This window comes from Rhinopithecus roxellana, chromosome 11 (genome assembly GCF_007565055.1).
Source record: "Rhinopithecus roxellana isolate Shanxi Qingling chromosome 11, ASM756505v1, whole genome shotgun sequence".
NCBI lineage: Eukaryota > Metazoa > Chordata > Mammalia > Primates > Cercopithecidae > Rhinopithecus > Rhinopithecus roxellana.
In genome coordinates this window covers 110,107,127-110,251,305 of record NC_044559.1, presented here as the reverse complement: position 1 = coordinate 110,251,305, position 144,179 = coordinate 110,107,127, and the positions used below count along the sequence as shown (strand labels likewise).

At 40.9% G+C, this 144,179-nt stretch overlaps 1 protein-coding gene across 1 annotated transcript; it reads left to right on the top strand.

The window, feature by feature from the left end:
• The first annotated feature begins 21,119 nt into the window (after nt 1-21,119).
• Nucleotides 21,120-24,408, top strand: OTUD1 (OTU deubiquitinase 1). Its single transcript, XM_030941335.1, has one exon. The coding sequence runs from the start codon at nt 21,508-21,510 to the stop codon at nt 22,948-22,950; it is 1,443 nt and encodes a 480-aa protein (XP_030797195.1). The 5' UTR covers nt 21,120-21,507; the 3' UTR covers nt 22,951-24,408.
• Nucleotides 24,409-144,179: the final 119,771 nt, after the last annotated feature.

Sequence of the window (144,179 nt, the reverse complement as noted above, 5' to 3'; positions counted from 1 at the left end):
CCCATGACACAGCCTCAGGAGGGCCTGACGATATGTGCCCAAGGTGGTCAGGGCATAGCTTGGTTTTACAGATTCTAGGGAGATTTGAGACATCAATTAATATACGTAAGGTGAACCTTGGTTAGGTCCAGAAAGGTGGGACAACTCAAAGCAAAGGCAGGACAGCATAGGGTAAATAAGAGAAAAGTGTTTGCATTATCTTGAATTTCTAATTAGACTTTCCAAAGGAAGCAATTAGATATGCATTTATCTCAGTGAGCAGAGGGATGACTTTGAATAGAAAGGGAGGCAGGTTTGCCCTAAGCAGTTGCCAGCTTGACCTTTCCCTTTAGTTCAGTGATTTTGGTGTCCCAAGGTTTATTTGCCTTTTGTACATGTATAATCATGTCTTTGTTCCAGCCCTCAAAATTCAATACAATTGAATAAATATCCTTTTCGCCATTTTGTAGGCTCTGAAATGAAAACAAAGATGTAAGAGGCATTCATATATTTACACATAGTAATTGCATATTTGTTTTGATTTGAGTCTTATGTAAACTTCCTCAAACTGAGACAATGTATTGTTCTTATGAGAAAGCGCAAGTTCGTTGATTTATATGATTTAAATGTTGATTTATTTAACAATCACTGTACTAACGGAAAGCCTAAATGAAGATTCAACAGGGAAAAGATAACCATCATTTCCTTACCTGAACAGTCTGTAATCTAGGAAATGGGCAAGTAACTGCATGATGCATTTATAACACTTGGTGCATTCATGGACTGTTAAGCACAGGCTGTTATAAATACAGATGGGAGGCAGACTTGCAAGGAAGCGGCATCATTGAAATTGAGACCTTATGGGTGAACAGGCATTACCCAGATGAAGAACGTCCAAGCAAAGGAAACAGTATGTACAAAAGCCTAGAGATTAAAGAGACAGGGCCTATTTAGGGGGAATAATGTTGTTTCCTATGAGTGGAAGATAAAGGGGAAACACACAGTTGAGTGCTGAGAGAAGAGGGCTAAACAGGAAGCTGGGACCTAGTCGCCAAGGGCACTGCAAACTGCATTAAGAAAAGCAATGGCGCCTGGCACGGTGGCTCCTCATGCTGCCCATGGTCCCAGCTACCCGGGAGGCTGAGGTGGATCAACTCCAGAGCCCAGAAGTTCCAGGCTGCAGTGAGCTATAATCGCATCTCTGCACTCCAGCCTGGGTGACAGAGTCACATAGGATCTTAAGCAGAAGGATAACAGTACGAGATTTGCACTTAAGAGATATAATAATAATGATGATAATAACAATAATGATTGCTAACATTCCCTTGTAAAGAAAATGCCAAATAATTTGCTAAATGTTTTACATCATACACTTTGTAACATATTTTTCAAGTAAGATCACTGTGGCTGACAACAAAAGCTTTATAAATTAAAATAGAAAGCAGAAGAGAGGAACATTTTTGTTTGCTTAAATAGAGCTTTGCTCCATAATTACCAGCACAAGTATGGCTTATATGAAGTGTGAACGTTGGCTAAAGAGATGATGATTTGACAATGTAAACAAACAGGGCATTTTTCATTCTGGGAACATAGAATTATTTGGAAAAAAATGGTTAAACTATAGTAAGTAGGTTTGATTTATGTTTATGATTTTGATTTATGCAGGGAAATAACTATGTCAGCTTAATAATTGTGTGTGTGTGTGTGTGTGTGTGTACTGAGGTTAGTGGGGATTCAGTGGAAAGTCCTTGGAAGAATATTACAAATGGGCCAGGCGTAGTGGCTCATGGCTGTAATCCCAGCACTTTGGGAGGCCAAGGTGGGCAGATCACCTGAGGTCAGGATTTCGAGACCAGCCTGGCCAACATGGTGAAACCCCATCTCTACTAAAAATACAAAAATTGGCTGGGCTTGTTTGTGCACACCTGTAGTTCTAGCTACTTGGGAGGCTGAGGCACGAGAATCGCTCGAGCCTGGAAGGCAGAAGTTGCAGTGAGCCGAGATCATGCCACTGCATTCCAGCCTGGGAAATAGAGTGAGACTCCGTTTCAAAAAAAAAAAAAAGAAAGAAAAAAAAAAATACTACAAATGTTTACCTTAAGTCACGAAGGTATACATAAAGGTTTTGGAAAGACATAAAACTATCAGAAGGATAGCTTTTACTGATAGCTTCTTCAAAGGTATTATTGAAATGATTAGCTATGGAAATTCTCATAAAGTTACTTTGCAAGCCACAGGCTAGATATGCTCCCAGAAATGATATTAAATATTTTTAATATTTATGAATATCTGAATGAATTCAGGTCATGGAGCTGGAGGCTCCCTGCTGGTTTCTGGGTGCTGTGTAGATTCAGAGATCTAAGAGAGGGACCATACAGGCATAAGGACATCTGGGAACCTTGGAAGCCATAGGATGTTGGCTGTTCACCAAGGAATATGGAAGTATTTCAATATTTTATTTCCAATCTGTATGACTATACCAGTAGCTATTAGCTGAATATCAGCTGTATATGTTTTGTTGTTGTTGTTGTTGTTTGTTTGTTTTTGAGATGGAGTCTTGCTCTGTTGCCCAGGCAGGAGTGTAATGGTGCAATCTCGGTTCACTGCAACCTCCGCCTCCCGGGTTCAAACCATTCTCCTGCCTCCCGAGTGGCTGGGATTACCAGCGCCCGCCACCACGCCTGGCTAATTTTTTTAATTTTTAGTAGAGACGGGGTTTCACTATGTTGGCCAGGCTGATCTCGAACTCCTGACATCGTGACCCACCCGCCTAGGCCTCCCAAAGTGCTGGGATTGTGGACATGAACCACCATGTCCAGCCTTATCAGCTGTATATGTTTTTGGTTTCAGTATGAATAGGAAGAGTTATATAAAGATGGCATGATGGTAATCATATGTATAAGGTTACAAGAAAAATATACGCAGAGAACACTGCATTTGAAAACAATCAACAAATTTTACATCCCACAAATAGATTGTGTTGCACAGAAGATGAATCATGACTGGGCACAGTGGCTCACAACTGTAATCTCACTGCTTTGGAAAACCGAGGCAGGAGAATCACATGAGCCCAGGAGTTCAAGACCAGCCTAGGCAACATAGTGAGACCTCATCTCAACAAAAAACTTCAAAATTAGGCCCGGCGCAGTGGCTCAAGCCTGTAATCCCAGCACTTTGGGAGGCTGAGACGGGCAGATCACGAGGTCAGGAGATCGAGACCATCCTGGCTAACACGGTGAAACCCTGTCTCTACTAAAAAATACAAAAAAACTAGCCAGGAGAGGTGGCGGGCGCCTGTAGTCCCAGCTACTTGGGAGGCTGAGGCAGGAGAATGGTGTAAACCCGCGAGGCGGAGCTTGCAGCGAGCGGAGATCCGGCCACTGCACTCCAGCCTGGGCGACAGAGCGAGACTCCGTCTCAAAAAAAAAAAAAACAATTTCAAAATTAACTGGCTATGGCGGTGTGCACCTATAATCTCAGCTACTCAGGAGGCTGAGATGGGAGAGTCACTTGAGAACCCACGAGATTGAGGCTGCAGTGAGTCACGATCGTGCCACTGCACCCCAGCTTACGCAACAGAGTGAGACCCTGTTTCAAAAAGAGAGAGAGGGAGAGAGAGATTGGGAGAAAGAAAAAATATGAGTCAGAACCTCAAAAGAGTGCATAAGCAGAACTCAAATCTAAACTGTTTAACATTTAGCGTAATGGGGATTTATTGTATTAAAACATTGGAAGAAGCATAGTTTTGGTTCTCCACTCTATAGGATATGAAATTGACAGAACGAACTATCATTTTCAGATATTTATTAAACTGAATATATAAGAATATTGGGAGCCAAAATAATACTCTTTTTTTTTTTTTGGCAAGTACATCTCCTTGTCAAGGTGTATGGCGGGAGGTGATAGAGTAGAACTTGGAAAGCAAGGATACGTCAGGACTGCCCCTTGTTACTGCGTGATCTTTGACAAGTTCATGTATTAGAGTACTAGTTTAGCTTCTGTAATGCAGATCAAAGAAGAATGGCTTAAATCAAACACCTTAATTTATGTCTCTCTCACTTAAAAGTTCATGTGAGAACTTATAAGTAGGCCACTTCATGTGGTCATCTGCAGACTTGGGTTTTTCCATGTCATAAATTATGTTTCTTATCTACATTATCGAAGCTGATTCAACACCACAAACAATGTTCCTGTCTGCTGGGTATGGGGAAAATATAAGAAAGTGGAAGAAACTCCTTTAAAAGGTATGACCTACAAATTATAATCACTTCTGGGGACTTTTTTTTTCCTTTTTGAGACATGGTCTCACTGTGTCACCCAGACTGGAATGCACGGGTGCAATCCTAGCTCACTGCAGCCTTGACCTCTGGGGCTCAGGTGATCCTCCTGCCTCAGTTTCCTGAGTAGCGAGGGCTGCAGGTACGGCCACCACACCTGGCTAATGTTTTAAATATTTTTTTGTAGAGATGAGGTCTCACCATGTTGCCCAGGCTGCACATTTTGAAATAGTGGAAACTGGTCAGAGTAGTTAAAGGTGGCAGGGTTTGATAATTGTTCACCACTGCATTCCAGGCTGAGTGGCAGAGAGAGACCCTGTCTCAGGAAAGGAAAGGAAAGGAAAAGGAAAAGGGAAATGGAAAAGGGAAAAGGAAAGGGAAAGGGGAAAGGAAAAAGGAAAGGAAAAAGGAAAGGATAAAGGAAAGGAAAGGAAAAAGGAAAGGAAAGGAAAGAAAGGAAAGGGAGAAGAGAAGAAGTGTGGAGAGTGGAGAATTGTATCAAATGATCAGTTTGTAGAAACCATCTAGCCCAGCGCCTGGAGCATATTAAGCGCTCAATAGTAGTTAGTTCTTCCCTACCTATCTTTATGCAATGGTAGCGCTGATGTTGTTCATAGTATTCTTGTTTCCAGAGGTTGTAAAAATGCAACCTGGCGTAAGGAACAGCCTTGTGGTGCCAGTTAAGCTGTGGTTCTTCATTCTGTGCCACATTCCTTAAGATGTATTCACAAGTTTTACTAGTTCATATTTTACTATTCAGTAGTATCTGAGTAGTACTGAAGGGCCGGCCCCTGAATCTCCTTCTATTTTGGCGAAATGAACTTGAAGACATAAAGGAAGAGTATCTAGGAAATTTGAAGCATCCCATTGGGATCTAAGCTTTGAAGAAGAACCTGGTCCATTGGCTAGGCGCAGTGGCTTATGCCTGTAATCCCAGCACTTTGGGAGGTGGAGGCAGGCGGATCACAAGGTCAGCAGCTCGAGGCCATCCTGACAAACACAGTGAAACCCTGTCTCTACTAAAAATACAAAAAAAAAAAAAAAAAAAAAAAAAAGCCAGGTGCAGTGGCGGGCGCCTTTAGTACCAGCTACTACTCGGAAAGCTGAGGCAGGAGAATTGCTTGAACCCAGGAGGCAGAGGTTACAGTGAGCTGAGATCGCGCCACTGCACTCCAACCTGAGCGACAGAGCAAGGCTCTGTCTCAAACCAACAAACAAACAGAGCCTGGTCCAAATCCTACCTTGCCTTCCCTTCAGCTATTTCTCCTCCACCCTCCACTTTCCCAAAATATATCCCAAGGAACTAGCCTTTCCTGGGGGCCATCACCCTTTGTTTTCTTTTCATTTGTTTTGAGACAGGGTCTCAATCTATCACCCAGGCTGGAGTCCAGTGGTGTGACATTAGCTCACTGCAACCTCTGCCTCCTGGGCTCATGCAATCCTCTCATCTCAGGCTCCTGAGTAGCTGAGACTACAGATGCGCACCACCATGCTCAGCTAACTTTAAATGTGTGTGTGTGTTTGTTTGTTTGTTTGAGACAGAGTCTTGCTCTGTCGCCTGGCTGGAGTGCAGTGGTGCGATCTCGGCTCACTGCAACCTCCACCTCCTGGGTTCAAGCGATTCTCCTGTCTCGGCCTCCTGAGTAGCTGGTACTACAGGGGCATGCCACCATGCCCAGCTAATTTTTATATTTTTAGTAGAGACAGAGTTTTGCCATGTTGGCCAGGATGGTCTCGATCTCTTGACCTCGGCCTTGGCCTCCCAAAGTGCTGGGATTACAGATGTGAGCCACTGCACCCGGCCTAATTAAAATTATTTTTTGTAGAGACAGCGTCTCACTATATTGCCCAGGCTGGTCTTGAACTCTTACCCTCAAGCAATCCTCCCACCTCAGCCTCCCAAAGTGCTGAGATTCCAGGCATGAGCCACCACTCTTGGCAACCTTTCTTTTCTATCCAGACCTAGGTCCTAGGTTCCTGAGACCTTTTGTGTAGTATCTCCCAACTTTTCTGAGCAACCCTAATATATCAGACTTAAGATATCATTCATCCATTATTATGTAAAGGAAAAGTCCTGTTCCCCTTCTAATTGTATTCCCCTTATTTTTTATTTTAATTTTTAATTTTTGTGGGTATGTAGTAGGCATATATATATTTACAGAGTACAGGAGATATTTTGGTACAGGCATGCAATGTGATGTGTAATAATCACATCATGGAAAAGAGGACACTATCCCCTCAAGCATTTATCCTTTGTGTTACCAACAATCCAATTATACTCTTTTAGTTATTTTTAAATGTACAGTTAAGTCATTATGACTGGATTCACCCTGTTTATTCTCCTTATTTTTATAATAGCTAGCCTCCAAGATGGCGCCCAATAATCTTTACCTCATGGCATTCACTTACATTTTCCCCTTACCCCTCACTTTCTTGTATAGCCTCCTCTCCCACTGAGTCAAAACTGACCCACGTGGTGGAACTGATGTAGTGTGACATCCAAGACTAGGTCACGAAGGGCATGAAATATTTTGCATTGCTCCTTTTTGAATCCCTGGCTCTCAGGGAAGCAAGCCACCATGCCATGAAAACACTCAGGCAGTCCTGGTAAAACCCATGTGTCAACAGCCAGCAACAACCAACACTTGTTGGGGTGAGCCACCTTGGAAGCAGAACCTCCTGCCCCAGTCAAGCCTTCCAATGGCTGCAGCCTCTGCTGACATCGGACTCTGTTCTCATGAACCACTAAGCCAAGCTTTTCTGAATTTCTGATCTGTAAAAATTGAAGAGACAACAAATATGTATTGTCATTTTAAGTCATTATGTTTTGGGGTGATTTGTTACATAACAATAAAGAATTAATATGCTATTGATTTTTACTCTATTTTGCTAGACTTGTTTTATTAGTCCATTCTCACACTGCCATAAAGAACCACCTGAGACTGGGTAATTTATGAAGAACAGAGGTTTAATTGACTCACAGTTCTGCAGGGTGTTCAGGAAGCATGGGTGAGAGGCCTCAGGAAACTTACAATCATGAAAGAAGGTGAAGGGGATGCAAGCATGTAGAGAGAGCAAAGGTGGGAGATGCCACACACTTTTAAACAACCGGATCCCCTGAGAACTCACTATCACAAGAACAGCAAGTGGGACATCTGCCCCCGTGATCCAATCACCTCCTACCAGGTCCCACCTCCAACACTCGGATCACAATTTAACATAAGACTTGGGTGGGGACACAGAGTTAACCATATCATTTGTCATGTATTTCTTTTCTCAAATGTTCTCTCATTGTATTTGTTGGGCATTTTCCTGAGTGAATCACTGCTATTTTTCAATTAAAATGCAGTAAAGAAATTGAAGGGAAATGGAATGCAAAGCAGTTTTCAACGGAAAGATGATACACATTGGTGTATTGCGATTAGCCAGTAATACATTAAAGTTCTTTAGGAATTATTTCTTTTTAAAATATAATTCACAGTTATCCATATAATCCTCCCCATTAATTCACTGCAATTTGCTTTCATGAATGGAAGGGAAAGGACTTCTTTTGCATGCTGCAAAACAGAAACACCAATGACCCACAACCTGCCTTATCTGTGAACAACTCCTGCAGGTGCACCATTAATAGTCGTAGAGATAACAAGTTTACTTTTTACCTTTTCACAATTCCCCCCAAATCTCAGTATATATGTGAAAGTATAACATTTGTGAAAATTATACATACCATGATCAATAAGTAAATATTAATTGAGAAACCAGTCTTAGAACAAATGAATGAAATTTCACATATGAAATATATTTTCTTCTATAATATATCCCATTTTTCCTATCCACAGTGACTGTCGTTGTGTATAAGCAGAATCTACATACGATCACCAAGATTGTGGGATGCCTAACTTAGGCATCCTGGTAATAATCGGTAATGGTTATGACTGATATAAGTATCAGTCATGTGATGAACCATTAATTATTAAAACAGGCAAGTAATTAGCTTGACCTTAATGATTTCAAGCACAGATTCCAATTGCACAACAGAGTTCACTATATTTAGCCTTATTATTTTATTCCCATATCCTTAGAAAGAAGACTTCAATTAAAGTTTCTGTTTGTTTGTTTTTGCAGAGACATGGTCTTGGTATGTTGTCCAGACCTGTCTTGAACTCCTGGCCTCAAGCAATCCTCCCGCTTTATTCCCTCAATGTTCTGGGATTACAGGCATGAACTACTGCACCAGGCCTTATTTAGGCTTATTCCATTTTTTTTTTCTAATTTACTATCCTTTTTCTTCCCAATCTTCCCTTTATTCCTAAGAGACTATGATTTCTTCTTTTGAGGTTCTTTCTAGATTTATCTTTCTGGGAATCTAATGAGATGATAATATTGAGACCACCTATTAAGGTAGGTTTTAACCTTAATCCTGAAAATGTTCATGTCTTTGATGCTACAAGCAGCTCTAAGCACCTCACACTTAAGGAAACCTCTACTAGGGCTAATTCTTGCTCTTCCAATGAAAACACACATCTAAGCTTGGGTTTCAAAGTCTTCTAGTGGCTGGCTCATTCTCACTACTCTGCTTCCACAGTTTCCACTTTCTCATGGCCAGACTCCTGACTCTCCTGCTTCTGCCAAATTTCAAGTCCAGAATAGGGTCTTCATTGCTTCAAACGAGACTTCTATCCTTTAGGACAAAATTAACCTCATATCTCCTTTATGCGACTTTACTAGACCAAACATACTATAGATATTGAATCTGTCAAAGTTTTTAGTTGCAAGCAACAGCATTCTCTCTCAGTAGCTTTAAATATATAAAATGATCTTTGAAAGTTCAGAGAACTCTTCAGAGAGTCAAGTTGGAACAACCCTACACTGTAGAAGGGATGGCTCCAGGGGAGACATCAATCCCCCTGCCAATGCATATGGACAGAGCAGTTTGTATAGATATTGCTGGGGACTCTGGCACAAGATAGACCACACTTCAGCTTCTTCCTGTTACTCATTGCAGGATTTAAATCCTGGGTGAGTGGGTGTGTTTGACGGATGGAGCCTCAGTTGAATCCTGGACATTGCTTCATAGGTACCTGGGAGAATGAATCCAGGCTCCTATCTGGCAGAAGAAGGGCTCTTAATGTGAGGAAAGGTTGTTTAAAAACACCCTGGGCAGTGACAAACATGAAAAATGCCCTCCATAGTCAGTAACTCTTAAAACTCTATGTATTAGGCCTGGCACAGTGGCTCATGCCTATAATCCCAGCACTTTGGGAGGTCAAAGCGGTAGGATCACTTGAGCCAAGGAGTTCAAGGTCAGTCCGGGCAACACAGAGAAACCTCGTCTCTACAAAAACAAATTAGCTGGGCATGGTGGCACACACTTGTAGTCTCAGTTGCTTGGGAGGCTAACGCAGGAGGATCACTTGAGCCCAGGAGGTTGAGGTTGGAGCCTGGGTGACAGAGTGAGACCCTGTCTCAAAACGAACAAACAAACAAAACAAAAAAATCTGTGTGTGCTATGAGCTATGATCATGCCAGTGCTCTCCAGCCTGGGTGACAGAGACCCTGTCTCAAAAAAAAAAAAAAAAAAAAAAAAAAAAAAAAAAAAAAAAAAAACCCTGAAACTCCAAAACAACAACTCTATGTGCTATGTGTCATTCAACATGAGTATGACTATTAATCTATTCAGCAGCCATGATTTTATTTAGGGTCCACTTCTAACAAAATTGTGAAGTCAACCTCTCACTTAACTTTTTTGCATAGTTTTCTCCAATCCTAGACTCTCCATTTCTCTCTCTCATTTTCTCTCTCTCCTTCTCGGTGTTTTTCTGTGTTTCAACTGGCAAACTTACTCTTACTTATCATCAGGGTACTCTTATCTTTTCATGGAATTGTGGCTGGGTAGACAGAGGAAGGGAATACTTCCCAGGTCTCCAACGTTATTAGCAATCTGGCTGCTTGCTCTTTGAGCCCAGCCCGGGTATTATGCAGGCATTTGTATTGAAATGTTCTAAAAGTTCTAAGAAATTGTATTTTGGTGAAGGCCAGTATGTTTTATAATTTAGTTATCCCATTTACACTCTAAGCTTTTAAAAGTTGTTTCCATATCATTTCCTATAGCATAAAAGTCATATAATTTTAAGGTTGAAAGAAATCATGGAGATCATTAAACCTTCTTTTATAGGTGGGATAATTGAGAGCCAGGGAGATGTAATGATCTGTTCTAAGTCAAACAATTAGTTTTGAGGCTGGGAGTAGAATCTGGAGGTCCCTATTCTAGCTTACATTAGCAAATTATAAGACATTCACCAAATAGCAGAGATCCTAGGTATTCATGGGTATGATAGAGGAATGAATTATATAAGAGGAAATAGAGAAAAATACGAAAATAACCATTTTCCATCTCAGTTATTAATAGGTTGACCATTTATCCTATTTTTTCTAGGCACTCCCAATTTATACCTGATATCTGAAATAATTATTAATAGGAATCCTTTTTACTCTAAAAATGTACTGGTTCAGAACATAAATTATAGGTTACTTAATGAAACACACTAAAAAATTGCATTGTTTTTCAATGATTCCCTTTGCTCAGAAAATGTATCGAAGCGAGAGTTGGCCGGTACTGTAAATACAATAATCCATCAGAGTACAACTGAAGTTGTAATGCATTGGTTTTCAAATTCCAAGTCACAGTCATTAGTTGGCCATGAAATGAACTTAAGTAATAACTGACATTTAAAATAAGGAATAAGATGGAAGATAAAATAGAATGCATTATAGGTAGTAACAATACATGTTATTTTATGAAACATCTCAGTTTTGCATACATACACATGCCTTTACGTAAGGATGCTACAAAATTTCTAAAATACTCAAGAATAACTCATTTATTTAAATGCTATTAAAGATGTTGAAGTGTATTTTTAACATAAAAGATATTTTGACATATCAAGTAGAAAACAGATGACAGAAGAGTATCCCTTTTTTTTTTTTTAAAGTCAGCATATGTATGTGTGTGTGTGTGTGTGTGTGTGTGTGTGTGTGTGTGTGTGTGTGTGTGTGTGTATCAGGGTGTCTTAACCTTGGTACTATTGACATTTTGGGATACATAATTCTTTTTTGTAAAGGGCTGTCTCATACAGGATAGGATCTTTAGTAGATCATTGATCTTTACCCACAAGATGCCTGGAGCAGCTCTCCTTCCAGTTGTTACAACCGAAAGATGACTCCAGACCTTGCCAGACTGCTGTGGTTGGGAACCGCTAGTACAGATATAATTGAAGAAGTTGTCACATTTATAGGCGGTGTTTTTTGTTTTTGTTTTTGTTATTAAGAGATAGTGTCTGGCTCTATCTGCCAGGCTGGAGTGCAGTGGTGTGATCCTAACTCACTGCAACCTTCAGCTTCTGGGCTCCAGCTAATCTCCAGCTTCAGCCTCCTGAGTAGATGGGACTATGGGTGTGCCACTCCATGCCCGGCTAAGTTTTTAATTTTTTGTAGAGACATGGTCTTGCTCTGTTAACCAGGCTGGTCTCAAACTCCTGGTCTCAAGTGATCCTCTGCCTTTGCCTCCTGAAGTGCTGGAATTACAGATGTAAGCCACTGCGCCGAGCCCTGGGTGGGTTTTTTTGCTTGTTTTTGAGACAGAGTCTTGTTCTGTTGCCCAGGCTGGAGTGCAGTGGCAGGAACATGGCTCACTGAAGTCTTGACTTCCTGGGCTCAGGGGATCCTCCCACTTCAGCCTCCTGAGTAGCTGGAACAACAGGCTCATGCCACTACATCTGGCTAATTTTTAAGGTTTTTTTGTAGAGACAGGGATTTGCCACATTGTTCAGGCTGGACTTGAACTCCTGGACTGAAGCAATCCTGCCATCTCCGCCCCCCAAAATGCTGTGATTATGGGCACAAACCACTACATCCAGCTCCAGGAGGACTACTTTTAAAATTTTGTTTCTCTCTCTCTTTTGCTTATTTATAGGTTTTGACTTTTTTGTAATGACCATGTATTATTTTCATAATAAGAAATCCCATAAAAACTATTTACATTTAAAACAATGTATTGGCTTCATACTAGTTACATTTATAATTTCAACCATCAAGAAGATTCTTAAGGAAAAAAAATACATTCCTGTGAAAGGGAAAAAATTATTTTTTCTCTGCAATCTCTACTCAACATAGAACACTTCTGTGACCAGGTATAGGGGTTTTTCTCTACACACCAAGCAGTTCTGCGGTGGACACCAACTAGGTGTCCTATAATTCAATTTAATTCTGACACTATCTACCTGGAGTTAGAGTCAGATCCCAGAGGTTGAGGGCTCTGTTCCACAAGACTGACCTCACTTCACACGTCAATTGCAAGTAGTAGGTTGTCACCTATACCTCTGACCAACTGGTTACAATCTGGGAGTTCCATGATCCCCTACTTGGGTTTGAGTAATTTGCTAGGATGGTTCACAGGACTCAGAGAAATAATTACGCTTATTAGTGTATTATTACTAATGAAGAGTATTACAAATAGAGATGAAAAGATACAGAGGCTGAAGTATGAAGGAGAGAGAATAGAGCTTTCATTGTCCAAGAGTTTTTATGAAGTTTAATCTCCAGTGCCCCCCACAACCCCTTTGCTGGAAGCTGGTGGGTGAGGGGGCTGAAACTTCTGACCCTCTAATCCTCTAATCACTTGGTCTTTCTGGTGATCAGCCCCATCCTGGGGCTAATCGGGGTCCCACCCTAAGTCACCTCATTAGCAGAAACTCTGCCTGTAATCCCAGCATTTTCAGAGGCTGAGGTATGAGGATCGGTCAAGCTCAGGAGTTTGAAACCAGCCTGGGCAACATAGAGAGCCCTCCTCTCTACTAAAACTAAACAAAATTAGCCAGGCATGGTGGCACACACCTGCAGCCCCAGCTACTATGGAGGCTGAAGTGGGAGGACCAGTTGAGCCTAGGAGGTTGAGGCTGCAGTGATACATCATTGCACCACTGCACTCCAGCCTGAGTGACAGAGCAACACCCTGTCTGGAAATAATTAATTAATTAATTAATTAATTCAAAACAAAAATAAAAAAAGAATAAGGTGGAGCTACAGATTGTGACACGAAACATGTCCAGTATATACTAATTAAGTAAAGAAAAAATATGTACCATATAATTCTGTAATGCCAAATTTTTGCTCATACGTATATGATATATATAATCTATATGTGCATATTAAAACGTCTGAAAATATATATATAATAAATGTTAACAGTAGTTACCACTGGAGTGGGAGATGAGGGAGATGGGATGGGATGTAAAGGAATTTTACTTCTATTTTTACATGCGTGCATTGCTTTAATTTTTTTTTTTTTTTTTTTTTTTTTTTTTTTTGAGACGGAGTCTCGCTGGTCGCCCAGGTTGGAGTGCAGTGGCGCGATCTCGGCTAAGCTCCGCCTCCCGGGTTTACGCCATTCTCCTGGCTCAGCCTCCGGAGTAGCTGGGACTACAGGCGCCTGCCACCACGCCCGGCTAATTTTTTGTATTTTTAGTAGAGACGGGGTTTCACCGTGTTCGCCAGGATGGTCTCGATCTCCTGACCTCGTGATCCACCCGCCTCGGCCTCCCAAAGTGCTGGGATTACAGGCGTGAGCCACCGCGCCCGGTCTGCTTTAATTTTTTAACACACTTTTTTTATTAAATAAAAAGCAATATTAAAGTAACTTAATATCTCTTCTATTTTTTTTCTTCTTTTTCTTCTTTTCTTTTATTTTTGGTCACCCAGGCTGGTGTGCGGTGGCATGATCATAGTTCACTGCAGCCTCGACCTCTTGGGCTCAAGCAATCCTCCAGCTTCAGCCTACTGAGTAGCTGGGACTACAGGCACTTATCACCATGCCTGGCTAATTTTTATATTTTTTGTATAGACGGGATTTTGCCATGTTGCCCAGGCTGGTCTTGAATTCCTGGTCTCAAGCAATCCTCCCCTCTCTTCTTCCCAAAATGCTGGAATTACAGGCATGAGCCACTGTGCCTGGTCCTCTTTTTTCATTTCCTTAAGTCTTGGCAAAAGAGTTTTATAGTATCTGGGCATTTTTACAATTGAGCTCTTAGTCAAGAAGGGTGTGTTTCTCAGTCTGGCCTTCTACCCATATAGAAGGAGGGTGGGGTGTGGCTGTTCCCTGCTCCCCACAGAAACACCCTTATGGTCTCTAGGAGGGGTAAGTCATACTGTTATCACATTCACTTACTTACAGACATTTAGCTACTAGGTAAACATTACAAAGATTGTGAATTTTTAAAATGTTGCCACACAAACAGTCAACTGAGTTATGTTAGAAACATCCTTGGTAACAGATTTCTGCATTTACTGCTGTTATTCAACGTTTGTGTGCGTGCGGGTGTCTTGTTTTTCCTACTTTATGTTAAGCTCTTTACAAACAAGGGACATATGATTATACTTCTATTTATCCCTGTGCAGGCCTAGTTACTGTTAGCAGACCTGACCATCGTATCGGTTAAGGCAACTAGAAGCAGGCAACAGAGCACAGAACAAAATGGTTCTAGTCTACTGTTCTTTTCTAATAGAAATTAACTGAATTCAGGGAACACGTGAGGTTTTGGGGCTCCTCCCTTCCACCATATGCTGGAATGATTCAAGGCTGTGTATGGGAAATGATCATTCTATTTAAATTATGTCATTTAAACCTCCCTGTTGAGTAACAGACTTGACTTCTCTCAGCAGTCAATTGGATCCACAAGATGAAGAATGCCATTGTGTGAGTAGAGATTTGAACCCTATTACTAATTACTAGATGACCCCTTGGACTATTATCAAAAGGATCTGCACCTTTTCTAAGCCTAAACTCAAGAGTCAATGATTATCCATTCGTCACAGTCTTTTCCCCATACTTTCTCCTACTTTTTTTCTCCTACAAAAACCAAACACCTTAGCCCGGCATAGTCGTGCATGCCTGTAGTCCCAGCTACTTGGGAGGCTGAGTTGGGAGGATCACTGGAGCCCAGAAGGTGGAGGTTATAGTGAGCTGAGATCATGCCACTGTACTCCAGCCTGGGTGTCAGAGCAAGACCCCATCTCTATTTAAAAATAAGAAGAAGAAAGAAAGAAAGAAAATAAGAAATTATAGGCTGGGTTCGGTGGCTCACACCTGTAATCCCAACACTTTGGGATGCTGAGGCAAGGAGGCCTCAGGTCAGGAGTTTGAGAGCCAACATGGTCAACATGGTGAAACCCTGTCTCTACTAAAAATACAAAAATTAGCTGGGCATGGTGGTGGGTGCCTGTAATCCCAGCTACTCGGGAGGCTCAGGCAGGAGAATCGCTTGAACTCAGGAGGCAGAGGTTGAAGTGAACTGAGATTGTGCCACTGCACTCCAGCCTGGGCTACAAGAGTGAAACACTGTCTCAGGAAAAAAAAAAAAAGCTCTCTCTCTCTCTATATATATATATACACATATATATGTAAAAAACAAACAAACAAACAAAAAAACGAACAAACCAAACACCTACTGATTATTTGATCTAGTTATCATATACTGATTTAAAGTTTCTGGAGTTAGGAGGTCTTTACATAATAGAATTTTCAGTGATTCTTTTCTTCAGTATAATGTTCAAGTTATGCAAGTAATATATAAATACAATTTCAGAAGAGCCATAGGTTTAAATAATTAAGGGTAGCTTTCACTTCTGCCTGGTAATTTCACTTCCAGCTGGTGACGTGTCAGCCTTGGTAGATGAGCTGGAGAAAGAATATTGAGTTACGTGTGCACGACATGATGCTCTTTATTTATTTATTTTTTCACTTTAAATTGTCAGTTCAATAGAACACAAAGAATGAATATATATCAACTCCACACATCACTTTCCAAGACGCCTGCCTTGATTGCTGAGGTACCATTTTTATTTGACAACATTCAGAAAATATTGAGAGGCTGCTATGTTCTGGGCACTTTTCAGAATCTCATAGAGCCATATATAGAACTAACGAAACTAAAAATATGACATATCTGTGTACAATTCCCATATGCTTTGTGAAATGCTCAACACATGTTTACAAAATGTAAAAGTATTTTTTATATCATGAAGATTACACAAAAAGTTTATTAAAAATTATAAATTCAAATAGCATTTCTACTAGTCTAGAGCGCTAAATATTCGTTTCATCTGGGCATGAATGATTGGGCTTTAGTAAGCTTCAGCTCATTTATACCATTTAAACAATTACATTTAAGCTATCATATAGAGTACTGTGAATTCGTCAGAAAAGATAATTAAGATATATAAAATGTTGTCCATGATATATGCAATAATGTCACAAAGTAAGTATTTTTGCTACTGAGACATTTATGGTTAAAACATAATTATCTTTTTATTTCAAGCAATGAGCACAGTACCTGGCTTATGGTACGGTTTTTAAAAACAGCTTTTATTTAGATACGATTTACATACTATAGAATTCATGCATCCTTTAAATGTATAATTCAGTAGTTTTTAGTATATCCACAGAGTTGTGCAACTACCACCATGATTTTCTTTCTTTCTTTTTATTTTTTAGAGACAAGGTCTTGCTCTGTCACCTGGGCTGGAAGGCAGTGGCAGGATCACTGCAATCTCAAAGTCTCAAAATCCTGGGCTCAAGTGGTCCTCCAGCCTCAGCCTCTTGAATAGTCTACAAGTGTACACTACCATGCTCAACTGATTTATTATTATTATTATTATTATTATTATTATTATTGGTAGAGATGGAGTCTTGAATGTTGCCCAGGCTCGTCTCAAACTCCTGGACTCAAGTGATTCTCCTGCCTCAGCCTCCCAAAGTGCTGGCATTACAAGCATGAACCACCTTGCCCTGCCATAACCCATTTTCTTTTCTCTTTCTGTTTTTTTTTGTTGTTGTTGTTGAGATAGGGTCTCCTCTGTCACCCGGGCTGGAGTGCAGTGGCACAACCACAGCTCACTGCAGCCTCGAACTTCCAGGATCAATGGATCCTCCCACCTCAGCCTCCCAAGCATCTGGGATTACAGGTGTGTGCCACCATGACTGGCTAATTTTTGTATTTTGTGTAGGGACAGGGTTTTGCCATGTTCCCCAGGCTCGTCTCAAACTCCTGCGCTCAAGTGATCTATCCACCTTGGCCTTCCAAAGTGCTGGGATTATAAGCATGAGCTCCTCGACTAGCCATAAGCTATTTTCAAACCATTTTCATCACTCCAAAAGAAACCCATGCCCATTAGTAGTCACTCCACATTCCCTCCTCATCTCAGCCTACTGTCTATTCTAGACATTTCACATAACTGGAATTATACAGTGTGTGGCCTTTTGCATCTGGCTTTCTTCACTTAGCATGTTTTGAAGATTCATCCATGTTGTAGCATGTGTCTTCATTTTTTTCATGGCTGAATAATATTCCATTGTCTGAATATATCACACTTGGTTTATCCATTCATCATTTGATGGACATGTGGATAGTTTTTACTCTTTGGATATTATGAATACTACTACTATGAACATTGATATACAAGTTTTTGTATGGAGATATGTTCTTATTTTTCTTGGTTATATACCCAAGAGTGGAATTACTGGATCATATGGTAACTCTATGTGTAACATTTTGAGGAACAGCTAAGCTGTTTAAAAAGTATCTGCATCATTTTACAATCCCACAGGGAACATATGAGGATTTTAACTTCTTCACATTTTGTCCAACACGTGCTACTTTCTGTCTGTCTTTTTATCCCCCTCGCCTTGATACAGGGCCTCGTTCTGTCACCCAGGCTGAAGTGCAATGGTGTGGTCATGGCTCTCTGCAACCTCAAACTTTTGAGCTCAAGCAATTCTTCCCCCTCTGCCTCCCAAGTAGCTGGGACTACAGGCATGTGCCACCATGCCAGGCTAATTTTTTTCTTAATTTTGTGTAGAGACAGGGTCTTGCTATGTTGCCTCAGCTGCTCTTAAACTCTTGGGATCAAGTGATCCTCCTGCCTCAGCCTCCCAAAGTGCTGGGATTATATGCATGAGCCATGGCTCCTAGTCTAGGAAATTTTTTTCTAGCTTAATTGGATGCGTTTAATGTTTATCTAAAGACACAGGATTCAGCTTCTTTGCACAGTTTTAAAAAAATCACATCTATAGTCTTCCCACGTTTTAATGTACAGTATATAGCAAAAACTTTACCAGTTATTCTGTGTTAAGTTTTGGGACCCTTTTGAGGAGCTTATAGTTGAGGAAGGGAAAAGAGTCATGTAAACCATCAGAATAAAAACAACTCACCTCCTGAAAGCTTATACTCTTCAATCGTTCTGATAATGTAGCAATTTTCATGCATATTAATTTTAATTAATTACATTATAGATTTATAGATAATTATGTGAACTCACGAGAAATCAGATTTGCCTCCCTAATCTCTTTGCTGTCACCTGCAAGGTCTTGTCTTCTCTTAGCTTCCAAGGGCCAAAAACAACATCCAGTTCCAAAGCTGCCATCATTTCTGCTGTGAAGGTTTCCCGAAGTATCACCCCCTCTAAGAAGTCTTTCCACATTGAGATACATAGTGGACAAGGATTCCTACTGTCAATACGCAGTCTTGCACAGTCCACTGCCCCCAAACTAAAAAGATTTTTAAAAATGCATTCATATGTTAATGTTTCAAATCTTCACCTCTTTGTTTTAGTCTGTTGCTATCTTGGTACATCAGAGGTAGTGTGTCTTCTGTGGACCTAGTGTTTTGTTGTTGTTGTTGTTGGTGTTGTTTTCTGCATTTACCCCAACCTGTTAAAATCTATTCTTGCTTTAGGATTTAAATTATAATATTTTCTTTATCTCCCTTCAGGCTCCAGTTATGCTAGCCCTGCTAGGCACACAGTGGGTATGGTAAATACTATTTGATGATCGCCTTGCTAACAGTCTTGTCTTCTGTTTCAGAACACCAGCTAATGAAAGAGTTAAGCGTGAAGTGCTTCATGCACAGAGCAATAGATGCTCAACAAATCAGTGATGAAATCCAAGCATGGTAATTTCCTTTTTCTAATTAGCCATGAGCGCTTCAAGCTCCCAAAGGGGTAGTTACCAGAATTTGAAAAGTTAGACAGTCATTTACCCTCTTCTGAGTTAATTTACCTAACCGGCTGGAGTGACCTGAGCTGGGACCCTGCCAGTCATACCGCCCAAAAATAATTAAAAGCCCTGGCTAGGGTTAGGGGACCTGGATAGTAATCTTGGCTTCACCACTATCTGACACACCTTGGGAACTCGCTTTCCATCTACTCATTCACTTAGTAAATATTAATTAGGTCCAATTATGCGCCAGGCACTGTGTTAGGGAATGGAAATTTAAGAGCAAGACCCAAGTCTCTCAATTCATGGAATTCACATTCTACGGGAAAGGCTGGGGACCGGATTACAGCCTACATCACCTACAGGTTCAGTCTCCCTATCTCTAAAATGTTAGGACAACCTCTAGGTTCAATTTGAATGTTTGGAGCCTGTTAATTTAGCATTTGATCAAAGCTCAGAATACAGCAAAAGTCTCCCACTACCTCTGGCTTTCCCTTACAAAGGCGTGTATTACAAAAAGGCTCGGTAGAAGTATTTTCTATAGCCTATCTTGCCCCAGAAAGCAGGTCACGACTTTCTCCACCGCTTTTGACCTCTGGCTAGCAATCGCATCTATTTTCAAAAGGCCCTAGGTGATACTGCCTTTGGTATTCTGAGAAAGGCTGTTTATAAAAGGCTAAAAGCCTTCCTTGCTTTCGCCCAAGCCAGGTATTTGCCAAGTGACATAGGTAAGAGGTGCAGAAAAGTTGGTTTTGTCTTCGCAAGGCAGGAGAATCCACTAGAGGACTCACCCTTAACAGGTGACTCCAAGGAAGTGCATAGAAAAGACGCAGTGGTAAAACTAGCTGGGCACCTGTAATCCCTGCCCAAGGCAAGGCTGAGGAAGAGGGATCGCTTGGACCCTGGAGGTGGAGGTCGCAGTGGGGCATGATGGCGCCACTGTAGTCAGCCTGGAAGGCAGAGCAAGACCTTGCCTCAAAAAGGAAAAAAAAAAAAAAAAAAAAAAAAAAAAAGGAAAAGACTCCTGGTGCCAGGATTGGTGGCTGGGGCCTGTAATCCCAACACTTTGGGAGGTCAAGGCGGGAAGGAACTTGAGACCAGTAGTTCGATACCAGATTGGGCAAGTGTAATAGTGAGACCCTCGCCTTAAAAAAAAAAAAAAAAATTAGCCGGGTGCGGTGGTGCACACCTGAGTTGAGGTGGGCACATCGCTTGAGTCCGGGAGGTCAAGGCTGCAGTGAGCTATGGACTGCGCCACTACACTCCAGCTTTGGAGATAGGTGAGACCCTCATCTCTAAAAAGATAAAAGAAAAGAGGCAGTAGTGGATGCAAGGAGGGGTGGTAGCCCATGACCATGCAGAGGCCAAACAGACTTTAAGGCAGCATTCTGTTCTCCACACCCATGCCGGAAGCTTTCCTGCCACGCAAGCTTTCCGAGCATGCTAACTCGCTCCAAGAAGCGCCCGTCCCGCAGCATCCACTGCAGCCGCTGCGGAGAGTGGCGCAGCGCAGAAACCAGTGCCCAGGTCGGGGAAGAGGTCTCCGGGAGTCACGTGGGCGGGAGCCCCAGCCAGGAATCCCAGGACTGCTCAGGCCTCCGCGCCCCAGGCCTCGCCCCGCCCGCGCGCGCGCGCGCGCGAAGAGGGCCACGCCCGTGACGTCGGCGGAGCAGAGCAGGGGGCGGGGCGCGGGCCGGAGTGGGCGGGGCGAGCCGACGCCGCTGAATCGGGCGCCGAGACAAGCCGCGCATTCCAGCGGGTGCACGTGACGCGGCCGCGAGGCCTGAGGTAAACAACCGCGGCCCCGCCTCCCGGGCCTCCGCGCGCACCGCGCTCCTCCTCGCCGGCAGGACGCGCTCTAACGGGGCGGGCGGCTTCCTCCGTGAGTCCCCAGCGGCTGCCGCGGGCCGGAGCAGCTGCAGCGGGCGCGACGCCCCGGGTCTGCGGGCCAAGCGCACCGGCAGGGGTCGAGCTCGCGTCCCGTCCCCGCCCCCCCCCCCCACGCTGTGGCGCAGCAGGAATTTGGCCGGGACCCGGGCACTATTCGCGGCTGCTGACGCGCGGCGGCCAGCGGCCTTGCGCTCATCTCTATTCTGGGGCCGTTGGGTCACCGCGCTCCGCCGGCCCCCTCCCCCGGGCCCGGAGGGTGTGTCCCCCGCTCCGGGGCTCGCCGCGCCTATAAGGGGCCGAGCGGCGAGCAGGGACATGCAGCTCTACAGCAGCGTCTGCACTCACTACCCCTCCGGGGCACCGGGTCCCACGGCCGCCGCCCCCGCGCCACCCGCCGCCGCCGCCGCCCCCTTCAAGGTCTCGCTGCAGCCCCCGGGAGCCGCCGGCGCCGCGCCCGAGCCCGAGACCGGTGAGTGCCAGCCTGCCGCGGCCGCCGAGCACCGGGAAGCCGCCGCTGTCCCTGCCGCCAAGATGCCTGCTTTCTCCTCCTGCTTCGAGGTGGTGTCCGGGGCCGCCGCGCCCGCCTCTGCCGCCGCCGGCCCGCCTGGCGCGTCCTGCAAGCCGCCGCTGCCGCCGCACTACACGTCCACCGCGCAGATCACCGTGCGGGCCCTGGGCGCCGACAGGCTCCTGCTGCACGGGCCCGAGCCCGCTCCCGGCACCGCGGGCTCCGCCGCCGCCCCGCGCGGCCGCTGCCTCCTGCTGGCCCCAGCGCCCGCAGCCCCGGTCCCGCCGCGGCGGGGCTCCTCGGCCTGGCTCCTGGAGGAGCTGCTGCGGCCCGACTGCCCCGAGTCCGCGGGCTTGGACGCGACACGGGAGGGGCCCGATCGGAACTTCCGACTGAGCGAGCACCGCCAGGCCTTGGCCGCCGCCAAACACCGAGGCCCCGCGCCGACCCCGGGGAGCCCCGACCCCGGTCCGTGGGGCGAAGAGCATTTGGCGGAAAGGGGCCCCAGGAGCTGGGAGAGGGGCGGCGACCGCTGCGACGCTCCGGGTGGGGACGCGGCGCGGAGGCCCGACCCAGAGGCCGAGGCACCCCCAGCCCGGAGCATCGAGACCGCCCAGAGCAGCGCGGCGGAGCCGGTGATCGTGTCCAGGTCGGATCCCAGAGACGAGAAGCTGGCCCTGTACCTGGCCGAGGTGGAGAAGCAGGACAAGTACTTGCGGCAGAGGAATAAGTACCGATTCCACATCATTCCCGACGGCAACTGCCTCTACCGAGCTGTCAGCAAGACGGTGTATGGGGACCAGAGCCTGCACCGGGAGCTGAGGGAGCAGACGGTGCACTACATCGCCGACCATCTCGACCACTTCAGCCCCCTGATTGAGGGCGACGTGGGGGAGTTTATCATCGCTGCTGCCCAAGACGGGGCATGGGCTGGGTACCCGGAGTTGCTGGCCATGGGGCAGATGCTGAATGTGAATATCCACTTAACTACTGGAGGGAGGCTGGAGAGCCCCACGGTGTCTACTATGATTCATTATTTGGGCCCAGAGGATTCCCTGAGGCCTAGTATTTGGCTCAGTTGGCTCAGTAACGGACACTATGATGCTGTATTTGATCACTCCTATCCTAACCCAGAGTACGACAACTGGTGCAAACAAACTCAAGTGCAAAGGAAACGCGACGAAGAACTTGCCAAATCTATGGCCATATCCCTATCTAAAATGTATATTGAACAAAATGCATGCTCTTGAAATGTCTCAAAACCTTACACCCTGGGAATAATTGCATACATAACTTGTGTTTGGAGAATCACATGAACTCTAATCAGGGTAATAGCACTTTCAAACTTGCTAGTAGATTTTATTGTAGGTGTAATGCCTTAATCATCTTTTTGAATGTTTTCTCAGAGCTGAAGGTTGCTGGGCACCTAAATGATGTTTCATGATAGCTTTGGGTGATTTTACTGCTATTTATAATTTGCTGTATAAAGTGAGCACTACTTAATTTGCAAGCTGATTTCTCACAGTGTAAATTTGTTCATTCCTGGTAGTCTATTTTCTATAAAAATGTATTTTTGCACAACATTTTTAAAAACTGGTGTACCTTCATCTATGACGTGTTCAGGCATAAATCCAGAGAAGTGCTTTATATGAAATGTATTATTTTGAACAGAGTTTGTGATTTGGTAGTTATTTTATGTTGTTGAAATTTGAATTTCACAATTCTTAGATAATTATTTCAAATGGATATTGAAGCATTCTTGTTACCAGATGTTTGGCCCATTCCATTTTGATGAAACAGAGCTGTTGTTTTGGAAATCATTATTTTTCTAGAAATGGTGAATCTTTTAAAGAAAATTACTTAATGGAAGGTTGTGGGAAGGTGTTTTTTTTTTTTTTTTTTTTTTTTTTTTTTTTTTTTTTTTTTTTTTTTTTCCTGTTTTAAGGGATAGTACCAGGTCTTACTTGAATGAAAGTCTGATATTTGCTGATGGCAGAATGATTATTTTGTACCCTGGTTGATATGTAGAGTAGATCGTCTGGTGCTCTCAGTTGTTTTTATTGACATTTGTTATTTTGTTAGAATGTTAACATGGTATAAAACTCTGTGACAAGATAAGCCTCCTGCTTTAACTTCTTGGATCCAACTAAGAGATTTATAAACTAATTGCATAAATATCTGGAGCCACCCTTGGCAGTTACAGCAGGAGAACACTGTCTTAATATTTCTTTTACATTCTTTCAGAAGGTGAAATAGGATTGCCCTGTATTAATGTAGAAATGTCTGTAAACAGAGCTTGTATGGTTTGCTGGGTCAAACAATATTTCCAACTTAAAATCTATCTCATTGCCACTTTAACTACTTTTAGTCATATTTATTAAGTAATGCAGTTTGTACTTTTTTTATTTTGTAACATTTTGTGATTTTTTTGTACAAAACTGTATTTGTACAATAGAGCAGTTCCCAGCTGATGGAATGAATGAATAAAATGCAAAATTATACTTTTACAATGCCTTTTGGATAGAGTGGTTTTTAAATTGTAGTGTTTGTAGGAAACTTTCTTACATGTATGCATGTAAAGATGCATTTTTTTTTTTCTGTAAAGATGCCACAGCAATAGGTTTCCTAAATTCTCACATGAAGAAGATAAGCTAATCATGAGTAATTTCAAAGGATAAGTCTGAATAAAATATAATTTAAAGGTGGAGAATCCAAGAAATTGCTCTCATTATTTCTAATTATAATTTCTGTCTACAATTATAGCTGTACCTATTGGCTAATGAAAAAGGAGGTGCAAGTTTTGTGTCAGCCAGCAGAATGTCTAATTTAATATCATACTTGTGTATTCCACTCAGTCTCAATATAGAGTTTAATGTTTTAAAGATTAACCAAAAATATGCCCTAATTTTTGTCTAGTCTGGCCTCTTAAGACCACGGGAATCTGTTTTAAGATGTTGAAAAGTGCATGCTATAGTTTGAATATGTGTGACCTACCACCCCAGATTCATGTGTTAATCCCCATTATGGTGGTATTAAGAGGTTGGGCTTTTGGGGAAGTGATTCAAGACATGAGCACTCTGTCTTCGTGAATGAATTAGTGCCTTTTATATAAAGGGCTGGAAGGAACTAGCTTAGGCCCATTTTGCTCTTCTCTTGTTCTGCCACAGGAGGACACCTAGATGGTGTCATCTGTGAGGAAGGGGCCTTCACCTGATGTGGAACCTGTAAGCGCCTTGATCTTGGACTTGCCAGCCTCCAGACTGTGAGAAATACAAATTTCTGTTCTTTATAAATTACAGATATTTTGTTGCAGCAGCACAAATAGACTAAGTTGGCGCACCTGTGTGCATAATGTTGGGGTATGTTAACTGCATAAGAAAAGCAGCTATTTTGGGTATTTTACTTTTCAGTTAGTCATTTAGACAGCACAGTCATAGACACAACTGAACTTGATTGAGGTCACTGGTTAACCACATTCTTGGAAGGATGCCGTTGAATATCAAGGAAAGAATTTGTCAACGGTTTAAATGTTTACTAATCACAGATCTCTGAATTTTTGTGTAGGTAAGTTTTGCTTCGTGGCTTCAGTAAGTAATTTGGGAAGAAAAAATTGCTGTTATTTGAATTACCTGGCTACCCCTTTTCTCCACTTTATTTAGAGCTGTATAACATTTGGAGATGCTTAAAATTTTATACAAGTATGAGTAGAATACACAAGAATTCCTAAAAAGGCTTCTGTCAGCCTATTACTGTTTTAGATAGGTTCTTCTGTGTTCTGTTTCATTTTCAAATTAGGATTCCAAGTCCTGATTTCTTTTTTCTTTTCTTTTTTATTATGTTTTTATTGAGACAGGGTCACCCTCTGTCACCCAGGCTAGAGTGCAATGGCACAGTCATGGCTCACTGCAGCCTCAACCTCAGGGCTCAAGTGATTCTCCCACCTCAGCCTTCTAAGTAACTGGTACTACAATAGTCGTCCACCATCACACCCAGCTGATTTTTTTTTTCTTTAAATTTTTAGTAGAGATGTAGTCTCACTATGTTGCCTAGGCTGGTCTTTAATTCCTAAGTTTAAGTGATCCTCCCGCCTCAGCCTCCCAAAGTGCTGCGATTACAGACTTAAGTCACCATGCCCAGTCCTGTTTTCAAATTTAATTTTAAAATTTTGTTTATTATTTTTGAGACTGGGTGTTGTCATGTCCCCCAGGCTGGAGTGCAGTGGCACAATCATGGCTCACTGCAGCCTCTACCTCCTGGGCTCAAGTTATCCTCTCACCTTGGCTACTGAGCAGCTGGGACTACAGGCATATACCACCATGCTCAGCTAATTATTTTGCATAGAGATTGGGGGCGGGGGAGGATCTCCTTATGTTGCCTAGGCTGGTCTTGAACTTCTGGCCTCAGGCAATCCTCCCACCTCAGCCTCCCAAAGTGCTGGGATTACAGGTGTGAGTCACCACACTCAGCCTTGAAAAAAAAAAAAAATCTGGAGATAATTTCATTACTTTGTTCAAGTTTATCTTACGCCCTTTTTCTTTTCCTAAAAGAAAGTTAATCTTTTACAGTTTTTTTCCCCAAGTTTTGCATTTTGAGAATCATTAGCACTTTACCATGACATTTAGTGCTCATGTGGAAGAAAGGCATTTGGGGAGAAAAATAGATTGTAATCCTTTGGACATTTGATAATTTGATATGTAGGTAGATGTACTGGATAAATTCAAGTATGTAGCATGTTCACATTAAATAGACAGTTATTTGTTACATCCTAAGTTCAGACCTCATTTTTTTTTGTACATCCCTAGAGTGTTTGTAGCTGTCTCAAAGAGGCACTGAGAAACTAGATGACATTTAATTCAGTTTTGATTCCCCAAATGTACTAAGCTCAATAGGCACATTCCCTGTTGAATCTTTGGGTTCCAAGTGCCTAGCAGAGTGTGTGCTCAGTAAATTGCTTTTTTTTTTTTTTTTTTTGAGACAGAGTCTTGCTTTGTCGCTCAACCTGGAGTGCAATTGTGTGGTCTTGGTTCAGTGCGGCCTCAGCCTCCCAGGTTCAAGCAGTTCTCCTGCCTCAGCCTCCCAAGTAGCTGGGATTGCAGGTGCCCACCACCACACCCAAGTACTTTTTTGTATATTTATTATTTGTTTTTTTGAGATGGAGTCTTGCTCTGTCACCCAGGCTGGAGTGCAGTGGCATGATCTTGGCTCACTGCAAACTCCACCCCCCAGGTTCAAGCAATTCTCCTGCCTCAGCCTCATGAATAGCTGGGACTACCCGTGCATGCCACCACACCTAGCTAATTTTTTTTTTTGTATTTTTAGTAGCGACGGGGTATTACCGTGTTAGTCAGGATGGTCTCGATCCCCTGACCTCATGATCCGCCTGCTTCGGCCTCCCAAAGTGCTGGGATTACAGACATGAGCCACTGTGCCTGGCCTTGTATTTTTTATAGAGACGAGGTTTGCCATGTTGGCCAGGCTGGTCTCGAACTACTGACCTTGAGTGATCCATCCACCTCGGCCTCCCAAAGTGCTGGGATTACAGGCATGAGTCACCACGCCCTGCCAAATTTTTGAATGAAGGAATTAATTGGAGGGAAATGGAGCTTTGGAAAATATTTAGTTGGAGGATGTGAAATTAAATGAAAATAACTTGACTCTAAAGGTACCGGGAATTATTAATAACAAAGTAATTACGCGCATTTTAAACTAAAATAATAGGGAAAGATATTGCAGTATTGAATTCTATAACTGACAAAATGGTTTTTGAAACCAAAAATGAGAATTCATTGATTTTATGTGTCATCTTCAAAACATCTTGAGAAACCAGGTCAACTGTAATTAGCTAAAAATAGAACTTCACTAATCTGCTATGATCTTGAAGATACTGCCTTCTCCAAAATGACTTGCTGTGTTTTGCTTTGGGGTTACTGCCATCCCACATCCAGTCTCTAGCAATTCCTAGTTTGATGATTGTTTTCTCTGTAGCCTGGTTGAGAAGGAAATGTTGAACAGATTTCAAACATGAGTTAGGACTGTTGTGTTCAATAATACTGGCTGCATGCTTATGTCACTGGTCAGTGGGACCAGGGCAAGTAGTGTAAATCAGATCAGAACAGCTGTTGGAAAAAAATGTATTTCTTCCTGTTGTAAATTAGGTGAATGACAATGATTCTATGAGTAAAGGTCAGAGAGAGTTCACTGTCATCAGTTAACTTACAGTAAAACCTTATCTAGCCTTGTTTCTCACAATTGAATTTTCTAAATAATTGAACAGTTCCTTTTTGTGTAAAATATGAAACAAAAAGCAAAATAACTGTATTTGATGAAATCCTTTAAGAAGTAATTCATAGGCCAGGCGTGGTGGCTCACACCTGTAATCCCAGCACTTTGGGAGGCTGAGGCGGTGAATCACCTGAGGTCAGGAGTTCGAGACCAGCCTGGCCAACATGGTGAACTTTCGTCTCTAATAAAAGTACAAAAAATCAGCTGGGCGTGGTGGCGGGCACCTGTAATCCCAGTTACTGGGGGGCTGAGGCAGGAGAATCGCTTGAACCCAGGAGGCAGAGGTTGCAGTGAGCTGAGATCACACCATTGCACTCCAGCCTGGGTAACAAGAGTGAAACTACATCTCAAAAAAAAAAAAAAAAAAAAAAAAAGTAATTTATGGTGTACTGATTTTTCTTTATAAAATAACTGTGCCTGGCCTCGTATTTTGAATATGAGGCCAGGCACAGTGGCTCACGCCTGTAATCCTAGCACTTTGGGAGGCCAAGGTGGGCAGATCACGAGGTCAGGAGTTTGAGATCAGCCTGGCCAATATGGTGAAACCCTGCCTCTACTTAAAAATACAAAAATTAGCTGGGTGTGGTGGCGCGCACCTGTAGTCCCAGCTACTCGGGAGGCTGAGGCAGGAGAATCCCTGGAACTCAGGAGGCGGAGGCTGCAGTGAGCCGAGATAGCGCCACTGCACTCCAGTCTGGGCAACAGGGTGAGACTCTTTCTGAAAAAAAAAAAAAAAAAAAACTGAATATGGTTTAATCCTTCAGTGCTTGCAGATGGCTGAAATGTGACAGTTCATTTGTACTTAAAGGGATCTCAGAGTGCTTGGACTTTTTTTTTTTTTTTAATTTGTTTCAAGATGGGATCTCACTCTGTTGCCCAGGCTGGAGTGCAGTGGCATGATCATGGCTCACTGCAGCCTTGATTTCCCTGGCTTAAGCTATCCTTCCATCTCTACATCCTGAGTAGCTGGAACCACAGGTGCATGCCACCGTCCCATGCCTCTCCCTGGCTAATTTTTTAATTAGTATTTTTGGTAGAGATGGGGTCTCAAACTCCTGAGCTCAAGGGATCCTCCCCCTTCAGCCTCCCAAAGTGCTTGGTTTACTGACCTGAGCCACCATGCTCAGCTAGTGCTGGGAATTTTATCTTTGTGATTATAGTTTTCCTGTTTACTTCCTTACATTATAAAAGCTCTTACCATTGTCACTTTCCAACCTCAATTCCCACTATGATTTTCTGTGTTCAGTTAGAGACACTAATCAATGTGCTTGTCTGAATTGACTCTAAAATCATAAGAAATGGGTTTCTTTTTTTAAAATAACACAACCTGTCATACTAGAAATGAGTTTCTAATTCAGAACCGTGATGCTCTGCTCTGAGTAATGTGTTTAAGCTTTAGTTTTTGGTCAACCAGAGTGCTTATTTGCTGCTTACATTGTCTTCTTTTTTCATTGTTTGGTGGTATCCTGGATTTGTCTGATTACGGGATCTCAGAGTGTGTGTGCAGTGACATACTCAGAAAACAAATGGATTGGCTATATTAAATCTCAAAATTGGAGCTGATTTGTCACGGCCTAGTTAATATTTTGTTTCCTCTCTATCATATATAATCCTTCATAGTGTGTCCCTGCCATTGTCTTTCTTCTATTTATACTTTTTTTTCTTTTTTTTGTAGGGCTAGGGTCTTAACCTGTCACCTGGGCTGGAGTGCGGTGGCATGATCATGGCTCACTGCAGCCTTGAACTCCTGGGCTTAAGCAGTTGTCCTGATTCAGCCTCTTGAGTAGCTGGCATTATGTTGCCCATACTGTCTTGAACTCCTGGGCTCAAGCAATCTTCCTATCTGGGCCTCCTGAGTTACTGGGATTAGGCATGAGCCACTGTTCCTAGCCTGTTTATAAATTTTTAATTACGTCATTTTTGAGATAGGGTCTTTCTCTGTGTCACCTAGGATGGAGTGCAGTGGTGCAGTCACAGTTCATTGCAGCCTCGACCTCCTGGGACCAAGCAATCCTCCTACCTCAGCCACTGGAATAACTGGGACCACAGGTGTGGGCCACCACATCTGGCTGATTTTTTTTTATTTTGTAGAGATGGAGTCTCACTATGTTGTCCTGGCTGGTTTTGAACTCCTGGCCTCAAGCAGTCCACCCACCTTGACTTCCCAAAGTGCTGGGATTACAGGCATGAGCCACCATGTCTGACATATGTATATTTAAATATAGAGACAGGGTCTCACTGTGTTGCCCAGGCTGGTCTTAAACTCCTGGCCTCAAGCAATCCTCCCACTTCAGTCTACCAAGTCACCGGAATTACAGGTGTGAGCCACCACACCTAGCTTGTTTATACATTTTGGTGTTAGTTTTCTGGTCCACAAAGCTGCAGTAATTACGAGGGAATTCAAATATTAGGTCTTCATGCAGACTCCAAATCAAAGTGTGCACAGATGGGTCCAGTACAAATATGACAGTTCTCTTTGAATTTCCTCTCCCTAATACTTCTTTAATGTATGTATATTACATCTACATAGGTAAGAAAGTTAGTCTTCCTCCTGAACTTCCTTTTTCATTAGAGTAAAATAATTTTTCTCATATTGATTAGTGTTTAATAGATTCAGTAAATACCCTGCATTAATATGCTGACAACTAGATTTTGACAATTTGAGAAAAGCAAAGAATGAATTAATTCCTGTGGGGTCTATGAATTTTATATTTTAAAGCAGTTAAAGTAGGGGAAAAAACCTGCACACACAGGACATTTTATACTTGAAACTGGAATTATTTTAGCAAGTGAGGATGCAAATAGAATGTCAGTGTATACAGATTTAGCCTTAATGATATATGCTTGAAGTAATAATTGAGTCTAAACAAATGTTCCATGTAGATTAGTGGTTGTCTGTTTGAATAATTTTAGGGAGGACAATGTGGTTGTATTTCTTAGCTTATAGGTACAAAAAGCTGGTGTGCAAAATAGGTACTCGTGAAGGGAATTTATACCAATGTGTCGTGGGACACTTCTGCAGTCAATTTGTAAAATAAACTCAAATAAGGCTTTCAGTTCTGATGGCAAACAGGAAACATTGGCGCTTTTTGTTTCTCACAGTGAAATACGAGCTACACCAGTGATGTAATAGGAATGAAAGAAGAAGGAAATGCCACAGTTAAGTGGACAACTGCAGTCAGGAAATTCTGTCTTAGCTGTCACTTGGCTACCTTTGCCACCTTGCTGAAAAGCACTGACTAGACCTAAAGGGAGCAAACAGTTAATGCTTTTGCTGTTTACTAAATCTAAACAATGCTCATGTCTCCATAAACAGTAGATGCAGAAACCTCAGTAACTGCTTACACAGAATTCTAGGCCAAAGAAGAGTGAGATTTAAGATGTATGTTAAACTTGTCAATATAAAGTCGTTCTCTGACTGATTTTTCATTACCGGTTCATTTTCTTTTTTCTTTTTCTTTCTGTCTTTTTAAAATTTTTTTAATTTTTGAGATGTAGACTCTCTCTGTCGCCCAGGCTGGAGTGCAGTGGTGCAATTTTGGGTCACTGAAACCTTTGCCTCCCGGGTTCAAGCGATTCTTTTGCTTCAACCTCCCAAGTAGCTGGGATTACAAGCGTCTGCCAACACACCCATCTAATTTCTTTCTGTGTGTGTGTGTGCGTGTGTACTTTTAGTAGAGAGAAAGTTTCATCATGTTGGCCAATGGTCTCGGACACCTGACCTCGAGTAATCGGCCTAACTCGGCCTTCCAAAGTTGGGATTCCAGGTGTGAGCCACCCCACCTGGTCCCTGTTCATTTTCTTGATTGTGACTGTTGGCAGAAGCTAGTACTGCTCAGAATGTGATTTGTAGCGATGGTTCTACTGATTTGGAAGGCAATGTGACCTTGCAAGAGTAGACAGTATAGTTGTGTTAGGCCAAGCTGCTATAACAAAAAGTTTCTTTCTTTCTCACTTAACTCTTCCAACGGGAGCAGTCCAGTCAGAAGGGCAGCTCTGCTCCCCAGGGACTGTCACCATCTGCATAATGACAGTCTGCAGTCGTGTCTGGTCTGCAACTGATGAGAGGGAGCAGAGTGCCCATGCTGAGGTGGCATCTGTCACTTCTCCTGTCTCCAGAACATGTCATGTGCAGCACATCCAACTGGAAAATACCATCCAGACAGTTCCCAAGAAGAGGGATAAATGGAGTTTGGCATAAAAATCACAGTCTTCTTCAACTTCATTTATTAGAAATGGTTTAGCTCTTGCTCCTGCAAAGTAAAAATGAAAAAAAAATACATTACTAAAATAAAAAACAAAAAATAAATGGTTTAGAGCATACATGCACACACACACACACACACGTTTAAAATAAAATATCTGTATATATTTTTAGAAACAGGATCTCAATATGTCACCCAGGCTGGAGTGCAGTGGCGCAATCATGGCTCAACCACCTCAACTTCCTAGCTCAAGTGATCCTCCCACCTTAGCCTCCTGAGTAGCTGGCACTATAGGCACGTACCACCACATCTGGCTAATTTTCTTTTTTCTTTTCTTTCTTTCTTTTCTTTTTTTTTTTTTTTGAGACAGAGTCTTGCTCTGTCACCCAGGCTGGAGTGCAGTGGCGAGATCTTGGCTCACTGCAACCTCTGCCTCCCAGGTTTAAGCAATTCTCCTGACTCAATCTCCCAAGTAGCTGGGATTACAGGCACCTGCCACTATGCCTGGCTACATCTGGCTAATTAAAATTTTTATTTTTATAGAGATGGGGTTTTACTATATTTCCCAGAGTGGTCTCGAACTCCTGGCCTCAAGCAGTCCTCCTGCCTCGGCCTCCCAAAGTGCTAGGATTGCAGGTATGAGCCACTGCACCTGGCCATAAAATATCTTTAAGAAGAAAAATATATCATGATATTGAAGTATCTGGGAATAAAGTAAATAAAATACACATTAACTTGTTTCCCATGACAAAGATATAAAAAGATACAAAAGTAGAATTAACTGTCGCAATAATTTAGGGTTCCAGTTCCCATCAGCTCCTCAACAGGTATACACAGCTGCTGAACCATATATATATATATATATATATATATATATATATATATATTTTTTTTTTTTTTTTTTTTGAGACAGAGTTTCGCTCTGTTGCCCAAGCTGGAGTGCAGTGGCGTGATCTCGGCTCACTGCAAACTCCGCCTCCCGGGTTCACACCATTCTCCTGCCTCAGCCTCTCGAGTAGGTGGGACTACAGGCGCCCGCCACCACGCCTGGCTAATTTTTTGTATTTTTAGTAGAGACGGGTTTCACCATGTTAGCCAGGATGGTTTCGATCTGCTGAACTTGTGATCTGCCGGCCTTGGCCTCCCAAAGTGCTGGGATTACAGGCGTGAGCCACCGCGCCTGGCCAAGCCTTCTGTATTTTGGTAAGGCTGCTGTTTTTCTATTTCTTTTCCTTTTTCAGTTTTGTTTTGTTTTCATACAAAACAACCTCTGCAACCTCTGCCTCTTGGGTTCAAGTGATTCTCCTGCCTCAGCCTCCCATGTAAGTGGGACTACAGTTGCGTGCCACCACACCTGGCTAATTTTTTGTGTTTTTAGTAGAGAGGGGGTTTCACTGTGTTAGCTACAATGGTCTCGATCTCCTGACCTCAGGTAATCCACCTGCGTTGGCCCCCTAAAATGCTGGGATTACAGGCGTGAGCCACCACACCTGGCCATTCCTTTCCATTCTTCTTTTTTTTTTGAAATGGAGTTTCACTCTCGTCACCCAGGCTGGTGTGCAATGGCATGATCTTGGCTCACTGCAACCTCTGCCTCCTGGGTTTAAGTGATTCTCCTGCCTCAGCCTCCTGAGTAGCTGGGATTACAGGCGCGCGCCACCATGCTGGACTAATTTTTGTATTTTTAGTAGAGGAGATGGGGTTTCACCATGTTGGCCAAGATGTTCTTGATTTCCTGACTTTGTGATCCACCTGCCTCAGCCCCCAAAACTGCTAGGATTACAGGCATGAGCCACCATGCCCGGCCTCCTTTCCATTCTTACTTGTTCTTTAGTATATCAGAAACATCTTGAAAGTCTGGCTTTAAACACAATCCCTGGTTTTCTTCAGAAAGAAAAATACGTAAAAACTTTTCCCTTTTAGGTTTCACAGATTTCACTTCTTTAGGCTCTTGCTGGTCTTCCTCTTTCTCTATTTTTAAATTTCCTTCTTTTCCACAGCTCTGCTTGTTTTTCTTTTAGAATAGTTGTATGTCATCTGCTCTGCTTAAAATTAGGTGTTCCTCTCTAATATTTACTAATTCACCCATTTTAATTTACTAACTTACTAAGTCTTTGAAAGTAAATGACTAAGCCTCACCCCAATTCTTGAAAAAGGAAAGGAAAAGAGTAAAAAAAAAAAAAAAAAAAAAACCCAGACCATTACAGTGGGCTAGAGGCTCTGTATAAGGGTTATCGTTTGGATTTAAGGATGAGGCCAATCATCTGAAATTAAAGAATCATCATAAATGGGTCAGAGCAGGGAAGGGTAAAGATAGCCCACCCCAAGAAAGGGCCACTAACATTCTTGTTGAGGAGAAGAGGACTTCCTAGTGTAGTCAGAGGAGCTATACTACAAGTACAACTTTTGTAGGAGTTAATCAGAGTAATTAACGTGAAGAAAGCTGTAACTCACCCAAACAGAATACTACTGCAGCAATGCACTGGCAGAAGAAATGGGCAGTGAGTGGTCTGCATAAAGCCTAGAACCAGGAGAGCCAAGGAAGAATACCTTGGTCACTGCGTCTCTCATTTTATCTAGGTGGGAAGGTACCCTGGGCTAGCCACACCACTGTGCTGAATAGTTAAGAAAAATATAAGGAAATGCTTTTTGGAAGTAGGAAGTAAATATTCATTCAACAAATATTGACTGCCTGGAGGATAGTAAGGGCTGTGCTAAGCACTATGTAACTCAAGCTATATGGTATTAGATGCTTAGTAATTAGAGGCTGTAATGATCATATCTTGTCCCCAAATTATTTCACTCATGAGAGAGGTCTTTGTAGTCAAGCTGGTTGGGATTCAAGTTGTGGCTGAAGCACTTAGTACAAGGATACTTGTTTTGTTTTGTTTTTGTGACAGTCTTGCTCTGTTGCCCAGGCTGGAGTGCAGTGGTACGATCTTGGCTCACTGCAACCTCCCGCTCCCAGGCTCAAGTGATTGTCCTGCCTCAGCTTCCAGAATAGCTGGGACTACAGGCGCCCACCACCACACCTAGCTAATTTTTTTTTTTTTTTTTTTGGATTTTTAGTAGAACTGGGTTTTCACCATGTTGCCCAGGCTTGTCTCAAACTCCTGACCTCATGTGATCCGCCTGCCTTGGCCTCCCCAAATGCTAGGATTACAAGCATGAGCCACCATGCCCAGCCCATACTTGTATTAAGTATACATTGTACAAGTATACGTAAGTTAGGTAAGTACAAACTTATCTATCTTAGGTAAGTTAGTATCTTTAACCCAGCTTCATCATTTGAATAATGGAAATAGTTATTGAAACTTCATTTCAGAGGGTGATTGTAAAGACTGTATTAGAGATAACATTATAATGAATATGTGTCAAGCATATAGTTAGCATTCAGTAAATGTCAGCTACTTCTATAATTATTATCTTTAGAATTACAAGACTAATTTGTATGCATTTAATCTGGTTTATAGCTTTGCCTTCAGGTTAATCCTGAACTTCTGTTTTATGATTGTTCTAATTTAAGATTACTTTTAGTATTGATCGTTAGACTGGTGTTAAATCAAACTAAATTTCGGCTTTAGAGGCTTCCATACCAGTTCTGTGTAACAAACTGCAGTCTAACTCAGTATGTAAACAAATTGAAAGCCTAATTTTTACGTATGGTTTTGTAACAAATAGCTGAGTCTCAGCCAATCAGAGCAGCTGAGCTTCAGCCAGTCATAGGCAGTTAACTATTTCAACCAGGTTCAAATAAGGCTGCACTGAGTTGTAACCAATGGAGCTGTTGAGCTGTTTCTGTACCTCATTACCTTTTCTCTGTCCATTAATGTTGTTTGACTACTTGTTGGTTGTGATGACAGAGTCTTTCTGAACATGTTCTGATTCTGGGGCCTGCCCCCTTCATGAATCATTCTTTGCTCATTTAAGCTCTGTTAATTTAATTTGTCTCAAGTTTTAATTTTAACACTGGCATAGTACTTTGTCATTATGTATTAATAGGTTTTGCTTTTCTTTATTCATGCAAATATTTTATCTTAATATTTTTGCAATGGTATATTTAATATCAAGATTTTATTTCAAAATAGGAAAATTATAGGTACTTTTGAAAACAGTGAGTATTGACAAGTTTCCATTTTGAACATTTATTTATATTTTCCTTTGTTGATAGCTTCAACTGGCCCAAAAATATCAAAACCATGTTTAGCGCAAGAACAGAAAACCAAACACTGCATGTTCACACTTACACATGGAGGCTAAATGTTGGGTTCTCATGGACATAAAGATAGTGACAGCAGACACTGCGGACCACTGGTGGGGAGGGAGAGGGAGGGGCAAGGGTTGGGTAACTAATTACTGGGTGCTATGCTCACTACTTGGGTGAGGGATTGTTCGTACCCAAACTGCAGCATCATGCAATGTACCCATGTAACAAACCTGCACATGTACCACCTGAGTCTAAAATAAAAGTTGAAATGATTTAAAAAAAAAAAAACAACCAAAACCATGTTTAGAATGGACACTTTTTTTTTTTTTTTTTTTTTTTTTTGAAGGGCAGGGTCTTACTCTGTCACTCAGGCTGAAGTGTAGTGGCATGATCATAGCTCACTGAAGCCTTGAACTTCTGGGCTTGAACGATCCTTCTGTCCCAGCCACCCAAGTATCTGTAACTACAGACATGCACCACGATGCCTGGGTAATTTTATTATTACGATTATGCTTATTATTTTTGTAGAAATGGGTTCTCGTTATGTTGCCTAAGCTGGTATCAAACTTCTGGCCTCAAGTGATCCTCCCACCTCAGCCTCCCCAAAGTTCTGGGGTTACAGGCATGAGCCACAGCACCTGGCCTGTTCCCCTTTTTTGCTTTTAAAATCTTGCTTCTAACAAAGGCCCAATGAACTGATATCCAAGGTTACTTGGTTTTGAGTTTTCCAGGCAACTCTCCTCATTTTGACTCAAGAAAACTCATGAAATTATGTCTTGTGCCACAGCCTCTTCCTTTTAGGTTGACAAAACTCAGCTTTAATTTTGTTACTAGAAGAGAAGAAAAACCTTTCTTCCTTTCATCCTTCTGGATTCCTGGCTGAGTCTTTGTAACAAAACACAGATGAATAAGAGGAAAACCAAGTGAAATTTGTTAACATAGTTAGAGTAGGTAGTTAGGCAGACATGAGCAGGACAGGAGAGCCACCCACCCCCACGCCCTAGGAGTGTCAGGTGACCATAGGTGATGGTCAGGTCATTGTTAAACTGTCTCTCTAAAATAATACTTGGTCACAACCAGTGCCAGGGAAATAGTCTCCCAGTAGACAGAACACACCTGAAGCTGATGATCAGGAGCTTCCTGATACGATCTCAGAAGCTGGGCTAGTGGGCTCACACATACACACTAAGAGGCAAAATGGGTTCAGCTGGTATATGACCTTCCTCTAGGAATGCTCAACTGGTAACTGGTAAGAGAAAAATACCTCTGGCCGGGGTCGGTGGCTCACGTCTGTAATCCCAGCACTTCGGGAGGCCGAGGCGGGTCGATCAGCTGAGGTCAGGAGTTCAAGATCAGCCTGACCAACTTGGAGAAACTCTGTCTCTACTTAAAAAAAAAAAAAAAAAAAAAAAATTAGCTGGGCTTGGTGGTGCATTCCTGTAATCCCAGCTACTCGGGAGGCTGAGGCAGGAGAACTGCTTGAACGCGGGAGGCGGAGGTTGTGGTGAGCCAAGATCACGCCATTGCACTCCAACCTGGGCAATAAGAGCGGAACTCCGTCTCAAAAAAAAAGAGAAAAATACCTGGAATGAACATGTGCCCAACTTTAGTAAACACACCGTGCGTGTGGCCCTTCCCAAGTGCTGGCAGGCCACTGCATATGCAGGCAGCCTACCCCAAGGGAAAAAGCAGGGGAGGAGAAAGGAAAACCCTGGAACCGTGCCAATGTATAAAATCTCAAGGGCTGGCTGGGCCACTTGGATCATTCAAGTCACTGGCTTGGCCCTCTTCCAAGTTGAACTTTACTTCGTTTCATTCCTGCTCTAAAACTTTATAATCAACTCACTCCTGTTCTAAAACTTGCCTTAGTTTCTCCCTCTGCCTTGAATCTACTTCTGCCTAGTGGCTAAGTTCTTTCCTCCAAAGAGGCAAGGATTGAGTTTGCTGTAGATCTATTGGATTTGCCACTGGTAACAACATGTGTATTTGCACGTGTAACACAAGGAAATACCCAGAAATGAGTAACTCAAAGGAGTGTTTAGAATTTAGGCTTATAAGGCCAGGTGCGATGATTCATGCCTGTAATCCCAGCACTTTGGGAGGCTGAGGTAGGAGGATCATGAGGTCAGGAGATCGAAACCTTCCTGGCTAACACAGTGAAACCCCATCTCTACTAAAAATACAAAAATTAGCCGGGCATGGTGGCACGCACCTACAGTCCCAGCTACTCAGGAGTCTGAGGCTAGAGAATCGCTTGAACCCAGGAGGTGAAGGTTGCAGTGAGCCGAGATCCCGCCACTCCGCTCCAGCCGGGGTGACACAGTGAGACTCCATCGCAAAAAAAAAAAAAAAAAAAAAAAAAGAATTTAGGCTTATATATGGTTAAATTATGTTAAAGCTGACTCCTTTTATTTTTTAACTTTGGACTAAAAGTTCTCCAAAAATAGGGAACTGTAACCTAATTGGATGTGTAAACAGACTGTAACCTACTCTTATGCCAATCACAGAGTTTTGGCCAATCACTAATGGGCAACTGTTCAAACCATGCTCAAATAAGACAAAGTTGTAACTAATGTGGCTGTTTTTGTACCTCACTTCCATTTTCTGTATGTCACTTTCCTTTTTATGTCCATTTTTTTTTTTTTTTTTTGAGACGGAGTCTTGCCCTGTTACCCAGGCTGGAGTGCAGTGGCGCTAACCTCAGCTCACTGCAAGCTCCGCCTCCCAGGTTCATGCCACTCTCCTGCCTCAGCCTCCCGAGTAACTGGGACTACAGGTGCCCACCAGCACAACTGGCTAATTTTTTGTATTTTTAGTAGAGATGGGGTTTCACCGTGTTAGCCAGGATGGTCTCGATCTCCTGACCTCGTGATCCGCCCGCCTCGGCCACCCAAAGTGCTGGGATTACAGGCGTGAGCCACTGCGCCTGGCCTCCATAAATATTATCCCACCATGTGACAGCAAACAGAGTTGCTCTGAACCTGTTTTGGTTGTCGGAGCTGCCCATTTGGGGGATCGTTCTTTACTCAATCAAACTCTTTTAAATTTAATTTGTCTGAAGTTTTTCTTTTAATAATACCGACAAAGGAAAAGTGATCTGGGGCCTCTGAGCAGGGGTGGCAAGTTTTGGGAAGGTGACCAGAAAAGGTATAGTAAACAAGGGTAAGATTTATTATGCAGATTTAACGCAGTACATTCTCCATTGACAAGAGTTATCCTTCTCTTCCTGGTACAGAAAGAGAGAGGCACCCTTACAAATGGAGTTTCCCTTTATAGATGTAAATTTCCCTTACAAAAAAAAACTTATGCTGTGTCCTCAGAGTTTCTCTGTGTTTGCTGTTTCTCAAAATAATCAGCTCAAAATTATCTTTATGTTAAAGAGAATTTGGGATGACATATTTAGCCTCCTACATTACTCTTAGGACAAATAAATACTCGTTTTTCACATTTTACTGCCAAAAGGAAGCATACGATGATATTCTTGGTATTAACAAAACATAATTTTCAGGGCAATGAAAACCCTCATAGAGGCCATTAGTTTCACTAGGGTATGTGTGTCTGTGTGTGTGTGTGCGTGTGTGCACGTGTGCAGAAAATGGCCCCAAGAGATTTAGCACTGGAGTGAGAAATGGGCATTATATTTTTGAAAGTGTCCCCAGGTGGTTTTGATGATCAGCTAGGTTTAGGAAAGCTTGAACTAAGGAAGACCTTGTGACTCTCAGTGAGTGAGTAAATTCTCTGTGAAATATAGAAAGATTAGGAGAGATAAGATGAAGAATAAGAAGTATGGTGAAAATTCATAAAATCATAAATATTATGAATACTATGAAAGTAACCATAATAGGTTTGTTTCCTGATACATACAGCAAGTCAATACATCAAGACACTGGGTTGCAGCAGAGAAACAGGTTTAATCGTAGGGTCAGTGAACCAAGAGATGGGGAGAAACCTCAAGTCTATCTCCCCAAGGAATTTGGGGTTAGAGTTTCTAAGGGTTTTGGAGTGGGCCAAAGTGTGGGGATCACTGATGGGTTGAAGAACACAGGGCATCATGGAACAGGGAGATGAGGAAGTTGTATTCTCATGCTGATCCCATTCCTCTGTGTGAGTCTTCAAACTGGTTGCTGGAATTCATGGATCTGAAAAACATCTTAAACAATCCTTAAACAAAAGCCTTATGATGCTAATGTCAGAGATCCTAGCCATAAGAACAGCAGGGTTGCAGATGGTCAGGATCTAGTGGTATGTGACTTTTAGCAACAACGAAGTGAGCCAGAGTGCAGTCTGATGAATGCTTAATTATAACTATATTTCTGTCCAGAACCCTGAGTGCAATTTTTGCCAACTCTGTGTGGTGGTTTCACGAACATGGATGTCCTCATCGGGTGAGAAAATACCAAGATGAAATAAATTTATTCAATTGATTCTTGTACATGTAAATACATCCATATTTACACAGGTATATATATATGCAGAGAAGATTGTGAATTCTGAGCACTGTAGAACCTTCCAGGGGAAGAACCAATTGCCAGGTCCTAAGAGCTGCCCTTGGCCACCTCTCCAATATGCTACTGAAGACAACCTTATGGGGAAGGTCAGCTTCACTCTGCTTCTTAAAGATGAAGAGTGGGGAATTATTCAGGATTCTTTAGGGTGCAAATACCAGAAACTTGATTGAAACTGGCTTTGTAAAAACAAACAAAATAAGAATTGGGAATCTATTGATCCAAGTTGCTGAGTGGGATCCTGGCATAGCTTAGAGAGTGGAAGAGAAAACCACAGGAACCAGGACCTCAGGGCTTATAATCAGGTTGATGTAGTTTGAGTATCTGTCCCCTCCAAATCTCGTGTTGAAATTTGATCCCAAAATGTTGCAGGTGAGGCCTAGTGGTGAAACCGCCTTTGCAAAATGATGACTGAGACAGTGAAAGATCTAACTTAACTGCCTCCATCTTGCTTCTAACTTCAAGCTGTCCTTGTTCATTCCTGGGCATAGGCTGAACTAACTTTGGGAAAAAGTTAGTTTATAATTTAAACAAAGACGGTAATAGCCGTTTCTCAAAGCAGATTTCTTTCTTGCCTGGGGACTAGATTGCCTTTGTAAGACTAACATTAGCCACAAAATTAGAAACTATTGTTTAGGAGTGATGCAGCTGGAGGCTACAAGATTCTGACCCTCGTGCTTGAGGTATTTTGCAGACCCTGAACTTAATGGATCAGCTGGTCCCACCCAGATCAATAAACTGGCTCATCTGATCTTGTGGCCCCCATCCAGGAACTGACTGAGCACAAGAAGACAGCTCCAACTCCCTGTGATTTCATCTCTGACCAGTCAGCACTCTTGGCTCACTGGGTTCCCCCTACTCACCAGGTGATCCTTAAACACTCTGCTCCCTGAATGCTCTGCAAGAGTGCTTTGAGTGATAATAAACTCCACTCTCCCGCACAGCTGGCTCTGCGTGAATTACTCTTTCTCTATTGCAATTCCCTTGTCTTGATGAATCAGCTCTGTCTAGGCAGTGGGCAAAGTGAACCCCTTGGGCTGTTACAGTGGGAGGTGTCTGGGTCACGGGGGCAGATCCCTCATAAATGGCTTGGTGTCAATCTCATGCAAGTGAGTTCTCACTCTATTAGCTCCCATGAGATCTGATTGTTTTTTCTTTTATCTCTTTTAATTTTTTATTGTTTTGTACACTGAAAATACATACATCTAAGAGATCTGATTGTTGAAAAGAGCGTGGAACCTCCCTCCCCTCTATTGCTTCCTCTCTGCCATGTGACACCCCTGCCATCCCCTAGCCTTCTGCCATGAGTGGAAGCTTCCTGGGATCCTTGACAGAAGCAGGTGCTGTTGTCGTGCTTTCTGTACAGCCTGCAGATCCATGAGACAAACCTCTTTTCTTTATACATTACCCAACTTCAGGTATTCCTTTATAGCAAAGCAAAACAGGTTAAGACATAGGTCTTCCATGTTCCAAGGCTGTCTCTTCTCTGGGTTACCTCTCCACATATCTCTGCTTTTATTTAAATGTTGTTCTTATTCTTCCTAGCATGCAAAACACATCCAGTGATTGAGGGTGGTCCCTAACCAGCAACCTGGAATGAAGGAGTTCATTTCCTTGTCTCTATATCAGCAGTTCCCAGACTTTAGCAGGCATCGGAATTACCTGAACTGCTTGTTACAGGACAGATTGCAGGATCCCACCTCTAGAATCTCTGTTGTGGTAGGTCTGAGGTTGGCCCAAGAATATGAATTTCTGTGTTTTGTTTTGTTTTGTTTTGTTTTGTTTTTTTTGAGATGGTGTCTCACTGCGTCGTTCAGGCTGGAATGTAGTGGTGCAATCTCGGCTAACTACAGCCTCCACTTCCCAGGTTCAAGTGATTCTCCTTCCTCAGCCTCCTGAGTAGCTGGGACTACAGGCAACTGCCATGTCACCCAGCTAATTTTTGTAATTTTAGTAGAGGTAGGGTTTCACCATGTTGGCAAGGCTGGTCTTGAACTCCTGACCTCAAGTGATCCATCTTGGCCCAAAGTAGCTCACAGATATGAACTACTGTGCCTGGTCAAGAATCTGCATTTCTGACAAACTTCCAGGTGATGCTCGTGCTGCGGGTCCCAGGACCACACTTTGAGAACGATTGTTATTTATTAATCCCAGAGAACATTATCTTTCCTGTGGCTTTGCCATGCTGTTTGCCATGTATCGTTTGGTCTTGCAGGGGAGGAAAAATGCTTTCTTCTACCATTATAGGTTCTTTGGCTGGTCTATAAATCAAGTTGACATAAAACAGTCATAACATAGTAGAAAACATAAAATAGTAGAAAAATAATTTTAATTACATACATATGTATGGGAGTCCCACAAAAATTAGATTCAAGGGAGTGGCCAGATGATTGAGATGCATAAATCATCCTGAGCTACAGAAAGAAATAAAGGTTTGATGCATGAGGGTGATGGAGACAAATTGTGGGAAGGTGAGGGGAGAAAATGTTTGGTGAACAAAGGTTGTCTTGTTATGCAGATAAGTCTCTCAGGTGATAAAAGTTGCCTCAACATAGCTCTCCTCCTGGTATATATATTTTGTAATTATAAATTTCCTTTATTAAACTGGAAATTTGTACTTTATTTTATGTAGCTGAGTGGGAGGTAAAGAGTTTTCCTGCATTGCTTGATTTTCAGTTTCTTTTAGCTCAAAATAATCAATCTACCAAAGTGGCATATTTTGAGTCAACACGTTGTGAACCTCTTCATTTTCCATTGTTTTCACTATTATAATAAACTCAGTGCTTCACCAACTTTTCCTCATTTAATTCTCAGGATAATCCCATGGGGTAGGTGCTACATTGTTGTGACATATAAATGAGGAAGAGGAGAGGTTAAGTGACTAGCACACCATGGACCTCCCATATGTTTTTTAAAGTATAGAAAGAATATTAGGTTTTAAATAATGATATATTCAACATATGTTTTCCACCTCAGCTTCCCAAAATACTTTCCCAAAAATGGTGGAAAAAAATCATAATCCCACAAGGACAAAAAAAAAAAAAAAAAAGAAAAACAAAACGGGAAAAGAGATGACAATAATAAAATAAAATGTGGAAACTGGAAGGAGTGGCACATGATTTATTAATAGCAGACCAAAGGACTGAAAACCTCACCAGACTCAGGGAATAGCCAGAAGCAGCCTTATTCTGCAGAATCCCAGAAACAGCAAAGAACTGGAAGCTCTTGGTTGCCCATGATGGTGACAGTACACTTGGGGTTAATGGAATTTGGAGACATAGTTAAGCCCTTGGATGCCTTTGCCTAGGCTACACAGCAGGATGACAATAGCCTTCCTATCCCAGCAGAACCAGACAGACTCCGACCTTTCAGACTGTGTATGTAGGGCTAAGGATGTGCTGCTGCACTGAAACTGGACATTGAATGAAACAACTACCTGCTGAAAGGTAAGGCCACATGTCCCAACACTTCTCCTTACTTAAGTCTGAGAATGCTGATGCCAGGTGGCTTCTCTGTCCTCAGCAGATTTCTTTCTGGGAAAACAGATCAGACCAAGAGAAAAGACCACAGAGACTCTCAATTGGGATCCTCAGCATAACAGCCACACCAGATCAATCAGAGTGAAGCCACCAATGGAGAAGTCCCCTGCCCCTGGCACACAGATTCCAATCAGCTTTTCAGTGCCCTTCTATGAAATATCAGTGCCATGAATCATGAGGCATTTATATCATCTCAAAACAAAAGAGAGACAAAAACAAATAAAAAAGAAACAGCTAGTGGACAGGAAAGACAAAGGAAACAGAAAGAATATAGGGAATGGAAGAAAATCTTAAAAAAGAAAAAAGTAAATAAACCTCTAATTGACATCTTCAGAGAAACAAAAGGAGATCTTGGATCCTGGAGAACAAAATTCTATTCTTAAAAACGAATTCTGTAAATTAAAAATAGCATAGCTGAAGTTAAATATTCAGTGGAAGATTGGAAGATAAAGTGGAGGAAATCTCTCAGAAAGTGGAATAAGGAATAAGGAATGGAAAATAGAGACAAAATAAGAAAATGAGGAGATTAATCTAGGAAGTCCAATTTGTGACTAAAGTGTTTCAGAGATAGAACAAAGATACTGGTTGAGGCCGGGCACAGTGGCTCATGCCTTTAATCCCAGGACTTTGGGAGGCCGAGGCTAGCAGATCACTTGAGTCCAGGAGTTTGAGACCAGCATGGCCAACATGGCAAAATCTTGTCTCTACTAAAAATACAAAAATTAGTTGGGCATGCTGGTGCACCCCTGTAATCCTGGCTACTCGGGAGGCTGAGGCAGGAGAATTGCTTGAACCCAGAAGGTGGAGGTTGCAGTGAGCAGAGATTGCACCACTGCACTTCAGCTTGGGAGAAACTGTGTCAAAAAAAAAAAAAAAAAATTGGTTGAGAGGAAGGATTGGGCAAAACATTTCCCAGAACTCAATGACAGTCATCTTCAGATTGTAAGTTCCCACAGAGTACCCACAAGGCTGTCTTGTGCAGTCATCCAAGTTGTATCTATGGACTAAGATGGGAACATGGCTCCCTAAAGTGATGCAGTGCACAACTTACACAACCGGATGTGGCAGCCCAAGGAATGCAAAAAGACTCATGCTTTCAGCTAGGAATTTTAGAGTACTAGGGATAGAAAAAAGAGTCTCAAAGCTTTCAGAGAGGAAAAATAAGTCATATCCAGAACCTTAAGAAAAAGAATGGCATCAGACTTCTCAACAGAAACGTTATAGCCAGAAGACCATGGAACAATGCTTTGCAAAATGTTCAGGGAAAATGATTTCTAATCCTTGATTCTATACCCAGCTATCTCCCTTGGTACTCTTAATTGTAAACAGCAGAATCCATAGTTAGTTTAAGCAGATAGGAAATGTATTGATCTTGGACTTCTTGGGTTGTTCATGGACTTTTCTGGTGAGCCAGAGAATGTAGGCTTGTATGCCATGTTGCCAGGATCTACACCCAAAGACCACACAGGGACTACACTGGTGGAAACATCTCCACTACCACACCTGGCACAGACATTATACCTGGCAACAATGATGAAGAAGTTCCCCTACTGCAAGCATCCCTGTCTTACTCACCAAAAAGATAGATTCTGGGTTGGGTGTGGTGGCTCCTGCCTATAATCCCAGGCCTTTGGGAGGTCGAGGCGGGCAGATCACCTGAGGTCAGGAGTTCGAGACCAGCATGGGTTCAGGGATGGGAGAGATTATCGTGACCATTTCTGCAAACAATCTACCATAGGGCATTAATACCTACTGGGGTGAACTTTGGGATTAGAAGATAGAACAGAAATAACCAGCAAGCAAATCTTTCTCTCTTTTTTTCCTTCCTACTGGGCCACAGTAGTCCCCCTTTATCTGTGGTTCCACCCTCCTTGGTTTCAGTTACCCAAGATCAACCACAGTTCAAAACTGAGTGAGTATAGTACCATAAGATATGTTGAGTGAGGCCACATTCACGTAACTTTTATTATAGTATATTTTTATAACTGTTCTATGTTAATAGTTATTGCTGTTAATCCCTCACTGAAGGGGTCCCCAATCACCAGGCCACGAACTGGCACTGGTCCTTGGCCCGTTAGGAACTGGGCCACACAACAGGAGGTGAGTGGCAGGTGAGCCAGTGAAACGTCATCTGTATTTACAGTCGCTCCCCATCACTCGCATTCCCACCTGAGCTCCACCTCCTGTCAGATCAGTGGCAGCATTAGGTTCTCATAGGAGCATGAACCCTACTGTGAACTGAGCGTGCGAGGGATGTAGGTTGCACACTCCTTATGAGAATCTAATGCCTGATGATCTGTCACTGTCTCCCATCACCCCCAGATGGGACCATCTAGTTGCAGGAAAACAAGCTCAGGACTCCCACTGATTCTACATGATGGTGAGTTGTAGAATTACTTCATTATGTATTACAGTGTAATAATAGTAGAAATAAAGTGCACAATAAATGCAAAGTGCTTGAATCATCCTAAAAAACATCCCCTGCCTCCCACCATGGTTCATGGAAAAAATGTCTTCTATAAAACCGGTCCCTGGTGCCAAAAAGGTTGGGAACTGCTGTCATGTTGTGCCAAATTTATAAATTAAACTCATAGGGATGTATAGGAGAAAACAGTGAATGTAGGATTTGGTAGTATTTGAGGTTTCAGGCATTCACCCGGGTCTTGGAATGCATCCCCCATGGATAAGGGGGGACCACTGTATTCTGAGGTGCACTGGTTCTATATATTCTCCCTGGAGTAGGCCTGTGTGACCCAGCAACTGTCTTGGAAGCTTTCCTTCCTTTCCTCCTTCACTTCCTTGCTCCCTACTCTTTCTGCCCTGGAATTGTACTCCCCTCCAATAAACGACTGCAAAGAGGCTTAGCTTCAGATTTTGTTCCTACATATTCTGAGCTAAGACAGGATCATATCAGATTCTTGAGAGCACTAAAGGGGATAGAATGTTTCTGAGACAGACTCTGTGAGTTGCAACTTTTGTTATTCTTATTACTAACAAAAGTATATCATAATAAAATCTTGACAAAGAATAAGTAAAAATTATGTAGGTTATATTCTCAAATCACACAGCAGTAAATCTAGAAATTAATAAGTTTAAAGAAAACAGTGTAATCTAGAAATAAAAAAATAAAGAAAAGACAAAAACCCATAAATGGTCCCAAATAGCAATAATACAGACTATTATAAAATCAATGTAAAAAACTTAAAAAAAATCTCCATGAGAATGCAGCAAAAACTGTTCATATGAAAAACATTCTTAATGGTCTTGATAAGAAAGAAAACAAAAAGGAACCTGGCTTGGTGGCTCAGCACTTTGGGAGACCGAGGGGATGGAACACTGGAGGCCGGGAGTTCGAGACCAGCCTGAGCAACACAGTAAGACCCCCCATCTCTACTAAAAATACGGAAAAATTAGCCGGGCATGGTGGCAAGGGCCTGTAATCCCAGCTACTCCAGAGGCTGAGGCACAAGAGTTTCTTGAACCCATGAGGTGGAGGTTGCAGTGAGCCAAGGTCACGCCACTGCACTCCAGCCTGGGCGATGGAGTCAGACTCTGTCTCAAAAAAAAAAAAAAAAAAAAAAAGAAAGAAAAGAAAAGAAAAGAAAAGAAAACAAAAAGGCATAAAAAAAGTATCTCATTTAAGATTTTAGGAAAAATTAAAAAAAAAAAATAAAACACACCAAAGGAAAGAAACTACTAACACAGCAGTAATGTGCTGGAGTCCACTCTTACTGGCTCTTGAGTGCTACTTACTAAATTGTCAGGAATTTAGTGAGGTGTTTGTGAAGCACAGTTATTATTAAAAATTACATAATATAAATTAAACTATTCAAAACAAAAGCAATATATACTATAGTCAAAACTTCCTAATTATTTGCTTTATTTTACTGTCATACATGTTCTTGTGCTGATTTATGTCTATTGCATCTGTGTGTGGTGGAAATACTCTATAATGGTGGCCTATTGAGCATTGGTTTTCATCACTGCATTTACTGTCACACTGGTAGCTGGAAACCAGCCACAGTGGGAATATTTACACTATGGTATTTGGTAATGCTACAAATCAGAGCCTCTGCTCCCTCTTTCTTCCCCTCTTTCTCCTCTTATACAGAGCTGCTTTTAAACATTATGCAGCATACCACTGACCACCTGTAAATAATCTCTTTCAAGAAATTTGAATTTTCCAGTTTGAGATTAAAATAAAAATGAAGATAAGGCATTAAGATGCTTTAAAAGTTCATACTCATTTAGTGTTTTGAATGCAGGAATTGCAGGAATAAACTTCTGTGGTTGAGATTCTTGCCATTAAATAAATTCTAATTAATGTAGGATGTACCTTAATAGTCAGGAATGACCTACATCCACAAGCAATTCCCTAGACTGGGAGTAAGTAATGACTAGACTCCAAAGAATCTTTCCAGCTAGCAATCCGGGTGCTTTTGACACCTCAAAATCTAGAAATGAAGGAAAATCTATTGTATAAATATGGACTTTAGTCAAACGAAACATACTTACTCTTTTTTTTTTTTTTTTCTTTGAGACGGAGTTTCGCTCTTGTGCAATGGTGCGATCTCCGCTCACCACAACCTCCGCCTCCTGGTTCAAGCGATTCTGCTGCCTCAGCCTCCCGAGTAGCTGGGATTACAGGCATGCGCCACCACGCCCGGCTAATTTTGTAATTTTAGTAGAGACGGAGTTTCTCCATGTTGGTCAGGCTGGTCTCCAACTCCCGACCTCAGGTGATCCGCCCTCCTCGGCCTCCCAAAGTTTTGGGATTACAGGCATGAGCCACCACGCCCGGCCTTTTTTTTTTTTTTTTTGAAACAGTCTTTCTCTGTCGCTTAGGCTGGAGTGCAGTGGCACGATCTCAGCTCACTGGAATCTCTGCCTCCTGGGTTCAAGTGATTCTCTTGCCTCAGCCTCCCGAGTAGCTGGGATTACGGGTACTACACCATGCCCGGCTAATTTTATATTTTTAGTATAGAGGAGGTTTCACCATGCTGGTCAGGCTGCTCTAGAACTTCTGACCTCAGGTGATTCCCTGGATTTGGCTTCCCAAACTGCTGGGATTACAGGTGTGAGCCATGACGCCTGGCCACTTTTTTTTTTTTTTTTTCGTTTTTCTGAACTATAAGAAAAATTTAACTAGGTTAGTGAGTAATAGTGAAAAAAATAATGAACAGCAAAAATGAATAAAAAGCCCTCGTTCACCCTGGAGGTTATTTTCTTTGAATTTGAAATAATTGTTAGTAACGAAATTTCTTATGGTAATTTGTGATTTATACATTTTAAACTGTAAGCTTTGTTAAAAAAAAATACTTTAAAAATACCCAGCTTGAGGCTGGGTACCATGGCTCACACCTGTAATCTCAGCATTTTGGGAGGCTGAGGTAGGATGATTGCTTGAGGCCAGGAGTTTAAAATCAGCCTGGGCAGCCAGCACGACTCTACAAAAAATAAAAAGTAAAAAAATTAGCCAGGTATGGTGACATTGGCCTGTAATCCCAGCTACTGGAGAGGCTGAGGCAGAAGGGTTGCTTGAGCCCAGGAATTGGAGGCTGTAGTGAACTATGATCACACCAATGCACTCCAGTCTGGGCGACAAAGCAAGACCCTGTCTCTACAAATTAAAAAAAAAAAAAAAAAAAAAATTGACTTGAGTAAAAAGTTTGAGCCAGCACACAATTCCGTTAGGTACCAATAGTTTAAATTCACTAAATTGAATTTGGGAGGAAAGAAAAGGCTCTCTTAATCTACTCTATATACCTCATCAAGTTTTCTTTAAGTTTCAGCATATCAACATTTAAACATAATACAGAATGGATTTTGGAGAAAGAGAAATTACAACATTATGAAAGTTAACTTACACAGTTTTACACATAACTCTTTATACCTATGGCATTTCATCCCTATATGAGAGAGTACTATTTTTGAAGTCTTTACCTCAGTTTTTATGAACTACTTAATTTATGCCCAAGTTTCTTGTGGCCTATAGAATATATTTCATCCTTTAATTTCTTTGCCTGTTTTTTTTTTTTTTTTTAAAGAGTTAGCCAGATTAGGCTTTAGATTTTTTTTTTTTTAATGAAGACCTTCCCTTACACAGTAACTATTTTTTAAAAAATCTCCTTAAATAATGGTAAGATTTAATTTCTTTGTGGGTTTTTTGTTTGTTTGTTTGTTTTGTTTTGTTTTTAATTGAAACGAAGTCTCACTCTGTCGCCCAGGCTGGAGTGCAATGTTACAATCTCAGCTCCCTACAACCTCCGCCTCCTGGGTTCAAGTGATTTGCGTGCGTCAGCATCCTGAGTAGCTGCGATTGTAAGCGCATTCCACAACACCTGGCTAATTTTTGTTTTTAGTAGAGATGGGATTTCGCCATATTGGCCAGGCTGGTTGCCTCGGCCTTCCAAAGTGCTGGGATTACACGTGTGACCAACCGCGTCCAGCCAAGATTTATTTTCAAATCAAAGGATTTTCAACTTGAAAATAAACCATTTCCAAAGATATCAATGAGCTGAACCTGGATATCCGACTTTTATTTTTCTTTTCTTTTCTTTCTTTTTTTTTTTTGCTTTTTGCTACCTCAAAGTCATCAGAATGAAGGATTTTTCCTTTTAATGATGCATTTCCTGGGCTGATTAGAATGTGGTGAAGCTCTGTGACTCTCCTTTGATACACTAAAACACATTAATGTGAATTTGCCTCATTATTCTGTATGTATTTGCTGACTCTGTGCACTTGAACCATTCAGATTATATTGATAAGAATATTATATTTTGAAGATAGGGAATTAAATGATCGTTTCTAATTATGTTAAAATATGTAAGCATTTGGATTTACTTTCAGTGTACATTAAAAATCTCTGAGGTTGAACATGGTGGCCCATGCCTGTAATCCCAGGACTTTGGGAGGTCAAGGTGGGTAGATTGTTTGAAGCCAGGAGTTTGGGACAAGCCTGGGCAAGATAGTGAGACCTCGTTTCCACAAAAAATGAAAATAAATTGTCAGGTGTGATGGCATCCGCCTGTAGTCCCAGCTACTTGGGAGGCTGAAGTGGGAGGACTGCTTGAGCCCAGGAGTTCAAGGTTGCAATGAACCATGATTGCATCACTGCACTCCAGCCTGGGCAACAGAGTGAGACCCTGTCTCAAAAAAAGAAAAAAAATCTCTGGGAAACAGGACTTTTTTTTTTTTTTTTTTTTTTTTTTTCCCAATTGCCTTTGAGAGATAATCTAGCTGATTGATAATACATGTGAAGTTGGAGTTTCAGACTGCTTGAGACACAGTAAGATTTGGGCTAGTCTTATAAACAAAATGGGAATAAAAGAAATTATGGATGACACCTCTTACCGGATCATGAGAATATATCATGGTTTAATTGAGAGCTCAGTGTGAGCCTTTAGTATGATTTGGAGAGTCTGCTTCTAGAATCTAGAAAACTTTCACATGCCTGACCAGTGTAAATAAGTATTTGCTAAGTAAGTGATAGGTTAAAAAAAAATATAGAAAAATAGTCTATGTTTTCAAACTAATTATATATTTTCCCTTACAATCTTTGACTTTTCTAAATGAAAGTTTAAGTAACACTCTTACATTGTTCTTGGATTTGCCCAAGTAGAATTGAAGGCTTCATCTGCAGTCTATTTTTGTATCATGATAATTTATCCATTGGAAGCAAGTTTGACATTGTGAAGATGAAGCAGTTCTCTTCTAATGAGGGTTCCCAGAATAGAATCAGCATATTAATAAGCCTGCCTGTCATTTACCTGAAATCCATTAACTGCTTAATGTTTGTCAACTACTCATAGATCATGCCTGATTAATTACTGACTGTTGACTTCATTAGACATTGTTAGTAGATCAAAGGGGGTAGTAAGCCCAACAAAATAATAAGCAATGGTTGGTCACTTGAATCCCAAAAGCAGATTTTTATCTATTGATTGATTGATTGGTTGAGACAAGGTCTTACTCTGTTGCCTAGGCTAGAGTGCAGTGGTGCAATGATAGCTCACTATAAGCTTGAACTCCTGGTCTCAAGCAGACCTCCCACCCCAGCCTCCTGAGTAGCTGAGACTACAGTTCACGCCACTATGCCCAGCTAATTTTTTATTTTAATTTTTATTAGAGATGAGGTCTTGCTGTGTTGCCCAGGTTGGTCTTGATTCCTAGGCTCAGGGGATCCTCCTGCCTCCTCCCAAAATGCTGGGATTATAGACATGAGCCACTGCACTTGGCCTAAAAGCAGATTTTAAAAAATCTACCCATTTGCACACTGACCAAAAGCAGATTCTTTTAAAAATACCTTTTGTATGAATTTAAGAGAATCTCTAATTAATATAATTATTAACTAACAATCAAATCTGTTATTACCAGAACAGCTACTACTGCTTGATTGAGTTTAACTAATAGGAATCAGCCAACTGATGATCCTTAGTACAAATACAATACCTCTCTTCTAGCTATTTTGAAATATGTAACTAGTATATTTAGCATATACTGGTTGGCTAATTATTATAGATATAATTGTAGGATTTTGTCTTATTAGTTGTCAGTCAGCCAACGAAGAAAAAGTAAGAGTCTTTTACAAAAAGCCTATGGGGGTGGGTAGGATGAAGCTGAACTTCCTTTTTTTGAACACAGCAGATATAAAGCTCCATAAGAAACATGTTTGCCTGTATCAATTACCAATTAGTTGCCATCCAGATGAATACACAATGATACATTTGTTACATTTTAGCAATATGGTGTTTGTGAAGCCAGTATATATCTTAAAAATTAAGAAAGGTGTTATTCATTTATTCATTGATATGGTTTGGTTGTGTCCCCACCCAAATCTCATCTTGAATTGTAGCTCCCATAATCCCCATGTGTCATGGGAGGGATCTGGTAGGAGATAATTGAATCATAGGGGCAGGTTTTTTTCCCATGTGGTTCTCATGATAGTGAGGAAGTCTCATGAGATCTGGTGGTTTTATAAAGGGCAGTTCCCCTACACACACCCTCTTGCCTACCACCATATAAGACGTATCCTTGCTCTTCATTCACCTTCTACCATGATTGTGAGGCCTCCCCAGGCAATTGGAAATGTGAGTCTATGAAACCTCTTTCCTTTATAAATTACCCGGTCTCAGGTATGTCTTTATTAGCAGCATGAGAACAGACAAATATATCCATTCAACAAACATTTATGCACTGAGATATTAGGTGAAGTTGGAGATGTGGGCAGGGGTCAGGTTCTGTAGAGTCCTGTAGGTCATGGCAAGGAGTTTGGACATTATTGTCATCAAACTTGGTGAAGTGTCTCAAATAAACAAAACATTTGATTTGCTGTCTAAAGATGCCACCATGCTGTGCCAAGAATATGCTGCAGTAAGGCAAGAGTTAAGGGGTTATTGCAATAGTCAGGGTAAGAAAGAATGGTGGCCTGAATCAGGGTAAATGTGGTAGCAAGGGAGAAAAGTCAGCAGGTTCAGATTGTGTAGGCTGAGAAACTAGCAGTTGAGTGAACAGAGAACCTGAACTCCATCTGATACCTACACATGTTTTTCTTAGATGAAAGACAATCTTACAGTGACTGCTAAGGTAGAGAACACACATTTATATACCCCTTTTAAAAACTGATACATTATAGCATTTGTACATATTTATGGGGTGCATGTGATATTTTGTTACATGCATAGATTGTGTAAAGACTAAGTCAGGGTATTTGGGGTGTTCATCGATGATAAATACTTTGAGTATTTATCATTTCTATGTGTTGGGAACATTTCAAGTCCTCTCTTCTAGCTATTTTGAAATATATAATACATTGTTGTTAACTATAGTCACCCTACTCTGCTACCGAACACTAGAACTTATTCCTTCCACCTAACTGCATTTACCTTTTTAAAAATGTTTACCTGAAGTTTTGGAAATGGTCTGCAAATCAATACCATTTCATCCATTCTATAGCAAAATTACTGAACAGAGGAATACTATTGGATATGAAAGACAGATAAGAGAACGTATAGACCTATTAAATATTAAGCAAAGGTGCCCTGACATAACTTTATTAAGTTCCAAGTGAGTAATTTTCAATGTATAGCACAAGGAAAAGCTTTCCCTGTGTTGAATGATCCAATTGTTGGTACGAATACAGCTCCTATGTCCCTGGAGTCAATTATCTATTTCACGGAGATGCACCGTGCAAGGAGGTTGCACAGGGTGTGAAATCTCCAGGAACAAATGAAGCTGAGATTGCCTAAGCAGCAGTCCTATATTCCAGAGACACCACCGAATGATTTATGATTCTGATATAAAAACTCTGAAAAGTCAATTTGATTGAGGAGGTTTCTGATTTGGAAGCCTCAAGAGATGATTTAATGAGGTTAGTTTGGCCAGGGAGAGGCCCTCACGTATTTTTATGTCATTTCTACCAAGACCTTTGTATAGCCAGTACAAATAAGCACTACCTATCTCTCTCTCTCTCTTTTTTTTTTTTTTTTTTTTTTTTTTTGAGATGGAGTCTCGCTCTGTCGCCCAGGCTGGAGTGCAGTGGCACTATCTCGGCTCACTGCAAGCTTCGCCTCCTGGGTTCACGCCATTCTCCTGCCTCAGCCTCCTGAGTAGCTGGGACTACAGGCGCCCGCCACCACGCACAGCTAATTTTTTCGTATTTTTAGTAGAGACGAGATTTCACCGTGTTAGCCAGGATGGTCTCGATCTCCTGACCTCGTGATCCGCCTGCCTCGGCCTCCCAAAGTGCTGGGATTACAGGCGTGAGCCACCGCGCCTGGCCTTACGTATCTACTGTACTCATGATTTTTTTTTTTTTTTTTAACAGAGTCTTACTGTGTCGCTCAGCTGGAGTGCAGTGGCACGAGCTTGGCTCACTGCAACCTCTGCCACTCGGGTTCAAGTGATTCTCCTGCCTCAGCCTCCTGAGTACCTGGGACTACAGGCGCCTGCCACCGTGCCTGGCTAATTTTTGTAGTTTTAGTAGAGACAGGATTTCACCGTTTTGGCCAGGCTGGTCTTGAATTCCTGACCTTGTGATCCACCTGCCTCAACCTTACAAAGTGCTGGGATTACAGGCGTGAGCCACTGCCCCCGGCCCACATGTTTTTCATCTATTGAGGCAATAACACATAAATACATAAAACAATGAACAAAACAGCTTGAACATTGAATATTACAATATGATGGAAAGAGCATAGACTTTGAAGTCAGACACAGCTTCAAATCTTGCTTCTCCCCCGCCAAACAAATGAGTGACTTCAGGCAAATTACTAACCTCATTGAGTCTTGAGAAAAAAACAAATGGAGCTACTGGTACCTTTTCTTCCCCCAGTGTAGTAGAATCAAGTAGAAAAACCTGAACTATTATAGATACTTAATGAGTGTTTTAAGTTTCAATAGAGTAATTTTGAATTATAGAGCAAGGAAGAGCTTCCCCATGTTGAAGGACTTAGGATGATGGCTGGTAAGAAAATTGTTAGCATACCCATTTGTTCTGAGTGTCCCTTGAGTGGCAATGAATGAAACAAAGCTTGGAAGTGTTAGCTTTGTGGTATTGAATAGTCAGAGACGAGAAAAGTATAAAATGTGAAATTGTAAAGTCCAGGCAAGTATAAAAGGCATTAGAAAGGGAAAGATGAGTATGGGCTTTTAGTAAACTGGAAACTATTAGTCTCAGAAGGCTGATTAAAATGTGGATAAGCAAGTAGAAGGAGGGGTGTGATAGGAAACTGGAAATATCCATTACCTTTCTCTTGTGAACTGAAATCCTCTTCCCCAGCCAGGATCAGGGCTAGGAGAGCCAGCCAAATCAGATGATCTTTCTGTTTTCCTTTTCCTGGTTCAATTTCTGCTGGACTCTGACTCTCAGCCAAGGTAACTCAAAAGGTCTCTGCTTTCAGTAGCAAGTTCTGCTGCCAACTTCTGTTTCCACATCTTCAAAATCAGGGTAGAATTTTACACTGCCAAGTGCACCAGACAAAAAGCAGAACGACTCTTTGATTTCTTTCTCTCTCTTTTCTCCCTTTCTTTCTTTCTTTCTTTCTTTCTTTCTTTCTTTCTTTCTTTCTTTCTTTCTTTCTTTCTTTCTTTCTTTCTTTCTTTCTTTCTTTCTTTCTTTCTTTCTTTCTTTCTCTTTCTTTCTTTCTTTTCTTTCTTTCCTTCTTTCTTTCTCTCTCTCTCTCTCTCTTCCTTCCTTCCTTCTTTATTTCTCTCTCTCTTTCTCTTTCTTTCTTTTTTTTCTTTTTTCCTTTGAGACAGGATCTTATTCTGCTGCCCAGGCTTGAGTACAGCGGCATGATCATGGCTCACGGCAGCCTCAACCTTCTGGGCTCAAGTAATCCTGCCATCTCAGCTTCCCGAGTAGCTGGGACTACAGGCATATGCCACCATGCCTGGCTAAATTTTATTTATTTATTTGGAGACAAGGTCTCACTACATTGCCCAGGCTTGTCTTAAACTCCTGAACTCAAGCAATCCTCCCTCCTCAGCCTCCCAACATGCTGGGATGACAGATGTGACCCACCATGCCCAGCCCCCTTTGATTTGTTAGAAGAAACAATATGTATGGAGCTCCACGTGTATGCAAAGAACTTTGTGGTGTACATTGTAAAATGCAGAGAACTCCAAGTCCGTGCTTAATCTCAAGGCAAGAGAGGTTCAGAATCTATAATAATTTAAGGGACTATGGATATGTAAAAGGAGATGACCCTGAGAGTCAAATGGCAAAATTCATCCTTTATGGATTTGTGAGGAAAGAAGCAGTTACTTTGTGAAATGAAGCTGATACAGAGGCGTGTGGGGTTGTTGTTAAGAGTAAATGAACAAATACCCAGAAAAGCACTTAGAACACTGCCCTGCACACAGTGTGTGTTCAGTAAATGTGAGCAATTATTGGCTTCAAGCAGTGCTTCCTAATCTGCCTAATGATAAAAATCACCTGACAGGGCTTGTTAAATTTGAAGATTCTATTTGGGTTGGCCTGAAAAAGTGTGGGGGAGACTAAATGTTTATGTTCAGCAAGTGTCCTGGAATTCTTCAGATTTCTTTAGTTTAGAAAATACACCTGAAAGCAATGGTTCTCAAATTATCAGTATTTCAGAGACATCTGGGTGTCCCGCCCACAGGGTCCTGGAAAATAGTGAATCATCTACATATTAACAAAAGTCTAAGATAATTCTGAAACTGGTAGAGCTGCAAAGGGGCTTTATCCCACTTCTTTAAAAGGCCCCTTAGAGAGATCCACTGGCTTCTTGTTTTGTTTTGTTCTCAAGACAGACTCTTGCTCTGTTGCCCAGGCTGGAGTGCAGTGGTACGATCTCAGCTCATTGCAACCTCTGCCTCCCAGGTTCAAGGAATTCTCCTGTCTCAGCCTTCTAAGTAGCTGGTATTACATGCATGCACCACCATGCCTGGAGAATTTTTGTATTTTTAGTAGAGATGGGGTTTCACCATGTTGGCCAAGCTGGTCTCGAACTCCTGACCTCTTGATGTGCCCGCCTCGGCCTCCCAAAGTGCTGGGATTACAGACTTGAGCCATCACACCCAGCCTCCACTGGCTTCTTATACATTATTTCCAAACTTTGGTTCTTGGTCCAAGTATCAAAATTTTGGAGGGAAAAGGAGGCAGGTAGGTATTTCCAAATTCAGTTTCCTAGGCTTGTCCTGCTGAGATCTTTAATCCATAGATTTGGGGTGGGGCCTGAGCATCTGCATAGTTTAAGTTTCTCAGGATATTCTGTTGTTCATCGTGCTTTGGGAACCCTTAGACTTTAGCCCGGAGCAAGACAGCTGAGTTGGTATAAAGATACCTTGGGAAAGAATGTGTCCATTCAGAACAGGAGTGGTTCCTGGAGAAATACAGGGGATAATTGAGAGCAACAGGAGGCAGCCAAATGCCTAAGCAGTTAGGGGCAGGTCCCCAGTAAAATTTTACCTCCAAGCTGAAGACAGTTCGAAACCTAAAAGCCAAGCTACAAGTTAAATCCTCAAACTGGGATTGACAACTTGTCTTCCCGTTTGGTGCGCTTTCCTCTGATTGACCCCACCCTTCACCTGTTTTACACATACTTACCCTTTTCTAAATTGGTTTTCTACACTGTCGTGCCCACCTTTGGGTGGTGTCTTTGCTTCAACCTTTTTTGCATATGCACAAACCCATCAGCATGCACTCCCCATGCTGAGTCCATAAAAGACCCCCGACCCAGGCACACAGTGGGGACTTTTCCCACCTTTGGGTAGGGGAACCATGTCCCCCGCCCCCGCCAATGTCCCCTTTCTGCTGAGAATTTTCCTTTCGCTTCATAAATTCTACTCCACTCACTCTCCAGTGTCCACATGTTTAGTTCTTCTGACAAGAACTTGGACTTCGCTGAGCTAAGGAGCAGAAAGACCGCAATAAAATGAGAACCTTCCAGTGAGTGAAGAGCCCCAGGGACCCTGCTCATTCATTCTGGCTTCTGGGATTCCAGACTCAGCTGCCGGCAGCAGCCAGCTCAGGGAAAGGAACCTGGCCACACAGGAAATCACTAGGCTCTTCTTCCAGGTGGGCCTAAGAAGTCACTTCTACAGGTGACCTCTTTATACCAGGGAGGCACCCAGCAGGCTTCTCATCCTGTTTGTGTTGGCCTCTGTCTGAATTGCAGCTCCTGCAATTGACTGTGATCTCTGTCACATCCTGTGAACCCCAAATACCTGAGACAGGTCTCAGTCAATTTAGGAAGTTTATTTTGCCAAAGTTAAGAATGCAAAGTTAAGAACCCATGACAGGAGGTCCTGATGACATGTGCCCAAGGTGTTCAGGGCACAGCCTGGTTTTATCCATTTTAGAGAAACATGAGACATAAATCAATATATGTAAGATGAACATTGGTTCGGTCCAGAAAAATGGTTGCATTCTTCTTTTTTTTTTGTTTTGAAAGAGTTTCACTCTTGTTTCCCTGACAATGCAATGGCGTGATTAGCTGACTGCAACCTCCGCCTCCTGGGTTCAAGCAGTTCTCCTGCCTTAGCCTCCTGAGTAGCTGGGATTACAGGCGCCCGCCACCACGCCCAGCTAATTTTTTTGTATTTTTAGTAGAGCTGGGATTTCACCATGTTGGCCAGGCTGGTCTTGAACTGCTGTCCTCAAGTGATCCACCCACTTGGGCCTCCCAAAGTGCTGGGATTACAAGTGTGAGCCACGGCGCCTGACCAATGGTTGCATTCTTTTGAGTTTCTGATTGGCCTTTCCATAAGAGGCAATCACATATGCATTTATCTCAGTAAGCAGAGGGAGGCTTTGAATAGAATGGGAAGTAGGTTTGCTGTAAGCAGTTCCCAGCTTAACTGTTCTCTTTAGCTTAGTGATTTCAGGAGTCCAAGATTTATTTTTCTTTCACACCTCCCTTCTTGCAACTCTCATTGCCCCATACAGGCAAGGAGAGCCTCTCTCCTATGGGCTTCAGCCTTTCCTGTGGCCTCTGGAGCTTCAGTTCTGTAATCAGTGTGTCTTCAGCCTCAAACTATCCCATACTCTTTCCCTCTTCTCCTCAACTCAACTTGAGACTCTCTCAAATAGGACTATTTATTTCCTTTTTCCCCAAATGCCTCAAAGTCAGGATAAGAGGGGCAGTGTCTTTTGTGGTCACCCCTAAAACATTTTCAAGGTCACAAGTCTACTGTGGAAAAAATTAAATTCATCTTTCTTGTGATGCTTACTTAGCAGCCCAACTCCTGACTGTTTTTAGAAAACTGCAGGGATCACCTATAGCATATCCTTCTCTAGGGCCTCTTGTTTCCTTGATGGGGTGAATGATGTGTGTGTCTGAGCATACTCAGAGTTCCTAGTATTGTTACTGAAAAGGGGTTTGTATTAGTCCAAAAACTCCAATTCTTAACAATTGCTGTGATAACTGGGTTTACTGTTGAGTAAGCTTCAAATCAGCACATTTTAATTACTTACTCTTTTTTTTTTTTTTTTTTTTTTGAGACGAAGTTTTGCTCTTGTTGTCCAGGCTGGAGTGCAATGACGCAGTCTCAGCTCACTGCAACCTCCACCTCCCGGGTTCGAGCGATTCTCCTGCCTCAGCCTCCTGAGTAGCTGAGATTACAGGCACCTGCCACCATGCCCAGCTAATTTTTGTATATTTAGTAGAGATGGGGTTTCACCACGTTGACCAGGCTGGTCTTGAACTTCTGACCTCAGATGATCCACCCTCTTTGGCCTCTCAAAGTGCTGGGATTACAGGCGTGAGCCACCGTGCACGGCTTTAATTGCTTATTCTTTATTTTCATTTTTACTTATTTATTTTTAGAGATAAGGTCTTGCTCTGTTGCCCAGGCTGGACTGCAGCCTTGAAATCCTGGGCTCAAGTGATCCTCCCATGTCAACCCCCCGAGTAGTTGGGAATACAGGCCTGAGTCACCATATCTGCCTAATTAAAATTTTTTTTTTTTTTTTTTTTGTGGAGATAAGGTTTTGATATGTTGCCCAGGCTGGTCTGGAACTCCTTGCTTCAAGTGATGTGTTGAGATTACAGGCATGAGGCACTGTGTTCAACCTAATTACTTATCCTTTAGTAAACACTGTATCCTAGCTGCAAATAAACCTGGAACACTTGCAGGTATACAGTCAGTCCTACAGTGGACTCATCTATGTGTATTCATTCACAGAAGATGCTCATGAAGGCTCAGCATCTTCGGAGGCCTTTTCTAAGCACTGTGGCACTGCATATTCTTGAGTATCACAGTAGTCTTGGAATAAATAATGATAGTATGCGATTGCAAAAAAAAGAAACAGCCTGAATTACTTTATTTATTTATTTATGAGACAGAGTTTCGCTCTTGTCACCCAGGCTGGAGTGCAGTGGTGCAATCTTGGCTCACTGCAACCTCCGCTTCCTGGGTTCAAGCGATTTTCCCACCTCACCCACCCGAGTAGCTGGGATTACAGGTGCTACCACTCCTGGCTAATTTTTTTGTATTTTTTGTAGAGACAGGGTTGGCCAGGCTGGTCTTGAACTCCTGACCTCAGGTGATCTGCCCACCTTGGCCCCCCAAAGTGCTGGGATTATAGGCATGAGCCACCAGGCCTGGCCCCCCGAATTACTTTAATCTGTCATTCCCTGTGGCCATTTGGAGTTTCTATTTGTGTTTTAAATCCAAAAGAGTGAAGAAAAAAGAGACTTAATTGCATTGTATAATATTTTTGTTTGGTAAATGCAGGTTTTATTTCATACATGAAATGTCTTATTGGATTTGTATGGTATCTTTTAAATTGAAATTTATTCTTTAATTTTAATAAATTGTTTTTAAATGAAAGAATGAATAAAATAATAATAATTATGAACTATTTCATGATTATTGCTTTTTGGAGCATGGACGAATGATGTGTTAAAAATGATGCACTCTGATTGTCTAATATGCCAGAAATACTAGGTGCACTGCTGATTCCTCAAAACATCACTGTTGACTTCAATTAAATAAGAACACATTAATTAAGATAGAGAGGGCCGGGCGCGGTGGCTCAAGCCTGTAATCCCAGCACTTTGGGAGGCCGAGACGGGCGGATCACAAGGTCAGGAGATCGAGACCATCCTGGCTAACACAGTGAAACCCCCTCTCTACTAAAAATACAAAAACTAGCCGGGCGAGGTGGCGGGCGCCTGTAGTCCCAGCTACTCGGGAGGCTGAGGCAGGAGAATGGCGTAAACCCGGGAGGCGGAGCTTGCAGTGAGCTGAGATCCGGCCACTGCACTCCAGTCCGGGCGACAGAGCGAGACTCCGCCTCAAAAAAAAAAAAAAAAAAAAAAAAAAAAAAAAAAAAGATAGAGAGAAAATTGATCCTATAACCAACTTTTCATCTCCCTCCACTCCCATAATAATTCAGGAAAAATTGAGTAACTTATTAAAATCTGTGAATATGCTTTATTGCCTATGAGGGAGCTTCAAGGACCAGAGGGGTTTGTTCCTTGAATGTTTCACATTTCAAAATTTATGTCTGTTCAATGGCAATGTGGGGAAAAGTTGTCTTTTATTTTTTATCAAAAAATTTTTTTTTGAGACAGGGTCTCATTCTGTTGCCCAGGCTGGAGTATAGTGGTGCAATCATGGCTCACTGCAGCGTTGACCTCCTGGGCTCAAGGGATTCTCTTGCTTTAGCTTCCTGAATAGCTGAGACGACAGGCATGTACCACCATGTCCAGCTAATTTTTTAAGTTTACTTTTTATTTTTCGTACAGATGGGGGTCTCACTTTGTTGCGCAGGCTAGTCTCAAACTCCTGGCCTCAAGCAATCCTCCCACCTGAGCCTCCCAAATTGCTGGGATTATAGGCATGAGCTTGGCCTAGACAAATTGTCTTTTAAACATGGCAAACATGTTAATGGGTATTTTTAATTTATTGATTATCTGTCATCTTGTGACAGAAAGGTTCCTAATATTTTTAAAATAGAGAAAAATGTTTGGCACTGAGTGTTGTAACTTAGGAAGTAGCCTAAGATACGGTCACCAAGTTTAATTTAAACAGTAAAATATTTTGGGGGTATGTACGCATGGTAGCACTTAGTGAAAACTGCAGATAGTGAAAGTTACTTTTTGAAATTTGTTCAATAAGCTACTTGTGAATTATTGGATCTTCTGGAGACCAAAGGTGTTGTCTCAGGTTGGTCAAGTTCTCATTCCCTAGGTGTAGCTTTACCTCCTGGCCACACATTCTTAAAACCATTGTCAGGGATTACCTGCATGATTTAAATAGTTTCCTCTTCTCCTTTTCCCCTCTCCCTTTCCTCTTTTCCTTCCTCACCTCTCTGCATTTTTGTCCATCTTTCCTGGTTTTACTTTCATGCCAAAGGCTTACAGTTAAATTCCCTTGAGTTACATTTGCAAAATTAATTTGTGTATCATCCAACTCCACAGTATTTGGTAAGTCATGGTATTTTGGCTTCTGTCTTCATTTCACTTGCATTAAAACAGATTAAAACAGTCCAAGGAATACAAAATGTAGGATTAAGATAAATGCATGCTACATGGTTGGGAGTTCGTTATGTGCATATTTTTGCAAATAAATCTGACCTTAAAAAGTAATTGCTTTAGGACCTTGAAAAAAATCAGGGATGAAGGATTTATCTTAAGCAGCATACTTTTGATTCTCTAGGGTTAGCAAAGAGCAGAGCTTTCAGAACACCAAAGTCAATGATAAGTCAAAGAGTTTTGCTACATTCTCCTTCGTTTTCCACTCAAAACATATTAAGCAATATCTAGATATCACTCTCATTGGTTTTTGGGCATCTACGGATGAGATAGTTCTTTATAAAATCTCTCAACAGCCCTGGACGTGTGTTTACTTGGGCAGAGGCATAATCAAAGGAATTGGCCTGCAGCACACAGCTGAACTCAATGGCCCTAAGTGAGTATCTACTTTATAAGGTGGGGGTGTTCTGTCCTCTACTATCACCCCTGGAATAAAAAATACAGGTGAGAAGATACCAGTCATCACTTTCTCCTCCCTGGAGCCATGTTCATTGGGCCGATTTTCTCTAATAACTTTCCTAACTGGAGAGGGTTCACGCACACATTTTAAATTAAGAGAAGATTCCTACAGGCAAACAGAACACGTTCTCTCCTTGTTGCAATATTTGTCTTCTGGGAAAGGATTTGCAGAGCCTTGTGGTAAGTTGCTTAATAGTGGTCATGGTCTGTTAATCTCATTTTTCCCTCTAAGAGAGAGGGAACAAAATAACTGCCTGGTGAATATCAGGGTCCCTAGGCTTATATGGGGAAATTGGATGAAAGGTCTCCCAGGACAGCAATGTTTTATTTTGGAATCAAAATTGGCTTTCCAGGGCAGGGATTTTGAGGGGAGTCCATAATCCTCAGGGAAGCCCTTGGCTGGGCTCCTGGATGGTGGAGATTCTTCTAAAAGGAGATAGCACAGTCTTGCACAGTCTTTTCTTTTCCTTTCTTTTTTTTTTTCCGGAATCTCTCTCTGTCGCCAGTCTGGAGTGCAGTGACAGTGACGCGATCTCGGCTCACTGCAACCTCCATCTCCCAGGTTCAAGCAATTCTCCTGCCTCAGCCTTCTGAGTAGCTGGGAGTGCAGGCACACGCCACCATGTCTGGCTATTTTTTTTTTTTTTTGTATTTTTAGCAGAGACAGGGTTTCACCATGTTGGCCAGGTTGGTTTTGAACCCCTGACCTCAAATAATCCACTCTCCTCGGCCTCCCAAAGTGCTGGGATTACAGGCATGAGCCACTGTGCCCAGCCTAGCACTGTCTTTTTCGTATGCACATTTTATCAGTTTTTAAAAAGCTTCTCTGACTTCTAAAATCATTTTTAGAAATTCTTCTGCAGCATCCCTGAAGCTAAGACTTGTCCTGCAAATTATATTAAAAGTAATTCTTAATTCTTTTGTGAAACTTTTATGCCAGTATCCCATTTCATTGTTCACAATTTTAAATAAAACAGAGAAAACACCAAGGACACAAGAGCGGGACAGATGGTCCCGACTTTCAATGTTCAGCTTACAATTTTCAGACTCTAGGATGGTGCAAAAGCAATATGCACATGGTAGAAACTGTCCTTTTAAAAATCTTGGGCTAAGTGTGGTTTCTCATGCTTATAATCCCCATACTTTGAGAAGCCAAGGCCACAGGATTGCTTGAGTGCAGGAGTTTGAGACCAGCCTGGGAAACATGGTGAGACCCCATTTCCATAAAAAAATTTAAAAATGAGTCAGGGGTGGTGATGCTTAAATTGTGGTCCTAGCTACTCAGGAGGCTAAGGTGGAAGGATTGCTTGAAGCCCAGGAGGTTGAGGCTGCAGTGAGCTATAATTGTACCACTGCACTTCAGCCTGAGTGACAGAGTGAGATCTGGTCTCGAAATTTTTTTTTAAAGAAATCTTTTCCTAGGTTAATGATACTAGCAATACATAATGTGATATTCTCTTTCAATACTCAACGGCAGCATTGTGCTGCAACTCCCAATCAGGCAAGTAATCAAGACAGTAAACAACTGATACTCTACAGTGTGCTATGTTGCCTTTTTAAGATATCGTGTTTTGTGTTTTTACATCCCATCATGTCTACAAAATGCCCACTTGTGTCTCCTGCTTCAGGTGAAAATAGGAAGGCAATTACCCTTGAGGCAAAACTCAAGATAAGGTGGGACATGGTGGCTCATGCTTGAAATCTCAGCTACTAGGGAAGCTGAAGTAGAAGGATCACTTGAAGCCTGGAGTTTGAGACCAGCCTCTAAAAAACCTCCCAAAACAAAAACAAACACAAACACCTCTAGATAATTGCCCATCATGAAGGACAATGTTAGCAAGCCAGTAATGTCCATTGCATGTGAATTAGGACTGTTGCAATCAACAATCCCAATCGTCTTAAAGGATAAGAAGGGAATGAGTGATTGAAAATGTTTACAGCAAATCATGCATAGTTCCAACACTTCAAAAGACATCATGATTTTCATAACGTGAAGGTCATCAGTGAAGCAGCAAATGCTGATTGAAGACGTCAAATCTTTAAAGGAAGAGCTGTGTCTTAGTCCATTTTCTGTTGCTTATAAAATAATACATGAAACTTGGAAATTTATAAGAAATGAAATTTATTTTTACAGTTGGAGTCTGAAAAGTCCAAGTTTGATGGGCTGCGTCTGGTAAGGGCCTTCTTGCTGGTGGGGACTCTCTGCAGAGTTCCGAGGTGGTGCAAGGCATCCCATAGCAAGGAGCCTGAACATGCTAACTTAGATTTCTCTTCCTCTTCTTATAAAGCCACCAGTTCCACTCCCATCATAGCCCATGAATTCATTAACCTGTGAATGAATTAATCCACTTATGAGGGCAGAGCTCTCATGACCCAATCACCTCTTAAAGGCTGATATGTCTTGGCTCTGTCCCTACCCAAATCTCATCTTGAATTCCACATGTTGTGAGAGGGATCCGGTAGGAAGTGACTGAATCATGGGGGCAGGTCTTTCCCATGCTGTTCTCATGATAGCAAATAGGCCTCATGAGATCCAACAGTTTAAAAAAGGGGAGTTTCCCTACACAAGTTCTCTCTTCTCTTGTCTGCCTCCATGTGAGACATGGCTTCCACCTTCCACCATGATTGTGAGGCCTCCCCAGCCATGTGGAATTGTAAGTTCATTAAACCTCCTTTTGTAAATTGCCCAGTCTCAGGTATGTCTTTATCAGCAGCGTGAAAATGGACTAATACAAAGGACCCAACTTTCAATATTGCTACATTGAGGGTTAAGTTTTGACATGAGTTTTGGAGGGAACAAACATTCAAACCACAGCAAGCCTCATAGGATAACTGCAAATGAGAAATATTGCCAGGACACATATTTAATGTCAGTGCGATCAACTTGTTCTGGAAGTGTGTGTTGAGCATACATACATTCATTAAGAGTTCAAGACAATGCCAGCATTCAAGGCATTCAAAGATTATCTCACACTGCTTTTGGGTAGAAATGTTGCAAGATTCAAATAAAGCTTTCCTAGTCTACCATTTAGAGAACCCTAGAGCATTCAAGAATTGAGCAAGCATACATTTCCCATTTATTATTTCCATAAGAAGAAAGCCTGGATGACATCAACATTATGCGAAGACTGGTTTTGAACTGGTTTTGAACAGGCAAGAGAATATTGGAGGCAAAACAACATCCCATTCAAGATTCTTCTGATACTAGATAATGTTCCGGGGCACACACAGCATATTGGTGACATGCATCCTGATGTAAATGTTGTGTATTTGCCACCAGACAAAACTGCACTAATTCAACCAATGGACCAAAGCACAAGAGCTGGGTTCATAGCATACTATATCACCAGATGTTTACACAGGCTGTTGAAGTGACTGAATCTGACCAAATGCTACTAGAGTTTTGGAAATGTTCTAACATTCTAAGTGCTATCCAGAACATGGCTGCAGCACAGGAAGAAGACACACAGCAATGCATAAATTGCTTTTGGAAGAAAGCTGTGAAGACATATGTGAACACATTCAAAGACTTTGACAATGACCCTGCTATTGATGGAATAGTAAGTAACAGTGTATTAGGGCTTGGGAAACAGCTGGAATTTGACATTGACGAGCAGGATGAACTTGTTGGCTTTGAGGCTGAAGAATTTATCAATGAGGAGCTGATCAAACGGGAGTAAGAAAGAAGTAAAGAACTTGAGGCAGAGGAAGAAGTTTTACCCAATGCACCAAGAAAGTGCACAGCAATGAAACCACAGAGGTGTTTGCTATGATTAGCAGTGGTGTATAGACGTTATAGGAAATGAATGTATCAAAAAGACACATGTACTCATATGTTCATTGCAGTGCTGTTCACAATAGCAAAGACAAGGAATCAACCTTGGTGCTCATCAATGGTGGTTTGGATAAAGAAAATGTGGTACATATATACCATAGAATACTATGCAGCCTTAAAAAGAACAAAATCATGTTCTTTGCAGCAACATGGACGGAGCTGGAGGCCATTTTTCTGAGTGAACGAATGCAATAATAGAAAACCAAATACCAGATGTTGTCCCTCATAAGTGGGAGCTAAACATTGAATACACATGAATGTAAACATGGGAACAATAGTCACTGGGGACTACTAGACAGGGGAGGGAGGGAGGGGAGTGTGGGCTGAAAAACCACCTATTAGGTACTATCCTCACTGCCTGAGTGACCGAATTGTTGGAATCCCAAGCCTCAGCATCATGCAATATACCCATGTAACAAATCTGCACATGTACCCTTTAATCTTTTTTTTTTTCTTCTTGAGACAGGGTCTCACTCTATTACCCAGGCTGGAGTGCAGTGGCGTGATCACGGTTTGCTGCAACCTCCACCTCCTGGATACAAGCAATTCTCCTGCCTCAGCCTCCAAGTAGCTGGGATTACAGGTGCATGCCACCATGCCTGGCTAATTTTTTTGTATTTTTAGTAGAGATGGGATTTCACCATGTTGGCCAGGCTGGTCTTGAACTCCTGGCCTGAAAGTGATCCACCCACCTTGGCCTCCCAAAGTGCTGGGATTACAGACGTGAGCCACCGTGCCCAGCCAGTACCCTTTAATCTATAATAGAAGTTGAAATTATAAAACAAAAACAAAAACAGAGAAATGGATGCCAATTATGAGAGGTTTGCAAGAGTTGACAGACAGATGCAGTATGCTCTTACTTCCTCTAGAGAAATAAATAATGAAAAGAAGTAACAAATTCTACAGACAAAACTTGATAGCTTCCTGAACATTATACCTGCTAAACCATGAAGTGTTGACATCCCAGTGCCTTCTACAGGTTGAGCATTCCTAATCTGAAAATCCAAAATGCACACTTTGAGTGCTGACATGATGCCACAAGTGGAAAATCCCACACTTGTCCTCCTTTAATAATTTCACAAAATTATTAAAAACATTGTATATAATTACCTTCAGTTTATGTGTATTATGTGTGTATAAAACAAATACATTTTATATCTGGACTTGGGTCCCACCTCCAAGGTATCTCATTATGTGTATGCAAATATTCCAAAAAATCCCCCCCCAAAAAAATCTGAAATACTTCTGGTCCCAAGAATTTTGGTTAAGGGATGCTCAACCTATACCAGCTATTCTCTCCAGAGCCTCATTATAAGAGGGAGAAATTGACAACTCTGTGGCTGTAGCATCCCCTTCATCCAGCAATTAATTTCAGTTCAGTGTTTCAAACATTCTTCAGGTCCAGTGTACTTTCAGTTGTCTACACTAACGGTGAGGACCTATGCAACTTTTCTGGTTTTCACAGTTTGGTATTCAATAAATTACATGAGATATTCAATACTTTATTATAAAATAGGCATTGTGTTAGATGATTTTGTCCAACCATAGGTTAATATAAGCATGCTGAGCACATTTAATGTAGGTTAGGCTAAGTTGTGATGTTCAAGAGGTTATGTGTATTTAATGCGTTTTTGACTTACGACTTAAAACATTTTTCATTTATGATGGGTTCATTGGGATGGAACCCCATCAGAAATTGAAGAGCATCTGTACTAGAATATGGCTGAGGCTTGCCCAGTTTTTCTTGTTTTTAATTTAGTGGAATTATATTGATTTCAAGAGCTTTGCACTTGAGCATATTGAAATGGCCTTAATTGAAAGAGAAAGATATCTACTTTGTTTGAGTAAATGTATAGTAATATGCTGGCTAAAGTCTCTGGCTTGTCAAATACAATAACAATTACTTGCAATGTCTGGTTATATGAAAGAAATACTTTAAACAATGGAGTTTTTAAATTTGAAGAGGTTTTTTGTGTGGGCAGAGAAATTGAGTTCATTTTTACTTTTTTTTTTTTTCTTTGAGACATAGTCTTTCTCTGTTGCCCAGGCAGAGTGCAGTGGTGCAATCATAGCTCACTGCAGCTTCAACCTCCTGGGCTCCAATGATCCTCCTTCCTCAACCTCCTGAACAGCTGAAACTATAAGTACACACCACCATACCTGGCTAATTTTTTAACATATTTTGTAGAGATGTGGTCTCATCATGTTGTCCAGGCTGATCTCAAACTCCTGGGCTCCAGTGATGCTCCTGCCTTAGCCTCCCAAAGCATTGGGATTGTAGGCCACCCTACCTGGTCCATTTTTATTTTTCTTTAAATTGGGATTTTCTATAGTGCTTAGATTTTTTTTTAAGACAACCACATCATTATTCATGTAAGGGAAGCCCTGCTTTACACACTGTTAATAAATTATGACATCATTAACAGCAACAATTTGACCACAAGCAGTAATGAAGATGAGTCTGAAATACTAGGTAGTGATGGACCTTCAACTCGTAATTTTGTAAAACTTGAGAAAATTGTAACTAAACATATCAGTTTAATGAAAGTTTGCTAGCTGATCGTTTTTGTTAGCTTACATATACCTCTTAAATACTTATTTAGGTTAAAATTTTTTTTTTTAATTATACTTTAAGTTCTAGGGTACATGTGCACAATGTGCAGGTTTGTTACATATGTATACATGTGCCATGTTGGTGTGCTGCACCCATTAACTCGTCATTTACATTAGGTATATCTCCTAATGCTATCCCTCCCCCCTCCCGCCTCCCCACAATAGGACCCGGTGTGTGATGTTCCCCTTTCTGTGTCCAAGTGATCTCATTGTTCAATTCCCACCTATGAGTGAGAACATGCGGTATTTGGTTTTCTGTTCTTGCGATAGTTTGCTGAGAATGATGGTTTCCAGCTGCATCCATGACCCTACAAAGGACACAAACTCATCCTTTTTTATGGCTGCATAGTATTCCATGGTATATATGTGCCACATTTTCTTAATCTAGTCTGTCACTGATGGACATTTGGGTTGATTCCAAGTCTTTGCTATTGTGAATAGTGCCACAATAAACATACGTGTGCGTGTGTCTTTATAGCAGCATGACTTCTAATCCTTTGGGTATATCCCCAGTAATGGGATGGCTGGGTCAAATGGTATTTCTAGTTCTAGATCCTTGAGGAATCGCCACACTGTTTTCCACAAAGGTTGAACTAGTTTACAGTCCCACCAACAGTGTAAAAGTGTTCCTATTTCTCCACATCCTCTCCAGCACCTGTTGTTTCCTGATTTTTTAATGATTGCCATTCTAACTGGTGTGAGATGGTATCTCATTGTGGTTTTGATTTGCATTTCTCTGATGGCCAGTGATGATGAGCATTTTTTCGTGTATCTGTTGGCTGTATGAATGTTTTCTTTTGAGAAGTGTCTGTTCATATCCTTTGCCCACTTTTTGATGGGGTTGTTTGTTTTTTTCTTGTAAATTTGTTTGAGTTCTTTGTAGGTTCTGGATATTAGCCCTTTGTCAGATGAATAGATTGCAAAAATTTTCTCCCATTCTGTAGGTTGCCTGTTCACTGTGATGGTAGTTTCTTTTGCTGTACAGAAGCTCTTTAGTTTAATTAGATCCCATTTGTCAATTTTGGCTTTTGTTGTCGTTGCTTTTGGTGTTTTAGACATGAAGTCCTTGCCCATGCCTATGCCCTGAATGGTATTACCTAGGTTTTCTTCTAAGGTTTTTATGGTGTTAGGTCTAACATTTAAGTCTCTAATCCATCTTGAATTAATTTTTGTATAAGGAGTAAGGAAAGGATCCAGTTTTAGCTTTCTACTTATAGCTAGCCAATTTTCCCAGCACCATTTATTAAATAGGGAATCCTTTCCCCATTTCTTGTTTTTCTCAGGTTTGTCAAAGATCAGGTGGCTGTAGATGTGTGCTATTATTTCTGAGGGCTCTGTTCTGTTCCATTGGTCTATATCTCTGTTTTGGTACCAGTACCATGCTGCTTTGGTTACTGTAGCCTTGTAGTATAGTTTGGAGTCAGGTAGCGAGATGGCTCCAGCTTTGTTCTTTTGGCTTAAGATTGTCTTGGCAATGCGGGCTCTTTTTTGGTTCCATATGAACTTTAAAGCAGTTTTTTTCAATTCTGTGAAGAAAGTCATTGGAAGCTTAATTGGGATGGCATTGAATCTATAAATTACCTTGGGCAGTATGGCCATTTTCACAATATTGATTCTTCCTATCCATGAGCATGGTATGTTCTTCCATTTGTTTGTGTCCTCTTTTATTTCACTGAGCAGTGGCTGGTAGTTCTCCTTGAAGAAGTCCTTGATATCCCTTGTAAGTTGGATTCCTAGGTATTTTATTCTTTTTGAAGCAATTGTGAATGGGAGTTCATTCATGATTTGGCTCTCTGTTTTTCTGTTACTGGTGTATAAGAATGCTTGTGATTTTTGCACGTTGATTTTGTATCCTGAGACTTTGCTGAAGTTGCTTATCAGCTTAAGGAGATTTTGGGCTGAGACACTGGGGTTTTCTAAATATACAATCATGTCATCTGCAAACAGGGACAATTTGATTTCTTCTTTTCCTAACTGAATACCCTTTATTTCTTTCTCTTGCCTGATTGCCCTGGCCAGAACTTCCAACACTATGTTGAATAGGAGTGGTGAGAGAGGGCATCCCTGTCTTGTGCCAGTTTTCAAAGGGAATGCTTCCAGTTTTTTCCCACTCGGTATGATATTGGCTGTGGGTTTGTCATAAATAGCTCTCATTATTTCGAGATACGTTCCATCAATACCGAATTTATTGAGAATTTTTAGCATGAAGGGCTGTTGAGTTTTGTCAAAGGCCTTTTCTGCATCTATTGAGATAATCATGTGGCTTTTGTCTTTGGTTCTGTTTATATGCTGGATTACATTTATTGATTTGCATATGTTGAACCAGCCTTGCATCCCAGGGATGAAGCCCACTTGATCATGGTGGATAAGCTTTTTGATGTGCTGCTGGATTCGGTTTGCCAGTATTTTATTGAGGATTTTTTGCATCGATGTTCATCAGGGATATTGGTCTAAAATTCTCTTTTTTTGTTGTATCTCTGTCAGGCTTTGGTTTCAGGATGATTTTGGCCTCGTAAGATGAGTTAGGGAGGATTCCCTCTTTTTCTATTGATTGGAATAGTTTCAGAAGGAATGGTACCAGCTCCTCCTTGTACCTCTGGTAGAATTCAGCTATGAATCTGTCTTGTCCTGGACATTTTTTTGGTTAGTAGGCTGTTAATTATTGCCTCAATTTCAGAGCCTGCTATTGGTCTATTTAGGGATTCAACTTCTTCCTGGTTTAGTCTTGGGAGAGTGTAAGTGTCCAGGAAATTATCCATTTCTTCTAGGTTTTCTAGTTTATTTGCGTAGAGGTTTTCATAGTATTCTCTGATGGTAGTTTGTATTTCTGTGGGATCAGTGGTGATATCCCCTTTATCATTTTTTATTACGTCTATTTGATTCTTCTCTCTTCTTTATTAGTCTTGCTAGTGGTCTATCAATTTTGTCGATCTTTTCAAAAAATCAACTCCTGGATTCATTGATTTTTTGGAGGGTTTTTTGTGTCTCTATCTCCTTCAGTTCTGCTGTAATCTTAGTTATTTCTTGCCTTCTGCTAGCTTTTGAATGTGTTTGCTCTTGCTTCTCTAGTTCTTTTAATTGTGATTTTAGGGTGTCAATTTTAGATCTTTCCTGCTTTCTCTTGTGGGCATGTAGTGCTATAAATTTCCCTCTACACACTGCTTTAAATGTGTCCAAGAGATTCTGGTATGTTGTGTCTTTGTTCTTATTGGTTTCAAAGAACATCTTTATTTCTGCCTTCATTTCATTATGTACCCAGTAGTCGTTCAGGAGCAGGTTGTTCAGTTTCCATGTAGTTGAGTGGTTTTGATTGTGTTTCTTAGTCCTGAGTTCTAGTTTGATTGCACTGTGGTCTGAGAGACAGTTTGTTATAATTTCTGTTCTTGTACATTTGCTGAGGAGTGCTTTACTTCCAATTAGGTGGTCAATTTTGGAATAAGTGTGATGTGGTGCTGAGAAGAATGTATATTCTGTTGATTTGGGGTGGAGAGTTCTGTAGATGTCTGTTAGGTCCGCTTGGTGCAGAGTTGAGTTCAATTCCTGGATATCCTTGTTAACTTTCTGTCTTGTTGATCTGTCTAATGTTGACAGTGGGGTGTTAAAGTCTCCCATTATTATTGTATAGGAGTCTAAGTCTCTTTGTAAGTCTCTAAGGACTTGCTTTATGAATCTGGGTGCTCCTGTATTGGGTGCATATATATTTGGGATAGTTAGCTTTTCCTGATGAATTGATCCCTTTACCATTATGTAATGGCCTTCTTTGTCTCTTTTGATCTTTGATGGTTTAAAGTCTGTTTTATCAGAGACTAGGATTGCAACCCCTGCTTTTTTTTGTTTTCCATTTGCTTGGTAGATCTTCCTCCATCCCTTTATTTTGAACCTATGTGTGTCTCTGCATGTGAGATGGCTCTCCTGAATATAGCAAACTGATGGGTCTTGACTCTTTATCCAATTTGCCAGTCTGTGTCTTTTAATTGAACCATTTATTCAATGTACATTTAAGGTTAATATTTTTTTGTGTAAACTTGATCCTGTCATTACGATATTAACTGGTTATTTTGCTCGCTAATTGATGCAGTTTCTTCCTAGCGTCAATGGACTTTACATTTTGACATGTTTTTGCAATGGCTGTTACCTGTTGTTCCTTTCCATGTTTAGTGCTTCCTTCAGGATCTCTTGTAGGGCAGGCCTGGTGGTGACAAAATCTCTAAGCATTTGCTTGTCTGTAAAGGATTTTATTTCTCCTTCACTTATGAAACTTAGTTTGGCTGGATATGAAATTCTGGGTTGAAAATTCGTTTCTTTAAGAACGTTGAATATTGGCCCCCACTCTCTTCTGGCTTGGAGAGTTTCTGCCGAGAGATCTGCTATTAGTCTGATGGGCTTCCCTTTGTGTGTAACCCGACCTTTCTCTCTGGCTGCCCTTAACATTTTTTCCTTCATTTCAACTTTGGTGAATCTGACAATTATGTGTCTTGGAGTTGTTCTTCTGGAGGAGTATCTTTGTGGCGTTCTCGGTATTTCCTGAATTTGAATGTTGGCCTGCCTTACTGGGTTGGGGAAATTCTCCTGGATGATATCCTGCAGAGTGTTTTCCAAGTTGGTTCCATTTTCCCCGTCACTTTCAGGCACACCAATCAGACATAGATTTGGTCTTTTCACATAATCCCATATTTCTTGGAGGCTTTGTTTATTTCTTTTTACTCTTTTTTCTCTAAACTTCTCTTCTCGCTTCATTTCATTCGATCTTCAATCACTGATACTCTTTCTTCCAGTTGATCGAGTCGGTTACTGAAGCTTGTACATTTGTCACATAGTTCTCGTGTTATGGTTTTCATCTCTATCGGTTCTTTTAAGGACTTCTCTACATTGGTTATTCTAGTTAGCCATTCGTCAAATCTTTTTTCAAGGTTTTTCGTTTCTTTGTGTTGGTTATGTAGTTCCTCCTTTAGGTCTGAGAAGTTTGATCGACTGAAGCCTTCTTCTCTTGACTCATCAAAGTCATTCTCCATCCAGCTTCCCTTTGTGTGTAACCCAAAGGGATTACAGCTCTGGCTGGTTGGGCTGCACCTGCGGACCAGTGCCAACTCTCTGACACTCCCTAGTGAGATGAACCTGGTACCTCAGTTGAAAATGCAGAAATCACCCATCTTCTGTGTCGCTCGCGCTGGGAGCTGGAGGCTGGAGCTGTTCCTATTCGGCTCTCTTAAATGTTTTAAAAAAATTATTAGATAGGTTCTCACTTTGTTATCCAGGTTGGAGTGCAGTGGTGCAATCATAGCTCACTGTAGCCTTTAGTTCTGGCCTCAAGTCATCCTCCTGCCTTGGCCCCACAAAATGCTAGGATTACCAGCAGGAGACACCACACCAGGCCTTATTTAGGTTTTAACTTGGTGTCATTTCATGTCAGTTAGGAGTGTTTAGTCACTCCAGCTTGATGGAAATTATTCCTACAGTTAAGCACATTGGTTTATTTTTTCGTGGTTCCATTATTATTACGGAACCACACAAAGTCAAGCACTTGTTAGATTTCAGGCCTTGTGTTTCCTTCATGGTTTATGAGGATTTTCTTATTCAGTCCTTCAACAGCATTATGCAATAGGAATTAGGACTTTCATCTCTGTTTTGCTGATGAAAAAACAGGAATGGAATCCAAATTCTGAAATTCAAGAACCTGCACTCTTAGCCACTACACTAAATTTATTTTAAGTAAAACTAAAGAGTCAATAAATAAAATAGGGAATAAAGGTTTTTTGTTACAGAAAATTTCAAGGGTTAAAGAATTATACTGTGAACCCTCATGTACACATGTCCAGTCTTGTTCTCTCTGTATCCTCTATCTTCTGCCCCATCACTATTATAAAGGTTTTTTTTTTTTTTAAAATAGAAGCAAGGTCCTATTATATTAGCCAGTCTGGTCTCAAACTCCTGAGCTTTAGTGATCCTCTTATCTTGGCATCCCAAAGTTGTGAGCCACTGTGCCCCGTCACTGATCTGTTTTTTTTTTTTTTTTGAAACAGAGTCCCACTCTGTCACCCAGGCTGGAGTGATCTCAGCTCACTGCAACTTCCACCTCTCGAGTTCAAGTGATTTTCCTGCCTCAGCCTCCCAAGTAGCTGGGACTACAGGCACTCACCACCATGCCTGGCTAATTTTTGTATTTTTAGTGGAGACTGGGTTTTGCCATGTTGGCCAGGCTGGTTTTGAACTGCTGACCTCAAGTGATCCACCTGCCTTGGCCTCCCGAATTGTTGGGATTACAGGTATGAGCCATTGTGCCCAGCCTGATTCACTTCTTAGTGTTGCAGATAAAATTGATCCTGTGACTTATTTCCTGAATGCTGTATTTATACATTTACTTTTGTGCTTACATTTGCTATGCTTTAAGTGGAAACCAAGATGAATCAAGCAAATTCTGTCCTCAAGAAACTTAAAATCTTGCTTTGGGAGGTCAAGGTGGGAGGATCACTTGAGGTCAGGAGTTTGAGATTTGCTGGGCAACATAGTGAGAACCTGTCCCTACAAAAAAATTTTTAAAATAATAAATAAAATAAAGTAAAAATCTAATGGTAGGGATAAAATATGTACATAAATATCCCTAATATAAATAATGTGATACATGCCAAGGTCATGTATAGATGAGCTTAGAAGTTCAGAAGAGAATTCAAGTATCTATAGTTTGTGAATGACTTCCCTGTTAGACAACATTTTGAGCTCATAAATGCGTTATTTATTTTAATGCTTCAATACCCACCTTAAAAGACAAATATTATTAACCCCAGTTATCGATGATGAAGTTGAGGCTCAGGCAGAAGGTGACAATTGAATAGGCCTGAGGGATAGAGAGGATTTGCATAACTGGAGAGTTGGGCACCCCAGGTGAGGGGAATAGCTGTGGAAAGGCACTGAAAGCACCAGGGTCCAGGAAGCAGAGAAACAGGGTCATGAAATAGTGAAAGGAACGGTCAAAGGCATGTCAGGCATGTCTTAAGGCTTCTACTTTGTTATGATAAGGAAAGACACTGAGTGGCTGGATATGTATTGTCATGTGTATATTGAATGAGGAAAATACATTAGAGACAAACACAAAGACATGTGTGGTTTCTACAAAGGATCTGCTTATCAGTAAACCATTAATAGATACTGAGTGATGTGAATGTCTTGGAGAGGTCATGACCTTAGAAATCTAAATAAAAAATTAAATAAAAAGCATTAAATAAATAAATAAATGCTAGCACAAATCACAAATCTCTGATTTTGAGACCAGACTGAGTCACAAAGCAAGACCTTGTCTCTACAAAATATTTTTTAAATTAGCCCAGCATGGTGGCATGTACCTATAGTCCCAGCTACTCTGGAGGCTGAGGTGAGAGGATCGCTTGAGCCCAGGAGTTTGAGGCAGCGGTGGGCTATGATCACACCATGGCACTCCAGCCTGGGCAACAGAGGGGGATCCTGTCTCTAAAGAAAAAGAAAAAAAGAAATAATATATCCTCTTGTGGTCTGGGTCAGCCAATGAGAATACAACAGTGGAAAGATCTCAGAGTCAGTAAAAGTCATAGAATTCTAGGAGTGCAGTATTTGTCCTCTACTGTCCTGTGCTAATGCAGACCCAGCCATTCTTTGTATCCCTCGATTTCCAAAAAGCCTTTTAGTGCTATCTTCTCTTAAGAATGCATCCTGATTTTTAATGGAAGTTGGCTCTAAGGCATTTTTCTTTTGTACTTTAAAGCTTAAGACCCAAAGAAAAACATGCATAATTAATCTGTCAAATCTGGGGATAGCTCTGCACATATTGCCAAGTCTCTCCTTCTCTTTCAATTTTTTGTTAGAAATTTGTGGCAGTCATTATATATACCTGGCACCTACTGTGTCTTTCTGTTTTCATAGGCATGTTTGACTTAAATACTCTCTACCATCACTTATTCTTCCACCTCCAAACTCATTTGTTTTGAGATTGCTTTTGTATTTTCACTTTTTATTTATTTTTTATTTTTATTTTTAAGACAGCGTCTTGCTCTGTCTTCCAGGGTGAAGTGCAGTGCAGTGATTATGGCTTACTGTAGCATTGAACTCCTGGGCTCAAGTGATCCTCCTGCCTCAGCCTCCTGAGTAACTGGGACTATAGGCACTCACCATCACACCTGGCTAATAAAAACAAATTTTGTTTTGTAGAGACAGGGTCTTGCTATGTTGCCCAGGTCTCAAACTCCTAGCTTCAAGTGATCTCCCTCCTTGGCCTCCCAAAGTGCTGGAGTAATAACAGGAGTGAGCCATTATGCCTGGCCTCTATTTTCATTGAGAACTGTCTTTTAGGTCTAGTATTATCAGCTGCATCATGAAAAAAGTCCAGAAAAACAACAACAACAACAACAACATATTAAAACTTAGGTCAAAGTTCCTTCTTTTTTGTTTTTGTTTTTGTTTTTGTTTGTTTTTAGAAAGTGTCTCACTCTGTCGTCCAGGCTGGGGTACAATGGCGTGATCTTGGCTCACTGCAACCTCTGCCTCCTGGGTTCAAGCAATTCTCCCACCTCAGCCTCCCATGTGACTGGGATTACAGGCACCTGCTATCACGCCCGGCTAATTTTTGCATTTTTGTAGAGATGGGGTTTCACCATGTTGTTGGCCAGGCTGGTCTTGAACTCCTGACCTCAGATGATCTGCCCGCCTTGTCCTCCCAAATTGCTGGGATTACAAGCATGAGCCACATACCCAGCCTCTTTGATATTTTTATATGACTGATTTCCTGCTGAGCTTCATTGGCCACAGACACATTTACATTTGTTCATGGTTCTTGGGCTAATATCACTTCTTTAAAGAACAACATAACTTGTTTAGATGACATGTGATTATAGGAAGGGACTAATCGAGCCAGGAAATGAAGATTCCCCAATCAATCATTTAGTCACTTACTTGTGACCCAAAGTGAGATCAATTAAGTCCTTCCTGAATAATTTTTGTTTTTAAAATGGTGACAGGGCCTCTCTCTGTTTGTTACCCAGGCTGGAGTGCAGTGGTGTGATCATGATTCACTGTACCCTTGACTTCCTAGGCTCAAGAGATCCTCCCATATTGATACGGTTTGGCTGTGTCTCCACCTAAATCTCAGCTTGAATTGTATCTCCCAGAATTCCCACATTTTATGGGAAGGACCCAGGCGGAGGTAATTGAATCATGGGGGCTGGTCTTTTCCGTGCTATTCTTGTGATAGTGAACAAGTCTCATGAAATCTGATGGGTTTATCAGGGGTTTCTGCTTTTGCCTCTTCCTCATTTTCTCTTGCCACCACCATGTAAGAAGTGCCTTTCACCTCCTGCCATGATTCTAAGGCATCCCCAGCCATGTGGAGCTGTAAGTCCAATTAAACCTCTTTTTGTTCCCAGTTTTGGATATGTCTATTAGCAGCATGAAAACGAACTAATACACATATCAACCTCCTTAGTAGATAAGACTACAGGCATGTGCCATCATGCCTGGCTAAATCTTTAAAAAATTTTTGTAGAGATGGGATCTCGCTATGTTGCCCAGGCTGGTCTGGAACACCTGGCCTCAAGCAATTCTCCTGCTTCAGCCTCCCAAAATGCTGGAATTACAGATGTGAGCCATTGCATTCAGTCTTCCTTGTATAATTCTTAGTGTAAATCTGGAATCATCCATATCAATCTTACTGAAAAATAAGGAAGAAAATTGGTATGCATTTGTTTGAAGGAGACAAAATAATTATATATCTTGGATTCAGCTGTTACACTGTTAGCAGAAATAACAATATTTACTTGTAGAATGCTTTGTTTTCTTAAAAAATCCAAACACAAAGACTTGAAAATCCTTTTCTACATAATTTTTTTATCTTGAAATTTACTGTCTCTTGAGAGAAGATACGGTTTTAGAATTTTTTCTTGCATCACAATCTGCCAACCACAGAGAAGTTAAGTGATAGCTTAAGAAACTAAGTATGATCTTCTATATTTATTTTCAGCATAATATTTTACTAATTTTTTCCACCATCTATAAAATATCTATGATGACTATGTCTAAAAATCTTACCTTTTTAAAGCTGCATAATTAATTGTGTGATTTTCAGCTGGTGCTCTCTTAATCCATTTGCAAATGTTTATCACCATTTTGTTCAAATGGAATGTCCTGGAATTACTCCACCCATCAAAAGGCTTCATATTCTTTTGGCTGTTTAAGTGATGAATACTGATCTCTAAAATGACAGTTTATAATTTAATTTTTCCATTAGCCTTATTTTTTAAGTAAGAAAGAAAAGCTGTATCTTCAAAATATATAATTTGACCAAATATTAAGGAGATCAGAGGTGTTTCCTATGAGTGCTTACCATATATATTATCATGATGTAAAATGCTTAACTGGCTCACGCAGTTATTTATTGTGGTAATATACAACATAGTTAACAATCTGAAGGGCATGGGTGCCAACCAAACAGAACAAGGCATTGGTCTTAGTGCTAGAGAAGATTGCTGGATCGTGAGGAGGGGACTTCTGGAAGGGGGGCCCGGGTAGTTGGGAAGGGATGGAAGTAAAATATTCAGAAAGCTGTGCTATGTTCCACTATTTTAACAATGGCATGGCTGTACTAAAAAGACCCCGCTACCCATCAGTTCTGTTGTTTGAAGAACTGTGTCAAGGAAGCCAAGGGTCTAGACTTCACCTGCATGTAGACCAGTTGACAGATACAGCAATTTACAATACATTCTAACAAAGCAGCATGATGATGAGAGAAAAGAGTACAGATTTTGGAGTCAGCAAGGCTGAGTTTGGATCCTTTCTTTATTCCTTAATAGCTGTGTGATCCTGGGAAAATTTCTTGTGCTCTACAAATGTCAGTTTCCTTCTCTGTAAGAGGAGACAGCAATGCCTTCCCTGTAGGTTTGCTGAATGGCTACAGGTGAAATGGGTACAGCTCCTGGCATAGCACTGAGCCGTAGGGAGTAGGCACTGAGAGCAGCCATCATTCCCTTTATTTCTGTGAGTCCATTCTCTTGAGTTGTTCTTTCTTTCTTGGAAAAAACTTTCTTGAGCTTTTTGTTTTCTGCTCCTGCCTTAAATGTTGGTGATCCTTGGAATTCCTTTCTGCTAGTATCTTGTTCTCCTTCTCTCTTCAGCAGCCTCATCCACAACCACGACTTCTGCTATAACTTTACGGATGACTTCCTAATCTGAATCATTGTTCGGACATTTCTCCTGAGCTCCAAATCCAACTTCTTACTAGTGTTCTCTGCTTGGTTATCCTTCAGGCCCCCTAGACCCCACGTGTCTGGAATTGAACTCATAATTTTTCCCAGCACCACACTCTTTTCCGGCCTCTCCTACCTTGGTTGAAGGTAGCACCATTCATTTATGTTCTAAAGCTGGGAACCTGGGGGTCATCTTTGAACACTAACTATTCATTTCCTTTCCTTTTCCCCTCCTCTCATCTCCTCTCGTCTCCTCTCATCTCCTCTCCTCTTCTTTCCTCTCCTCCCCTCTCCTCCTTTTCTTTCCCCCTCCCTCCCTCTCTTCCTTCTCTCTCTTCCTTCTCTCCTTCTTTTCCTTCCTTCCTTCCTTCTTTCCTTCCTTCCTTCCTTCATCTCTCTCTCTCCTTCCTTCCTTCCTCTCTCTCTCTCTCCTTCCTTCCTTCCTTCCCTCCATCCATGTTTCTTTTCTTTCTTTCTTGAGGATCTTGCTCTGTTGCTCAGTCTGGAGTGCAGTGGTTTGATCTCAGCTCACTGCAGCCTTGACTTCCTGGGCCCAAGCAATCCTCCCACCTCAGTTTTCTGAGAAGCTGGGGCTACAGGTATGTACTATCACTCCAGTTAATTTTTGTATTTTTATTAGAGATGCTGTTGCCCAGGCTGGTCTCGAACTCCTGGGCTCAAGCGATCCACCTGCCTCGGCTTCCCAGAGTGCTGGGATTATAGGCATGAGTCACTGTGCCCTGCCAATTACCACTTTTATATCCAAATATGTCATCTATTCCTGTTAATTTAGCCTCTTAAATATCTTTTCATCCATATGGTCTCACTTCAGGTCTCCAATCTTTCTCTACTATTAACCTGACTTCCTTGCTTGTAGCATCAACTCCCTCCAGACTATCCTATAAAAAGCCTAGAGAGGCTGGGCACAGCGACTCATGCCTGTAATCCCAGCACTTTGGGAGGTGGAGGCAGGAGGATTACCTGAGGTCAGGAGTTTGAGACTAGTCTGGCCAACATGGCAAAACCCTTTCTCTACTAAAAATACAAAAATTAGCCAGGTGTGGTGGTACATGCAGGTAGTCCCAGCTACTCAGGAGGCTGAGGCAGGAGAATCGCTTGACCCAGTGGGGAGAGCAAGACTGTAAAAAAAAAAAAAAAAAAAAAAAAAGACTAGATAATAATCTGTTTCTTTTCTTTTTTTTGAGATGGAGGAGTCTCGCTCTGTCTCCTAGGCTGGAGTGCAGTGGCGCTATCTTGGCTCACTGCAAGCTCTGCCTTCCTAGTTCACGCCATTCTCCTGCCTCAGCCTCCCAAGTAGCTGGTACTACAGGCGCCCACCACCACGTCTAGCAATTTTTTTGTATTTTTAGTAGAGACGGGGTTTCACTGTGTTGGCCAAGATGGTTTCAATCTCCTGACCTCGTGATCCACCCACCTCGGCCTCCCAAAGTGCTGGGATTACTGGCGTGAGCCACCGCACCCAGCCAATACTTTTCTTTTTGATATTATTTTATTTTATTTTTTGATGGCAGGGTCTCTCTGTGTCACCAGGCTGGAGTGCAGTAGCAAACATAGCTCACTGTAGCCTCATACTCCTGTGCTCAAGTAGCTTTTAAAATTTTGGTTAGCTAAAAATGGCTATTCATTGTAAAAAGGTAAAAAAAAAAAAAAAAAAAAGGTAAATAAAAATAAAAACTACCTATAATCCACCAACCAGACAAAACAACCACTAAAAATTTGGTCTACATTTTTCAAATTATTTTAAACATATACATAATATAATGCTGTGTAAGGTTGAACTCTAGTAATTTTTGAATCCTTCTTGTGATGAGATTTAAAATAAATTAAACTAAGATTTGCAGTCTGAACTGCACTGGGCAATTGATGGTACATACTCTGTGTAATGAATTCAAGTTGCTGACTGATTATTGGTTGATTGTGTTGTAGAGCCCATCTGGCCAAATCATCTACCTTTGTTGAGACTAAAAGGGTTTCTCCTAAAGGAAATAGATGTACCTGCTGTCAGTCATCCTAAGCAGTGTTCAGTCCTTGGAGCATGAAACTTAGAAGGCAAGCTTGGATGAGGTTGAAGGCTTTTCTCTAACACCAGAAGTTCTTTTTTTTTTTTTTTTTTTTGGATGGAGTTCCGCTCTTGTTGCCCAGGCTGGAGTGCAGTGGCGTGATCTCAGCTCACCGCAACCTCCACCTCCCAGTTTCAAGCAATTCTCCTGCCTCAGCCTCTGGAGTAGCTGGGATTACAGGCATGCACCATCACGCCTGGCTATTTTTTGTATTTTTAGTAGAGACAGGGTTTCTCCATGTTGAGACTGGTCTTGAACTCCTGACCTCAGGTGATTCGCCCACCTCGGCCTCCCAGTGTGCTGGGATTACAGGCATGAGCCACCACGTATGGCTCACCAGACGTATTTTTTAGTAAACTCTGAGGAATGAGATTCAAGGGGCATTTCCAGTGAAGGAACAGATAAGGGCTACCTGAAGGAGGCTGGGAGCAAACAAGCTCTTCCCAAATCCTTTTTTCTTTCAGAGACTGGGTTTCCCTCTGTCTTCCATGCTGGAGGACAGTGATGCAACCATAGCTTACAGGAGCCCTGAACTCCTGGGCTCAAGTCATCCTCCCATTTTGGCCTCCCAAGTAGCTGGAACCTCAGGCATGCACCACCACACCTGGCTAAATTTTTCATTTTTTGTAGAGACAAGTTCTCACTATGTTGCCTAGGCTGGTCTTGAACTCCTGGACTCAAGTGACTCTCCCAGCACAGCCTCCCAAAGCACTGAGATTATGGGTGTGAGTCACTGAGGTCGGCCTTGCAAACCAGCCTTGTTAGGGACCAAGATGTACCTGGGCATGCAGAGCTGTGGGTGTTTCTGTGGTTGGTGGTGCCCCACGCAACATTCCCATGTTGCCTTCAGTGATGATGTTGCTTTGGCTCTTGTTATATGACCTATTATCTTGCGAAGGAATTTGAAGCTCTTTAATTTAAATCTATCTTGTTGGCCAGGCACGATGACTCACGCCTGTAATCCCAGCACTTTGGGAGGCAGAGGCGGGTGGATCATTGGAAGGCAGGAGTTTGAGACCAGCCTGGCCAACATGGCAAAACCCTGGCTCTACTAAAAATAAAAAAATCAGCCGGGCACCTGTAATTTCAGCTACTTGGCAGGCTAAGGCCCAAGAATTGCTTGAACCCAGGAGGCGGAGATTAAGGTGAGCCGAGATCACACCACTGCACTCCAACCTGAGCGACAGAGCAAGACTGTCTTAAAAACAAAAACAAACACACAAAATCTATCTTGTTAATGTTTCCTTGTTCTACTAGTGAAAAGTAGATCTGAGATTTCCTGAGTCTCAGGAGACATTCTATGTACTAATTATTTTAACTTAATATCTCTGAAGACAGTAATTAATGCAGTATATTTAAGTTGCTAAGTTTTTTCTCTGCATATCCTGGACTTTTAGATGACACTGATTATTTGCATCACATGCTAGTTAGACCAAGAGAAGATGTTTTAAGTTAATGTAAAACAAGTACAGCCTTCCCATTCTTAAAGTTTTTTTTTTTTAAAAATGTTATATAATAGGCTTAAGTAGGAATCTGTTATGTATGTTACCTTTGTTTCTTAAGAATAGTCTTTTCACAGCGTTAAGACAGGTACCTTTTCAGTCTTTTTCTAAATATTTTGCATTCATGGATATGAAATGGGAACAGTTTTAGTTTTCATAGTATCAAGATTTGTATGAACTTATTATAGTGAAATAATAATATACACTAAGATAATTTCTGTTTTATAAATTGTTTTGTACTGATTGAATGAAATTATTCATGTTCATGTACACTAATATATAAATATCTGTCTTCTCCTAAGGTCCAAGGTAACAGGTTGTTTATGCCAGTCGATCTCCAATTTTAGCCTGCATCCAAAATGCCTGGAAGATGCTGGGTCCCACCCTGAGTTTCTGACTCAGTAGGTCTTGGGAGGGGCCGAAAATATGCCTTTGTAACAAGTTCTTAGGTTATGCTGATGCTTCTGGCCTGGGGACCCCACTTTAAGAACCATTATTTTATTTTTGTTTTTGTTTTTTTGAGATGGAGTCTCGCTCTATCACCCAGGCTGGAGTGCAGTGGTGCAATCTCAGCTCACTGCAACCTCTGCCTCCCGGGTTCAAGCGATTCTCGTGCCTCAGCCTCCCAAATAGCTGAGATTACAGGTGCCTGCCACCACACCTGGCTAATTTTTGTATTTATAGTAGAGACAGGGTTTTGCCATGTTGCCCAGGCTGGTCTCAAACTCCTGACCTCAGGTGATCCACCTGCCTCAGCCTCCCAAAGTGCTAGGATTACAGGTGTGGGCCACTGTGCCTGGTTGAGGACCATTAGTTTAAACATTTAGAAAGATGCTCTGCCTAGGCTTGCCTGAATGCTGGAAAGTTTCTCTGACAAATAGACACAGAGAGAGGATCCCTTACAGATGTTCCAGTCCTAAGTGCTTAGGTCATATATCCCCATTTAATTTCATAACACATGGAATGCTGGCTCAGGTGATGGGGAGGGGGCTAAGGCTATAAGCCCCACTTTAGCTATTGGAGAGTGCAGGCAGGAGTGGAAGAGTGTGTTAATTTAGCTTTGTCCCAATTGAATTGGAAGTTCAGGTGCAGCTATGCTGAAGGGAAATAAAAATTATGAACCGACACTCAGGAACAAGAACAGGGCTGCAGAGAGAAAGAAAACTAACAACTTGTTGACTACCTAATGATAGATGCCTTCATTGACTCATTTCATTTAATCCACACCAGTCTCCTGAGGGCAGGGAATAGTATTCTCATTTTTATAGATGATGAAAGAAACTGGGATTCAGAAGGTTAAGTGAGTTAACGCAAGGACACTCCCAAATTGTAATTGTCTGGGCCTTAAATTGAATGCCAGCTGGTTTGTTTCTAAACTTTCTATTTTATCTGTGGATGAGGGTTTGAGAAGGGAAGTTAGGCGGAGTGTCACATACTGCAAAGAGATCAGGCAGGATGAAAGCTCAGAAAGGGCCACTTAGATTTGAGGTCTGAAACGAAAAGCTTTAGGATTTTGGTTATCAGTGCAAGTCCCCCAACTGCAGAGGGCAAAGAAGGAGAAGCAGTAAGTGAAGACTCACTTTTGAAACTCACTTTGGCTTCTGCCTGTAATCCCAGCAATTTGGAAGACCAGGCGGGAGGATCCCATTGGGCTCAGGAGTTTGAGAATACCCTGGGCAATATAGTGAGACCTTGGCTCTACTAAAATTCCCCCCAAATCAGCCCGGTGGTGTGGTGCCTGCCTGTGGTTCCAGCTACTTGACGGGCTGAGGTGGAAGGATCACCTGAGCCTGGGAGGTCGAGGCTGCAGTGAGCTATGATCACACCACTGCACTCCATCCTGAACGACAGTCTCGCTCTGTCTCAGAGAGAGAGAGACAGAGAGAGCAAGAGAGAGAGAAAGTGAGAGAGACTTTAAAAAGGAAAAAGCAATAGAATGATACCTTGAGGATTAAGATCTTCCCTTACATAGACACCCTTGCAAATTGGTGGGTTGTTTATTCAGACACGGGCCATTAAAGTAGTATTGCTTCAAGGTTTTGGACTACATTGAACTGATGTCTCTTGATAGATTTTTTTTCCCATCCCTACATCTGTTGGAACACTTACAAACAAGCAGGGTATTCCAGTCTTGTCAGACTTCTCCTGCCAAATATGCTTAATTATGTAACTGGGTGAGGTGTGCATTGCCTCTTACATAAGAACCGGTTTTTCTCTCTTTTATCAAGCTGGATTGGGCCACTTACTTCTCTTCTGCTTGTGTGCATGTGATCTCTGATGGGGAAGGTGCTGGTAAAAGCATTACTTAACTGACTTTCAGTTTTAGTTTAAGCTTTAGAGCCAATGAGCTCAAGTTCTTAAAATGCTTAACATTGAGAAAATCAACTCTATTATATTTAAGTACTTGAAGTGTTTTGCTAGTGATCCAAAATAAATGAAATAATGAGATATTAAGTTATTGATTCATATGGGTTCACATAAAAGATTGTGTAAAATATTATTCCATTCCTGGTATAAACTCATTATTTTATCTTTTTTATTTTGGAGTTACTGTGGAGATAACTTGTAAATGACTATAGATTTGTTTTTCTGCAGTATGACTACAAAAGATTCTTAGTTGATTTATTACTGAACCCCCAAATATTTAACAGGTAGAGCTAAGAGAGTGAATCATATATTAAACCTGAACCTAATGTAGCTAATGTTCCCTGAATTGAAATAGATTTTAGAAATGATTTATGGATTTTTTTTGTCTGAAGAATATTCTAGCTACATTTTCAAAACGGCTAGAAATTCTCCCTGAGGATTAGTATAAAAGTACATGTGAATCTATGCTCTTCTTTTATTTAATTGAAAATACATATATGTATTCAATTAAATAAATATAATTTGACTGGGTGACTCGCTGTGTCACCCAGGCTGGAGTGCAGTGGCGCAATCACAGCTCACTGCAGCTTTGACCTCCTGGGCTCAAGCAATCCTCCCACCTCAGCCTCACGAGAAACTGGGACTACTTGTGTGCACCACCACACTCAGCTACTTTTTAAAAATGTTTTGTAGAGATACGGGTCTCACTGTGTTGCCCAGGCTGGCCTCGAACTCTTGGGCTCAACCAACCCCCCTATAGTGGCGTCCCAAAATGCTGAGATTACAGGCATGCGTGACTGCACCTGGCTAAGCTGTGTTCTTTTTATTCTTTACCAACATGAGAACTCAAGAGTAGACAGACACTCTGACTTCCCCCAAAGTCAACCCTGTGCATTGGTGAATTTTAACAGCTACAAGATTTACAGCGTGTAGGTGAATTTCACAGCTACAAGATTACAGGACTATCAGCAGTTCTATTTTTTTCCCCCATTTGGTCATTTACAAGCCAGTAATGACACCATCCTTTTCCCTCTAAAACACCTGAAAGAAATCCCAAATATTAGACTATTGCTTTGGGTTACACACTAAACAGGTAAATGATCCAGGAGGATGGTCCAGGAGGACCACTAGAACCTACTACTAAAATATGTATTTGGTACCATAATCTCTCTGGTCTGTTTCTTCATCTGTAAAATGGGGATAATAGTAGTATCCACCTAATAGAATTTTTAAAAGTAATTATTTTTAATATGAAATAGAGACAGGGTCTCCTTGTGTTGCCCAGGCTGGTCTCAAACTCCTGGGCTCAAGCAATCCTTCCACCTTGGCCTCTCAAAGTGCTGGGATTTCAGGCATAATCACCATGCCCGGCCTAGAGTTGTCATGAAGAGTAAATATTAATACATGTAAAGCCCTTAGAACAGTGCTTACCATAGAGTAGTCCACCAATTAAAGTGACACATTTATTACCTAAGAGGGAAGAGAGAATAAGCCATCTTCCATGAAGCTGTCAGCAAAGAGTGGTAGAAAAGTGGAGGCAATTGAAACTGGGTGAATTTGGCAGTTCAGAATCAGATTTGATGGCACCGGGGCAAAGGAAGCTGCCCAGGAGGGGTGCACCCTGACCAAGATTGATCTGTCTGCTTAGGAGGGCACTTCCCATGGACACGGTGTCTCCCAGTGTGTGGCCAGGGGAAGGCAGGAGCAGCCCACATTTGCCTTCAGTCCATTGCCATCTCTGAGCACAAGCCCCCAGTCAGGGCAGCCTTTGAAGGATGCTGCTTTCTTCCACTCAAGATGCAGGGTCCATCTAACATTAAAAAGGATGCTACTTTTTTTTTTTTTTTTTTTTTTGAGACTCTTGCCCTGTCACCCAGGCTGGAGTGCAATTGCACAGTCTCAGCTCACTGCAGTCTCTGCCTTCTCGGTTCAAGTGATTCTCCTGCCTCAACCTCCTGAGTAGCTGGGATTACAGGCATACACCACCACACCCGGCTAATTTTTGTATTTTTCGTACAGACGGGGTTTCACCATGTTGGCCAGGCTGGTCTTGAACTCCTGACCTCAAATGATCCACCTGCCTTGGCCTCTCAAAGTGCTGGGATTACAGGTGTGAGCCACAGCGCCCGGCCAAGGGATGCTACTTCTTTTCCAGGCTCTCATTTCACATATCCAAATGGAAAAAAAAAAAAAAAAAAAAAAAAAAAAAACATGTTGTTTACCTCTTTAAGCCTGTGCAGTCAGATACTTTTCTTAACCAACCTCTTTACTCAAAGAATTGCAATGCCTCCTCCAGGTGTATATTTAGAAATGTTGCCATGGTCACTGTTTCCAGTTTGGGCGTCTGTCATTTGGCTGTTGCAGCCTGCAGGTGAGACGCTTCTCACGGTCACATCGCATCATGTCTGGGCCAGCGTGGGGGTGGGGAGTGAGGGACTGAGAAAAGCCCATTACTGCCATCAGCACCCTTGCTGATTGCTTTATGATTTTACTTTAATTGGGCAGGTCACATGGCCTCCCTGGAATGGCATTCTGTCCTTTATGAAATGAGAGTGCTGGCTGAGCCTCTAGAGCACCTTCAAGCTCTGATGTCATATTTGATTGATGTGACCCCAATCACTAAGAAGTTGACTTACTCTAGGGCTGCTAACATATTTCTTACATACCCGTTACAAAAGCAAAACCAGAAACCCCTTCTACTCAGTAACAATCTCAAATAGATTGGATCTAGTGACCCCCAAAGCCACTGTGACAGTTGACTTCTCCCTGGACTCCATTCCCTCTGGTCTGACCCCTACTGTCCCACTTGACTTGAAACAGGCTTTGCTGTTATTTACTTTCTGAAGACTCCCAAACTTCAAGCCAATTCATCAGAAAACCTCCTGGGCTCCTGAGACTTCGTGTAAGGAAGAGGTTTTAATTCTAGTCTATGCAGGATTGGTCTGAACATGGTGAGACTGTTCAAAATAAGTATCATCTAGGACTTTTCTGTTATTGACAACAGCAGATTTAATAAGTGCCCAGTAATACTTTGAATAGGGTCACTTTCCAGACATGATCCTGATAACATTTGCTAGGCATTTGGCAACATTGCTTCATGAAGTTTATAAGCAAATTGCTTAGCAACTGTGGAGAGAGGGCATGCAAATAAAATTACTAATATGGGACTATGAGTTTGCTGTGAAATTACACAATTGTGGGTTTTTATTTATTTTCTTTTTTTGAGACAGAGTCTCGCTCTGTGGCCCAGGCTGGAGTGCAGTGGCACGATCTTGGCTCACTGCAAGCTCTGCCTCCTGGGTTCATGCCATTCTCCTGCCTCAACCTCCCGAGTAGCTGGGACCACAGGCGCCCACCACCATGCCTGGCTAATTTTTAGTAGAGACGGGGTTTCACCATGTTAGCCAGGATAGTCTCGATCTCCTGACCTTGTGATCTGCCCACCTCGGCCTCCCAAAGTGCTGAGATTACAGGCGTGAGCCACTGCACCCAGCCCCAATTGTGGTTTTTAAAATGTATTTAGGAATGACAAAATGACCATCAAGAAAGATTAATGCTGACTCCATTAGTGACTGGAGAAATGCTAGGTCAACTATAAATGAGCTCATGGATATGATTCAGATGCTGATGTGATTTGCTACCTGTACATTCCTAGCAGTTCGCTGTTTAAATATCTTGATATTCTGTATCTGGAAAACATGCATCTGTCATCTTTGGATGACAGGTTTTGTAAATTATTTTGTAAGCTTTTTGTGTTTAAGCGTGTTCATTGAGTGTTCACCTTTGGATGAAAGGTTTTGTAAATTATTTTGTAAACTTCTTATGGGTAATGATTTTCTAATATTCTTTGTCTTACCCCAAGAACCTGAATTCATTATATTCACTATATAGATTCAGCTATTTGAAATGCTTTTTAAGATGAAAAGAGAAAATATCTACATACACAAATACATTGCATAGTGTGCTTCGTAAATATTTTAGGTGGAAATGTGTTCCCCTTCTCTGTGGGAGAAGCCTGCATAGGTTCTCGAGTAAATTGTTTAAAATGTTCCATTTCTATTTTACCATTGCAGGGTGGGGACCTGGAAGACTTAAGTCATCTAAATGTATAAACCCAAAATTTCCTTAATATAAGTAATGTATTTTATTTTAGGTTCTGGGGTACACGTGCAGGTTTGTTATATCGGTAAACTCATGTCATGGGGGTTTGTTGGTTTGTTGTACAGATTATTTTGTTGCCCAGGCAGTAGGCCTAGTACCCAATAGATAATTTTTCTGATCCTTTCCCTCCTGCCACTCTCCACCCTCACATAGGGCTCAGTGTATGTTGTTACTCTCTTTGTGTCCATGAGTTCTCATATTAGCTCCCACTTATAAGTGAGAAGATGCGGTATTTATTTTTCTGTTCCTGCGTTAGTTTGCTGAAGATGATGGCCTTCAGCTCCATCCATGTTCCTGCAAAAGCCATGATCTCATTTTTTTATAACATATATTTTTTCAATATCAAATGATTTAATGTTAGAAATAGTTCATTTACTAATAACCCAAGCAGTTGCAGAAGTATCTGCTCTGTTCCTGAGATTTTCACCAGGCCTAGGCATATATACCAGCCTATTCTTCAGCACAACTTAGAAAGTGTTTTAAAGTTTCATCTTAAAAGACATGGATATTGGGATGTGCTTATGGTTCACCATAGCATGTATTTTATTAAAAGAAAAAAGAATGTGGGTATTTAAAGATATTTGGATATTTTTGAGTTTTCAACATTATGACATAGATACATTAAAAAGTATAGGTGATAGTATTATGAATACCTAATGTACTGATCATCTGATATAAGAAGATGATTATTACAACTCTAATTGAAGCCCCTTGTGAAACCTACCTCCCACCCTCCTTCCCTCTCCAGGTATTTTTGTTTGTTTGTTTTTTGAGATGGAGTCTTGCTCTGTCACCCAGGCTGGAGTGCAGTGGCATGAACTTGGCTCACCGCAACCTCCACCTCCACCTCCCAGGTTCAAATAGTTCTCCTGCCTTAGCCTCCAGAGTAGCTTGGATTACAGGCACCTGCCACCATGCCCGGCTAATTTCTGTATTTTTAGTAGAGACAGGGTTTCACCATATTGGCCAGGTTGGTCTTGAACTCCTGACCTTGTGATTCGCCCACCTTGGCCTCCCAAAGTGCTGGGATTGCAGGCTTGAGCCACCGTGCCCGGCCCCCCATCTCCAGTTTTTATACTTTTACTATACACACACACACACACAGCCTTAAAAAATTATGCTATCTTTGGCATGTTTTAGTTTTTATATAAATTGTATCATTAATATACATATCCCTGCTTTCGAAAAGTTCAAACACTTCTATTGCTATTTAGCAATATGTTTTTTAGATATCCATTTAGGCAGATCTGGTTCTATTTCATTCACTTTCACTGATGGTTGCTGTCATTAATTTTGGAATAAATCCAAAAATTTTTCAGCCATTCCTATTTTTTGTTTTGTTTTTGGGATGGTGTCTTCCTCTTTCGCCCAGGCTGGAGTGCAGTGGTACCATCTCCGCTCACTGCAACCTCTGCCTCCTGAGTTCAAGTGATTCTCCTGCCTCAGCCTTTCGAGTAGCTGGGATTACAAGCATGCGCCACCACGGCCTGCTAATTTTTGTATTTTTAGTAGAGACAAGATTTCACCATGTTGGCCAGGTTAGTGTCGAACTCCAGACCTCAAATGATCCGGCTTCCTCGGCCTCCCAAAGTGCTGGGGTTACAGGCGTGTGCCACTGCACCCAACCTCTCTCCAGCTTTAATTTTTATATAAATTGTATCATAATATACATATTCTTTATTTCAAAAGGTTCAAAAACACTTTTATTGTTGTTTGGCAATATGTCTGTTGTTGTTGTTGAGACAGAGTCTCGCTCTGTCGCCCAGGCTGGAGTGCAGTGACGCCATCTCGGCTCACTGCAAGCCCCGCCTCCCAGGTTCACGCCGTTCTCCTGCCTCAGCCTCCGGAGTAGCTGGGACTACAGGCGCCCGCCACCACGCCCGGCTAATTTTGTTTTTGTATTTTTAGTAGAGACCGGGTTTCACCATGTTAGCCAGGATGGTCTCGATCTTCCGACCTCGTGATCCACCAGCCTCGGCCTCTCAAAGTGCTGGGATTACAGTCGTGAGCCACCAAGCCCAGCCAGCAATATGTTTTTTAGATTTATCCATGTTAACAGATCTGGCTCTATTCACTTTCACCAATGGTTGTTATTCATTGGGTGAGTAAATCAAAACATCTTTCAGCCATTCTTATATTGCTTCTTTCAAAATTTTTCTCAGTTTCAAAAATATTGTATTAAATATTATTTTATAATTATCCACATCTCCTTAGAAAATAATTTCTTTAGGAATATATATGTAGCAATAGGATTGCTGGGTTATAGGGTACACCCATCTTCACTAGATGTGGCCAAATTGTTCTCTAAAGTGATTGTATTAATACCAATTGATAGGTTCCACTAGCAGCGTTCCCTTGCTGATTCTCTCACTAAAATGTATCATCAGAATTTTGTGTTTTTTCCAATCTGCTGAGTGTGAATAGAATAACTTAATGTTTCAATAGGAATTTCCCTGGTTGTAACTGAGATTGAGCATCTTTTTATATATTTACTGGCCATTCAGTTTCCTTTTCTGAGAATTATATCTTTTTTCCTTATTTCTTAGGTTGCTTACGTTGTTAATGATTTATAGGAGTTCTTTATAATATTTGGTCATGAATCTTTTTTCTCCCAATCTGTGGCTTATCTTTTGATTTTTAAATGCTATCTTTTAGGCTGGCCACAGTGGCTCACGCCTATAATCCCAGCACTCTGGGAGGTGGGCCGATTGCTTGATCCCAACAGTTCAAGACCAGCCTGGGCAACATAGTGAGACCTCATCTCTACAAAAAATACAAAAAAAATTATAGCCAGGCATGGTGGCATGCACCTGTAGTTCCAGTTACTGGTGAGGCTGTGGTGAGAGGCTCCCTTGAGTCTGGGAGTGCTGCTGCATTCCAGCCTATCTTAAAAAAAAAAAAAAAGTTATTTTTCGATTAACAAAACATTCATTAATTACTTGAACATTTTTCTGTTTTATAAAATTTTTCATACCATGAGATCATAAAGCTATTTTCCAATATTTTTCTAAATGTTTTAAATGTTTTATTTTCTTCTTTTATTTTTTAACCTACCTGTAGCTGAATTTTGAAAACTGTGTGGGATAGGGATCTCATTTTATTTTATTTTTCCAAAAGAACAACCAATTATTGTAGCACAACTTATTGAATGCAACTTTCCTCTGCTGGGAATGGGAAAAAGTTTGTTAATCCTGTTTGGGCTTTTCTTCTTGAAACGAAGAGTGTTCAGTTATTGTCATTTCTGAGAAAACTTAATATATTATTGTCTCTTTGAATTTTTTTTCCTGAAGTTTTTTCTACTTTCTCTTTCTGAAACTCATATTAGAACTACATTAGACCTTCTCATTCTCTTTTCCACATTTCTTAACTTCTTTTTCATGGTGTTTTTCACTTTGATTCTCTATCTTGCCTTCTGTGCAACTTCCTTAGATTTAAGTTACTGCTTATTAATTATTTCTTCAGCTGTGTCTAATATTCTCCTTAACATTTCCATTGAGTGTTGGTTTCAATAACTACATTTTTCATTTACATAAATTCTGTTTTTCTTTTTCAAATCTTTTTGTCTTTTTAATCCTTATTAGCCTTTAATAAAATCTTTTAATCCTTTTCTATGTGTCATTAGTTTTACAGCCAGCCAATTTTGCTTTTAATTTAAACATACTTTAAAAAAAAATCTCTGATAATTCCATTACCTGAGTTCTTCCCATCATGCGTTGTGTAGACCGATTTCATTAGAGTTTCTTTTTTCATTTGTAGATTTTGAAAGGTGAACTTAAGCAGGTTTTTTGGGTGGGAATCTTGTACAATCTCCAGAACAGATTTTAATTTCCTTCTACCAAGGATATTACCAGCTTGGCAGCACTTTTTGTTGTTGTTAGATTTTTGGCTTAGACATCTCCAGACAATTGAATATAGCGGTTTATGCCTCTTTTATGTGTTTATTTATTTATTTGGGGGACTGGATTAACAGACTGGCTAATTTTTGTATTTTTGATAGAGATCTGGTTTAGTCATGTTGCCCAGGCTGCTCTCAAACTCCTGGCCTCAAGCGATCCACCCAGCTCGGCCTCCCAAAGTGCTGGGATTACAGGCGTGAGCCACTACGCCCGGCCTCTTTCCCTCTTTTGGATGGCAGTGTTCAGTATACCCTTTGCAGAGGGGAAAAACTTTAGGGTGCCTTTCTTGACTCGGGAGCCTCAGCTGCATCTCCTTTTCCTCAGAAACACTCCAGGCCTCAACTGTTACTCATGTGGTCGTTAAGACCGTAGCCTTTTGTTTGCAAAGACAAATAAAACCCTGTAGAGCTGTCTAGCATTACCAGCTCATTCTTACCTTTCTGGTTGAAGTTTCTTCATCATTTTTGGCCACTGTAGACCTGTTATCTTACTACATTTTGTTTTACAGCCGGAACGTTTTCCGGTTTTCCCTGTAGAGGGTGAGGTAACTCCCTTATTGGCAGAAAGGGAAGTCCATTTACTTGACTCTGCAAGCTTGGTTATCAGATAAGAGTCTTGGCTTAGAAAGAAAATGACTTAAACAGTAACAGAACTAAACAATTACAGAGTAGAATATACATGTTTACTTTATAAACATGTAATATATTCACTTTAAAATCGGTGTTGTGCTTTTGACGGCATTAAACTGTAATTTCAGGAAAACAACTGACTCTTTACTGAAAATGTTTTTACCCTTTCAATAGGTAGTTACTGAATATCTACTATTTGCACAACAGCATGTGATACGCTTCAGATTTCAGCATGTTAACTACCGACCTATTTCTCTCTCTGAGCCAAAAGATAAACAAACTGATGTTTGAATCAGAAAACTGATAATCAATGCTGTGTGTGTCTTCCCTGTGAAAAATACGTCCTTAAAACAAAACAATAAAGAGTGTAAATGGTGCTGGAATTTTGATAATCTTGTCATGAGCATACTACCCATTGAAAGTAATTCACCCTCTTGTTCTTTACTAAGTGAATATGTAGCTTAGTGGAGTACCAAGGGCTTGCAACCTGAATCTGATTTTATCTTTTTTTCTTTTTAAACAAATAATGATGACTCAAGGGAAGACTCAATGGATATATCTATACTTATGCATATGTGTATGTTCATTTTGCTCCCTTAGAAATAATACCCTGTTGTTTGTACCAACGTTCTAGAAATCTGCAAGCCTGGTTAACTCAGTAAGAGAATGCACATGGACGCCAGTTCACATCTATTGATTTGGTAGAGAGAGAAAGCAAGAATACAATAGTCCGGGCGTATTTATGTTTTCTCTTTCTGTGGTTTCATTTACCCTCAGTCAACCACAGTCTGAAAATATTAAATGGAAAACTCCAGAACTAAGCAATTCATCAGTTTTAAATGTCACGCCGTTCTGAGTAGCATGATGAAATCTTGCGTCATCCTGCTCCATCCTGCTAAGGGTGTGACTCATCCCTCAGTCCAGCGATCCCTTTGGTCACTTAGTAGCTGTCTTGGTTATCAGATCAACTGTCCTGTTGTCGCATTGCTTGTGTTTGTCACCCTTAGTTTACTTAATAATGACCCCAAAGCACGAATAGTGTACTGGCTATTGTTGCTAATCCCTTACTGTGCCTAGTTTATAAATTAAACTTTATCATAGGGATGTGTGTATTAAAAAAATAGCATATATAGGATTGTGTTCTATTTAGGGTTTCAGGCATCCACAGGGAGACTTGGAACGTATCCCCTGTGGATAAGAGGAGACTACTGTGCTGTGAGTAATGCCCGTATCCTGTTACCCTTCTGAAAGGTCACCACAAATGGGGTTTGAAGCAAAGTGTTGTCTTGAGAAGAAATAATCAGAATTGACCAAATAATTCACGTCATATGACTATACCAGAATGTTTCTGTGCCTTTAAATGTCTAAAGGATCTCCAGGTTTAAGGATTATACAACAATTATCCTTTGAGTCAACAGAATGTATAAGAAGTTTGTTTCAAGGTCACTGTGACCTTGAAGCAAGCTGGCACAGAAGCAATCTCCAAATGGCTCCTCCTGTGGCCCCAAACTACTGTGAAGTCGCTCAGGAACTCCAAGGGACACCCCAGGAGTATGAAGACAGAAGGACAATCAATGTCCATGGCTGCACTGCATGGCTTCCTCTGACTTTCTTTCCCCAGTGTCTGGGATGTCCATGGGACCCCCATATAGCCCATGACAATGGAAAAGCCTGTGGGGCTGTTTTGCTTTTTCCCATAGTTTAATTGACTAGCAGGTCTGAGATGGTGCCATCTTTCTTAGAATTGAATTTGTGATTTATCTGACTCACAATCAATGAATGACAAATTCATTTACAAACACTTGATGAGAATCTACTAGGTGCTTGGGTTGAAGTGACAGAGGCAATTGAGAAATGGTTCCTGCCCTGAAGGAATTCATAGGATGGTGCAGGAGTCAGAGGGGTCAATAAATCTGTTAAATACAATATGATGAGGTCAATGTGGACAGAGAGGAAGCATGTAGCCAACCTTGGGAGTGTGGGAGAGAGGGTCAGAAAGGTGGTCCTGGAAGAAGCGACCTCAGACTTAAGGAATGAGAGATTTGCCTGGGTTTGCCAAGTGAAGTTTCCTCAATCACAGGAGTAAAGCAAAGCTTAGGTATTCTTTAGTTGGGAACAGAGCAGGAATAGCTATTTCCTCTTATTACCCGTATACTACACAATATAAGGTCTTCCTTCCTTCCTTCATCTTTCCGGAAGGCCTGAAGAGTAAGGAATGGTCTGTAAGGACTGTAATTAAGGAAGGTAAAATGAATGAATGATCTCGTAGTTTAATTTATTTATAATTGACGTTATCTAGATTGAGGGTAATTTCGTTTAGTTTTTTATTTTTTCTTTCTCTTTCTTCTTTATTTCTTTTTCTTTCTTCTTTTTTATTTCTTTTGGAGGATTATTAGTCTGGCTCGTTATTTGAGTCTTCTTTTTCTTTTCTTTATTTTTCCTTTTCTTAAGCAATCCCTTCTTTTGTCTTTTTTTACTTTTCTTGTGCTTTTTCCTGTACTACCCTATACCATTCTCAGTATTATTCCTTAGTTTCTTTCTTTCTTCTTTCTTTCTTTCTTTCTTTCTTTCTTTCTTTCTTTCTTCGTTCTTTCTTTTTCTCTTTCTTTCTCCTTCCTTCCTTCCTTCCTTCCTTCCTTCCTTCCTTCCTTCCTTCCTTCCTTCCTTCCTTCCTTCCTTCCTTCCTTCCTTCCTTCCTCTCTCTCTCTTTTTCTTTTTCTCTCTTTTTGTTTGATACAGGGTCTCACTCTGTCTCCAAGGCTGGAGTGCAGAGGCACCATCGTGTCTCACTGCAGCCTCAACCTCCCCAGCTCAAGTGACCCTTCCTCCTCAGCCTCCCAAGTAGCTGTGTCTACAGGCACATTATCACTCTGCCTGGCTAATTTTTTTATTCTTTGTAGTGACAAGGTTTCCCTATGTTGCCCAGAATGGTCTTGAACTCCTGGGCTCAAGTGATCCTCCCACCTCAGCTTCCCAAAGTGCTGGGATTACAGTCATGAGACACCATGCCTGGCCTGGTGTAGCTGTGTCTTGAAGCAAACTGTTCCACTTGATTCTCCTAGTTTTTGTGTTCTTTTTGTTACCTTGACAACTTAGCCCACTACTAATATGTACGGTCTTATTTTCAGAAGCAAAAGGATTTCATCTTCTGAATGGCTTAGATGTTGTATATCATAATTGACATCTGGAAAGTGCATAGTCCATTTTCCACTGCTGGACTAGGGCTGATTTTCCCAAAGAAGATGTCACAGGAGGGTGACAATGGATATTGCATATTCAGTCTGTCTCCTCTCAGGCAACACATCAACTGGAAAAGACTTATAGTTGCTGCAGTCTGAATCTCAGCCTGGGGTCCAGGTCAAACTCAATGCATCTTATAACTGCAGTGATTAGAGCAAAGCCTTGACCATTTGCTTTGAACTCTGTTGATGAGTACAGGAATTCAAACATGAATAGAAATGAAGGATAGCTTTAGATTGGAGGCATGGAAAATAGATGGCAAGCTCTGAGAGTTTCCAGGGACAAAGTGTTCTTGATCTTCACTCCAGTGAATTGACATCTTCCCACATTTTGAAAATTTTTATTTTTACCATTGAAAATAATCAATTTAACATGACCTCACTGAGGGTTCACTCTTAGGAAGCTACTTTAATGAGTACTGGGTTTAGAAGGATGAAAAAGACTTATTTTTGCTTCAAATTGCTTTCAATGTAGATGGACTCTTGAATATACAACCATAATGCAATGATAGAGCGGATTTCACTAATAGGTGAAAAAATTAGATTTCTGTGATTTTATTACCCCTGATTCCAAGACAAAGTGTGATAAAATGCAAGAGTCACAGCCGGGCCCATATCTCCCCAGAGCTGTTTGTGCCATAATTTTGCTTTCATTCTACACCTCCAGATGCCAGCCATCAATTAATATCTATGGATTTACTTTAGCACTTTTGTGGAATTCTGCAGCCGCATGCAAACTCAGCTCCATAATTGACACAAATAGACGGTCTCCAAAATCCCTGTTCCTGGAATCCCCACCTCTGCTTAGTGTCTCCTCACTCCCAACACTAACTTTGGCCCCAGTTTATTCTCAATCTTTGATTTGTCCTCTTCCCCTGTCATTCAACAACATCATTTATTCAAGTCCTACCATTCTTGAGCCTCCGTGGGTTTTAGCAAGATTTGGCTAAAATAAAAAATGGAAAAAGCACTCCTTGGAGTTGCAACCTGGGCAATTTAAACCATTAGTGCAAATTGCAACAATAGAGCCAGAATCCTGAAAGAACTGAGGGTGGCAGTAGAGGAACGAGCATGCTATCTGGCCTTGGTGCTGAAAACAGCCAGATACAGGAATTCCAGCTTCATTCAAGTTTCTGTCACAGATGGATTATTTCTCTTTGCGTTTCCATTTCTCTTCTTTTTACCCCTTTTAAATTCAGCTTTTTGTCTTTTCTCCCTGATTCTCTTCCTCCATGCCTTCTCAATTGCTTTTGAAGAGTATGCAATTGGGGATATCATTTCTAGTTTTTTTTTCTTATTTCCATCAAGAAATATTAAATCTGCCATCCTGTGCTTTTCATCCACTTAAGTCTTACTTAAATAAATAGGCTCTACAAACTTATATAACAAAGTTCATTCTCTGTCATCTTTAATGCAAAACTTAAGAAGTAATGCTGGGTGGATAAAATTAGTGAAGATATGGATTTAGGGAATTGCCTGCAGAGTTTTTAGCAAACAGCCAAACTACTTAAGTATCTGCATGAAGGATTGGCTAACTATGGCTGGTGGTTGTTTTTGTGAATAAAGTTTTATTGGAACATAGCCATGCTCACTTCTCTACATATTGTCTCCCTGTGCTTTTGCACTTCAATGGCAAAGTTGAGTAGTTGTGACAGAACTGTATGGCCTGCAGATCTTTAAGTATTTACTTTCTGTCCCTTTCCAGAATTTACTGACCCCTGCTCTAGGTGACTGTATTAGTATGCTGAGGCTAAAGTATACTGAAGCAGTAAATAACTGCAAAACCTCAGTGGCTTAGAACAAAGGGTTATTTCTCATTCACATGACATGATCTTTGAGAGTCAGTTTTAATATGTCTCTCCAGAATGCAGGCTAAAGGAGCAGCCCCTAATCTGGAATATTACTGATTTAGTAAAGAGTTTAAAAGAGAGAAAGTGGAACCACAATAGCCCTTACAACTTTTCTTAAGTGGCACATGTCACTTTCACTCGTGTTTCATTGGCCAAGAAAGTCACAAGGCCAAACCTGGGGAAGGAAGTGTGTTTCTCCCTCAGGGACTTCTGGTATAGCATGCTACTTTCCTCACCAGGTTACTTAAGGATTTATATTGGCTGCTTGAACCTTGAAGGTCAAGTGGTGAGCTAAGGCCATGGTGCCTAGCAGAGAAGCAGGTGTACCTGGGAACCGAAACTGAGCGTATCTGAGAACCTATCAAGAAAAACAGTCTCGTTACCCAAACACAGTAGGCAAAGAACCAGAAAATTATCTTAAAGGCAGTTGAGAGATGGGAGGTGGTGGACATCTCCAGAGCTGTCGTGCTATCATCTAGGAGTACCCTGTATGTAAGTCCTAATAAACTCATCTAGTCACCAACCTGGACTTGTCGAAGTCGTTTGTTTGGTCTCTCTGTTCCTTCCCAGTTTTGGGGAGGGGGATGTTATAGTCCCAGGTTTTTCTTGTAACATCTGGGAGGGAGGTCCTGGTTAGGAAGATCTGGAAAAGACTTTGACAATAGTACACAGTTGGTCCTTGAACAAATTGAGGTTTGGGATGCTGACCACCTGCACAGTGAAAAATCTATGTGTATCTTTTTTTTTTTTTTCTTTTTCAATTTTTTATTGTCAATACAGGAGTGCAAGTGAAAATTTGTTACCTGGGTATACTGTGTGATGCTGAGGTTTGGAGTATGAATGATCCTGTCTCTCAGGTACTGAGAATACTACCCAACCGTTTGTTTTTCTTCCTTCCTTCCTGGATATACTGACTGCATGTGTAAGCGTTCCTTCCTTCTTCCGCCTCCTTCCATACTCCTTCCCTGGTCCCCTCCTCCCTCAACCCTCCCCTACCCTCCCTCCCCCTCCTCTCCTTCCTCCCTCCCTTTCCTTCCTTCCTCCCTCCCTCCCTCTTCCTTCCTTCCTCCTTTTTTCCTTCGTATTTTTCCTTCCTCTTCCCCTCCTTCCTCCCTCCCTACCTCCCTCCCTCCTCCCTCCCTTCCCTTCCTTCCTTCCTTCTTCCTTCCTTCCTTCCTTCCTTCCTTCCTTCCTTCCTTCCTTCCTTCCTTCCTTCCTTCCTTCTTTCCTTCCTTCCTTCCTTCCTTTCTCCCTCCCTCCCCCCACCTTTTTTTTGAGATAGGGTCTCACTTGTTGCCCAGTCTGGAGTGCAGTGGCATGATCTTGGCTCACTGCAGCCTCGACCTCCCGGGTTCAAGGGATTGCCCTACCTCAGTTCCTGAGTAGCTGAGACTACAGGTGCATGCCACCACACCTGGGTAATTGTTGTATTTTTTGTAGAGACAGGGTTTTGCCATGTTACCTAGGCTGGTTTTGAACTCCTGAGCTCAAGCAATCTGCCTGCCTTGGTCTCCCAAAGTGCTGAGATTACAGGCATGAGTCACAATGCCTGACCAACCCAACAAATTTTCAATTCTTGCCATCTTCTTTCGGTCCCCTGTCTGGTGGTCTCCATTGTCTGTTGTCGCCATCTTTATATCCATGAGTACCCGATGTTTAGCTCTCTCTTGTAAGTGAGAACATGTGGTATTTGATTTTCTGTTCCTGTGTTAATTTGCTTAGGATAATGGCCTCCAGCTGCATCTGTGTTGCTGCAAAGGACATACTTTTATTCTTTTTTATAGCTGCATAGAATTCCACGGTGTATATGTACTGTATTTTCTTTATCCAATCCACTGTTGATGGACACCTGGATTTATTCAGTTTCTTTGCTATTGTGAATAGTGCTGTGATGAATTTGCAAGTGTGTGTCTTTTTGGTAGAATGATTTATTTTCTTTTGGATATATACCTGGTAATGGGATTTCTGGGTCAAATGGTGATTCTAAGTTCTTTGAGGAATCTCTCAACTGCTTTCCAACTGACATTGTTGAGTGGCTGAACTAATGTTCATTCCCACCAACAATGTATAAGCATTTCCTTTTCTCAACAGCCTCACCAACATCTGCTGTAGTCTGACTTTTTAATAATAGCCATTCTGGTATGAGATGGTATCTCACTGTGGTTGTGGTTTTAATTTGCATGGTTCTGATGATTAGTGATGATACTCATTTTTTCATGTTTCTTGGCCATTTGTATGTCTTCTTTTAAGAAGTGTCCATGTCCTTTGCCCATTTTTAATGGGGTTATTTGTTTTTTGCTTGCTGAATTGTTTAAGTTCCTTTATAGATTCCAGATATTAGACCTTTGTCAGCTGCATAGTTTGTGAATATTTTCTTCCAGTCTGTTTACTCTGTTGATAGTTTCCTTTGCTGTGTAGAAGCTCTTTAGTTTAATTAGGTCCCACTTGTCAATTTTTATTTTTGTTGCAATTGTTTTTGAGGGCTTTGTTATAAATTCTTTCTGAAGACCCATGTCCAGAATGGTTTTTCCAGGGCTTTCCTCTAGGGTTCTTATAGTTTGAGGTCTTCATATATAACTTTTGACTCCTCCAAAACTTAATTACTAATTGTCTACTGTGTCTGGAAGCCTTACCAATAAAATCAACAACCAATGAACACATATTTTGTGTGTTACATGTATTACATACAATATTCTTACAAAAAATAAGCTAGAGAAAAGATAATGTTATTCAGAAAATCATAAGAAAGAGAAAATGTTTTACTATTTATTAAGTGGAAGTGGATCTTCATAAAAGTCTTCATCCTTGTTGTCTTCATGTTAAGTAGGGTGGGAGGAGGAGGAAAAGGAGGGGTTGGTACTTGCTGTCTCAGGAGTGGCAGAGGCAGAAGAAAATCCACATATAAGTGGACCTACTCAGTTCACACTCAGGTTGTTCAAGGGTCAACTATAGTCTATTACAGTGCCTATCCAGCGTTTGTTAAGGATTCACCATAAAAATGAAAACTTCTAGAAGATCTTGGGACAGAAAAGCTAATTTTTGTCCTCTCTTTCCTTGGAGCATATTAACAGCATGAGTTCTACAGCGAGTACAACCTCAGAATTCTTTGTGTCCTGGGGTGAAAGGGAACCTCAGAGCATGTGGATTCTTAGAAAGAATCCTGACCTTGTCCTTGTTCATCCTGCCACTCACAGTCACCCCCTCTCCCTATTTGAGAGTCTCAAGATTGGCCTCACCCTCCCTTCATCCTCATGTTGCAGACTGAGGTTTTTGAGAAGGAGATTTGAGTGCAGGCAGTTTACAGGGATGCACTCTCAGTATCACCAGTAGTGGAGGGAATGAAATGCAGATGCAATAGGGGCCTCCACAGATCCTGCAATGCTGGAGAAGCTCTGAAGCTTGGATCACCCTTCAAAGTGGTTGCCAAGGGGCCAGGCATTGATACCTCCATATTGACCCGTCATTGGGTTGGGCTAAGACACTGGGCAAGGTGGCTTTTTTTTGAGCCACAGGCAATTCCTGCAGAGGGCATCAGTTAAGAGCTGTCAGCACTGATACTCCCAGCTGCTCATAAATTCTCAGTTGGAATGAATCCCTGTAACAAGAAATGGATTAACAAGAGAAAAACAAACAGAAATTTGTTAACATGTTTATTTCATATATTCATGGGAGATACCCATGGAATGAATAAATCTCAAAAAAAGTGGCTTTGAATTTGAGCTTCATGTAGAAAATTGAACAAAGAACAGTACATTTTTAGGGATGTGACAAGAGACAAAGGAAAAGGACTTTAATGCTCCATGGGTGGCAATTTATAGGAAGGCAAATGACCTTCAGATAAACTCTGGTGAGTAAAGCTTGTTAATGTAGATTTCCCTGGTGCCATCTTCAGCCCAGAAGGGTCTAAAGTTGTCTCCACTGGTCAACCTTTGTTCTCCTTGGTAGAAGGGGATGTGGGGGCCGGGTAGCTTTAGTATTTGTAAATCTATGTTTTGCTTTTAGGCAAATTGAAGGAGGGCAGAGCGCTTTCCTGCAACTGCTTCTTCTTAATTGCCTTCAGCTCAGCAACCCTTTGAGAGGCATATTTTGGGGTGGCATAGTCTAGTATCTCAAAAAGCCAATAGACTGAGGTCATCAAAGGAATGACAGGTAGAGAAGAGGTCTAAGAACAAAATCCTGGACAATAAAAATGAGAAGCCAGAAGGGTCAAACGTTGTTGGAGTTAGGGTAGAAGAGGGTGTGAGCTGGTGGTAGGACAGTAGGATGCTGGAAACTGGGGGTTTGAATGGGATGCATTTGTTGGTACTAGGGTGTGACCATGGAGGTGTGTGGCTACGGGGAGGAGGACAAGATCCTTGTTGATGAAGAGCCAAACATTGACAAGCTAATGGGTTGAACATATCACCTATATTGGGTATCAAAATCCCCAAAAATTATGGCAGGAGTAGTATTGGAGAGACAGTGAGTTGGGTCTGAAATCTTCAGTGACTAAACGGTAGTGACTGTGATTCTTTCAGTGATCACAATAATTAAAGTAGTAAGTATCTTCTAGTACTATTTTTATGAGCTTGGTTATTTCAATTTCAATTCAGTTAGTATATTCAATTAGTATAGGTTTCAGTTTCTTTGTCTAAAAACAGAGAAGTTGGTCCAAGGTACCTCTAACTTCCCCTTTTGTTCTAAAATTCTCTAACTTGAAAAAATATATAGATTGCCATCTTTAAAAGCTCTTCTTGTCAACTGGAGAAGAGTTGGACTCTTGCTAATTTGCAAGGGCATTTTCTTATAGCTAACAAGATAAACTAAAAGCCTTGATAGGTTAAAGGGGAGGACGATGAGGGAGGGGGAGGCAAGATTTAATTCTACAAGTGTACTAAGTACCAACCAGGGAAATTTGGAGTTAATGTTCTTGGAGGTTTCGCCATTGAAGAGAGAAAATTTTGTGGCTGTAAGTTTATGAAATGAGCCACTAGTGAGTCTTTGGCGTGAGAACTCTGATTGAATGAACACCCACACGTGTCAGAGAGGATTCCCTCGCTCCTCTGTTCTCCCTTGATCTTGCAGTCATGCTTCTCCACTAGAGCTCTTTTCTCATTGCATCATAGTAATTTGTTTTTCTTCTCTATTACCCTGCCAGGAATTGGAACTAAATGAGGAAAGGATTTTTTTAATTCATTTATGCAACCATCTTCAAGCCCAATGCTTGTAATATGAGTCACTTAATAAATATCTTTTTTTTTTTTTTTTAAGTGACAAGGTCTTGCTATGTCACCCAGGCTGGAGTGCAGTGGTGCAAGCATAGCTCACTGCAGCCTTGTACTCCTGAGCTCAAGCAATCCTCCTGCCTCAGCTTCCTTAGTAGCTAAGACTACAGGTGCGCACCACCATGCCAAGTTAATTTTTAAATTTTTTCCTAGAGATGAAATCTATGTTGCCCAGGCTCATCTTGAACTCCTGGCCTCAAGTGACCCTCCTGCCTCAGCCTCCCAAAGCATTGGGATTACAGGCATGAGCCACTGTGCCCGGCTGATAAATATCTAATTAATGCAGGGTTGAATAGGTGATTGAATACATGAATGAAATCAGTATGCACTTACTTTTTTGCCTTAGCATCTATAAAATAATAACATCTTGTGGGTTGCAGTTACTGTACAACTGAAGTGTTTGTAGGTGTTTGACATGCACATTTGAAGTACCACGTGAAAAAGCCACCTGATTAGGCAGTGTGATAGGATTACTGATTTCTGCTGATGGTCATGCCTACCTCACTCTGGGATTCTGGTATTGTACTTTTGCATGGAACATCTCTCCTTGTGCTAACTCCTAATTTGACTTGCATCACATCACCAAAGTGTTTCCAGTCATCTAAGTCTTTTGGAAACTCTGGGGCCAAGAATCCTTGAAAGACCTAAAGGAAGTATTTTGAGGAACTGGGCCCCCTCATGACCTGTCCTTGGTAGGGGCTTTGGACTGGGATGGAAGTCTCCCATATCCATGTGTCTGGGAAAAATGCAAACGACAATAACACCACCAGCTCCTTATTTCTCACTGATGCTGGACAGAGACCCAGCAACCTTCGCCCTGGAAATAAGCAAGTGGTTTTGACATGAACTCTGAGGTGGGGCTTGGTTTTTCAAGAAACTCTGTCTCCTGTCAAGCCAGGTCTATTCTGGATGCTGGGACCAGAGAAGTGGCCACCACCACGTGGAGCAGTTGAGATCCATGGTGAGGTGAGGATAAAATAATTCGTTGTCTTGCTTTCATCTCTCATTAGCTGAGAGAACATAGGCACGTTACTTCCAGCTATGAACTTCTCTTCGCAACTGTAAAATAAGAGGGTTGACTCAAGAGGATCTGAATAGCCTTTTCCAGCTCTGTCATTCCGCAGTACTGTGGATTTTTCTTTTAGGGATGAAAATGGGTTCCAGTACAAGTTGTCCTCACTCTAAGGAAGCCCTGGCCAGCCACTCCCTTCTCCTCTTGAGATAACATTTTAGTTATCATCTTTCTCAATCACCACCTGTCTAACAGTTTTTGTTTTTCACGTCATTGTTTTCTTATTTACCATCAAATGTGGGTTAGTTTACAGACATTCTGGAAGAAGTAAAATTGACTCAGCATAGATTTATGTGGCTAACAATCTGCAGCACACACTGAAGCAAGGACCTGGTATTAGGCCGTTCTCGCATTGCTATAAGGAAATACCTGAGACTGGGTAATTTATAAAGAAAAGATGTTTAATTGGCTAACAGTTTTGCAGGCTATATAGGAAGTATGATGCTGGCATCTGCTTGGTTCCTGGGGGGAACCTCAGGAAACTTACAATCATGGTGGAAGGCAAAGGGGAAGCGAGACCTCTCACATGGTAGGAGCAGGAGCAAGAGCAAGGGTAGGGTGGAGGGGGCGGGGTGGTGAAGTGTTACACACTTTAAACAACCAGATCTCATGAGAACTCTCTCACAAGAACAGCACCAACCAGATGGTGCTAAACTATTCATGAAGGATCCACCACAATGATCCAATCACTTCCCGCCAGGCCCTACCTCCAACATTAGGGATTCCGAGTTGATGTGAGATTTGGGTGTCGACACTGACCCATATCATTTCAGACATGAACAGGAAAAGACAGGGCCCTGTCCCCCAGGATCACACACAGCCTGGCAAAAAAATCTGTTAGCTCCATTGCTACAATTCCATTCTAAAGACTGTAGGTGCTCAATAGCATTTCTTCTCCCTCCCAACCTGGGAGCATAAATAAAATCCTAGCTTCATGACTGAGGCCCCTGTAGCAAAAGACAGATTAACAAAAGGAAAAACATACAAATGTATTTAATATAAGTTTTATGTGACACAGGAGCCTTCATAGGGAAATGAAGATTCAAAGACACAGTTAAACTCAAATTTATTTTTTAATATTTTAAAATTTTTGTTTGAGATGGAGCCTTGCAGTGTTTCCCAGGCTAGCCTTGGACTCCTGGCCTCAATTGATCCTCCTGCCTTGGCCTCCCAAAGAGTTGAGATTATAGGCATGAGCCACTATACCCAGCCAAACTTGAGTGGTTTTTTATAGCTGGTTTGATCAAGAACAGATAGTCGTGGAGAAATATGAGTGGGAAAAAATGGTGTGATCTAATGGTAATAAACTTGGGGAAACTTAGCAAACCTATCTGTTCAAATTCTTCTGTGTCCCTGTGTCTTCAGAGATAAGGTTATTCCTTTTTCTGGGTATAGGGTGGATACCTTTCACATGAGATTTTTACATCCTGCTTCAGGGGAGGACAAGTGAAGGTCAGAGAGACCTTCCTGTTTCTGCTGTTTTCTCACATTCCTTCAGCTTGAAATATTCAGTATGTCAGGGTGCCATACTTTGGGGTAGGGTGTTTGAAATTCACCAGCGTGTTTCAAAAGGAATATGAAGACGTTAGCAGCAGCTATAAATACATAGAGTAATGGTCCTTTTCTTTTCTTTTCTTTTCTTTTCTTTTCTTTTCTTTCTTTCTTTCTTTCTTTCTTTCTTTCTTTCTTTCTTTCTTTCTTTCTTCTTTCTTTCTTTCTTCTTTCTTTCTTTCTTTCTTTCTTTCTTTCTTTCTTTCTTTCTTTCTTTCTTTCTTTCTTTCTTTCTTTCTTTCTTTCTTTCTTTCTTTTTCTTTCTTTCTTTCAGTAAAGACAATGTGTACCTTCTATCTGGTGTTAGTTTGGTTAGGTTCTTTTGGTTTTGTAGAATTGTTATCTTGCTGTGATTATGTTCTCTTAACAGTAAGGAAAACCATGTAAAAAGCAGGGTGTTCAAAATTCTGGGGACTGAGACTGGGAAAGAAAGCATGCCCAGCAAGCTAGTTCCGCAGGGCTGTGATGAGGAAGAAGTTGACTTGGGTGGCACCGAAGGCAACACAGCGCCCTCTAAGGGTGGTAGTTACTGAATTATTATACTTCACTGACATACGGTTTACTCATTAAAGGTCTTGGAAAAGCAAAAGTTTAACTACCTTTGCTCCAAGAAAGTAAACTCTATTTAGAACAAGGGAAAGCTTTCTATTTTTTACCCAGGAAAGAGCTAACCCAGTTGTGGACTGGGAAATGACAACTTCCTAGGTTTTCACAGTGAGGTTCATTTTGAGATCTGGTAACAGGTCATAGAATATCAAATTCTTACACTCTACACCGTTAAGCACAAAAGACTTCCAAGGAAAATTGCAATGATTTTTGGATAGCACTCACCTCTGCTTCTCTATATTATTTCAAATATTACAGAGTTGATAGCATCTCTCACACACACACACACAAACACACACACATTTTAAGGTTCACAGCAAAGTTGAATGAAAGATACCGAGATATCCCATATATTTCTGCCACCCACCACATGCATGGCTACCCCACTATCAACACCTCCCATCAGAGTGGTATGTTTGCTACTTGATGAACCTACACTAAGTCATTATCATCTAAAGTCCATAGTTTACATTAGGGTTCACTCTTGTTATACATTCTATGGATTTAGACAGATGCATGGTGATGTGTATCCACCATAGTACTATCATATGGAGTAATTTCACTGCCCTAAAAATGTTCTGTGCTCTGCCTGATCATCCCCCATCCCCAACCTCTGGCAATCACTGTTTTTTTACTGTATCTACAGTTTTGCCTTTTCCAGAATGTTATATAGTTGGAATCATACAGTATGTATATTAAACTAAACATACTCTTATAAAACTAAACATTTTTAGCTTTTTAGGCTTTTCAGATTGGCTTCTTTCACTTAGTACTGTGCATTTAAATTTTCTCCATGTATTTTCATGGCTTGATAGCTCATTTCTTTTTAGCACTGAATAATATTCCAGTGTCTAAATGTATCACAGTTCATTTATTCATTCACCTACTGAAGGATCTCTTGGTTGCTTCCAAGTTTTTTAGCAATTATGAATAAAGCTCCTATAAACATCCATGTGGGCCAGGTGTGGTGGCTTACGCCTGTAATCTCAGCACTTTGGGAAGCCAGGATGAATGGATCACTTGAGTCCAGAAGTTTGAGACTCACCTAGGCCACTTGGCAAAATCCTGTCTCTAAAAATAATTTTTTTTTTTTTTTAAATTGGCTGGGTGTTGTGGTGCGTGCCTGTAGTTATAGCTACTCAGGAGGCTGAGGTGGGAGAATCACTTGAGCCAGGGAGGTTGAGGCTGCAGTAAGCCATGGTGGCACCACTGCACTCCAGCCTGGGTGACAGAGTGACAGACTGAAACCTTGTCTCAAAAACAAACAAACAAAAAATCCATGTGTAGGTTTTTGTGGAGACATACGTTTTCAGCTTCTTTGGGTACAAAAATTAGCTGGATGTGGTGGCATGTGCCTATAGTCTCAGCTCTTTGGGGGGTTGAGGTAGGAGAATTGCTTGAACCCGGGAGGTGGAGGTTGCAGTGAGCTGAGATCGTACCACTGCACTCCAGTGTGGGTGACAGAGCAAGACTCTGTCTCAACAAAAAATTAATTATTAATGTCATTTATCATTAATGAATAACTGTCCAGAAATTTATGTCAACTTCATTTGGATGTGAAAAATACTACATGATGTGCTTGCTATTAAAGAATGTTTAATTAGGAAAAATGTCATTTTAGGAAACATATCTTTTTATGTAACTTATCCCATCTGTCTGTTACCACGATGTCTGGGCTCTAATTTCCTCTCCTGAATTGCTTGCTCTTTCAAAGTAGAACATCATTTTGTTCACTTTAGTGTTCTCTCCAATTCTTTTCACATGCTTCACACAAAGAAAGAGTGTAATAAATGCTTGACTAAATACCTTGGATTTTAGGGAAAAAAAAAAGCCCTATGTTATAAGCAATTAAGCAAATCATTGACCTACTTGTTACTTGATGAGAGAGGTCAAGTACCTTGCACCTGGTAATAGAGCTAATAAGTGGTAGAACTTGGGTTCAAAATCAGGCAGTTTGATTCTAGAGTTTCCCATCCATAGTCAGGTGCATGTATGTATTAGTAGCCACCCCCACCCCATAACTGATATCTCCTCCTTTTCCCTCCTATAGGAGCAACGCTCTCTCGTACACAGGTACCCACACCTCCTTTATACAGCCCATTTGCTGTGGGGAGCTGATTCTGTTCCTGGCTACTGAAATGGGGCATGTACCCAGGTGGAGCCTATTCCAATGATGGACAACCATTCCCTGATCAGAGTTATTGCATTGGGGGTGGGTAGCGAGCCTGAGACCATGTTTGCTGAGTACTTTCTGGTAAAGAAGTGTCCTCTGTTTTGGAAAAACTGGGAAACCAGCTTCTTTCTCTATCCTTAGATATGAATGGAGGCAGGGCCCAGGCAGTTGTGGACAGCCCAAATAGGACTGCTGGGATTGAAGATGACATTGCCAAGGGCAGACAGATGTTGAAGTAAACTTGATCTTGGATGACACTGTTGAGCAATTGAACTGGACCAATCCGGAAACTAACCTTACTTCTAGCATTCAGTCATGTGAGCGATTAATTCTCTTTTATCGTTTGAGATTTTTTTTTCCTCACCCAGTGGAAACTCTTCATGGTGACAGTAAGGGAAGATAGTATTTCTTTCTCAGAAGCTAACTGGTTAGAACTTCGACAGAGTACAGTTATCACGCTTGGAAAGAACTAATTAGATCTCAGTATTAAAAAGCTATGTGATAACTGGTTCGTGTTATATTTACAGCTCTATATTCAAATAAAACCCAAATGTCAGATGCTTGAATATGAATATAAAAATATCAGGACCTGCTGTTACTCCAGCTGAAACTGAATTATAGATCCCTGAGGGAGAATCAATACTTTCCTTTTAAGGCAAACTCAAGATTCCTAAATGTACATCCAAATAACAAATAATAAATGGCCAAGGAAAATATTTTTAGAATACCTCTACAGAGGATAAAAGTTAGGGGGAGAATGCTACTTGTCTGTTATAAGAGTTGGAAAAATCCTCCCTTAAGCTTTTTCTATGTATCTTTCTTCTCCCCCAGGGTAGAGCCAATTAAATAACTTTTATGGTGAAAAATTCAGTTGTTTGTGATTATAAAGACAAATAAAGATAAAACGATTACCTTGAGGGCCAGTCATGGTGGCTTACATCTGTAATCCCAGAGCTTTGGGAGGCTGAGGCAGGAGGATGGCTTGAGCCTAGAGGTTCCAGGCTGCAGTGAGCTGTGATGGCGCCGCTGCAGTCCAGCCTGGGTGACAGGGTGAGATCGTATCTCTTAAAAAGAAAAAAAGATGATCACTTTGAAAGAGATTTTCTTTGAGATTTCATTGGTTCTCACCTTTAAACTAGAAGAGCAGAGCTTCTGTTGGTCCAGCACTAAGAAAGAATAGGGAACAACAACAAAAATACCTTCAGAATAAGGGGAATGTGTATTGATCGTTCTTGGTTAGAAAACGTACAAGGCTCTCTTAGTCCAAGGTCACCATTATGTTTTCCTTTTTTTTTTTTTTTACAGAATCTACAGGCTTAATACTTTCCTTTCCAGCTTGAAAGAATCTCTCCTCCTTTCCCCTCCTTGATGCTCTATCTTGAATAGTCAAACAGAATCATAAGATGCTTGTTTAAAATGGTAAGAAAACAATCATTTTCTGCTTTTGTTTTATTTGTATCAGCCAGAGTCAAGGGCCTCCAACCAGCTAATGTTATGGACACAGTATCTGGAGAGTCCTGCATTTCAAAACTTACTCTGAGGAAGACTGCTTTGATTTTCAAAGTCTCTGGACTACGGAGAGATTGAGCTCTGGCTGCAAGACACTATCTATCATAGAGCCACATGGTGAAATTGCTGTAGAGAAGAGACGTAAATAACCACAACTGCCAGAAAATAAAGCTGGTAATCTCTAGAAATGCCTGGATACATGAAAATGAAATATAACCCAAGACTCTGGTTTTTTAGACCCCATTGAATACTTTGTTTTCAGTCAGCTGATAAAATTTTAATTTATTATTGCATGTTTATGATGAAATGTAACATAACTCATTCATTATCTCCATTAATCCTCTCTCATCCATAAAAATGGCATATGTGTTGATGATCTACATTGAAGTAATTGTTTACCATGTGTAGTATTATAGCGATAATCTATAGATAATGTGAAAGTTTCTAGAAAATTAAGGTATATAGAACTGTAGAAAGAGATAAACCTTTAAATATTTAAGGTTTTGATCTGCTCATATAATGAACTGGTGTTTTAGCCATTTGAGCCGCCTAGTGGTAATATACATGAGATATGATTTCTTATTCTGAAAAACAATGTAAAAGTTTAACAGTTTTCAATTTAAAAGGAATGAACTAAGTAAAGCAAATCATTACCATTATATATTATACATTCAGCTTTTGAATTATTACTTATGGGTAGAAGATTGAATATAAGAAAATAAATTATAAAAACAGTTCTTTGCTTATTTTGTTTCTTCTAATAGAGGCCACATAGCCAAGAAAGTTAACATTATAAAAAATTATCATTGAAGGGGATGCTTTCAATATGTATAAGAAAGAAAAAGCAATCAAATATTTAGTGTACTAAAATGAATAATGCATTTCCCAACTTAATTGTATTCAAACGTAACCTTTGATAAGTGGTCTTTGGTGTAGTCATATTCTCTTAAATCTGTCTTTTAGCCAATCATTAGTCTGTCTTCTTATATTCAAGGACAAAATTGAATCACTAATCTGCTCAGTGGTCCATTAGAAATACTCTGTAACCAGATCACACTGTGTCTAATTTTAGATTTCTTTAACTGGGAACTGCAGATCAAAGCAAGTTTCCGTTTTGGCTCTATTCTGGTATAATAACTTCCAGCAGAGCCAAATCATGAAATACTGCTAACTTCACGTGTTAGAATCCACATTCATCTTTGTGGTGTTAACTTCTAAGGAGCTTTTTATTTGTTGTTCCAAGAATGCCAGGTTCTTTGGTTTCCTGCTTTCTTAAATTGCCATATGTCTCTAAATAGGTTTTTTTTCAAAATCAGAATTAGCACAAAGATAGATAGCTTTGTCTTCTTTGAATTCACCAGCCTCCTTACTTGGTAGGATTGCAAAACTATCTTATGAACCCAGCAGAGAAAATATCCTCTCTTCTTGATGATCCTGCTTGTTAGAACTCTGACCTTTCCATTTTTTCTGTGGTTTCACTGGGTAAGCTGAAGACAAGTCTTCACATGTGGTTCCTGGAAGCAATGGCATATAAAGTTGATCTAAAGTCTAGAGGATTGAAGAGCGCCAGCCTGAGAGCAGACAAAACCTTGAAGGAGTAATTGAGCAGGGTAAAAATGGAATAGACTCTAAAAGAGGAGAAGCTTCCCTGATATATAAGGCACCCAGGAAGATCTGTGGGGGAATAAGGTAATGGAGGGAGAATTCTGCTAAAACAGAATGGTGTCTGTTATTTTGCTCCCCTCCCCCCACCTTTTTTTGTTTTAGAAATACCATTTTTCTGGATAGAATGTGTGGTCGTGGGGTAGACCTGTTTCCTAGGCTGGGCCAATCAGAGAATTACCCGAGTTGTTTTGAACTTAGCTCTAGCGAGAAGTCTGAGATATTCTCTGGTGTCAAACTTAGGAGATGTGAATTGTGGTGCTGCTTCATGCTGTGTGGAGAAAATCAGTCCAGAAGATGAGATGGCAGCTGAGAGCAGGAACAGGCAGAGACACAGAGCAGGGAACATGCCTGAGCCATGCTTTTTGCAACCAGTACATTTCCGCTTTTGCCTCAGCTAGTTGGAGTTGGGTTTCTGTCACTTACATCCCAAAGAGTCCTGATTAGTACAGAGCAGATACTGCTTGCATAGTCAAGTAACTTGTTCAAGGGTTACCAGTGAACAGAACATTCTGGAAGGTAAGAGAAAAGAGCAGGTTCCAGAGTCCTGAGAAACAGGAAGATGATGATCAGGAGTGCCCACCAATACCTGATAATAATCAAAACAGGTTAAGTGACAGATGTAATATTCGTAAGACACTGAGACGCAAGAGGATATGAACTTTTCATTTACCTTAAAATGCTCATTCCAGACCATACATGTTTCCTTCATTTCTTTTCTCAATATTAAAATTTTTACTAATATATCGTGATGACTAACTTTTGCAAGTAGGAAGTACCAAGATTCCTCATAATAGCTTCTGGGTTGGGGCTGATGCTAGCTTTATCAATATTGCATCTGGTATGCCCATGGTCCTATCTCAGTAAAACTGCCCCATTGAGTAAATGAGGGTTTTCCAAAACCTTCAGTCCCCAGCTGTGTTTGGTATCAGGTGACCTGCCCATCCCCATCCTGTCCCCATCTCACTCATAGCTCATGGGGCCAATTTGAAATTTCAAAAACGGAATCTTCATGAAACGAAGACTAAACACACAAAATTCCAAAATGAACTTCAAAAACCCACAAAGACTGCAGAACAGTAAGTAAACTCACTTAGGGAATATGAGGGAGCAGGGCTTTCCTTTCTTCTGGGTGCATTTTTAATGCAGGTGATGCAGACATCAGGCAATGCTAGGGTCTGGCTCCTGTTTAGGTGGCCTTGGTTTCCCATCTTCATCTCATTAGGCACAGGCTCTTTGAATGAGCTTATTAACTATCATGGGTTTAGCTTCGACCAAGGTGCTAATGGCTCCCAAATTTACATCTTTAGTACTAAACTCTTTCTTTCTTTTTTCTTTTTTGAGACAGAGTCTTTCTGTATCACCCAAGCTGGAGTTCAGTGACCAGCTCTCAGCTCACTTCACCTTTGACCTCTGAGGCCCAAATGATCCTCCTACCTCAGCTCCTGAAGTCTCTGGGACCACAGCGCCACCATGCCAGCTAATGTTGTTTCTTTTTTTGTAGATACAGGGTCTCCTTGTGTTGTCCAGGCTGGTCTCAAACTCCTGGGTTCAAATGATCCTTCTCAATAATAACTTAATTGTATATTTAAAAATAAAGAATGTAATTGGATTGTTTGTAACTCAAAGGGCAAATGCTTGAGGGGATGGATAGGGTTATTCTCCAAGATATGCTTATTTCACACTGCATGCCTGTATCAAAACATCTCACATACCCCATGAATATATACACATACTATACTCCCCCCAAAAAATTACAAACATAATTAAAAAAAAAAAAAGATCCTCTTGCCTCGGCCAAAGTACTAAGATTTACAGGCATGAGCCACTGTGCCAGGCCCTAAACTCCTTCTCAAACTCAATACTTGTGTATATAATTGTGTACTGGACATTTTTTTCTCATAAGTCCTGGGGAAACCCCAAAGTCAATGCGTCTCTCAGTGAAACTCTTCCTAAATTCTTCATAGTCCCTGTGTCAGGGAGTGGTATCACTATCTACCTGATTGTTTAAGCCAGAAATCTGTGAATCATCAGTGATGCCCTCACTTACTGGCCCCTATGTTTTCTCAGTCATTATGATACCAATGCTATTTCTATTATTTCTCAAAAGCACCGCTTTTTATCCCCAGTAGTAGATCCTTAGTCAAGATTCTTCTTATTTTTTTGTATGTCTTCTTATAACAGCCTCCTAATTTCTTTTCTCAGCCTTGAGTTATACACCTCTCAATATCATTCTCCTTTCTGGAGTTAACTTTCTAAATTGAAGATCTTATCATGTCAGTTTAAAAATCATTCATGAGGCTGGGTGTCATGGCCCATTCCTATAATATCAGAACTTTGGGAGGCAGAGGCAGGGGGATTGCTTGAGGCCAGGAGTTTGAGACCAGCCTGGGTAACATAGTGAGACTCCCATCTCTATTAAAAAAAATGAAAATGAGGGCCAGGAGTGGTGGCTCACGCCTGTAATCCCAGCACTTTGGGAGGCTAAGGCAGGTGGATCATGAGGTCAGGAGATCGAGGTCATCCTGGCTAACACTGTGAAACCCCGTCTCCACTAAGAATACAAAAAAATTAGCCAGGCGTGGTGGCGGGCACGTGTAGTCCCAGCTACTCAGGAGGCTGAAGCAGGAGAATCACTTGAACCTGGGAGGCAGACCTTGCAGTGAGCCAAGATCGCGCCACTGCATTGCAGCCTGGGCGACAAGATTCCGTCTCAAAAATAAATAAATAAACAAAAATAAATAAAATGAAAACAAAAACATTAACCAGGTGTGGTGGTGCAAGCCTGTAGTCCTAGCTACTTGGGAGGCTGAGGTGGGAGGATCACTCGAGCCCAGGAAGTCGAGGCTACAGTGAGGTATGATTGCACCATTGCATTCCAACCTGGGTGACAGAGTGACATGGTGTGTCAAAAAAAAAAAAAAAAAAAAAAGAAAGAAAGAAAAGGAAAAGAATATCTTGCATGAGCTCATTTGTTAAGGAGCCGTAAGTTCTTTTGTGTGGCCTTTTCATCCTGTCCAATGTGGTGGTTAGTCAGTCCCTCCCTTCAACTCCACATTCCAGCCAGGCTAGTTGCTCCTTAAATGTGCTGTGCTCCTTCCTGCCTTGGTGTGCTGGCTGCTCCTCTGTGAACATCCTCCCCACTGCTTCTGCCTGCACGGCTTCACAATTCAGCTCAGGTGTTTCCTCCTTTAGAAAGCCTTAAACTTTTTCTCTGTGAACATGTCTACTATAGCCTTACCATGCCATCATGTTTACTTCTGAGTTTCCCCAAATACGTTGTAAACTCCTTGAAGCTAAAACCAGCACCTGGATATTCAATGAATAATCAAACAGAGTATTTTATTCAACCGGTAAGTTCAAAGATGATTAAAACCATGAACTCTTTACTAATTACCCTGTTTGGTGTTTACACTCTGGGCAGAATCAGTTCTGAAACAAATAAGAAAAATGAAGATAGCAGTGGTGTTACATTAGTATTGATAAAAGACACTGCAAAGGAGGAACCTCCTGCCATTATCCACCCACTTCTAGCAGAAGAGATTGGTGGGTGAGAGAAATGAAGTATGGTAACCTAACCTGACAAGCTGGGGTGGGCGGAAGGCAATCATCGCATTCTGATGGAGTAATGCCTAGGTAGAGCTGTTAAGCAGCTGTAACAAACATTTGCAGGTGTCTGAACTTTAAAAGCCTTTGATTGTCCAAAAAAGACTGGAAAATACCTTTCCAGAAGAAAGAGAAAAGAGGAGTTGTGTAGCATCCTATGAGGACTCAAACAGAAGAGGAGATGTGATTTGGATTTTCATGCTCCCAACTCAAAGGAGTTGGCCAGGTAGCTGTTTTCAGTCTGTTTTCTGTTTTATCTATTTACACTATTACTGAGTAACATTTAGCAGATACCTAACAAGATAGCATTTAATTTTTTTTTTTTTTTGTATTTTTTTTTAAAAATAGAAACAAGGTCTCACTATGTTGCCCAGGCTGGTCTCAAACTCCTGGACTTAAGTGATCCTACTGCCTTGGCCTCCTGCAGTGTTGGAATTACAGCGTGAGCCACCGGCATTTAACTCTCTGTAGGTCAACTATATTAATCTTTAAGATCTTTGCCCCTTTCTTGCTGGGACCCTTACCCATCTGAATTATCCACAAGACATAACGTAACCTTTACCCTCCATAGAGGGGAGCTAGAGATACATTCAAGGTATATAAAATAGAGGACCTATCATGCTGGTCAAATAAGAAATTTTCAGCAATGTTTATTTAGCACTGACTCAGAAGTTGCTCTAGAATTCCTATAAAAAGGGGGATTAAAGACATAATTTGTTTGAGTGGGGAGGGACTGATGGAGATTATGAGTAGTAGGTAAAGCTAAGTCTTTTCTGAGTCCTTGAATCCCCTTCTTGTGTTGCCATGGTATCTATTTTCTTACTGTATTATGCTGGGCATTGTGGGAGATTTTTTCAAAAACAAGTTGATAAAGATGAACCCTGCTCTCAAGAAAATTAGAGTTAAGCTGGGGGAGACAGAAATAATAAAAAGTTTAAGAGGCTGTTAATTTACCAAGAACAATTTTCTGAAGACAACTGAGGTATAGGAAAACTCTAATGTAACTTGATAGATAAGAGTCTCACAATTTTAATAGAGTAAATATGGGGTCCATATTATTGCAAGATAAATGAAATAATGAGGTGAGCCTTCGTGGCTGGTTGACCAGGAGTTCTGGGTCTGACTACACTACTTAATGCTTTCAGATATGAGTTGGTACTCTTTGGTGGCCATTGTGTTTAATATCTGGTTAAATATCAAGGAGAATCATTCTGGCTCTTGGGCTTGGATGAATTTTCAAGGCAGTGGCAGGGATTCTGGGAATCCCTTGGTAACTTGGTGCCCATTTTTTCAGCCTAAGGCAGGGAGATTGGGCTGAGAGATTACTGGGGATGTGGGCCTACTTCCTTCATTTTCCAATTTCCTAAAACAGGGTTGCTTGCAGTCTTTCCACCCTGTCTTGCCCCCTTCTGTATCTCATGTGTCTCCTCTCCAGAAAATGAAAACGTGCTTGCTCTGCCTCATTTGAAAAATGGGGTTGAGCACACAAAAAGACAGTGCCAATGTCTAATTCCATTATATCTGAATTTACATTATCAAGGGACATGTTTATTAAGGGATTTTCCTATGATACTGTTCTCTTTGAGTTGAAAGAAATCAAAGTATTGCCTTGAGGAGAAAGAATTAAGATATAATTATTGTACAGGGTAGATATGTGTGAGTAATCATAACTAAGGTTTTTGAATACATACTATAAGCCAGACCCTGTTCTAAGCAATTTATTTATCAATGACCCAATGAGGTCTGTACTATTGGAATATCTCCATTTTAGAGATGTGGAAATCTAGGTATTAAAAAAAAGTGATTTTTCCCAAGAGCATGTAGCTAGTAAGTGACAAAGTTAAGATTTTAACCTCAACCAGTCTTACCCTAAAGACCATGTTTTTTAACTACAATGTTATTGTGAAGTGAACAAGTATAGGTTGCCATGTTTTTGTTTTGTTTTTAAATTAGCTCAAATTCACAGCTGGACCATAATAATTAAAAATCTTAATAGCTAGCTTTGTTATAAATGAAAAGAATACAATGAGGGTAGGAAAACCCTGCAAATACTTGGAATTTTGATTTCTAATTTCCAAAGAAATTCTGATTTGATTTCTAATCCTAGCCTCTTATGTTTTCCCAGAAGCACCTTGCTATCTTACTTGTCTTTTCTTTCTCTAGAATCTTCAGTTTTTCTCTTTTAATTCCTTTCTCTTGACCATGTCTACTCCATCTTGGGAAAAACTATGAGTGACCTAGTCTTGACTGTACCTGTTCTCTCTAGTTTTAAAAAAATACCTTATTTGTCCCTTCTACTACCTCCATTTCTTCAAGCTTCTTCTCTTGAAGGTCCAAGTAACCTCTCTGTGAAGTTCAATGACATTTGTTATTTCTACTATTCCTTGCTGCTTTATTTTCTGTAATACCGAAAAGTCCAGCACTTTGGCTTCTTTTTTCCTTTTCTTCACCTCTCATCTTCCTCCCACCCGTTAAACTGTGGGTTTCTCCAATGCTTATTTCTTAGAACTCTGCTATTCTTTTGATGCATTTTCCCCTTTGCAAAGGTCATCTGTTTTCAAAGTTTCATCTCTCCCTTTCATACAGGCTCCTTTAGATCTATCTATACCTTAGTCATTTCCTCTTACATGAATGCCAGTATTCATTTCCAAATTCTTCCTGGAAATTCCCATTTAAATATTTTATGGTCACCATCAAGCTCCAAGTGCATAAGCCTGAGCTTATAATCAGCGTTTTCCACATGGAAATAAATTTTTGAAAAAAAGATGAGGAGTCTATTGGGAAAGAACTCACTTTAAAGGTGAGATTAGTAAAATTAATAAATTTTAATTAATTAAAAATTAATAAACTCTTATTAAATTAATAAAAATTGAAATTAATAAAATATCAAATTATTATTTTAATAACAATAATAATAGAAAAACACAAAGCATGTGCACTAAACCTGGCACCATTCTAAGTACCTTATATGTATTAACTCATTTAAACCTTAAAACAATTACTATCCTTATTTTATAGTTGAAGAAATATTAGAGCAACAGCCCCCCACCAAATGACATCACATGGCTATTAAGTGGAGGACACAAATTCATCTCAGGCAATGTCCTTGTATTAATAGTCTACTCCTAACCAAGACATTATATTTCCATGCCCTGTTTTCTAATTTCCCATGCTCAAAACTATACTCATTAACATTCTTCTTTTTTTCTTCCAGTTCAATCCATAACGTCTCTACTTTTCTTTCAAAATGTTGTTAGTGTGTCTATCAGTCAGGGTCTGCCAAGGCACAGATGACGCATTCCATAAAGACACAGAGGCATGGTTCAGAAAACCAGGAAGAGATGAGGAGGCTCCCAGGTACTAAATTATTGGGATGCTGTTACCACTCCTAGTATTGAAAGGACAAAAGGGATAAGCAATGCTCTGGGTTGCCAGTCCAGAGAAAGTTGATCGGTGAATCTGGGTCCACTCTACCCACCAGTTCCCAGAGGAATGCAGCTGCTACCGAACACTGCAGAGGCATGGCATAGGGTGAGGAAGTGAGTGTGGAAAGCAAATGACCAACCTCTCTCTCCCAGAGGCTTCTAATTTCTTGCTTGTCCTTCATAACCTCATGCCTGGATCCTTGCTACCTCTTCAATAACCTTACTTCATTCCCTTCTGCTCTATCCCACCACACATTGCCAGATCAGTCTCTGAGATGCTGCATTCCTTATGCCATTTTTCTTCTCATAACCTTGAATGGCTTGGAACTGCTCCTCAGTTTGTTGTTGGTGACCCCCAAATCCTGAGTCCAATCTCTCATTCCAATGTTATCTTCTGCAGCTCTCCTAGCCCCTTGCTCTAAATGGCCTCCTCACCATTCCACTCTCTACACACAGCTCATTTTTCTGCCAGCTTCAAATGCCATTACACAGCCTTCTGTACACCTGGAATAACTTTTGTCTTCCCTCTACATATTATATATCCTTCAAGGCCCCTCTCCTCCGCAGACCTTCTCTGACTGCTCCTACGTACATGGGTTCCTCTGTCTTCTCTGGTTTTTGTTGAATTGTGGGTAACACCTTACCAATCAGGTCTTAATTATGTTTATTTTTTTTTTTCATGAGTGTGCATCTTGTCTCCTCTAGATGAAGGGTGAGTATTCTAAATCATTGGTATGGTCCATGGTTCATTGGTGTGACTCATTTTTTAAGCTATAACAAACAGTTTGAAGGGGTATCGTTCACGTGTCTCAGCAAAGAGTGATCTATGCTCTAAGCTTCTTACTATAAAACCAGGGGAATTCCAGCCTCAGTTACCTCCCTCTCCTTGCAGGGTCCTAGGTGTTCCCCTTTGCTCCTAGAAGCATGTCAAATCAAGTGCCCCAGGATCATCTCTGCAGTGCTTGGTCTTTGCTGCTGTAGGCTGCAGGCCTTACTGCAATAGGTCTTTGATGTTGATCAGTGCTCAGTAAACACCTTTCAACTTTCTTTCTGGGGATTGTTCATTTCCATGGGATCTGCATACTTTTCAGTGTTCATGGTGCAAACCATCCTGTTTGCCAAGAATTGCCTGTTGGGATGAGATTATTTGAAGCATAACAAAGCTTTGTACCTCCAGAGAATTCTAGCCTCCTGACCCTTAGTTAGTATCTCTGGCATAAGTTGATCCATGTCAGCTCTTCCCCACTCTAGGGCAATGCTGGGGACGTGGCCTTCATTTCTCTTCTTTGCTCAAGAATTTTAGTGCTGGAGTTGACTGTGAGCTCTGTTCAACTGGGAAACCTCTGAGAAACTCTCTGTGACATGCTTGGACATACTCAATTCCTCTAACTGGCAAAACAATGTGTTCTCACAGGCCCTTGCCAGCTATCATCTGCTGCATTGTTTACATGTTGTTTTTTTTTTTTTTGCTCTGTCCTTTTCCCAATCACATACTTTAAGGTTCTAGAATGTCCTTTACTTCTACTGGGAAGGTTTAAAACTCAACCTTATAGTAGTTAGGTAGAGGCAGAGGAGTTAGAGAAAATAAGTGTATGCATTACATTACTCTTTTAGATGATTTCTCTGGCCTGATATCTAGAAGCTTTTCTCATCTTCTTGTATTTTTCTACTCTGTCTTTTTTAGAAGAATACACCTTAAAATAACAAGAAATGACACGTTCTCCAACAGCTTAGTCTGAACTGGGGGAATTTTAATCCTAAGAAAGGCCAAAGTATTTCAGAGGGAGGAAGAATTTGCATGGTGGAATCAATAAATAATGGATATCTTGAGGTCTTCTGAATTACATACATACACTTGAAAAATAATTGTGTTCATTAATTTTGGAGCAAACAAATTCAACTTTCATCTTTTTAAAACTGTACTATGGTTTGTAATTAGGTAACAAAATGCACTATTCTCCAAATTGAGCAGCAGTTTGCTCGCTGTCTAGATGTTTCTTCCTATCAAGTGAAAAGCTATATTGCCTTTTAAGAGTTGATCACAGAAGTGAAAAACATCACCAGACTAGTTAAATCCAGACACAGGGAATGGAAGTAAAAAAGAATCCTTTAAAAAAGCTATTATCCATACAAGAACCTTCTTTTCTGAAGATTTTGGCATCATGAAGGAACTTATCTGTCTGCCTCAACTGTCATAAAATTGCACGATGTGAAACAGGAAGCTAGAGCTAGAGGGAAGCAGAGAAGGGGGCTGGGTGATTTCCTTTTGCAAACACAAAGACCTTCTTTCGTTGGAAGGAAAAGAGAAAAAACAAACCAGAAGCTGAAGTTGGTGGGTTTGAGGGCTTGCAAATGCAGGCAGCTGAAACTTTGTAAACAGTTAGCATAAAACTCATTTTTAATCTCATAAACTTAATTTTTTCCCCTAGCATATGGGATGCATAAAAAGGAAATAAAACTTTAGTAAATTGAGCCTTACTTGTGCTTTATAAAAAAGAAATTGAATTGCTCTAATGGCAGCTGCAGCTGGCTTTCAGCTTCGAACAACCAGTGTAAATCTAGTTTTTAGTGCTTGATTTAGTAAATGCTCAGCTGCAAACAGGCTTCCACAACAGCTCTGAATGCAAGGTTTTCTGTAAAGGCAGTTATGTAACCTCTGTGTGTTATGTCTTTAAAATATGTGAAGGAGAGCAGAAACCTTGATTGAGATATCTTACAATTATTCTTTCCTCTATATTTAAAGCTGCATAGACTTTGCTACTCATTATACATAGAGCTAGCACGAATGGATCCTAACAGGCCATGAATTTAAATTTATGTGCACTAGTCATTAAAAATAAACAAAAGTAGAGTACTAATAATGAGCTGGGGAGCCATAGTTGAGTTGGACACATTGGTTAGTTACCTCAAAGTGATCATCACAGCTTGTTTGTGGCTCTGCCCTTCTCTGAGCCTTATGTCAGGCTCCCACACATTGAAGAGTCTTGAGGAGTCATATTCTGCTTGGCAAAGACTGCACGTGGCCGGCTTGCAATTTTTGCTAAAAATAGGGGGAAAATCTTGTTCCTGATGAACAAGATGAAATGTCCAACTGTTTTTAAATGGATGCATAAATAACTGTTGAGATTATAATGCTAGTCTATCTAAAATATTTCCTAGTAACCTGGACTTAGAGGGGAATTTGTAGCGTTCTGGTGGTTGTCACTTTTCCCATCACTAGACATCCACAGGTAGACAAAATGAGAGTTGGCATCTTACAGCATTCTTGACAAAGGAACTTTTTAAAGGAATCCTGGGTAGGATGGCCAAGGTTAACCCTGGGAACAATTCTGAATTAGGATAAATCTGTGCCTGTTTCTTTCTCCCTTAAATGTCTTCCAATATCTCAGGCTTATTTTTAGCTGGCTGTCAACCAAACCTGCCTAAGGCATTAATTGATAAGTGTTCAGGTACTCCATTTCTCAGGGGTATTTCCAATTTTAAAAGAGACTCGTGAATGTGGAATAGTCCTAAGACCCCCGATTTGAGATGTTTGCGTGACAGGTTCTGGGGTTGATCTGGGTAGAGGGCAACTTGTTCTAAGGCTGACTCTGGGCACAATGGCCCGAGTTTCAAGAAGTAAATTTACACACACCCTTTTTCTTTTTTCCCACCATCTGGTTGTTCAGCTGTCAGCAACTGGAGCTATTAAACAAACGGGGACTTGAGGAAATTTGAAAACCAGCCTGCTGCACAGCATGGTAGGTGGAAAGAGAGTCACCAGTGATGCCTCTACTTGTGGCTTGCTGTTACCAGCTGAGTGACCTTTAGGAAACCACTTCAACTCTCTGAGCTTCCGCCTGGCCTATGGTTGCAGGATCAAATAAAATCATGAAAAAGCACAGTGAAAACTGTAAAGTACTACACAATTGCGAGATCCTTTGATTATTCAAGGCAGTGAAGGATACATACATAATAAATAGTAGCTTCTTATTCCCAGGGAGAGAGTAATTATCACCTGTACCATTGTGATTCAGAGAAATAATGTGAGCAAGTAACAGATCTTGCTATACCTGTAGATGAAAGTCTGGAACTTGCAGAAGATTACGTCACCGACTATTCAGACAATTTAAAAGGATGAAAATATTACAGAAATTAAAGAGAAAACATTAAGGTGAAGACACTGGGCTATTCCAGTGTAATCTGTATCCTGTAACCTGAATCCCCTGCCAGAGGTTCAAATAATACCAGATCTCTTTTTAATATTCCAGTTAATCACCTGAGAGCCTACCTGTTTATATTGGAGGTATGTATTGAAGGTCGAGCTTATTATTAGTATTATTATTTGAAACAGGGTCTTACTCTGTCATCCAGGCTGGGCTGCAGTGTTGTGATCCCCGGGCTCAGGCAATTCTCTCACCCCAAACTCCCAAGTTGTTGTGACTACAGGCATGCACCACCATGCCTGGCTTTTTTGTATTTTTTTGTAGAGACAGGGTTTCACCATGTTGCCCAGGCTGGTCTCGAACTCCTGGGCTTAAGTGATCTACCTGCCTCACCCTCCCAAAGTGCTGGGATTACAGGCATGAGCCACCGCATCTGGCTATCTTATTTTTCTTTAATTTTTGTAAAATTACATTTTAAATGAAAAACTGTACACACATGTAATTTAAAAAGTCAAAATGGTAGTAAAAGATCTATTACAAAATTCAGCAGTCTTCTGACTCACCCCTTCTCACTTCTCCCAGGTCCCCTCTCCAAAGACAACCACTTCCAGCTCTTTTAACTTCCTTTCAGCATTTAACATCTCCAAAGTTCTAAACACTACACATGTATTTCTATATTTTGATTTGTCCATTCTGGACATTGTCTATCAAATTCTTACTGTAGGAAACATACACATAACTGGTTTTCTACACTGCCTCCATTTTGCTTCCTTTTTCTCATTTTCCCAATATAGTCCAATTGTAATTTTGGTTAAATCAGTATTGTTGTCATTGTAATTTTTTTTGTCATTGTAATATTTTTTTATAACTGAATACTGTAGTATACTATGGTTGTTTTTTCCTTTCCTTCCTTTATGTTTTTCTTAAAGTTAACCCTAATGCCTTTTTAATTTGCTTAGTTTTCTTTGTATCTATTTTTAAGTATTTCCATCTTTTCTAATGGCTGTTTTTAGTAAAATATTACACAAAACTATTCACAATAGCCTACCTATCAGTTTCCCTTTGTATTTTTTGAGAAACTGCCTCTAGAGCCCTTTCTTCTTACCTCTAGGCTGGCTGGATAGTAGTCACACCTTTGGATTACTTTTGCTCCTGTTCCAGGCCTTGGTGGGCTTTCTGAACGTTTTTTGTTTTTTTTTTAAACAAAACAAAAAGCGCTTTTTCTAACTCTTTTTTGTTAAAATTAGAGAATATCCTCTAGGAGTTTCGTCTAGGTTAAATGATGTTATAGTAGCAGAGGGAATCAGGATGATAACCCCTGCATACCAATCATCTGAATCACACAATTTCATTCATTCTCTCTACTTGGTAGGCGTTCTATTATCACTAGGCAACTCCCTTTACCATCGTCCTGAAAATTCTCTCTCTCTCTCTCTCTTTTTTTTTTTTTCTCTCTCTTCTGGTGTGAATCTCCTCTTTCCTGTAGCCTCCATATTCTTTCTTGGTTTACTCCCTCACTCTGGTGAGGGCATGATATGGTTTGGCTGTGTCCCCACCCAAATCTCAATTTGAATTGTTTCTCCCAGAATTCCCAATTGTGTTGTGGGAGGGATGCAGAGGGAGGTAACTGAATCATGGGGGCCAGTCTTTCCTGTGCTGTTCTTGTGATAGTGATTACATCTCTTGAAATCTGTTGGGTTTATCAGTGGTTTTTGCTTTTACTTCTTCGGCATTTTTCTCTTGCCACTGTCATGTAAGAGGTGCCTTTTGCCTCCTGCCACGATTCTGAGGCATCCCCAGCCATGTGGAATTATAAGTCCAATTAAACCTCTTTTCCTTCCCAGTCTCACATATGTCTTTATCTGCAGCATGAAAATGAACTAATATAGTAAATCAGTACCAGTAGAGTGGGGCATTGCTAAAAAGATACCTGAAAATGTGGAAGTGACTGTGTAACGGGCAGAGGTTGGAACAGTTTTGAGGGCTCAGAAGAAGACAGGAAAATTTGTGAAAGTTTGGAACTATGCCCAATATCCAGATAGTGATATGGACAATAAGGTCCAGGCTGAGGTGGTCTCAGATGGAGATGAGGAACTTGTTGGAAACTGGAGTAAAGGTGACTCTTGTTATGTTTTAGCAAAGAGACTGGTGGCATTTTGCCCCTGCTCTAGAGATTTATGGAACTTTGAACTTGAGAGAGGTGATTTAGGGTATCTGGTGGAAAAAAAACTTCTAGGTAGCAAAGCATTTAAGAGATTACTTGAATTCTGTTAAAGGCATTCAGTTTTATAAGGGAAGCAGAGTGTAAACGTTTGGAAAATTGGCAGCCTAACTGTGTAATAGAAAAGAAAAACCTATTTTCTGGGGAGAAATTCAAGCTGATTGCAGAAATTTGCATAAGTGGCAAAGACCCTAATGTTAATCTCAAAGACCATCAGGAAAATGTCTCCAGGTCGTGTCAGAGACCTTCACAGCAGTCCCTCCCATCACAGGCTTGGAGGCCCAGAAAGAAAAAGCCATTTCATGGGCTGGGCCCAGGGTTCCTGTGATGTGTGCAACCTAGGGACTTGGTGTCCTGCATCCCAGCCACTCTAGCCATGGCTGATAGGGGCCAGTGTGCAGCTCTGACTGTGGCTTCAGAGGGTGGAAGCCCCAAGCCTTGGCAGCTTCTACGTGGTGTTGAGCCTGCAGGTGCACAGAAGTCAAGAATTGAGGTTTGGAAACCTCCACTTAGAATTCAGAATATATATGGAAATGCCTAGATGCCCAGGCAAAGGTTTGCTGCAGGGGTGGGGCCCTCATAGAAAACCTCTGCTAGGGCATTGCGGAAGGGAAATGTGGGGTTAGAGTCCCCACACAGAGACCCTACTGGGGTACTGCCTAGTGGAGCTGTGAGAAGAGGGCCACTGTCCTCCAGACCCCAGAATGGCAGATCCCACTGACAGTTTGCACCATGCACCTGGAAAAGCCGCAGACACTCAATGCCAGCCCCTATAAGCAGCCAGGAGGGAGGTCATACCCTGCAAAGCCTTAGGGGCAGAGCTGCCCAAGACCACGGGAACCCACCTTTTGCATCAGCGTGACCTGGATGTGAGACCTGGAGTCAAAGGACATCATTTTGGAGCTTTAAAATTTGACTACCGCCCTGGATTTTGGACTTGCACGGGCCCTGTAACCCCTTTGTTTTGGCCAATTTCTCCCATTTAGAATGGCTGTATTTACCCAATACCTGCACCCCCATTGTGTCTAGGAAGTAACTAGCTTGCTTTTGATTTTACAGGCTCGTAGGCAGAAGGGATTTGCCTTGTCTCAGGACTGTGGACTTTTTGAGATAATGCTGAAATGAGTTAAGACTTTGGGGGACTGTTGGGAAGGTATGATCGGTTTTGAAATTTGAGAACATGAGATTTAAAGGAATCAGGGGCAGAATAATATGGTTTGGCTGTGTCCCCAACCAAATCTCAACTTGAATTGTATCTCCCAGAATTTCCACGTGTTGTGGGAGGGACCCAGGGGGAAGTAATTGAATCATAGGGGCCTGTGCTGTTCTTGTGATAGTGAATAAATCTCACAAGATCTGATGGATTTATCAGGGGTTTCCGCTTTTTGGTTCTTCCTCATTTTTCTCTTGTGGCTACCATGTAAGAAGTGCCTTTCGCCTTGCCATGATTCAGAGGCCTCCCCAGCCATGTGGAACTGGAAGTCCAATTAAACCTCTTTTTCTTCTTAGTCTCAGGTATGTCTTTATCAGGGCATCCTCAATAGCTTCCTGAGAAAATGTGCATGAAAAGTACATCTTTTGAGACCTTACATTTCTAAAAGTGTTTTAATTCTACCTCCCCTGCAATTTATGGCTGAGTATTGAACTCTAGGTTGGAAGTAATTTTTCTTCACAATTTGGAAGGCATTGCTCCATGGTCTTCTGGATTCCAGGGCTGGTGTTGAGAAGTACCAAACCATTCTGAATCCTGCTGCTTTCCACATGGCTTCTTCTCCCCCTCTTTCTTTCTAACTTGCAGAAGCTTTTTAAAACTTATTTTTGGCGGTATTCTGAACTGATGTGCTCTTGGGTGAGTCTGTTTTCTTCCACTGTGCTGGGTACTCAGTGGACCTTTCAAAGTAGAACCTGGTATCTTTTAGTTCTAAGAAATGTTGCTTATCATCTTATCTCCTGTTTTCTTAGTTCTTTCTGACAATCCCATAATTTTGATGTTGGACTTCCTGGACTTGTGTTCTAATTTTCTGATTTCTCTGGTTGTTCTTCTCTTTAGATTTTCTCCTGGTTTTGGGGTTTTCTAATCCTTATGTTAAATTTAAAAAGAACACTTTTTATTCTCTGAATGCTCTTTTTTGGAGGATTCTGTTCTTGCTTCATTAATGCATTATCTTTTCTTGTGCCTCTGAGTATAAGAGTTACAGTTTTTTGTTTTCAAAGTATTCTTTTCTTTGCATTGTTTCAGTTTCCTTCTAGTTGCTTTTTTTTCTGTTTATTCTCATCTTTATCTTTCATGTAGGTTTCGTCACACTTTTGGTAGCTCTTGCATGTCTGCTCATGATCAAGATTAGGGGACTGGAAAACTGATTAGGGTCTCTGTGAATATGGTTGTACTTGTCAACTTTGAGCTTCACTGTGGGATCATGCTCACATGGGTCATTTGTTTGCAGAGGTCTTAGTGTCAGTATCATGAAGTCATTTTCTTTTCCTCTCACTGTTTTGCTAGACTTCATGAGTTTTTTTTCTTTTTGCTTAAATTTCAGGATCTACCTAGTAGCATGCACTGCAGTATCTTATTATAATGCTGTGCCTTTGAATAACTTTTTATTGAGACGAGATCTTGCTCTGTTGCCCAGGCAGGAGTGCAGTGGCACGGTCATGGCTCACTGCAGCCTTGACCTTCCAGGCTCAAGCGATCTTTCCACTTCAGCCTTCCCAGTAGCTGGGACCACAGACATGCCCCACCATACCTGGCTAATTTTTTTTTTTTTTTTTTTTAATTTTGTAGATACAACATCTCTTTATGTTTCCCAGGCTGGTGTCAAACTACTGGGCTCAAGTGATCCTCTCAACTCAGCCTTCCAAAGTGGTGGAACTACAAATGTGAGCCACCAGGCCAGGTCTTGAATAACTTTTGTTGCTGAGTAAGATGTTTGGGAATCTTGTTTCTTTTGTCTTTTACTGACCTTCTATGCTACTTAACTATACAATGTGGCTTATTGCATAGTGTCTCTTGGTATTATATTCTTTCTGAAAAAATTTTTTTTCCCATTGCAAATAAGACAATGACGTCTTTAAAACAAAAGAAGTATTTCCCAGTTTCCTTTCTTTGAAACACATGATTTTCATCAGCTGCCTTTCTTTTCTTGGCAACAGCCATTTGGAAAATGACAGACTCCACTCACACCATCCCCATCCATTCTCCCACCATCTGCCTTCCCTCCAAGCTTAAAGAGACTGATATCTACCTGCAAGGCAAATCCAATCAACCATTATCCTCCAACTGCCAGACTCTGCTAGGGGCACATCCATCAGTACATGAATTGCATAAGTCACAGACTGTATCAAAGCTAAGGTAGGTGCCTGTCTCACCATTGGTTGAATGAGAAGGTTTCTGATATTAGAAATTGGGCTACCCTGCTTTCCCAAGCCTCTCTTTTCCCATCTCTCAAAGGCAGATAATAACACTAATTGACAATGTGATCATGAGCATTAAAACAAATCATTAGGCTGGAGGCTTCTCATCAGTGCTTGAGGGCAATTTCAGCTCCTGGGGCTTTCCCAGAAGGCTTTTGAAAGCTCTGAAACATGCTCACTCAGCAGGAGTATGCAGGCAACCACTGTGCCCCAAGATATGGACTGTGGAGCATTCATTGTCTCACCAATTACTCACTGCAAGATATTTTATTATGGCATTGTTTTTGTTCCCCCTAAAATATTATTGCAGAAAAGAAAACTACATTTCATTCCTAGTGTTGTTTTAAGAGGCCAGTGCCAGCAAACTGCAATGTTCATTCTATTCTCTCTTCAACCAAGGATTGTGTCAGATGGACTCCAATAAATGGTTTACAGTGGTGCATACTATGTACACACTAATTACAGACCAAACATGTCTATTCAATGAGAAAATCAATCCTAATCTGGGGAGATGGTGCCATAGCATGAAAAGATCATGGATTCTAGTGCAAGATTGGCCTGGGTTGGAGTTCTGTATCTGTCCTTTACATCAGGGGTTCCCAAACCCTGGCTGTGGACCAGTACTGGTCTGTGGTCTGGTACTGGTCCATGGTCTATTAGGAAGGGGCCACACAGCAGGAGGTGAGTGACAGGTGAGTGAGCATTACTGCCTGAGCTCCTTCTCCTGTTAGATCTGGGGTGGCATTAGATTATCATAGGAGCACAAACCCTATTGTGAACTGTGCACACGTGAGGGATCTAGGTTGCACGTTCCTTATGAGAATCTAATGCCTGATGATCTGAGGTGGAATGGTTTCATCCAAAACCATCCCCCAACCCTTGTCCACCCCTCAGCCCTCGGAAAAATTGACTTCCACAGAGCCACTCCCTGGTGCCAAAAACGTTGGGGACTGCTGCTTTACATGTTTGACCTTGTGGGAGTTACCTGGCCTGTTTGGACTGCTTTTTTTTTTTTTTTTTTTTGTCTTAGATGGGGTTGATAACACTTTGCAGTATTGATGTGACTATGCAGTGAAATTATAATCATAAAGTAACTGGTACATAATTGGTGCTCAATAAATATTCATTTTCCTTTACTCTGTTATAAAACCATTTTCTGTTTTATTATATTTATTTTAATAATATGTTAAATATACTTAAATAGGTGTGTTTATTGCAAGATAATACCAAATAGTTGTCTTTGGTAATATTCTGAATTTCATTGTAAGCTTCCCACACATTGCCTTGAGTTAACTTTTCAAGCATGGTGTAAGTCACAGGTTTCTGTATTGTAACCACCATTGTATTGGTGGGATGGGTTGCTCACTGGCCAGGAGATGGACACTATGTAGGGACAGACAGCCTCAGGCTCTCTTCCTTGTTTGCTGCTGCCATTTCTCAGTGATCTCAAAAGTTACCACTATAAAGGCATCTCTCCCCCAAATAGACTTTTCCTACCCTGGAGTGAGGTGGACAGAAAGGAGAGAAATACCATTACTGTATTAGTTACAAATATATGCATGTTAAGTTCTCTTTCCCAGGTATTATTTGTGTACTTTGTTGGTTAGTTAAAGTGAACCTAACAGTGCTTTCAGCACTCCTTTTATTATTCTTTCTCTCTTTGTATTTGTATGATCTGATATTTTCTCTCTCCAGTCATTTGTTCTTAACTTCAGGTATCTTTCACCATTTTTGGTGGGGGAGCTGGAGGAAGGGATTTCAATCAGTTTTGAGTTTGTGAGAAGCCAATTTGTAATGAATGTCTAGTTCATTGGTCATTTATTTTATTTTATTTTATTTTATTTATTTATTTTTTTGAGATGGAGTTTCATACTTATTGCCCAGGCTGGAGTGCAATGGTGTGATGTCAGCTCACTGCAGCTTCCGCCTCCCAGGTTCAAGCAATTCTCCTGCCTCAGCCTCCCAAGTAGCTGGGTTTACAGGTGCCTCCCACAACACCTGGCTAATTTTTTTCATTTTTTTGTATTTGTAGCAGAGACGGGGTTTTGCCATGTTGGTCAGGCTGGTCTCAAACTCCTGACCTCAGGTGATCCTCCTGCCTCCACCTCCCAAAGTGCTGGTATTACAGGCATGAGCCACAGCACCCGGCCCATTGATCTTTTAATTGAGACATTTTATTAAAGTCTCATCGTGCTGCATCCATAGGATCCATCCTAGTGACAGAAACTGCAGTCAACTTCCAGGCACTCATCCAATAGAACCAGAGTAGATAGGAAATATATTTATTAGGATTATCTTAAATTACAGTTTGAATTGTTTTAAGTAGACCCTCAAATATATCATTATATGTATTCAAATTATGTTAAATTACAACTAGAATTTTTAAGTAGACCCTCTTAATATCTGTTAAAGACCTCTGCCACACTTAAAAACTATTTTAAGCAATTATAGGGCATTTGGGAGAGAGTACTTAGTTCAGCTTTCTTCTTAAATAGATTCAAGGATTCTTTCCCCCTCCCCATCTTTACTGAAGTTTAATTGACAAATAAGATGTACAACTTGATGTTTTTCTATATGTATTCATAGTTAATAATACTGTATGGTATACTTGAAATTTGCTAAGAGGGTAGATCTTCAGTTTTCCCAGTTTTTGGTGGCAATCATTGACCTACATCCCCTCTACACACACACACACAATCACAAACACACACAGACAAAAAATAGAGAAAAAAACAGTAATCATGTGAATTTTGTGAATTTTTTTTAAAGGGTAGAAAGAGGGAGGTCACAAAAAGGCCATAAAAGATGCCTCTGTGTGTGTGTGCGTCTGTGTGTGTGTGTGTGTGTGTATTTGTGTGTATGTATACAGCCCTGTCTGAATTGCTTTTCAAAACAGACTGTTAGACTCTCCCCAGGCCTTGGTGGAAACAGGGTCAGCCAGGAATAAGGTAAGGTCAAGAGCTCTATCTTCAACTGGCTCCTTTCTAAAGACGTCTCACACTTTAGAAGACGAAGGTCTCCATGATCTTTTCCTGTTATGGTTCGTGCTTGGTAACTCCCTTGTGTTCAGCAACCATCAGGCTTAGAAGCCATACAATAACAATGAACCAATAAGGTATTTATTTTAACTGTTTATAAGAAAATGATAAAGTAGGGAATTAGAATAGGTGGTAGTTAAAACCATAGGATTCAGAATGAGATAGATTTTAATCCCTTACTAGCTGTTCAGTCTTTGTACATTTTTAATCTTTAATTTCTTATCTAAAAAATTGGAAAGAATAATGGTTCTCAAGTTGCAAAATAATGAGGATCACATGAAATAATATATATTATATAATATCTCAATACAAATTAATTTTTAATGAGAATTTAAATAAATAATTTTATCATTTTAATGACCATATCAACATTTTATTAAACATCCCTTGTGATACCTTTCTATGTATGTAAGTTCACAAAGATATGGAAATCATTTTTTAATGTAAATAGGATCAAAGTATACATGCTGTGATGGTTAATATTGAGTGTCAACTTGATTGGATTGAAGGATGCACAGTATTGTTCCTGGTTGTGTCTGTGAGGGTGTTGCCAAAGGAGATTAACATTTGAGTCAGTGGACTGGGAGAGGCAGACCCACACTCAATCTGGGTGGGCACCGTCTAATTAGCTTCCAGTGTGGCCAGAATAAAGCAGGCAGAAGTTGGAAGAACTTGACTTATTGAGTCTTCCAGCCTTCATCTTTCTCCTATGCTGGATGCTTCCTACGTTCGAACATTGGACTCCAAGTTCTTCAGCTTTTGGACTCTTGGACTTATACCAGTGGTTTGCCAGGGGCTCTCAGACCTTTGACCACAGACTGAAGGCTGCACCATTGACTTTCCTACTTTCGAGGCTTTCTTGTTCCTCAGCTTGCAGATGGTCTACTGTGGGACTTCACTTTGTGATCTTGTGAGTCAATACTCCTTAATAAACTCCCCTTCGTATATACATCTGTCCTGTTGGTCCTGTTCTTCTAGAGAACCTTGACTAATACATAGGCTATTCTCTTACCTGATTTATTCACTAGACTATGTGTTGCAAGACATTTTCCAAGTCAAAAATATAAATCTTTCATCATCTTTTCAATGGTTATATATAATTTTATTTAAAGTATCTATAATAATTTATATACCTACCCCTCACATGTGAACCATCATTTTGTGTCCATTTTTAAAATTAAAACATTCTGGAATGGATATTCTTATGGCTACACTTTTGTGTGTGTGTGTACACATGCGTTTTTTTTTTTTTTTTTCCCTAAAAGATAAATTCTAAAGAAGTGAGATCCCAGGCTCCTTAAACACTGTTTTTTTAACTAAATTGGTACTCTTTAAAAAATAGTTGCTCATCTCTGCTTGACACCAATGCAAAGTGTTGTTTTGATAATTTTCTCAAAATGCTCCTTACTAACATATTGCATATTCTTGTTTTCATTTATTTTTAATTACACAAGTTATAGAAAATTTTCTGGTAAAAAAAAAAAAACTATACAAATACAGAAAAATTCTCGACATCACCAATCTCTTCAAAAACAAACAGATAACCACTGCTATTAGTTTCTATATCAGTAAATACAGATCTACCCCATCCTTTGAAGCCCTTGTACATAGGTATACCATGATGTAACCACGTTCTAAATTAAGGGCATTAAATGTTCGCTTTCATAAGTAATGCTCCAGTGAAAATTCTTTACATGCTCCTTATGTGCATGTATGAATATGTCTCAGGAACAAATAACTAGAGTGGAATTGCTGGACTGAATGGTATGCACAAATGAAGCTTTAATGGATAACTGCACAATTGTCTTCCCACAAGTACTACAAAATAATTCACATTTCAACAACAATGCAGGACAATGCTCATTTTTTTTAGACACTCTTGCCAATGCAAAAATATCAGTCTAAAATAATTTTTGCTAATTTGATGGGTAAAAGAAATGTTGCTTTAAGCTGTATTTTAAATTATTACTATTATTTATTATTATTATTATTATTATTATTATTATTATTATTATTATTTGAGACAGGGTCTCACTTTGTACCCCAGGCTGAAGTGCAGTGGTGCAAACACAACTCATCTCAACTCTGACCTCCTGCATTCAAGCAGTCCTCCTGCCTCAGCCTCCCAAGTAGCTGGGACCATAGATATGCGCCACCATGCCTAGCTAATTTTTAATTTTTTTGTAGAGATGGGGTCTTGCCATGTTGCCCAAACTGGTCTCGAACTCCTGAACTCAAGCAATCCTCCTGCCTCAGCCTCCCAAAGTGCAGGGATTACAAATATGAGCCACCACTCCTAGCTGTATTTTAAATTAATAGTAAGATCACATAATTTTTAAACTTTAATGTCTCATTCATAGCTATTGACAATTTTCTATTAGGCTGTCTGTAGTTTATTTTATACGTGTGTTTGTACATGTATGAATGTGTGTCCATGTATCAATTATTTTTCTTTTGTATATGTTGCTAACATTTTTTCTAGTTTGGTGTTTGATTTTTTAACTTTCGGATAAGGTCCTTTCTTGTATAGTTTTCAAAGTTTTATGAAGTAAAATTTATTAACACCCTTTTGGGTCCGTGAATGCATTTTCGAGTACAAGGTAATAAATACATTCTCTTATATTTTGAATTGTTTAGCTTTATATATCCTTTAACAGCTTTATGGAGATGTAAACCATATATCACACAATTCATTGATTTAAAGTATACCAGTCAATGTTTTTTAGTATATTCTTAGAACTGTGCACCCATCACCATAGTCAATTTTAGAACATTTTCATCAATCCCAAGAGAACCCTCATATCCATTTGCAGAAACTTGACATTTTACCTCAACGCTGTGGCCTTCCTCAACCTACCAGGCAACCATGAATCTAATTTTTGTTTCTTATTTTTGCTTATTCCGAATATACCATATAAATAGAGCCATATTACATGTGGTCTTTTGTAACTGGCTTCTTTCACTTAGTATAATGTTTTTGAGTTTTATCTATGTTGTACAGCTTTGTATTTTACAATTAGCTTTTTAATCCATCTGGAATTCATTGAGTTCTATCAACTGGGTAAATAGTTATATATAAATTTACCTTTTAAAGAGGGACAGCCAGCTGTGCCAATACTATCTACTGAAGATTCAGTCTACCCTTTTCCCACTAACCTAAAATGTCTCCATCATCCACATGTGTAGATCTATTTCTGGGTTTTACTTCTTTGTTCTTGAGCCTGTATCACACTGATTTAAAGATTCGAACTTTTTTTTAAGAGATAGGGTCTCGCTTTGTTGCCCTGGCTGGCACGCAGTGGCCTGATCATAGCTCACTGCAGCCCTGAACTCCTGGGCTCAAGTGATTCTCCTACCTTGGCCTCATAAAGTGCTGAGATTGCAGGCATGAGTCACCATACCCGGCCCTCTGCAGTATAGTTTCACTGTCTAGTAGGGCAAGTCTTCCCTCATATTTTTTTTTTCTAAAATTTTCTTGATTCATTTGCATTTTCTTTTCCGTTTTAATTTTAAAATTGGTTTGTCAAGTTTCATTAAGATATTGTCTCAATTTTGATTGGAACTTCATTGAAATTAGAGTTTTTTATTTTTTTTATTTTTTTGAGATGGAGTCTTGCTCTGTCGCCCCAGCTGGAATGCAGTGGCATGATCTCGGCTCACTGCAACCTCTGCCTCCTGAATTTAAGTAATTCTCCCACCTCAGCCTCCCTAGTAGCTGGGATTACAGGCATGTGCCACCATGCCTGGCTAATTTTTGTATTTTTACTAGAGACGGGGTTTCACCATGTTGGCCAGGCTGGTCTCAAACTCCTGACCTCAGATGGTCCGCCTGCCTCAGCTTCCCAAAGTGCTGGGATTACAGGCATGAGCCACTGCGCCCGGCCTAGAGATTAATTTTTGAAGAAATGTTATGTCACCTTTATAATATTGGGTTTTTCTGTATTTTTATTGAATTTATAGCTGTATTTTAATTCATTCAAAGGAAGATAGATATTCCATCTGGAATTCACTTTTTAATTGTTATTGATGTACAAGAATGCCATTGACTGAGGTAGAAACTGTAGAGGGAAGTGTAGAATTTGATCAAAAGATAATGAGATCTGCTTAGATCCATTCTGCCTAAGATGTTTGTGAGAAATAAAGGTGGAGATATACACACCAAATATTGCACCATTAATATTGGTGACTTTTTTGGAATGGCAATAGGAAAGTAGATGGTCCGTAAAGTCTTTTTAAAAAGAATTTGACATTTGGGCCAAAAATTTGTGGAACTATTGGATTTGAAACCAGCAGAGCTTCTAACTTACTGTTGCAAATTGCTATTTTAATAAAGTAGGGAAAACCACAATGAACATTTTAATTGTATTATCTCAAGTTGAAGTCAATAGCTATTCCCGAACTCATAGCTGGTCACACAGCTTCCTCTTTCTCCTTGGTTTTTATTTTTAATTTTTTTGAGGGCAGGGAGTGGTGGGGGATGGGGTCTCACTCAGTCACCCAGGCTAGAGTACAGTGGCTCAATCATGGCTCACTGCAGCCTTGACCTCCTGGGCTCAAGCAATCCTCCTGCCTCAGCCTTCCAAGTAGTTGGGACTACAGGTACTTGCCACCAAAGCTGGCTACTTTTAAAATTTTTTGTAGAGACAGAGTCTCACTATGTTGCCCAGGCTGGTCTTGAACTCCTGGACTCAAGCAATTCTCCTGCCTCAGCCTCTCAAAGTACTGGGTTTACAGGTGTGAGCCACCTTGCCCAGCCTTTCTCCAAGGTTTGGTTGCAGTTGTATCCTTCCATTATCTCAGATGTCAGCACAGCAGGTTGTAACCTAGTTTTCCTAGGCCACCTAAATGGTTAAATCAAAGGGATGATAACAGTAGCCAGTGATATTTCTCTCCTTTGCAAACACAAACTCTTGTAGGATCCCCAATTTCTCTCTTTGATGTTCTTCTCAAATATCTCAGGAAACCCTCAAGGGAATTTTGGTAGATTTTCAAGCACAGTCCTCTTCGGTTCCTTGCAGAGCCTGATATCGCCCACTCTCCTGCTAAGCCTCTCCTGTGGTGACCTGCTGCACTGTTCTTTGATGCCCACCATGGCACTATGAAGGTGCTCAGCACAGAGTCAGGCTACCCTTTGGTCAAGCCACATGGACTCTCTACCTGCTGTGTCACGGACGCTGTAGAAGATGTATTCTCTACCAAAGTGCGGAGAGTCTTTCCGCTTGTACCCAAACATCATGTAATACTCTTACCTGGCTAGAGCAGTGCTGCCTTGGGCTCTAAACACTCTTGTCTGCATGCGATTGAGTAGCTGGATGGGCTCAGTGATAGACTCAACATCCTCCTTACTCTCCAGTTGGCCAATAGTTCTTGGGGCCTTGACATTGAACTGAGCTTGTGTACCTGACTTCCAGCCTCTTCCATCTTGGTTCCACGCATAAATAGACTTCTAGGGTTCCATTGGGGCCTTCCAGATACCACCAAAATGCCTGAATCTTAAGCTGACTACAGTTCATGTTCAAGCTAGAATCCTTTCTGCTCATCTGAGGAAATGTCTATGGAAATGACTCAGAATCATGTATTAAGTTTGAATCATCCTAGTAGGCCTGGGCCATCTGCTCATACGTGGTAAGGAAAGAATTGTGGTTTCAGGCATATGGCTTTTGCTATTAAGCCTTATTGTCCTCTCTTATTGGTGAGAATGATATATTGTTTAAAACTAAGGAGTTGTTATAGCATGTTACTGAACCTGTAGCAAAATATCGTCTCAGTTACATTTATGATGTGATGCCTAAACTGAAGGACTGAGCATGAGAGCAGCAATGGATGGTGCATGCAATAAAAGGGGACATGGACGAAAAAACAGGCTATTTCTCATTTATTGACAGCTTTTTAAAAAATTGAGAGGCCTGGGAGTTGTCAGAAAGAAGGCCTGGATGGTCAGTCTCCTTGAACCAGTGGTAAGTACTGACAATAATTTTTTTTTTTTTTTTTTTTTTTTTGTCTTTTCACTTCAAAAGGATGAGGAAATTTGGTGATCTCAACCTGTCCAAGTCTTCAGGATCTGCTGCTGCCACTGTTCACTGCAATTCCTTAGGTTTAGATTAATTGGCGCCATTGGGAACATGTAGAAGTTCATTTTAGAGAGTGCTACCTTGATGACTTTACAGTCTTACAATAGTAGGCAGAGATAGAAAGGTGAGTATCAGACATGAACTTTAGAAGCATGTTGCTTTAATCCAATCTCCGCTTTTAGGGAAACCTCATGATAAAAATTTCCTTACAGCTTTCTACCTACTCTAATATGTATCCTAAAGACATCCTGTAGTTACGTATCCTGTGTCTCATAGGCATTATTATTTAGAGGAAGCTTTCCAACTTTTGAAACTTGAGTCATTTATTCCAGTTTTATCTTTAGTGAAAATGACAGATTCTTATTTAGTTCTTCCGGCTTTAAATTGCATGTGGAATGGGATGTAAAGGGATGCATGTAAGTTCTGATGTCAGACAGACCTGAATTTAAACCCTGGTTTCACCACTTGCTAGCTGTGTGACCTTTAGCAAGTCACTTAACCTCTCTGAATTTCTCTTTATTCAACTCTAAAGTGGGGATATAATGCACATATCATCAGGTATCATAGAAATTAAATAAAATAATGGATGTGAACATGGCTGGCATACTTTATTGTCAACAATTGTCCTTGCCCTATGTGTTATTTTCAGATATGCTGTAAATCCAAGTCATTATTTCATATTGATCTTGCTGCTTATGTAGCAGGTGACGTCAGCCAAGAAAGAGTTCATTACAGCAAAGGAAATCTTTAGAAAGCTAGTTACAGCTTGGAGATTGGACTGGGATCCAGGAGATGGAATTATTTTGCAACCTAAGATTAGTTCAGGGAAAAAGATTAATGAGTCACGTTATACAAACAGATCAAGCTAATGACAAATGAAAATGTTCTGGTTTGTAGCTCAAGTTGATTTAATAATATTTGTGCAATAACAACATTAAATTCAAGGTCTCTCCTAGCAAATTGGACTTTACCCAGAACTTTTCTCTCAGAGGTAAGGTCCTCCTCACTGAAATCACAATCTGACTGACTGCTTTGGGTACAGCCCAGTCTGTGGTGAAATTTTAGGGCCGTCTAGAGTTACCCCTCCCTCTGCGAATCTCAAACACTCCTTCTCTTCCTACCTCTGATGTAGCTATTGAGGTGATTGTCGCATTCATCTACCTCTTTCTATGAATTAAGTTATCTGAAAGAATTATAGAGTAAGCCAGAATCACAGATTAATACCTTAATTGGCACACATTTATCTGATTAACCCTAGCAGAGAATAGAGCTCCGAGTTAAATATTGCTGAGGAAAAACAAATCAGGTTATGGAGTGGGATCCTTGGGAAGAAGCAGGTAATCTACAGGGGCTGAGCGGCTACTGATGAGAGGCAGTATATTACCTGAGCTCCCAGGACACACTGCTTATGTTCCCATCAGTGTTGGGGTCAGTTACACCTTGTCGTGGCATTCGCTGTTTTTATTTTTTGTTTTTGTTTGATTTTGAGACCAGGTCTTGTTCTGTTGCCCAGGCTGAAGCACAGTGGCATGATCATAGCTCACTGCAGCCTTGACATCTTGGACTCAAGTGATCCTCCCATCTCAGCCTCCCAAGTATCTGGGACTACAGGTGCTCACCACCATTCCTGGCTAATTTTTACATTTTTTTTGTAGAGACAGGATCTCACATTGTTGCTCAGGCTGGTTTTGAACTCCTGGGCTAAAGCACTCCTCCCACCTCGGTCTCCTAAAGTGCCATGATTACAGGCTTCACTGTTTTTATATTTCTGTCACTCCTACTAGGCTATAAAACTCTCACGGGAAAGGAGCTCCCTTTTCATATCTCTGAAATTCTCTGAATATCTTCCTTGCATCTAGCGGGTGTATTCAATAAATGCCTTCCTTACATCTAGCAGGTAGTCAACGAATGCCTGTTGAATGAAGAGTCACTGAAGAAAATCTTTACCTTTTTTTGTTTTTCTGCCTAGGACTGAACTTCGTAATTCTATTTCTATTTGTTGCTTCACATAACTACCCTTCTGTGAAGTCCTATTTTCTACCCAGCTTTGGACCTGTCTTCTCCTTCCTTTTGATCTTCATGGCCATTACCTCCAATACATCTGAACAGTCTCACTTCTCAGGTGAAGTATATGGCTGTTTTTGCTTTTTCCTTCTCACTAAACTCTTGGCATGCAACTGATGCTCATAGTGACCAGGAAGAAATCCACCATTTCACTTCAATATCACATAAGCAGGAAATAATCAGAGTTCACTGTGCTTTTGAAGTGTTCTTTAAGTTCAAGTTATAGTATAAAAACTAATCAATTTACTAATAAAGGCAAACAAATATTATTGAATACATCAACTATATGTCAAGTCTGGAAACAGACAGTAGGTAAGATAGCTGCTCTAGGGTATTGCTGAAAGCACTTTGATGACTAAAATTCCATTGTCTTGAACAATTTTTAAAATCTGTTCAGGAATATTGGAAAGATTTTTACATTATAGTAAAATTCATCTTAATGTTTCTTTCACTGAAGTGAACTGCATTGATTCTTTCTGCCCTTTTTTCCTATGAGGGAACAAAATGTTCAGGTATTTTTTATGATTAAAATTTTGATTTTGAAGTGACCACAGATTCATTAAGAAATAATACAGAGGGACCCATGGACTCTTTATCCAGTTTCACCCAATGATAATATCTTGTAAAACTGTAATGCAGTATTACAATAGAATATTGACACTGATACCCTCAAGATACAGAACATTCCATAATCACTAGGATCTCTCATGCTACCCACTTCTTTCCTGCCAACCCCCTTCTTAACCACTGGCAACAACTAATCCATTTTTCTTTTCCTATAATTTTTTCATTTCAAGAATGTTCTGTAATGGAATCATTCAGTCTGTCACCTCTGAGATTGTTTTTTTTTCACTCAGCATAATTTTCTGGAGATTCATCCAGGTTATTCCATGTATTAATACTGCATTTCTAGCCAGGTTTGTGGCACGCCCTATAGTCCCATCTCCTAGAGAGGCTGAGGCAGGAGGATTGCTTGAGGCCAGGAGTTTGAGGCCGTGGTGAGCTATGATTGCACCACTGCACTGCAGCCTGAGTGGCAGAGTGAGACCCCATCACAAATAAGTTCATTTTTCATATTACTAC

Coding starts and splice junctions, on each gene's coding strand:
- OTUD1 (XM_030941335.1), top strand. CDS start 21,508: ATGCAGCTCTACAGCAGCGTCTGCACTCACTACCCCTCCGGGGCACCG.